The 137791-nt window shown below is 40.5% G+C and overlaps 18 protein-coding genes across 24 annotated transcripts in view; 12 read left to right on the plus strand and 6 right to left on the minus strand.

Annotated features, from left to right (window-relative positions):
* Positions 1–8716: 8716 nt before the first annotated feature.
* On the plus strand, positions 8717–16513 carry LOC117943255 (von Willebrand factor A domain-containing protein 1-like). Its single transcript, XM_034869265.1, is given in 6 exon segments — positions 8717–9119; positions 13668–14207; positions 14411–14689; positions 15150–15222; positions 15224–15402; positions 15648–16513. Coding segments are annotated over 6 exon segments (1455 nt in total). The 5' UTR covers positions 8717–9037; the 3' UTR covers positions 15950–16513.
* Positions 16514–18240: 1727 nt separating this feature from the next.
* On the plus strand, positions 18241–21681 carry LOC117943269 (olfactory receptor class A-like protein 4). Its single transcript, XM_034869288.1, has 4 exons — positions 18241–18471; positions 19108–19359; positions 20513–20758; positions 21041–21681. The coding sequence occupies exons 1-4, from the start codon at positions 18241–18243 to the stop codon at positions 21251–21253; spliced, it is 942 nt and encodes a 313-aa protein (XP_034725179.1). The 3' UTR covers positions 21254–21681.
* Positions 21682–21908: 227 nt separating this feature from the next.
* On the minus strand, positions 21909–23105 carry LOC117943290 (olfactory receptor class A-like protein 4). Its single transcript, XM_034869318.1, has 2 exons — positions 23019–23105; positions 21909–22931 (listed from the first exon to the last, which is right to left on the minus strand). The coding sequence occupies exons 1-2, from the start codon at positions 23103–23105 to the stop codon at positions 21909–21911; spliced, it is 1110 nt and encodes a 369-aa protein (XP_034725209.1).
* A 2409-nt stretch (positions 23106–25514) lies between these two features.
* On the plus strand, positions 25515–27853 carry fndc10 (fibronectin type III domain containing 10). Its single transcript, XM_034869283.1, has 2 exons — positions 25515–25804; positions 25980–27853. The coding sequence occupies exon 2, from the start codon at positions 26148–26150 to the stop codon at positions 27180–27182; it is 1035 nt and encodes a 344-aa protein (XP_034725174.1). The 5' UTR covers positions 25515–25804; positions 25980–26147; the 3' UTR covers positions 27183–27853.
* Positions 27854–28645: 792 nt separating this feature from the next.
* Positions 28646–33642, plus strand: ssu72 (SSU72 homolog, RNA polymerase II CTD phosphatase). Its single transcript, XM_034869303.1, has 5 exons — positions 28646–28919; positions 29867–30010; positions 31981–32120; positions 32292–32410; positions 32702–33642. Exons 1-5 carry the CDS (start codon positions 28840–28842, stop codon positions 32801–32803), a joined length of 585 nt encoding a protein of 194 aa, XP_034725194.1. The 5' UTR covers positions 28646–28839; the 3' UTR covers positions 32804–33642.
* Positions 33643–34577: 935 nt separating this feature from the next.
* On the plus strand, positions 34578–39176 carry LOC117943288 (transmembrane protein 240-like). The gene is made up of 4 exons (XM_034869315.1): positions 34578–34990; positions 35225–35330; positions 37699–37907; positions 39029–39176. Exons 2-4 carry the CDS (start codon positions 35245–35247, stop codon positions 39166–39168), a joined length of 435 nt encoding a protein of 144 aa, XP_034725206.1. The 5' UTR covers positions 34578–34990; positions 35225–35244; the 3' UTR covers positions 39169–39176.
* Positions 39177–39963: 787 nt separating this feature from the next.
* atad3 (ATPase family AAA domain containing 3) lies at positions 39964–45459 on the minus strand. The gene is made up of 16 exons (XM_034869253.1): positions 45119–45459; positions 44528–44604; positions 44154–44255; positions 43987–44046; positions 43676–43745; positions 43383–43548; positions 43037–43106; positions 42545–42700; positions 42390–42446; positions 42189–42314; positions 41961–42085; positions 41796–41847; positions 41593–41663; positions 41300–41467; positions 40833–40941; positions 39964–40692 (listed from the first exon to the last, which is right to left on the minus strand). The coding sequence occupies exons 1-16, from the start codon at positions 45312–45314 to the stop codon at positions 40234–40236; spliced, it is 2064 nt and encodes a 687-aa protein (XP_034725144.1). The 5' UTR covers positions 45315–45459; the 3' UTR covers positions 39964–40233.
* A 470-nt stretch (positions 45460–45929) lies between these two features.
* On the minus strand, positions 45930–48266 carry mrpl20 (mitochondrial ribosomal protein L20). Its single transcript, XM_034869314.1, has 4 exons — positions 48022–48266; positions 47655–47765; positions 47304–47381; positions 45930–47210 (listed from the first exon to the last, which is right to left on the minus strand). The coding sequence occupies exons 1-4, from the start codon at positions 48106–48108 to the stop codon at positions 47040–47042; spliced, it is 447 nt and encodes a 148-aa protein (XP_034725205.1). The 5' UTR covers positions 48109–48266; the 3' UTR covers positions 45930–47039.
* Positions 48267–48485: 219 nt separating this feature from the next.
* sdhb (succinate dehydrogenase complex, subunit B, iron sulfur (Ip)) lies at positions 48486–52736 on the plus strand. The gene is made up of 8 exons (XM_034869289.1): positions 48486–48641; positions 49342–49475; positions 50229–50314; positions 50683–50819; positions 51489–51605; positions 51708–51809; positions 51912–52034; positions 52167–52736. Exons 1-8 carry the CDS (start codon positions 48570–48572, stop codon positions 52245–52247), a joined length of 852 nt encoding a protein of 283 aa, XP_034725180.1. The 5' UTR covers positions 48486–48569; the 3' UTR covers positions 52248–52736.
* Positions 52737–53584: 848 nt separating this feature from the next.
* On the plus strand, positions 53585–58463 carry mfap2 (microfibril associated protein 2). The gene is made up of 9 exons (XM_034869312.1): positions 53585–53853; positions 55551–55612; positions 56537–56584; positions 56971–56997; positions 57093–57173; positions 57274–57315; positions 57406–57493; positions 58033–58106; positions 58184–58463. Exons 2-9 carry the CDS (start codon positions 55582–55584, stop codon positions 58285–58287), a joined length of 495 nt encoding a protein of 164 aa, XP_034725203.1. The 5' UTR covers positions 53585–53853; positions 55551–55581; the 3' UTR covers positions 58288–58463.
* A 100-nt stretch (positions 58464–58563) lies between these two features.
* On the minus strand, positions 58564–80671 carry LOC117943243 (rootletin-like). Of its 6 annotated transcripts, none has more exons than XM_034869241.1 (37): positions 80552–80671; positions 77482–77608; positions 77242–77387; positions 75594–75785; positions 75426–75509; positions 75241–75332; positions 74989–75154; positions 74799–74905; positions 73547–73774; positions 73362–73452; positions 72967–73053; positions 72680–72892; positions 71825–72024; positions 71541–71723; positions 70890–71034; positions 70656–70802; positions 69781–70011; positions 69408–69601; positions 69203–69330; positions 68824–68993; positions 68529–68708; positions 68216–68350; positions 67975–68118; positions 66808–67046; positions 66541–66700; positions 66262–66429; positions 65653–66091; positions 65227–65384; positions 64992–65112; positions 64480–64643; positions 63682–63897; positions 63059–63283; positions 62816–62972; positions 62499–62701; positions 61527–61658; positions 60107–60280; positions 58564–59964 (listed from the first exon to the last, which is right to left on the minus strand). In XM_034869241.1, exons 3-37 carry the CDS (start codon positions 77374–77376, stop codon positions 59878–59880), a joined length of 5895 nt encoding a protein of 1964 aa, XP_034725132.1. In that variant the 5' UTR covers positions 77377–77387; positions 77482–77608; positions 80552–80671; the 3' UTR covers positions 58564–59877. The 6 variants fall into 6 exon arrangements, with proteins under 6 accessions (XP_034725132.1, XP_034725131.1, XP_034725128.1 ...); XM_034869240.1 differs by having other exon boundaries at positions 77242–77384; positions 80552–80659; XM_034869237.1 differs by lacking the exon at positions 80552–80671 and adding an exon at positions 78222–78540 and having other exon boundaries at positions 77242–77384.
* Positions 80672–81464: 793 nt separating this feature from the next.
* On the minus strand, positions 81465–86809 carry necap2 (NECAP endocytosis associated 2). Its single transcript, XM_034869295.1, has 8 exons — positions 86559–86809; positions 85266–85366; positions 84477–84581; positions 83761–83842; positions 83114–83222; positions 82832–82976; positions 82642–82732; positions 81465–82494 (listed from the first exon to the last, which is right to left on the minus strand). Exons 1-8 carry the CDS (start codon positions 86651–86653, stop codon positions 82449–82451), a joined length of 774 nt encoding a protein of 257 aa, XP_034725186.1. The 5' UTR covers positions 86654–86809; the 3' UTR covers positions 81465–82448.
* Positions 86810–88190: 1381 nt separating this feature from the next.
* On the minus strand, positions 88191–91882 carry LOC117943286 (SUZ domain-containing protein 1-like). The gene is made up of 4 exons (XM_034869313.1): positions 91211–91882; positions 90343–90392; positions 89966–90235; positions 88191–89860 (listed from the first exon to the last, which is right to left on the minus strand). Exons 1-4 carry the CDS (start codon positions 91259–91261, stop codon positions 89749–89751), a joined length of 483 nt encoding a protein of 160 aa, XP_034725204.1. The 5' UTR covers positions 91262–91882; the 3' UTR covers positions 88191–89748.
* A 3548-nt stretch (positions 91883–95430) lies between these two features.
* On the plus strand, positions 95431–102296 carry fbxo42 (F-box protein 42). Its single transcript, XM_034869252.1, has 10 exons — positions 95431–95698; positions 96610–96889; positions 97101–97217; positions 98263–98397; positions 99011–99164; positions 99302–99412; positions 99961–100057; positions 100258–100314; positions 100430–100546; positions 100651–102296. The coding sequence occupies exons 2-10, from the start codon at positions 96616–96618 to the stop codon at positions 101704–101706; spliced, it is 2118 nt and encodes a 705-aa protein (XP_034725143.1). The 5' UTR covers positions 95431–95698; positions 96610–96615; the 3' UTR covers positions 101707–102296.
* Positions 102297–103425: 1129 nt separating this feature from the next.
* Positions 103426–109977, plus strand: slc25a34 (solute carrier family 25 member 34). Its single transcript, XM_034869285.1, has 6 exons — positions 103426–103678; positions 104187–104913; positions 107102–107167; positions 108247–108399; positions 108511–108645; positions 108764–109977. The coding sequence occupies exons 2-6, from the start codon at positions 104431–104433 to the stop codon at positions 108950–108952; spliced, it is 1026 nt and encodes a 341-aa protein (XP_034725176.1). The 5' UTR covers positions 103426–103678; positions 104187–104430; the 3' UTR covers positions 108953–109977.
* A 218-nt stretch (positions 109978–110195) lies between these two features.
* On the plus strand, positions 110196–112923 carry LOC117943267 (transmembrane protein 82-like). Its single transcript, XM_034869287.1, has 6 exons — positions 110196–110552; positions 110651–110723; positions 110810–110999; positions 111179–111596; positions 112381–112565; positions 112740–112923. Exons 1-6 carry the CDS (start codon positions 110474–110476, stop codon positions 112767–112769), a joined length of 975 nt encoding a protein of 324 aa, XP_034725178.1. The 5' UTR covers positions 110196–110473; the 3' UTR covers positions 112770–112923.
* Positions 112924–115256: 2333 nt separating this feature from the next.
* On the plus strand, positions 115257–121085 carry fblim1 (filamin binding LIM protein 1). Of its 2 annotated transcripts, none has more exons than XM_034869278.1 (8): positions 115257–115803; positions 116256–116577; positions 117226–117377; positions 118507–118600; positions 118712–118881; positions 119517–119695; positions 120493–120613; positions 120719–121085. In XM_034869278.1, exons 2-8 carry the CDS (start codon positions 116280–116282, stop codon positions 120827–120829), a joined length of 1125 nt encoding a protein of 374 aa, XP_034725169.1. In that variant the 5' UTR covers positions 115257–115803; positions 116256–116279; the 3' UTR covers positions 120830–121085. The 2 variants fall into 2 exon arrangements, with proteins under 2 accessions (XP_034725169.1, XP_034725168.1); XM_034869277.1 differs by having other exon boundaries at positions 115259–115803; positions 116256–116586.
* Positions 121086–123733: 2648 nt separating this feature from the next.
* The window catches only part of si:ch1073-335m2.2 (msx2-interacting protein), a 19969-nt gene continuing 5911 nt past the window's right edge, over positions 123734–137791 (plus strand). Inside the window, exons 1-11 of the mRNA XM_034869233.1 lie at positions 123734–124031; positions 125258–125572; positions 128507–128983; positions 129078–129229; positions 130944–131144; positions 131312–131463; positions 131635–131760; positions 131869–131982; positions 132082–132195; positions 132287–132387; positions 132591–137791. The exon at positions 132591–137791 is cut by the window's right edge and continues 2159 nt beyond it. Of these exons, the coding sequence (XP_034725124.1) occupies positions 123949–124031; positions 125258–125572; positions 128507–128983; positions 129078–129229; positions 130944–131144; positions 131312–131463; positions 131635–131760; positions 131869–131982; positions 132082–132195; positions 132287–132387; positions 132591–137791 (7036 nt within the window). The 5' untranslated portion in view covers positions 123734–123948. The remainder of the gene's footprint in view (positions 124032–125257; positions 125573–128506; positions 128984–129077; positions 129230–130943; positions 131145–131311; positions 131464–131634; positions 131761–131868; positions 131983–132081; positions 132196–132286; positions 132388–132590) is intronic.

Here is a 137791-nt window from a genome sequence, read left to right on the forward strand (position 1 = left end):
CACCCATAAATCAACATAAAAACAAGCATAAACATTGTGAGAGGGAGATAAAAAAAGAAGATAAGATGAGAAAGTAGAGAGTTCAGTACAGAAATTCAGGTCTTTGACCAAAATTAAGTCTCAAAGAAGACTTTCAAAATGTTATTTCACTTTCTAATAAGGCACCTTTTATGTAAGAGGTTATATTTAGTAACATAACTGTTGTTAATAAGCCATTTACTTATAGATAAATTATTGATGAAAAAACTTTGGTTGCCAGGTTCTGAAAGATCCCTTTGGCTGGTTTTTAACTTCAGCATGTCACTCATCTTTTTAGTTCTAGAATTAATCAGGAAGCACCCTAGCCTGCAGCTCACGGACTCATGCATTGCCGGCCACATCTCAAATTTCCAAGTCTGACTATCCGGCTAAGAACAACCCTCCAATGGACCATTCAACCACTTTCAACACCTTCTGGTAAAGAGCTGCAGAAAAAAACTGGACCACAATCGATCCAGTAATTACTTTTTCAGTGTCACAATTGCATGCTTTGATTATTTTCAGTAAACTTTACTAATACCTTGTCTTTATTAATTATTAATTTATGAGAAAGCGTCAAATAGGTGATTTTTCACAACCTGGCAACCCAAAAGTGATTCTCACTGATGGCTTGTAAATGATACACATGAATGGGTACACCATCAATAATGCTTTAAGTTACTACTTTAAAAAAGCCTTTGTAAAGGGTGCATCATGTGTTCAGTTTTACCGTCTGTACCTGGTTAATCACAGCTGATCTGTGTCTCCAGTGTAACATCAGTTCTGACTGGACACTGATCACAGCTTAGAGTCCAGCAGAGGACAGTAGCATGTCCAGGGTTAAATATGAAGAGAGCTGCAACATCATGAGGGCTGTTTGTAGTCAACTCCTCATGGACACAATGACAGTGGAGCAGAATAACAATGAATATGACAATGAATTGGTCTCGAGAAACAAAACACAACAACAACAAAAAAGCTTGTCTGTAGCGTTACCAAACCCAAACAATGCAACTACGCAGGTTTCAAATCCAACCTCTCCCTGCCCCAGTTTACATGTTGTTGTTAATGTGAAATGGTATTAATAGACAACCATAGAAAGACCAAAAGAAAGAAACAATTTTTTAGGACTTTTAGGATTTCACAGTCCCAGTTCCGGATAGTTTTAATAAAGAGCCTGAGTTAAACTAGACAGTAGTTATTTTTAATGTGTTGTTCCTGCCAAGCTTTTACAAAAGTAGAAAAATATGACATTTCTTGACATACACAGCATGCGATATCATGGATATTCACCAATAAATGAGGCCACTTGAAGCTGTTGAAGTTTAACATTACCATTCCATTCAGTACAGTGATGTTGTCAATCCTTCTGAGGATAACACTTCTGACCTGTTTTTTCAAACTCAAGAAACTGAAATAGAATTCACGAGTCTATTCTTGTTTGCTTCATTTTCACTCAACACAGGTGTGGAGGCTTGATTCTGCTGCTGTGCACATTCTCAGCAGAAATGGTGTTTTGACATTTATTCCAGCACAGCTCCCATCTTTGCCGCACACAGATACGTACAGGCCTTAGAGACATCTCCTGTATTATATACAATCTCCACAAATAAACCGGCTCCCTTGCTGCCATTTCCCTCTCGATGTGCTGCACTGAGAGCAGAGCCAGACTCCTCAGTGGGCGGATGAAAGACAAATACTAATGAAGAGGAAGCAGCTGGTGGACGCCAGAGACAGAGAGGGGAAGCTGGAAATTTGGATACAAGTTGGGAGCAGGGAAAGGTAAAATGAAAGGGATATTTGTGAAACTGTAAGTGATGCGCTACTATACTAACATCCTATACTAGCTATAATGACAGACTTTAAGTCTGGAGGCAGAGATTCTCACTGAGATTTAAATCAACAACAAAGTTCTTCAATCTTCTCTGTGTTTCCGCCTCTAGAAGAATTAGTGCTGAGCACCCCTTCTCCCCCTCCACCTGTCTGTTTATTGCTTTAGTCTGCAGTGTGTGTGTGTGTGTGTGTGTGTTTGTGTGAGTTTGTTTACACCGGGCCGGTAGATAAGTGAGGATTGCTTTCACACTGAAGAACAGAGACAGACAGTAGATGACCCAAAAATATGTAATACACCTGCGTACACAAGCAAATTTGATTCAAAATGCAATAAATGATGATGTAAAAAAATTACATTACATAAATACACATTCTAGCTCCTAACAATGCTTTCCAGGTGGTCCAATGCCAATTCACACCTTGATTATTGTGCCTGAAGTGAAATCCCATGTGCTTGTTATATGACGTCAACAACACATGACTCTTTTGTGACATCATGGGCGTAAATGATACCTGCAAATCTCCAAGGAAACCAGTGAGGATGCCTTATGGATAAGTGGAGAAGAAGAAGAAGACACCCAATCCTGCGGACACTCACTCGGAAAGCAAAAACCAAAACCTCTCTAGTGTAAAGTAGTAAGCAGAATCGAGCAGCTTATTTTAGCACAGGGATCGGTAATCTCAACCTGAGGCACCAGATGGTTTGTTACACAGAACCATCCCAGAAGCCGTCATTGGAAACTGTCTGTAAAAGTGTTGTTTTTGTATTTTTTGGAAAAATGTGTTCTGATTCTGGTGATTTAAACTGCCTAGGTCGTGATATCAGTGAGGCGAGGAACTTGCAGAGCCCAAATTATGCTAAAAGACAATCGACACAGAGGTACCTTATACGCGGCTGTACCACCTGACTACAGAGCGTTTTTTTTTCAGTTTTTTTGCTCTTTTAACATAAAGGGACTTGCTTTTGCAAAACAAAGACTTGTGTTTGGACAGCTACCTACCTTTCTACCAAATGGCACTGCAATCTGTGAACAGGTGTTTGAGATATCTTGCCGAATAACAGACAAGAAAACATGAAATAATTAATGAACAAACACTGAGTTTGATTGATTTTTTACTGGTCTTAAATACTCTTATTGATTGATTGATTGATTGATTGATTGATTGATCCCAGGTCACAGCACACACAGCTCAATGCTGCAAAAAAGTAAATCAATTCTCTGCCTGGAGTTTAAGCACAGAAGGTGAAATATGCTGTGTGACCATAAATTTGACCTTATTGCTGTTGTTAAGGTCATATCACAATTATTCTCTGCAGATTCCAGAAATCGATGAGGAAATGTGTTTTATGAGAGCACAAACATGGTTACAGACAAACTGTTTGATATGAGCTTACTGCACTCAAAATACCTGTGATTTACTGCTAACACCTTCAGTGAGTTGATTTCCTTCCCCTCTGTGGTTAGTCTGCTGGAGATTATAATGAAGTGGCATTGAGACTAAAATCCAGCAAAGAGTCAGTAGATCATTTAGAGCACTTTGTGAAATGTAAGGCTCATTCATCTCTCTTGTGTTTGGAGCCTCTGAGTTTTGACTAAAAGCCTTTTGAGGCATGGAAGAAAACATGTTGCAACAGTTAAGGGTTAGGGTTATTGTCTCCAGTTCATGTGTTTTGAAAGACATAATCAACAGCCTCAAGCATTCTGCGCTGACACTAGTTTACATTCATATCGTCACAAACTCATCTTAAATTACTTTAAAAATTCTAAGATTTATATTTTTATTTATTAGGACAATTCTTAATCAACATTTCAGTAAATGCGCCAGTGATAGCCAGTCAGCTAATTGTCAACTTTAGTCCTAGTTACCTAGCATGCATGTCTTCATGACTTGATTAAGGAAATCCATCCATTACAGTAAGTATAAACATCAGCTTTTTGTGTTTTTGTATCTGTAAATGCAGAAAAGTAACAACTGTGACAACAAGTAGAAACAATTAAGTAGAAGTGTGATGTTCAAAGCTGAAGTAACGTGGCCCTAGACATGTTTTCAAAACCTCATCAAGACTAAACCAGAAAATAAATGAATCTGTAAATGACATTTAACACAACTGCATCACCAGCATATTACCACTGGGGTTTGGTAAAGGTTGTGTAGCACCCCGAGGTACCCACAACATTTTACTGCAGTCAGATACATTTATCTGTGAAGCATTTGCTCTGCTGTTTTTTCCCGGCTTATTTTCCAGGTCCTGCACCAGAGGAGAGCTACATAATGCTGACCTGGCTTCAGTTTTGATCCGTTTCTCAGTTTTCTCTCTTAGTTGACTCAGTCGCAGCCCTCCTCTCTCTGTTTCCTGTGCCTGTCCCAAAAGTCTTGCATATTTCCTCATAAATGATCGTGGTAATAATTTCATTGGATTAAAAATATGACTGGCAGACGTTGAAGTTAATTACACAACTTCAGCTGCTCCATTAGCTAAATGGAAAACCTGCCATAATCATGTACTAGATTCTCCAGTCACTAACCCTGATCAAGGCACTGGCTCAGATCTGGAGTTGATCCCCGGGTGCTGTAAATGGCTGTCCACTGCTCCCTTGAGGGATGGGTTAAATGCAGAGAATGAATTTTGCTACATGTATGTGTATGTGACAATAAAGCACCTTTATCTTTATAATCTGTTACACACCAGTCCAAAAAATCAGCCTCCGCGTGAATGGATAAATGAAATTTGAGTATGTTTTTAGAGTCTACTGCTAGTTACTAACTGGCAAAATGCCCACAGCTTTCCTGTGCAGCCAAAACTGCGTGAAGTGCTTTGCAGTGTTTTATGAGGCAGCTGAAGGTTAGTGCTCTCTAGGCTGACACCGAAGAGTTTTATTTATTCCAGCAGACTCATCTCCCGACAGACCACTGAAATTGGTGATTCGATTTTAATCTGTGCCAGCTTCTAACCTAAAAAAAGAAAACACATGCACGTGCACGTGCGCGCGCACACACACACTCACACACACACACACACACACGTTTTGTTTGTGTAGCGTGCTATGAACATCGTTACATGCATCAATTCTAATTTGATAAACACGACTGAAGTTGTAAAATGACGCTCTCTCTTTTTTACTTTTTCTTTTTCACCTCAGCTACTCACCATCCAAGATTGATTCTTATATTGTCACATGTTTTGCCATGATGGGGGCATGGCGATGTCAGTTGGTCTGTTGGTTAGTCCACCACTGTCAGGCCTGAGCAGTTTTGTTAAGAATTAGTCCCATTTTGTTTGTATCATGCACTCACACATAGACACGAATGCAAATGCACATGCACACGGTCCTACCAATTGTTTTGGATTGTTCTACTCATCAACAGGTGGCTGTACTGTGCCATTCAAAGGGAGGAGAGAAGACAGTAAAATAGACTGCAACAAGGATGTAAATACTGCTACATTTAAAATACTTTGTTTTACTGTACTAGACCTCAAGGATACACACAACGTGGCTGTGGTGAGTTTACTTTGGTGAGTAAAAAGAAAAATGGATGTAGACTCTTATGGCACGTCCACGTCATATGGGATGGATAGTAGATGAGGAAAGATTCCCATTAGGGTCAAAATACAGTGGATTGACAACATAACACTATATTGATTACATTTGGATTTTCTGTAATTACATTAAACGACAGCTGCAGTTAGGCATCTACATTTGTTTTTGTTTTTCAGGCACTGCTGTATTAGTAAATGCCATGTTGAATGTATCTGAGCTTTCAGATTAATCTGTTTCCCAAAGTAGGCTATGTTTTTACATTCCCAAATAGAAAGTGTATTGCAAATTTGTCAACAATCAGTAGCAATGCAATGAAAAATTGATGCTTCTGTAACATTTATGTTTTGGAAAATCAATAAAGGCCTTGCAGGCCATAGCATATATGTTGCTTTATTTGGCTCTTTGTTAAAAAAAACACACACAGCACAAACTCACCCGTACACATTCACACATGCCCAGACTCACAAACACAGACATGTTATGCTCATATACATATTTTCTCATGCAAACATTAAGAGAAAGCTGCCTAGACAAATTCCTCTTAATGGGAAATTCCAGTTTTTCATCTTCTTCATCTTGGCTGGCGATGCCGCAGGCACAGACACAGACAGCGGATGAGTACGGAGACGGAAGGAAGGCTCCATCCTTATGAATCTGTCCTTCGAGTGAATCCCTGTAATCAATACAGGTAAGTGCTCTGTGTATTGTGTTTCCCTGCTTTTACAAGGAGACATTTTGATTCAAATTCGCCCTTGAGGGCTTTCTCTGCCACCAACATTCAAACTAAACTGAGCTAAAGTGCTTCCTCCACTTTTCAAAGAGCATGTTAATAATATAAGCATTGGGAAATAGGTTACTACCTAATTATTGTCCTGTGGGGTCAATATTATTGTCCCGCTGTACTGTTGTGATAACAAACCCTGTTCATTTGTGCAGCGGAGGCATAGACCTGACAACACATTAATCTGGAAGTTAATCAGCTGGACTCCTCAGCAGAGGCAGAGCTCTTCAACATGGAGTTAATAAAATGGCTTTTTAATAGCACATCTCCCTTCTCTGTACACAACGGGATAAACTTTTTTTGACACTGTGAAGAATGAAGTGCTGGTAGTTTGTTAATCACGTACTGTACATCTTCATACTACACAACCAGCAGAAATTAGATCACTGATTAGTCTTCTTATACATTAACTGAGTTGAGAGCATTATCAAATGAACACCTACATGTAATAAGCTGGGGTGCTACAGTGTGAGTTTATTCCTTGCTTGTTATGCACATAAGCATGAAAATCATAATCAATCTGTTTCAAGTGAAAGTAAAAAAAAAATGCTTGTATGACATTAAGAGTTACTAATAGGAGTCTGCTATGGAAAAGAGGACACACATCAGTTTGAATGTGCTACATCTGCTGCATCTGAAGTGATAGACCTTCTGATATACCCGAAGATAGAGCTGGAAAAATTGTGAAAAATTAATTATAACAAACTGTGTCCCAAATCCATACAACATGCTGTTCTATACTACAAACTAATTGTCATACCATTTTAGCAGTTAGTATCCTACAAAATATCAAAACACTTTACCATTTTATGCCAGCAGGAGATGAGGAGAACGTCAGTTTTCAATCAAACTGAGATTTTGGAAAGCTGCTGCCAGTTAAAGGTAGAATATGTAATATTTACACATTAAAATGTCTAAAAACAACTATACCTACTGTCTGTTATATGTTTTGTTGACTTGTGTACTTACACTATCCCAACTGTTTCCAACAATTTTCAAACCAAGAGAAATCTGTAAATTTATTTCCATGACACGGGATGTTTCATTTAGTCCCCTTTCTGTGGCTTCATAACCTTTGACCGCTCTAATTACTCTATGAAAAACCTGATTATGTTGGGGAAACTGCAACTATTTCATTAGAATGACATGAATAAATGTTGCTAAATGTTGCTAAATGTAACGTGAATAAAATTTGAATGTGTAAACTTGTCTATGAACAGATGCTTTCTAATCGGCAATGGTGTTTAACAGTGAAAACTAAAACTCCCATAATTCCACGCAACTATACAATGTCAAAAAAAAATCCATGTTTACCATTTATTGCTTTGATTGCAGCCAGCAGCTGGTCAGTTTAGCTTAGCGTAAGAACTGCAAAAAGGCTCAAACCACTAGCATGGTTCCTTCAGAAGGTAAAAAAAATCCACATACACAGCACCTCTTAATCTCACGAAAGAACACGTTATATCGTGTTTGTGTAATTCATACAAAAACCAGAGTTTTTTGTGGTTTTACAGGGGATTGTGTGCTGCTGGGCCAGGCCAGCAGGTCCCCTTGTTGTCATTATTTATGCTAGGCTAAGCTAACAGTCTGCTAACAGTAGCTTCATTGTTTTAAGGAGAGTGGTATCTTTCTTCTAATCGAACTCTAGTCAATAAGACAAATAAATGTGTTTCCTTAAAATGTTAAACTGTTCCTTTAAAGTTTGCTGCTCTGAGACAATCAAAGTAAATCACAAAATGTTTTCAGAGCATCAATTTGAGACAAGCAGATGTGTTATTTATCTTGAAGACATCTAGAAGACAGATTCCTGACCCTGTTTGTCTAGTTAAACCTACTAAACTTCAACAGTCCAGAAATCCCAGCCTGGTGTGTAGGCCTCAGCAAAAGTGTTTTGAATCAGAAGCAGAATCCAAATTTGTTTTCTTTAAAACGTTATCTTTCTGTCTCCAACTTACCATTTCACCTCTGTTCTATCCTGCACCCTGCCCTCTCTGAAACACTGGCAAAAATTGAACAAATAGTAATTGCAGTCTCATCCAAGTTCATTTACATGCAATAAATATTGACTGCAATAAATGCATGTCAATAGCCTGCACTAGATACAAGTTATCTTTCTGATAACTCTTTCTGTTTCCCAAAGTGGGTTCCAGTTTTGTGTTCAGCCCAAAGGGTTTTCAGGGTGTCCCCAGAGAAAATGAAGACCGGTTCAGTTGCATTGTTATTCCTCCAGCACAAGATAACGTGGAGGGAAAACAGATTAGATCATTTTACAGCAGACATTGAATCCAGGCATGCTTGTGATGAGATTTTCTTGGTGTCTCTGACTGGGACATGGACCTACAGTCAGGTGCATGTCTGTTTTTATAAATAAGTGCAATAACGCCCGAACAGAGGAAATTACAGTGCAGGAGAAAACAGCAATCATCAAGAAAACATCTGTCCTAATGGTCCCATCAAAGACCAAACTCCAGCAAAAAGTGACAGGGATTGTTTGTCCTGGCTCAGAAGCTAGGGGAGGAGGAGTGATCTTGACTAGAAAGTGGAACAGTTAAACGGACTAGGATTGAAGTAATGTTCCATAAGAAGTATGTTACTGTATGTCACATTAAAGGAAACAACTCTACCGCGCAAAAATCGCAGTAGGCTGCGCATGACGCAGGTGTTTGCTGAAGAAAAGTTTGGATGATCCGTGCAGTAGCAAAACTCTGCGGAAGCGGCGACAAAGGTGCAAAATAACACAGACTGGACCATCTGTGTGGTCTGTGCGACAAAAGCTGGTAAAGGGAGAATCGGTTTTTGGTTATTTCACCTGCCTGTGCTGTTTCTGATCATATTCATATTCTTCCAATGCTGTTTAGAAAGGATGAATGTTTTTTACTTCGCTGTGCTTCTTCTCTGCGCGATGTTGCAGCGGAGCAACATGCAAATTGCTGTACCTGCCACAGGTGAGTTGATAACATAAGTCACAGTGCAGGCATGAAATAGAGCAGGTACCTGGTCGGATAAAACATGAACCATAAACAGACCTGATAAATAGACAGGTTGCGATCTCTTGCTTCTTCAGGGTTATGTTGGTCAAATTTGATGTTTTGTGAATGGAGTCTGGGTAGTTGTGTCGATAGTGTTTTCCCTTAATGGCATAAGTCACAATTTATGCAAATACACTATAAAACACCCACGTTTTGTTAAATATTTAGAAATGTTGTTAGATGTTAGATGTTAATAAATGTTTGATAAAGGATGAAGAAATGTTGGTGATAACGATCAGTGGAATTTGGCAACAGGCCAGACTCATTGCCGGTTTAAACAAGTTGACACATGGGCAGTGTTGACACGGCTATTGTGTGGTGGTGCATTGCAAAACAGTGTTTCATTAGGCCTGTGTCTAACTATATGGCCACAGTTTATATGTTCTAATGAATATAATGATCTGTAATAATAATCATAGTGAGTCCAATCACTGTTATAGGCTACAATATGAAAAGTCACAATAAACACACGGTTTTTATTTCTCTTTATTGGATCACATATTTATAGTTACTGCACTGCAGTAGTTTTTTAAGTAGGCTACTTGAGTATAAATAATGCTACTTGATGACATGCTTTTTGTAGGCTCCTTATTGTGTACTTATGCCTATGTTACTCAACAACATTTATCTGACAGCTGCATGTACTAGTTACATTATGATTTTACATACAAAACACATAATCATTCTCTAAAAAATGATGCTGGGAAAAAGACTATCATGCCATTGTGCAACCGTTTTACAGTTATAGATGTAACTACCTAACAGTACATAAAGAAGCCTAGTTATATGTTGCTTCAGCTAACATATTAATGCAGCAGTAACAATAATTCAATAATAATATATTACTGTATATTGTAACACTCCAAGGGGGCATGTTCCTGCTGTTCTGTGCTATATCTGTGCTGTTAATAGTTATGTGCTTATTTACCATTTTGAATGCTGGACCTTTACTTATGATGGTGTATTTAAAAAAAAAAAAAGCTGAAGTTGTTTTTATGACTTACTATGGAAGAAATGATCAGGGCGTATTAACTGAAACAAGCTATGGAATTTGTCATCTTGTCCAAATTATGACACCACTGGAGATATTATAGCCAAATTCTACCTGAACCCGTTCATAGAAACCTGCAAGTAAACAGTGCGTCCCCCAGCACTAGTCAGCCCTAAATCATTTTCAGCTGTGTGTGACTGCCTGAGTGAATCAAGGATACACCAACAAAGTAATAATGCACTTCTATAAGCTGAGGGATTAGCAACAGATTTTTCTTTTTAACTCAAAATTGCTGTGGAGATTATGATATCTTTACATTTAGTTCCTAGAATGGGTTAAGCTCCAAACCCCTGAATCATACATTTCCCATAATGGAACTACAATGGCATCTTTCTATTAGACCCTCCCTGCCTGGTAACACAGGGTTTCTGTTATAATTATGAAAGCCTAAGACAACATAACCCTGATGATGCCACAGTGATGTCATCAGGGTTATTTTCTCAGAGTGACTAAGCTCCTGCAGAGCCACTGAAGACTGGTTTTACAAACATGTAGTGCCCCATTAAACACATAACAGTTTGGTGGGTTTAGACAAACAAGATATAATGGATCAATCAGTGAGTTTAAGAGGTGGGTTTTGTTACCATTGGACAGCAGGATAGCTGTTTCCCCCCCCTGTTTAACCGGCTGCTGTCCCAAGTTCCATATTTAACGTTCAAACATGAGAGTGATATCTATCTTCTCATCTAACTCTCAGCAAGAAAGCAAATGATTATTATCAGATGTAAGAGGTCTGAAGGTAGAATCAACGCTTTGCTTGGTAGAATAGGGGCTGAAGAGATTAAAGAAAAACTGGTGCCAATCTGTGCAATGTTGCACTAAAGTTAAATTGCATTATCTCAGTAATTCAAGCAAGGTCTATTGTTTATGTTGTCTTCTTTTCCAGAGTCCATTACTGTATATTTAAGGACAATAGGAGCTTTGTCCTTGATGTTGACTTCAACATAGAGAAGGGTGAGGTACTTCAGGTGGCCACAGCTAATTAAAAGTAAATATTTTACTTACAAGCTAAGATAGACACCCCCCAAAAAACCTTTTAATCAATTAGCAGTTTCACTTTTTTGCAGGGAATAAATCTGTAAAAGGTTTAAAAGGCAGCAGAGCACCATACAGATTATGTGTAAAATGTTTTAGATCAGCAAGAGTTTAGAAGAAGCCTGCATTGATTTTGATCCAACACAGGCTGGCTAGTCTACCATCTGTCTGTTTGATGTCGGCACATGTTAATATTGCACTCAGTAAACTTCACAGAAATCATTAACATATTTCCGTTCATCTGTGCAGCTCTACAGTGTGGTGTATGGCCTTGGCACAGCTTAAAACCAATTAAATGACAGATGACATGCTCAAATCTCTCTCCCTCGCTCTTGCTTTCACTCTCTCTCTCTCTCTCTCTCACTCTCTCACTCTCTCTCTCACACACACACACACATGCACACACACTAATACATCTTCACATGTATTCTTCTTCTGAGGAATGCAAAGATGGAGTAGTTCCTCTACATCTCCATCATCAACTGTAATCTAACCATCTCCCCTCATCTTTCTTTCTCATTTCTGTGTTCTCTGTCTCATTTTCCCCCTTCAGCTTCTCCCCTTTGTCACCATGTATATATTCCCCGTTTCCCCAGCACTTCGTCTCTTGTTCTCTTTTCAGTTATTTGTGTTTTATTGAGACATTTGCTAACACCTCTTCGTCTGATTACGCTGTTTTCCCTCATTTCCTCATTGCTTGTTTATTTTTCTGTAGCTTTATTTTCTGCCTCCCTATAAAAGTTTAATGATTATAGACCACTGCTGCAATAAAATAATATGTGTCTTCTGTGGAGGAGCTGGAAATGGAGTGTGACGGATATGGAAGAAGCAATAAAGCAGATGTGTATATTATGTAGGTGTAGGGGACAATTAAGGACTCTATTTGTGTTGATTTATTCTCATATAGCACACACGTTTAATCTGATCCGTAGTCAAGAATCAGATTCCATAGTAGTGTAGTTATATACCGTATAATACTGCCTTACGGTGAAATAAGACCAATATTTCAAGAACGACTGGCAGCAAATGTACCAAAAGTCAAATGCAGTGAGCAGGATTATTAGGAAACACTTAGTGGTCTCCAGGCATGTGTGTGCAAGATGGTGCTGTGGCAGAGATGATTCTTGTCATTGAAAAGCATTCCGTTAAGGGGACTTTTTGATGAAATAATTGAGCATACTGGCTTCTGAGAAATTCAAGTTTAACATGGGGTTCCTTCAACTGGAGATATCCTAATATGTTGGATGTGCTTTCTCTTCTTTCTCTCTGCACTGCTGTTTCTCTGGTTTCGTATGATAAATCAACTTTGGTGATCCAATTCCTAGTTCCTAGTTATTCCTAGTTATCATAAATCCTCTGCTGTAGCGCCATTTAAAGTATTTGTAAAGGCAATATTTTTCGGACATGTTTTGAAAATGTTTGAGCAGATTGTTCTCAGGATTTCAACGTTATGCATGAAACAAGACAGCTCCTATATCTTCTATTGCTCTTCATTCTAATTCCTAGGAAAGCAATAGCATATGTGACAATAAGATGAGTCTTGCCTATGATACCATAAATCAGTGTCCCTTTTGTCATATGACTGAGATATTAATATAGTCATGATGGGTTAATTCATCACTGGAAATTGTTTTTAGTTAAGCCAAGGCACCTAATAAGTTGTCACATTTTATGAAAATCCATGTTAACCATTAATTAAAAACTAGTCTGTGCCTTGATTCAATGTCTTAAAAGGGGGGAATTGAAGCTCTACTTTAAAGCTGCAATTGCCAATATAGTAATGGATCAAATACATTTTTCATATACACAAAAGTGTATGCCAAAAGAGAATTATCACCTGACTGCAGTTTTAGCATCTTTAAGCTCATGTTTTGGTTTTCTGGCTCGTTATTTTATTGACTGATATTAGACAGAATCCTGAATTCGTTATACTCTGTTTCCATCTTCAGTCTGACATTGTGTCCACTTTAACCAATTTCTGTAGAGGGAGGTGGATTGGATTTTTCCTAACCAATAGAGAACAATTTATCTGCCTCAATTAATCTAATTTTGAATCGACACTGAGTAGCCATGCCAACATCCTGATTTAGCAAAGTAAAAGCAAACTAGGATGTGGGGTGATGTTGAAAAGATGTTTCACAACAGCTTGATGTCATTAGTCACAGAATAAGAAACAGAAACAAGATGAATCCAAATGAATCCCTATGTTACTCTAAATAGGTAAATATTGTGTAACCAACAAGTACACCATATCAACATGTAGTTGATAATATGTTAATTATGTGCTGATAGCTTTGTTCTGCTGCCCCCCAGTGGCCAGAAATATTGAAACAACATATATTTGAATTACCTTCCTTTTTTCATTCTGTTGTGCCCAGTGTTAAACTGCTGTGAAGGCCATATTCTCCTTCTGCTGGATTCTTCAGGAAGTATAGCAAACTACGAGTTCTCTCGCCTGTTGCACTTTGTCACCAAGCTGCTTCACCCCTTCTCATTGGGCCGTGGGCACGTAAGAGTCGGGCTGCTGCAAGTGGGCACAAACCCTAACCTGGAGTTCGGCCTGGACGTCCACAGCAACCAGGAAGGTCTGCAGAAAGCTCTTCAGAGTGTCAGCCAGCTGCAGGGAGACACCAACACCGAGGCAGCACTCAGGGTGGCCCAGCAGCTTCTGACAGAAACAGATGAGAAAGTGCCAAAGATTCTGCTGTGGCTGACGGATGGTGTGCAGCCTGGAGACGTGGACAAACCAATGTCGGAGCTGAAGGAGAAGGGAGTTTCTGTTCTAGCTGTGTCTACAGTACATGGCAACTACCAGGTGTTACGACGTGCAGTAACACCTCCACTGGAGTCTCACCTTTACTCTGTGGACATAGATAACATCGACATCATCACAGAGGAACTGAGGGAGGCCATCATCAGTATGTGTGTGTGTGTGTGTGTGTGGCTGTGTGTGTGGTTGGTTGAAATATGAGGTTTAGCACAGAAGAAAGCAGTAGTTGCATGTCAGATTTCAGTCAGTTATTTTTAGACAGAAAAAGTGTTTTTTACATTTTTTTTCTCACCCTGCCTCTCTATCTCTCCTCCCCCCTCGCTCTTTCTTTTCATCTTTTGTTATCTAAAGAAATTATTCGTGCAGAACGGCTGCGCGTGGTTCACTTGACTTCCCACAGTGCTGTGCTGCAGTGGCGTCCTGTTCTGAGCCTTGACAACGGTTACTATGAGCTCTCGTACAAATCTAGGCGGAAAACGGACACTGAAACTAGACGCATTCTCCCAGGCGACTCCAGCTGGGTAGAGCTGACCAAACTGCAGCCTGACACCACCTACACAGCTGCCCTCAGCCCAGAGTCCAACCACAGTCTGTTTAACACACTCTCTGTTAACTTCACGACACTTCCTGGTGAGAGGACTTAACGGGGAAAATACCCTTCCCCTTTAAATACATGTTTTAATATTCGGTAATGTACTTAAAAAACATGGATTCGTTCATCAAAACACTGGATTTACAACGTTAAAAAAAAGGAAGAGAAAGATAATACACTTGCTGTTATTGTTAATTTTGCATAATGTTCCTCAGTTTCCAGGAGTTTTCATAGTTGTCATCAAATTGTAGATTTGAAGATCCTTTTTCTTTAACAAAAGTATAACACAAAACTGTAGACCCAGTCATTCAACAGGCTGAGTTTGTGTCAAAGAATGATAGTTTGTTTATAGACGACCGATATTCATAGCATGAGAGAGCAATTTACCTCATTTCTTTCTGTTAAAGTTTGTATTAAATGCATTACTATTTAATTTGTTGCAGCTAGTCATCGTCTCACCTGTGTCTTTTGTCACCCCTCTGCCTCCTCTTCCCTCAGATGTTTTAAGCCCAACAGTTGTCTCTGTGTCAGACTCTGGGCCTCGTCAGATCCGTGTGAGCTGGGGTCCCCTGCACTGTTGAGTATGGAGCTATTCCAAGCGGACACGTCCACACCGCCACATTACCAAACCAGCAGAACTCTGCGTTGCTGAGCGGCCTGGAGCCGGGCACTCCGTACCTGGTCACAGTCGGTGCTCTGCATGTCAATGGAAAAGAAAGAGCCATGTCTGTAAGGGCATGTACTCAAGAGGGTACGTATTCATTGTAAGGTTTGTACACCATGTTTTTAAGTTTGTTTCTTTCAGATGTTCCTCTTTTTACATAATTTGGTTGTCTTTGGATGAAAGCATGTTTTTCTTTTACATCTCTTTATTTAAGGTTGACCTTTAGAGTTCATTTGTGAATCATTCCTACTTTTTGAGACTGCATTAGCTTTACTTGATCAGGATCTTTAAATCTTTCCATTGCTTTCCTTTATGTTTTTTTTATCCTACAGCAGCTCTGCCAGCTCTGGCCGACCTTCAGTTGACCACAGTGGAGCGTCAGGAGGTGCAGGTAACGTGGAAGGCCCATCAGGAAGGTTTGAAAGGCTATTGGCTGAGCTGGGAAAGAGAATTATCCCAACACTCTTTCTCAAAGTTCTTCATCGCCTCCATGTACCTGCCTCCTACCTCTCGGGCAACGCGTCTTACGCGCCTTGCACCGAGCAGTCGAGTGTGTGTGTCCCCGGTCTATGACTGGGGCCGAGGAGACGGGTTATGCTGCAATGCAGAGAGGCACACACGTTGGCTGAGCTGAATATAATTAACTGTTTTTTTTCTTAATTCCTGCAATTATGCTCATACATCACAGGTTTGGTTCATTAAAGGGAATTGTAATTTCTCATTTGTCTTTCTCTTAGAAATACAATCCGGCAAGTGGGTTTAACAACCAGAGTCTGCAGCAATCAGTCTGCTGGAGCAAAACAGTTTGTGAAATTGAGCATTTCAAGTGCGGGATGAATCAGATATATTGAGCAGGACTGGATTGTAAATAATAGAATAATCAAGTTCAAATGGTCATCTTAAAATGAATTTAAGTGACAGGAAAGGCTTTATCTCATAACCCCAGCCCTCCGTCGTCACAATGGCAAAGCAAAATTGAAAATTTACTTTTATTACCAATTTTCCCACCACAGTATCACACATTTGTTCCAACACATCTGAAATTATATGTGAAAAGTTCTCATCTCTGTGCAAGTATTCAAAGTTCTTATAACGTGGTAAATGTAAAGTTTTGGTTGCAACGCCTGAAATAAGATAAGCATGAGAAAATGAATTGAGGCACACTAAACCACAAAACACTGTGTAGAGCTAAAGCTATGCAATTAAAAATACAAGTGTCTTGATAAGCTCAGAAGCTGAATCAGAAGCTTGATAATCAGGCAGAATAGCATTTCTTTTTCACTTCATTATTCATCTTAAATTGGAGAAAAGAAGAAGAAGTTATGTGACCATCAATTCAGAAGTCTGGAACCAAGCAGGTCATATCAACCCACAGTAAAATCTGACAGGTGTTTTTCTGCATTGCCATCAGCGATAAAACTTAGAGACAATGTGGTGCTTGTGAAGCATGAAGATGATTGTTGTATTGTATGTTATCGGCTCTTTAAATCAGATTGAATTCTATATCTGTATATGCATTCTGTTCCCGTACTTTCTATACAGGTCACCAGTGTTTAGTGCTTATAGAGAAAATGTACTGTGAATACATTTTACATTTTTTGTATTGTATTGAAATGTACAGATGTGCTACTGAATTTGGAACCATGTTTACAGTAGCTTGTCAAATGTTTCTTTGGTAAAAGAGAACAATTAAAGATATTTGCACAATGTCCATTGAATTTTATTTGGAAGAGTGCGTTGGGGGGGAGGGAATTCGGCATGAAAGCATTAGTCTTCTGTGGAATTTTAATGTTTGTGGGACCACCTTGTGGCTGTTGGTTGCAATCAAAAACTGCCAACAGAATAAATGGTGATCTTTGTTTTATCATGATTAGAGGTTATTTCTTAATATATTATAACTTCACACTACACACACTACACGCAAATGTGTTAATAAAACTTAAATTGCCTAAATAGAATGAAAGGGATAGGACTGAAAAACATCTTACAATTACAATAAGGCACCCACTGATTTTATTTGTTCTGTTGGTGTATATATATATATATATATATATATATATATATGCAGCAGTAATAGGAAAAAGTCAGGAAAAATGTACCACAGCTGCTGTTTAAGGCATGTATGTGTGTTTCTTGCACACCTAAATTGGTAACTGTCAGATTTTACAAAGAAATATCACTTGTTAGATTTACTGTTCGTTTGACTGCATTGTTTCTCCTTTAGCACCTTGCAACATCTTCATACTCCACACATCCAGGCATTGCTTTAATATCTACTGATCTCCACACACTTGTTTAGCTTAGTTTAAATAGTCTTACTTTATGGTTGTTAAAATATCTCTTTTGCAAAATAACCTCCCTGTCACAATCTCCCAGTTTGTGACAAATAGGGGCTTATAGGATATGAACACAGAACATCTCGCAGCCCATGCGCAAATCATACCTTTGGCTTTTGCCTTTACTCATTTTTGATGGAGGCATATCCAGCCTTAGTGGACATTAGGCCAAATTTGATTGCTGATAACCCACCCACAAGCAAGATCGTACATGCACATAAACAAAAACGCTTCCACTTCCCAGAGGGTGATGGCGAAGCGAATCAAGTTACAAAGACAGCACATTTCATTCAGGGAAGCTGATTAATCTCCTGTGTTTCATTATCATGCACCTCAAGCTCCCCAAGGCATAATACATTGTGTTGCTTCTTGGTTTTCTGACGGCCTGACAGAGATTGTCTCATCCGATTGGAGCACAGGTTTTTTTTGTGATGACCCACACAGTAGGTAATTGACATACATTAAAATGAAGATGAAACATGCTTTAAGACTATACTCCAGCTGTTAAAACGTAATAGACAAGGTTGTTGAGACAATGGCTTCAAAGAACAACTCTATGAAGATAAATGGAGACACCAAGCTTATGGGGATGGGACTTCTTGTCTCTGCGTCCCCTGTGCAAATGACCTTTTATGCAATCCTGGTAATACTTGGCATCCTGGGTAATACCACTGTTTTTGTGGTGATTGGTAAGAGTGTAATAATGGACCGTGTTGGGGGACGTACCTCGGACATCATAATCATTAACATGGTACTGTCTAACCTGCTTGTGTCTCTGATGAGGAACGTGCTGATTGTCATATCTGACATGGGAGTCAAGGTATGTGGTCTTTAAGATGAATAGTTTTTAAGATTGACAATGAGTTGAATGTAAAAAATAAAAAAACATTGATCACAAAAAAGATTGACAATGAGTCACAATTTAGTTGTTTCAAAGGGTATGTTGTTTGTTTGACTTCTTTTGCATTAATGATGAGAATTACGTCCCTTTGAAGGGTGTTTACTTCCTTTCCGGCTCATCGTTCTTTTTTTTATTTTCTGTTTTAAGGGGGTTGCTAGGTTTATTTAAAAAATAATGACTCTGATAATGAAAGGGTAAGATTTGGATCAGATTCAAACACTGACATCCCACTAATATAATTTCACTTCAAATGTGTGGACTAGGTTTAGCAGCCTTAAACTACTTGTATTGTCAGACCTAACATCAATGATCTGCCTCCTAAAAATTCCAAAGGTGACGTCATAACCTGTGAATTTAATACTTTGAATTTGAAGTTTGTGTTTGTCAGAACAAAACATAGCTAAAACTGTATTAGACACAAGTTGAGTTGTATATCAGTAAAGTTGGTAAAAAACACCTGTTTGTGTGTGCTGGAGATAAGTGTGAGCAGGCTACAGGATATTAGTGTGGAAAAGTTCAAAATTTGTGACTATGCATCCTTCTTTTCTTTTACAGATGTACTCATCCAAAGGGTGGTGTCGGTACCTCATGGTTGTCTGGGTGTGGCTGCGATCGGTCAATGTTTGGTCAACGCTCTTCCTCAGTGCGTTCCACTTCCGGACACTGAGGCGTGTGGCTCCTACTATCGCATGCCGGGGCATTCCCAAGACACTACTGCTTAGTCTGGTGCTCATCTGGTTTCTCAATCTTATTTACTCAATTCCTGCTTATATATATTCCACTAATGGGGACATCAACAGTACAGAGGTAAGAGTTTGCTGCAACAGGGGGCTTCATTATTTTACAGCATATTTCCTACAATTCAGGTAGCCTACACTTTAAATCACAGCTCATTTTGCACACCATGCTAAGGAATGTGCATGTTCGAGGCTGGTTCCGTTCATTTCTGTACGGGATGGAAATCAACTTTTCTTTCATTGTGTGATCAATCCCAGTTATTAACAACTTTTTATTTATTTTTCCAATTTAGTTGCATTATCATGACCTTACCTAAGAAATGTATTGTAAGCTGCATTACCACACAACAATAGTGTAACATTGAAAAAAATAGTGCAGACTTGATGTTAAACTAGACAACTATTATATCTATAAGTCTGTATAGCATGCATAAAAATGTAACCTTGTAAAGGAGTTTGGTGTTTCTTTTGAAGTTTAGAAATGTTTTGTGATGAGGAAATTACAAGTAAAATTGCTTAACCCTTGTGTTGTTCTCCCAAAATATTTGATGTTTTCGTCCCTTTTTCAAACTTTTCAGAAGTTTTTACTTACACCACCTTACTACCACTAGTTTTACACTACTTTTTGGAATTCATGATCAATAACCCTCATTTGTATAGAATTATACCTAATATTTGAGTTAAAAAAAGCAGAAATTATGAATTATTTTGACTAATAGTTAAAATCAGAGAAACGTACAGATGAGTTTAGTCAGGAATGAAAGTGATCAATTGCGTTTACAAAGAGTGTTGGTATCCAAGGTATCCAATCCATTTTTTATGGTAATTTGATTAAAAAGAAACCCATAATTCAGAAATAGACCATTTTTAAAGGGGTCAAATTTGACCCGAGGACAACAGGAGGGTTAAACAACAAATATTTGACGTAGAATAAATGGGGTTGCACTTAAAAAAAGTTTAATTTGTGGATAGTTTATTTTAGTTTATTAATAACAACAACGAAATTTAAGCTGCAGCAACGTCTTACCTATGAGTGGTACCAAAGAATTTGTAGGTGGTACAGAAAGTACTGAAATCGGCAGAATTGCAATACCACAGTGTATTCATCTTGACTTTAACCGATCAGAAATTGTTTCCTTTGGATAGAATTCCTCTCCCTTAATAGCTACGTGTATGATTCACCCTCTTTCCTCCAGTCCCACTCATCTTTCTTCCTCTCTCAGACCCTGATGCTGGTGAGCAGCACAACTCGCCCCCTGCTGGGCTGTGTGTGGAAATTTCCCTCCAGATTCCATGGCCTGGCCTATGCCACTGCATCTATTGTCGTTAATGAAGCAATTCCCATTATCCTTATGGTCTTTACCAGCCTGGGCTCCTTTTACACACTCTACAACTATGGCAGGACTCAGAGTTTGGGAAAGGACGCACCTTTAATGAAACGTGTGCCTGCTGAGAGACGAGCAGCCAAGGTGAGGAAGAGGAGGGTGGAAGGGGGAGGCTTTGTGGTTGTGGTTGTGAAGAGCTAACTGAAGCCATGTTTATGATGTAGATGAGCTGTGGATAAGTACATACATTTTTTTAAAATTTCACTTTTACACGGCTTTTTGTAGTTTGGCTTATTTAAAGATAATGTACACACACTATCTTCAAGGTTGGAATCAGTTAAATGACATGTAATGCGACGTATGAGTCAATTTGAGATGATATTACGAATTTAATCTCCCTCCCATTCTTTGCATGTCTTTCTCCAGGTGATTCTCGCTCTCATATTGCTCTTCATTGCATCCTGGGGAACCAGCATTATTTCAGTCAACTATTTCAACTACAACCGTGGATCATCTGTGGAGTTTCTTCTGGTCATTTCTCGCTTTTCACACATTGCCTTCATTGCCATGTCACCTCTTATTCTGGCAGTCAGCCACCGGCGTGTGCGTGCTTTCATTCATTCTTTTCTCTCTCACTGACAAAAGCCCTGTGCAGCTCACCCAATACGGCTAATTATAAACTGCTATTTGTATCAACTTCCCAAAAAACATTTAGAGGTTCATGGTTAAAGGTTTTTACATGGGATGTTTCAAAACCTCCACACGTGCCTATGTGTGACTGGAGTTGGACTAATGGGCTCAATAGAGAGGCTAAGTGCTAAAAAGTAATCAGATTACAAGACTTTGTGCAACATTGGCCCATTTATTAAATATGTAGACAGGGCTGACAGATAATGTGATGGCTTTATTTAACAGTCTAAACAAATGGTCAAAACAAAAAAATTAAAAAAGCACTTCATTTAGTGCTACATTTTATTTGGATCGTTCACTTGGAAAGTTTTTATTGTCGGCTTGTAAAGCCTATTGATACATTGGATGTGATACTGGCTTAAACTCAAAGGATTAGAGTAGGATCTTCTCAGCTCAAAAGAAACAAAAATGAATCAATGATACATTGGATTGGATGAAATTGTTTCAACAATAAAACAAAAAAAATCACCTGCTTGACTGCACTGTATTGACTTCAGAATTATAACATATTGTGTTGCCGTTTGACTTACATTAAATAGCTTGACATATTTCAAAATAAGCATAAATAAATAGTACTTTAGTATCCGCGTAGTCACACTTTTGCTCATTTGTTTGCTTTAACTTTGGCCTTCACTTTTATGACCTTCCTATCTTTTTGAACACTAAAAACAGTTAGTTTCCCTTTCTTTCTTTTAGTCTTTGGGGATTTACCCATTTCTTCAGTGTCTTCCTTGTGACATCTAAAAACTTTAAACCGCATCAGGATCATACTCATGATCCTCCTCCTTAGCTTGCCATGTCCCAGGGCCACCACTACGGGACTGAATCCCACAAACAGCGAAGCAGAGAACTGAGCCACAGTCAGTAACCCTTGAGCGTGTCGTCCCCCGTCATAGTTGTAGTATGTCACTGCAGCAACCTGCAACGCCCAACAGACCACAAAGAGCAACACCAGCAACATGATTACATGAGCTGCTTTGCGTTCAGTGGACACGTGTTTGTCCGGGTGCCCGTGGATTCCTCCTGACTCTGCCGCTGAGGCAACAGCTCGAATGTGTTTTGCCAGAGCATGAAGTGTGGCTGAACTGGTGCAAACCATTAGCACCAGTGGCAACACCTCATTAATTGCAAGCGAAGAAGAAGCGAAGGCTGCACCCTGTTGGTTGGAGGGGAACTCCCAGACGCAGCCCAGGAGAGGCCTGGTGGTGCAGCTGATCACCATCAGCTCCACAGTACTGTTGCCACGAACATGAGTGCTATACACCAGAGCTGGAATTGAGAAGGCCAGGTTTGCCCCCCACACAAGCCCCAGAATGATCCAAACCCGCCGCCTGTCCCTCTGCTGTGTAAGAGGTCCAAAGGACGTGTGATGTCGCCTCAGGGTGGTGTAGTGGAAGACGCTAAGTGCTAGAGTCACCCAACAACCCACAGCTCGCCACCACACCCACAGAAGCATGAAGATTCGGCACCAGCCTGGAGACAGAGATACATCCAAGCCCAGGTCTGACACAAAGATAGGTACTGTGCGGAAAAGAGAGGTCAGCAGGTTGGCCAGTGACAGATGCACCAAAATTGTGTCAGAGGGAGGGAGTCTCCGAGACGGAGTCTCAACAGCTGACTGAAACACCTGAGAGTATAAGCAAGACAGACTGAGAATAATCCTGCCCTGAACATTCAGCTCAAACAACAATTACTATTCTCTATTTTAACTCACCACATGGATGACCAGGATGTTTCCCAGGATGCCTGAAAAGACCAAGAACCCAAACAAAATAGCATCTAAAGTGAGGACCTCTGACATGGCATCATCCTTTGCATGGCGACATAGTTAGCTTTTCCTTGTTGACATGCATGTGCGTAAACATCAGGGCTTCATGAGCACCTCTAACACTGTTGATGCTCGTCATGGCATTTTATATATGCACAAAGACAATCACACCGAAGATTTCATCTTTGCTGACCAGGCTTAGGGTCAATTTAACCTAATATGTTAGGTTACGCATTGAGTGCACATGTGGAGGCAAGCATATTCTTGTTTTCTTTCCACATCACTGACCAACTGCAAATGCAACGCTATTCCTTGACTTGAAAAATCACATCAACAGGTGTGGGTCGCTGTTATTCGTTGTGTTTATAACAGTCGGATTCTATTAAATTATTCATTCTAAATCATCACTTAACTATTTGGAAATGCATGTTATGAAGGACCAGCAATCTGCTCTATTTTGTTCAGTAATTCTAATGTTAATAGTTTTAATAGCGTTAATAGTTTAGCTAAATGAAAATAAAGCTTTCAAACCATCAGATATAATATAAACTGCAGATTTACGCAACGGATTTGACTAATTACCCTTTTCAACCTTTAAGGGCCCAATGGAGCTTAGTCAGTCCCTGTGATGCAGCATTTGTTTCTCCTACTAGTCAGCTGTTCATTCTCTCCCTTGGTACTAATTGTTTCCTGAGGTGCCAAGTTTCTGTCTTGGAACAAGGCAATTATTGCTCATACATGTTCTCCACTGTGACTGAGATTAAACTTGTTTTTAATAATCATTATAGATGTTCTTTGTTCATGATGATTTTATATAGAGAACATATGGCTATAACCTCATTCAGCAGAAATTACAGTTGTGCCCAGAGAGGTCTTGGTATAATTTAACTTTTGAGGCTGTAGAGTTTCAGTTATCACTATCAGAGGACTAAGTAAAATGACCTGATGATCTCCCATTACAGTTTCATACAACAAATTCTAATTTCCCCACTGGGGATCAATAAACAGTATAAATTAAAAAATAAATAAACCAATAAAAACACAAGCTACTATCCTCAGCCCTTTCTATGTATACAACACAATTACTAAAATAAGTTGAACCCAGGAAAAACCAGCAGCAACATTCTTCTGTCCCACAAATGAAGCTCAGTGTAAATTCTTTCAGGAAGACCTAACTATTAATTAATGCACTTCTAAATCAATTCAGCTGTTATCCAAATAAATGTATTTTTTAATAATGCTGTGTATAACTGTCGCATATCTGCTGCTAGTCTCTCCTGAGGGAAATGTATCTCAGAGTAAATCCTTTCAGGAAGACGTCACTCTTAATCAATGCTCAACCTAACTCGAATCAGCTGTCGGAGGTGTCCACCTTCCTGCTAAACCAATCAGAATCGTTACACAATGGCAAGGGCCAATCACAGAGTCACAACCCTGCTTTAAATAATTGTTTCTCCCTTTGCCATCAGCTGTCGTTGCAAGCAAAGTGTGCAACCCTCCACCCCCCCCTTCCACCTCCAGTCATCTCCTCCAGCTGACCAGTCCAGAGCTTGGGGGGGATCTGATGGTTCTCTACCCCTATATAGATATGCAAAAGATTTGTATAATGATCAGTCTAATTGCCTCTTTTCCTCGCCACTTTGTACATTTTATTTGAGCTGTACAATAAATCTTAATTGCATAAATGCACTCATGTCTCTCCTGATTGAATTGTACTTAATGCCCCTGTTGTGAAAATTAAAAAATGTCTCTGTCTTGTCCATTTCTACCATTTGCACCAAAAAAACATAACATATCGTTCATATATTGGATATGTGAACTCTGACAATTTGTACATACAAACTGTCATCGTTGAATGCCATGCAACCAAAAGTGAAAGTAGGGGGGCATCAGATGCAACTATCAAAACTTGTTGGTTCTTGCACTTAAAGTGAAAATATGAGTATGAATTGTGTATTTGGAATTTAAACTGTATTTAAATGCACCACTTAGTTCACAGCAAGCATAACCAAATCTGAGGTCAGAAAAAGATGGATATGGCACCAAGATTAAACATTTAAGTGTATTTAAAAAGTCCTATCAGAAAACTGTTGACTGTGCTTCTATATTAAAAGGAAATTTTGAGTCAGTTTTAATCTGAATAAAGAAGGATTCTGTTCATTTTTTCATGTTAGAAAAAACAATGAGTAAAAGTGACGATTATAGCCTAGACATTTAATATTGCTCTTAAATTGGTTAAAGCTAAATTACCTTTATCTAAGGGACATTTTTTTCCAACACATTTGCCTCTCTGGGACACTGAAATTTAAACTAACACAAGATTAGGATAAACGTGACACTTGTAGTTTGTCTGTAGGTGTCTTTTTGTACATCTCTGCAGCTCTGATCTGCTAGGCCTACTCTTCCTCGATGCGGGAGACCTGCAGGTGCAGCATGTAGGAGGCACGTTTTGGTTGAAGTCCTCCGTCCGTGAGCGTTGTCAGGACCCTGGTTGTTTTCTCCGTTATTGCCAGAGACCTGCACTGTGTGGGATGATGACTCACAAACCGACTGTTGATGACTACAAATATCTATTCTGTGCACGCACCCACGCTCCCAAGCACATCGCGGCGCGCGCTCTTCCACGTGCACTCTCGCACAGCAGGAATCAAACCCTTTACGTCAAGCCAGACAGGAAGGCGAAAACGAATCTGATGGCACGATAGCCGGGTCCTCTCGTCCAACCGAAACAAGTAAGTGAGTTTTTTTTTTTTTAAATGTCTGTGAGTGGAAAACTGCACGGGGTGTCATTTATTATCGTTTAGGCTTTATTAACTTTATCCTGCAAGCTGCTAGTTCGCACTCGAATCTATTACTGGCATGGAGCCGTCGGTAGACCTAAATATTCTTTATGTCTTTCTCTCGCAGATGCATACCCGCTCCTCTCGCCCATGGACGAGCTTTCCCTTTTCACACGGATTTGGTCGTGTGCACTGAGGCAGAGCTGATCTTATGGCAGACATCAGCCCGCCTTGTAGCCTACCCTCGCCCATCTGATCCACTGTGAGAGAACATAATTCGAAGAGAGGACGTGAGATGAAAAGCCAAAAACGACCACCACTGCTCGCCTTATCGGCACTCCTACTCTGCACATTACCCCAGACAGCAGGGTCCAGCAGGTCTCATCGCAGCAGCACAGCATCATCAACAACAACAACATCATCCTCATCAGAGGCTAGAGGCAGGAATCATTTGGGGACCCAAAACTGGCTTAAAACGACAAACATCAGTTCTAATGGCAGTCACAGCCACAAAAGTAGGCCAAGTAAGCTAAAAGAGGCAATGGGCCAAGTGAATAGCTTCTCTTTCAACACTACCAGAGGCAACAGGACCACTGTGATAACTGAAAGGTCTGGCAGGGCACCAAACTGGAGCCTGGAGGAAGGGGTGTCACCACTGTGTGCCTACCGAATGATTGAGGGAGGTATTGGGGGCCAGCTGTGTTTTCGACACACGCTGTTTGGGTACAAGTGTCACAAGGGAGACTGCAGGACAGTGGTGTCTTTCAGGAATCTGGTGGCAAATATTCTTATCAATGGCAGTGTACTGTTACAGTGGACCCATGAGGGAGAATCCACAATAACTGGCCGAGACGTAAAGACAAAAGAGACTGTAGCTGGTCAGAAGGGCGATGGGGATCCAGGGACAAATTTAACAAGAGAGGAAAGATCAAACACTGCTTTCACTGCCCGACGACACAAGCGTGGAGGCTACGAGTTAAGCTGCTGGTGGAATGGAAGCTATACTCAATTTGAGTGTGCTGGTGTCCATCTTGGATCTGGCTGCAGGGACTTTCTCATGATTGAGCTGCATGAGAACATCCCCTACCGCATCTGCCTGCGCTCCCTGGCCCGCTTAGATCCAGCTCAGAAAGCAGACCAGCGGGACTGTGTAGAGTTTACCTTGCCACCATCTGGGATGCAGGACATTGTGATCGCCATGACAACGGTTGGTGGAGCTATTTGCGTGATGCTGGTCATCATCTGCTTGCTGGTGGCATACATCACTGAAAATATCATGAGCCCCACGACACAGCACACATACTCCTATCGCACTCACTCACATCACTGATGTGACACTGAATCTAAGATGCACTGTTAATAAATAAAATGGCTTGCATTTAACTTAAATGACGACCATATCTAATCTCAAAATCATAGCCACTCACTGTCAATAATAGCATTCTTACTTTTCAGTCATCCACATAATGATATAAATACCCTGCTACAACTGAATTGAAGCACAAACTACTGTGGGTCCGCAAATAACATGCCTTTCTCAGCCTCTGCGAGGATGCACTGAACCAAAAGTACTGATAATCTACATTTACTATCATACAGTAGTTTACTGTGTTATTTGTTTAAGGTTGTCTGTGATTGAGTATGTCAGTCTGTTTGCTGGCAGCTTATACAAATATACAATTAATGAAATGGCTCGAGCGCATCACAAACAACAGTTTTTGCTAAATATGCAGCCCGTGAAAGTGTCCGGACTTGTTCTGTCTTCTTGTTTGCTGCGACAATGGAAAATAAAACTTTACTGTATTCAACTCTTCCACTTGACTAAACCATCAAACTGTTTAGTTTTGCTTTTGTTTCTGCATTCAGTATTTGTACCATTTTGTGAAAGGCAATACAATCTGGTGTATAATCTCCAAATACTGTGCCAAATAGTTTTAGTTAGAATGCCATAATGTCCAGCTGTTAGTGAATAAAGTATCAATTGTCATTTGTAATACTTTACAGCCTTCCTGTTTTTTCTCCTTGTGTGTGATAAAGTGTGTGCATGTGTTTGTCCTCACATCCCTGGACAATTTACAGGAATAAAGAACAGACAGAAATTAAAAAGATATCGGTATAAACAGACACTAGTTCTCTGAACCACTGGGGCTTGATCCCGTTATTAAGCTTTTTTGTTTTTATTTTAAAATGATATCTCAGGGTATGCATCATCATCTTGATCAGATGATTTAAATAAGTCCAGTTGGAAGAGTGTACAGAGCAAAGTACAATATGATATAGTAAAACAATACAATTTTGCTGCTGTTGAATACACTGTACAGATAAAGTAACATATGAATGGTGGGGAACCTTATCAAAATCATGGAGGTAGCTTTTGTGAAGCCTGTAGGAAGAGTAAAAATATGCAGTTGTCTGTTCAGAACTGATTAATGGATATAAATAGGGGAAATTATATTATCAAGATAAGTCTACGCACTGTGTCTGCAGTGTTAACACAAACACGTTGTCAACTTGGCCTATGTCGAGGTTATTTTTGTATTTTGCGTTTTTCACAATGTTTTGTTTCCGCAGCAGCATAAGCCTATTTGCTTACTCATATGTGTATCACAAAATGTGTACCTATTTTTGGAAAATGCTCCGGGTGCCCTCATGGCCAATTTTAATGTAGTAAATAGTAAAGAGTCTTTCAAGGAAAGTCCCATTTCTGTTTATTAACGTTGAGTCTACGTTGCCACATTTTTCAGCGTGACTAGTAGGAAACCCCGCCCTCAAATTACATCACTCATAAAGCCGTAGTCGCTAACGGGGCGCCGCCATTTTAACTTCCTGCATCACAAGGAGGAGAGTCAGTCGCACAGCATTTGTACCTCGAAACGTCTTCTTAGTTAGCGTAACAAAAGGGGTCTTGTTTTTTTCAGGGAACAAACAAACTACCTCTGTATAGTTTCTGACAGCTTGTGTCGGTTAGTTTCAGCCGGAGAGACGCAATGCCGAGCCACCCGCTGCGAGTAGCGGTTGTGTGCTCGAGCAACCAGAACCGCAGTATGGAAGCGCACAGTATCCTCAGGTAAAGATGAACCGCCGGGAGAAGAACAAAAGGAAAACCCCAATGATGTGAACCAAATCTGCGCGTTATCGAGCCGTTTCCTGAGCCGGTCACAAGTCAAGCCGACACGGTGGCAGACAGTCCTTCAGGCCTCAACGCAGTTAACAATGGACTCGCTCCTTTCGAGTGTCACACGGGCTAGGGCGTACTTTTCAACGCTTACTGACTAGCTAGCTAGGTTTCATGTTTGCGTTTACCTAAAGTAAATATCCACACAGATTTTGTTTTCAAACAGATTCAGGGGTTGCAAAATACCGACCCAAATTTGGTGGGGTTTTTTTGTGTTTTTTTCTTCTCCCCACATGCAGACTAGAGCGCCCCCCTGGAGGGAATATTCCGGAAGGGAGCAACTGCAGCCTGTGCAACATCGGGTGGCTTAGCCGCTTTGACAAGTCAATTTTTCCACACACCATTTACAATGGTTGTCTTTATGGATTAATTTCAAACCAAATAGGTTTGCTGGAGTGGGACTTTCAGATATGTCACACTTGATCTCATTCCCTGATAGCTTCTTTTTTTTTGTCAGTGGGAAGCAGTGCACTTCTGTCTAATCATTATTTACAAGCCAAAATAGCCTTGTGGTTAGCTGAAATAAAAATAAAAAATTCTCTAAATGTTTTTATATTAAGAAAAGGTAAATCTCTTATGTAGCAGGGGTCAAGGTGAAATGGGCCTTTGCACTTTAGTGTCCTAATTTAGCCTGTGACATAAAACAGGGCCATGTTATACATAACACCTAAAACGTATGTAAGAAAACAATTTCAATAGCTGACTTCATTGGATACCTTTTACTTAATTGTGAAAAGATGCTGATGCTGCATTTGGCTCTTGTGTAATGTTTTCTTGTGTAGTGCTGATGTTAGAAATGTTATGTAATTTACTGTCTTGTCATTTTTTCGTTTTTGCAGCAAACGTGGATTTGATGTGCGTTCATTTGGGACAGGGTCTCATGTGAAGCTACCTGGTCCTGCCCCGGATAAGCCAAATGTGTATGACTTCAAAACGACATATGTACAGATGTACAACGACTTGGTCCGCAAGGACAAGGAACTGTATCCCCTTCTCACTCACTTTTCCAAACACACTCACACACGTTTATACTGTATACTGGGAGCCAGATAAGTAGACATGACGTATGTACGTGTATCTTGTTTGGATATCTATCTTTAGGGGAATTTATCCACGTGTGAAGGCGTTTGAACGGCACAGCAGATGGGACTGCACCGATGGGTAAATCACATGCAGGGATTTTAAAATGTGTTAGATATATTTTGTTATTAAACCTGTAATATACAGTGGGTGGAAAAAGCATTTGCAATACAACAGTAAGTGCAATTTGGTGAAGATCATAAGTTATTGTTGAGACCATCAGATTTACCTCTATATTCAACTCTAAAATCCTAGCTTATATGGAGTATTTGCAAGGGTTATGTTACCACTCTTCCTCGCTAGGGCAGTTTCTCTATGTTAAAATATGAATGTTCTTCTTTTTCTCAATTTGATATTTTTGCAGGATGAGTAACACTAGCACGTTAGACAAAAATATTATCTTTTTTCTGACCTGGTAAATTGCTGTAACTCAACACTAAAACTAAAAGGCAAAGTATCAAACCACTGGAGAACTCCCATTAGCAAAGAGAAACAGTGGAGAAAAGTGACAACACTGACTGAACAAACCTAGTGGAGCATATCACAAAAGTTAAACATCACTGCTGTTTCCCTGTTCAAAGAACTGGCTTTCTGAGTTGCATCTTAAATTTTGAGTAAGATATTGACTAAAGTACCCCAAAGTTTAATAAAGTAAGTTCAACAAATGAAGATTAATTACTTGTGTGGGTCCTCATTAGTGAGACTATAAATACACACGCCACCAAACCGTATACTCAAATCTTTGGACCCTGTTACAAAAGTCCTGTAATGTCTTGGAGCTGGAGCCTTGAAACCTGTAATAGCTTTCATTGCATTTTCTTTACAAATTTAAAAACTGTCAAGCTTTAAGTTCATCACGGTTATGTTTTTTTTTATTGTTCCTGTCAATAAGTACTTTGTATTTTTGGTCTTCGTTGATGAACTTTAAGAAATCTATGTTGCCAATATCAGTTAGCAGATTAAAGGTAAACCTGCTCCCTGGGTTGGTATATTTTAAGGCTTAATTTATTCCTGGAATATCTCCCATTTTTCTTCAGCTAATTACTTTGTTTAATTAAAGACTAGGCTAAATATAGGCTTATTTTTAGAAGTTAAGCATGTCCAAGGGCATCTCGAGTTATTCTCTTTTAATAGGCCTCCTTTGAACGTCTAGGCTTAAAAGTAATATATGTGTGCTTCACCAAATTTTGAACTGCTAATGATGATAATGTATTGCAGGTGTAAACTTTGCCAACCCACGGTAGGTTGTCTGTATTCCTGCATGTCAAAGGTGCTGTTACAAACTGTACACCAGCTGCCTTGTCAATCCCAATGTATTGTAAATAGAAAATGTACACACTGCCTCTTACAAAAATATTTGTATTCTTGCAACTTTGCATGGATTTCTTAAAAATATAGTCCACTATTATCGACAATTCACCATGGTGGTTGGTCTTTTTTTTTTATAGCCTATATTTGGCAATGTCTTCTAGGGTGGCCATGTAGGGGCAGCAAGATGGACTACTTTGGTTCCATTTTTGAAACATGGAGTATTTGTATCAGAATTGCTTGTTGATAATAACATACGTTTCACATTTCCTGTTTACTCTGAAATGACATTCTTCTATTTTTTTCTGTTTCGCCAGACCACTTGGGTGGTAGTTTTTTCAGACACCACTAGAGGGTGCTGTAGCTTGTCATACAAACACTTGATACCCATCCAGGGTGGACCCCACAATGCAAACAAAATATGCAGTCTAATTCAGACAAATGAATATCTTACCGTATCATAGTCTTGGCAGGCATTGCAATCCTGTCTCTGGTAGTGTGTTGTATTACCTTGAAGTGTGTGTCTCTCGCTCCTGCTGTGCTCCTTGACTTCCCAACTCTTTAGATACACACAGAATGGCATCCTGCACATGCTGGACCGCAACAAGCGCATCAAATCAAAGCCCGAGCGCTTTCAAAGCTGCAAGGAGAAGTTTGACCTGGTCATCACATGTGAAGAGAGAGTCTATGACCAAGTACTAGAGGGTAAGGCTTCTCAAAATGAATGTATAATCTTTGAAGGGATATAGTTGGTAATTCAGAGACCTTTGCAAGAACACTTTATAATTACATTTACACCCCACAATGTTTTGTCTATATGCCCAAATTTTTACTTTTTACCTCACTCTTTCTCTTTCATCTGTTGTTGCTCCCCAGATCTGAATTCAAGAGAACAGGAGACTCTACAACCTGTCCATGTTATCAATGTAGACATTCAGGATAACCACGAGGAAGCCACGCTGGGCGCCTTCCTCATCTGTGAGCTGTGTCAATGTGTGAGTGTCTCCCACTGGGTTCTTAAATGCTGTTGTACAGGCACACTGAGGGCATAGTACAACAAACACTGTTATTTATGACTATGGTTTAATAATAAAAAAGCATTCAGTATAGCTATCTACTTAACTAGTACAAATAGGGTGTTCTTAAGTGGACCTAATCTTCCATACAGTATATTTCCAAAATGATAGATTCATTGGTCACCTAATGAAAATGCTGCCGGTGCTAAATAGATGCGATGTGGATTCAGGCTGTTTAATGTGCTTCCTCCTCCTCCTTCGCCCCTGCAGATCCAGCACACTGAGGACATGGAGGATGAAATGGATGAGCTCATACAAGAGTTTGAGGAGAAGAGCAACAGGCCTTTTCTTCACACTGTCTGTTTCTACTGATACACAATAGAAATTTGCAATAAACACAGACCTGGATCACAAGCAATCAAACAATATGGACACACAAACACTTCTTACTCCTCAGTTATCTACAGCACTCTTTATACACAGTCTATGCCACAACACAATACATTGTGTGTCTACACACAAACACACACACACTTTTGGGTCAGGACCTAAAAGTGGCTGCTGGTGATAATGGGTCGTTCCTCTATGCAGAGGATGGACTTGCTGCTCTCGCTCTGCCTTTATTTCTCCGGATTAAGGTCGGGCCAAGGAGGTCCTTCCTCAATCCCAGTCCAGTGAAATAGCTCGACCATGTCTCCTCAGGGAGAGGCATTAACACCCACACCCCTGATTCAACAACTCCCTTACCAGTTCCTTTTGATTTTGTTCAGAACAGCATATTAATGCTGTCTTTTGCTTTTGGCAAATTATATATTTAATTCAGATTTTTATTCCTGACCCGGGACAGTGTAAATGTGTATTTTTGGGTCGGACAGGAATGGGACAATGAATTGAACTGAATGCATGTGTATGGGTGACCATGTGTTGTAGATTAGTTTGGATAAAGTTTAAGTGAGTGGCTAATAATGAATAACCAAACCTAGACCTCTCTAAGGCTCTCCTCCAGTGTATTTCCAATATAATGTGTTGATTCATATTTAAACTTGGATATGCCATTTTTCAGGGCGTAGTATTTTTTTTTTTTTTTTTTTTTTGTAAATGTTAAAGAATTGAAGCATTGTAATTATTTGCAAACTGCGAGCGCAGCTCAGAGTGCCTGATTTTTCTGTATGTACATATGAATCCTCTAAAGAAAGAAACCTCTCTAAAAAGAAATCTCGTGGCTCTTTATTTGCTTTGTCTTAGTTCATGATGGGTTTTATGCAAATGGTTATTGTTAACTAGCATTCTGATACATCAATTAACCACTATTAAGTTAGAACTTCTTCTTTCGGCGGCAACTATCAGTGGTCGCCGCAGCGGAGCATTTTCTCCCATCTAACCTTAATTGGTAAATGGAAAAATTGACAAGCTAACCATTTTCACGTCAGCTGATAGAGCTGTCAGGTTATTTTCACGTCGGATTCATTGTTAGACATATTTGTGGACAAGCAGGGGCAACTAAGATTATTTAAAAACTATTTTACAGAAAGGTCTCCAAAGCCAAACATGAGGACTTGGTTTAAATGTTTTTGCCTGTTAAAATAGAACCTAAACAATTTTTTTTAAATACGGTAATCGAAGTTGCCATTACTTGTCAATGTTCACCAATTTGTAGTACACTAACTGAAAATGCAAAAACTCAACAGTAAATGTTTAACTAAATATCTTTTATTGTCATTGTACAGATAAAATAGGAGCGCTACTCCTCAGTGCAAAAACAAAACTTCAGCAAACAAACATCTACAGCCGGCAACAAAGTTTCAAAAAAATAAAGTAAAATAAGTAAAATGTAGTTCTGCACAAGGATAATTGTAAATATTAGATACCAAAAAAAAAAATTAGTTTCTTACGTGGGCTTGCGATATTTCTTTTCCTCCTTTCTTTTTCTAGGACGGCGAAGGCATGGCCAGCCCTACGCTGACTCTGATTGGCGGCAACGAGTTCTAATCAGAGGCAGAGAGACAAAACTTCGCCATCCTAGGAAACGCTCATTTGCTGCCCGGGTGTACCTTTCCGTTCCGTTCTCTTCCATGGTTGCTAGGCGTTAATAAAATACACCAATGTTAGGTGACTGTCGGTAGCCTACACAGTGACCTCGGCTTTAATCTGCATACATTAACAGTACGTAAATAATGAGCTAAAGCTGGCTTAACGCTACATATTAGGCTAATTATTACGAGGTAAGATTTATAGGGTTTCTTACCTCAACAAATTATCCTGAACAAATTGATTAACGTTAACGTTACCCAAGCGACCGTCAGTTTAAAAAAAGAAAAGAAAAGCTAACGTTATGTTTTTAATTGAAATAGTTGTGCTGTTCTGCTAACGCGTTGCGGTAGATAATAGTAACCATGGTAACTTTGTTCATTTTAATCAAAACAACAATGATTTGTTACTACTTGTGACTGGGAAAATCCATCACCGACTTTTCCCCGGTGGTGTTGCACAGCTGAACACGTCAGACGGAGAAGGTAGGACAGCAGTCTCCCCGTCTTCTTATCTTGAATGAGCACCAACTATTAAGTAACGCCAACGAGAGTATGGTCATGAAGGCACCACAATGTTTCTAATTTTCCGGATATTACGCTAAAGGTTTTAACGCTAACGCTTTCCGTCGACAGTTAAACTCGATAACATTAAGCTAGTTAATAAGCAGTTTAACGTGTATTTCACCTTGGGTTTTTGGGAATATTGGAAGCAGTGTTGTGGTGTAGCGATATCTGAGATGACTTTTGTTATTGTTTTGTTCCAGACCGACTTTTCTGACCGAAATGAACGCGCTTTTTGGCCACTTTCACAACTTCATCCTCCCGTTAGTGCGAGGGGCGGACGGTGTCTGCGCATGCACCTGTGGGAGGTAAGATACAATCCAGCTGTAACGTTCCTGAATGAGTCCTTACAATGTGGGGAGTGACATACTCGCCGCTTATATTCCTAAACTTGCTTTAATGGGTGCTGTGAGTTGCTGTTAAGCTAAATGGACAATTAGCTCAAACAGGCTACTGCAATTTAAAGTCAAATTTTGTGTTTATTATGACTTCTCACCATGAAGCCTGATTATTTATCTCATGGCTTTTTAGCTCAGAATTTGTGAGTGAGTTGCTCACTCTCTGTGTGGGAGATGTTGAGACTATGTGCTGCTGATGCAGAGGGATGGAGAACACCCACACCTGTTCCCTCTGGTTTCTGTGACTTTAGATGGTGTGTGGTTGTGTTTAGCCCACGACCTGTCAAACCCCAGGGGTCACACAGGCCAGCTGTTAATGATATCTCTGTCCAGCTGTTATAGACAATGTACCTCGAGGATGTCTCGTTAACATTAACACATTGAGATCAATCAGGTAAATAGGACTTAAACCAGCTTAGTTTAATCTTTAAATGCCAATTAAATGTTCCAATGTCTGTAACAGGATGGTATGGTCAATGGCGTCGAATGCAGCACTTAAATCTACTCAGAAAGTACGGACACAAGTCCTTTGTCTGCTGCAGTTAGAAAGTCATAAGTAATTTTCACCAGTGCCTTCTCTGTGCTATGATGCATTCTAAATCCTGACTGAAAGTCCTCAAAGAAACTATTACTATGTAGATGAACATAAAACTAATTAGCAACTACCTTCTCAAGCATCTTGGAGAGAAAGGGAAGGTAAGATATGGGTTGATAGTTGGCTAAGACCTCAGGATTGAGGGTGGGGTTTTTTCAGAAGACGTTTTAACACAGCTACTTTAAACAACTGCCTTACATAACCTGTTAATAGAGACATGTGGATTATATAGTACTGGAGTGTTAACCATGGGTAACGCTTCTTTATGCAGCCTCGTTGGGATGGGGTCTAAGAGACAGGTAGATGGCTCAGCTAAAGAGACCTTTAAAATTAATTGTTAAAGGTCTATAGGATAGAAGCAGTATATGTCAGGTCTTGTTGTTCTTTCTAGCGCTACTGTGTTTAAAGGTGAATCGTTAAAAGTTGAGGGTAAAGAATGATGAATTTTATCTCTAATGGTCAAATTCTATCATTAAAGAAGCTCATGAAGTCATCACTACTCAGTGCTGTAGGAATAAATGGCTGAAAAGGAGCTGTGACTCTCTGTCAGCCTGGCTACAGTGCTGAAAAGAAACGTTGGGTTGGGTTGTTCTTATTATTATTCTATTAGTGATGAGTAATTGTGTGATCTGGCATTTCTGAGGGCCTTCCTATAGATTTTCAGACTGTTTCAGACCAGTTTGGTGGAACGCCATTTACTTTCAAGTTTTGCGAGATTTGTTTTATTTTGCGAGTTTGGGAGTTATACCGAGGGGCTAGTTTCCTTGGCTTCATCATCTTTTTTGGGGGGGGGAGTCTAAAGTCGTCTGTAGGCCATAGCACAAAATTATCAATTTAGGAGGGACTAAGGTTAACATAAAGGTCCTCTGTTATATTAAAGCATGGCATTGAGTTAAATGCTGTTGAAATATCTTCCCTAAATTTTACAATAGCACTGTCAGATAGGCATCTAGTGTAGAAGCTTTTATCTAATATTGTATACTCTGGTAATAAGAATTCCAAAATTATTAACTGTTAAATTAAATTATCATCAGCATTAAAAGTGTGTAAACAAAGTATTCAAAGTTTGATGATTGTTTGCATTTTAAGGTAACATTGTTTTCATCAGTGCTTTTTTAGCAGAGGTTGGTCAGAAATCGTTAATCACGGGAAAGGCAAATATATATCTACATATATATATATATATATATATATATATATATATATATATATATATATATATATATATATATATATATATATATATATATATATATATATATATTTTCAATTATTGTGGCTTTTGTTTAGGCTGTCATTTACTAATTAATTTGATTACAAGACAAGATGTATCAGGATCAGGCTGGTCTAACACCTCTGCTAATCAATTTCCTGTGGGACACCCGAGTTAAGATGAACGATTATACACATTATTATGGCTCAAGAAAAACCCTTATACTTAGGATCCTAAAACTCATGTGTCTGTATCAAAAGAAATCTATTTTGTGTAATTACACAAACAATGTTTAGTTTTTTATTCTGAAAACTTGGCATTTTGGAAATACATAATATTTCAAATGCATATTCCTACACTGGTATTGTACAACAGGGGTGGGAAGCTTTCAGAATTATGCATTAATTTTCTTTTCTTTTGTTTTCTGTGTGCAAATTTCACACCACTAGTTTCTGCTTTGTGTGTTGCAGGCATCAAGTCTATCATGTTGTTCCATATAATGGGGCCGAGTCCATGATGGAATCCAGAGAAAACTACGTTGTAAGTGACATCATGGCCCGGCAGGAGATTTATGTGATAGTTGGACTGCTCTTGGGCCTCTACATCAGCTCGTTGCTGCAGTGGCTGCACGGAGTTTGCCACTCATGGCTTAAATACAGGATTTCAAACCAAGTAAATGGTGAGAAAGAAGTCAACTGAAACTGAACTTGCATGTGGGAAAGTGTATGGGTTCCTATAGAATGGCGTTTTGCAGTGATTATACAGTATATAAAACATTTATACTGTATATTTAAGCTATGGCATTCTTGTAAGTGAACGTGTCCAGCCTGATGTCACAGCAAACTCATTCTTTGCTGGACAAAAAAGGTTGCCTTTCTACTCTTTGATGTATAGAAAAGAGCACACAAAAACCTAACTTTTTTTTGAGTACCCTCCTCCGCCTCCTTACTTATTTTCCCTCTTCCTGTGATAATAGCTCTGAGTAACTGTCAGGAACAAAAGAAGAACACAGTAGCAAAAGACAAACATTTCTTTAACAAAGTTCCACATTTTGGTAACAAATGACAAATGAATAAATCTTAGTACAACATAAAAAGCTAGAGAAGTTAGAGCCCACACAGAAGTGAAGTCAACTAAGCAATAAAGAAACTAACCAAACGGAGTTATCTTCTAAATGACACACAAGGGGGTTACAGTGAAGTCCATTTACTTCAGAACTCCGAAGCCAGAGGTGGGAATGACGTTGAGTTGGTTGCGATTCATTTAACAAGTCAGATTTTCACTGCGGGGCAAGCTCTAGCCAGGTTGGCCGTTGTTAGCAATAGAAGTTGTTAACAATTGATTACGCTGTTTTTTTTGTTTTTTTTTTTAAGTTGGACAGGACCGTGTGTACGACTGATTTAGTGAGACACAAATAAGACAGAAGCTTTAATGAACTCGATGTTACTACGTCTTTCACTACTGTTGATGCACGGCACAACCATGTTGGCCATGTTGTACTGTCAGGTTGTTCAAGTTCCCAACTTGGTTATCCGAGTTCAGGGGACTTTTCCGACTTTGACCTTGAAAAAAATCGGACTTCTGAGTACAAATGGAACGCACTATTTCATACACACATGACCAGGCTTTACATGTGGAGCCTGACTACATCCATAAATTTCTTTCTGATGCAATCAAAATGAGATGTTCCCCCCCCTCTCTCCTTACTATCCATGTCATTTATCCCTCCCCCTTGCACTCACACCCATACACCAATTCAAGAGCTTTTCACCAGCCCACTTTCCTTGTTTCTTTTTCCAGATGTGGATTTGTGGTCATTCAGGTCGTTGTTCAGGCAGTTTCATCCACGACACACAGAGGACTCCACAGGAAACACGTTGGATCTAATACAAGATGTGTACCCTGACATTAATGACCATCAAGATAAAAATGTGGATTAAATTCAGTAGTTTCTGTGGGCTTTCTTTCCATAACTTTTCGTTTTCAATCTTGTAGTCTTCAGCCCCACCCGACACTGACTCAAGTGTCATCACTTAAAGCGACGTATCAGATTTTGAGCGGCTCCATTTGGAGCCACAAAGGTCTTTACACAACTTTTTTTTCACAAAGGCAGCCGTACTTCCCAAGACCTGAGACCAGAATAGGATGTTAAATATTGGTGGAGTTCCTCTTTAACCAGTAAACCCTTGTTGCAACATTGGAAATAAAACTTTTAAAAAGGTTCGCCTGGGGACCTCCAGTGCATATCACCTTCAGGTTTTCATTAAAGGAGTATTTCTTGCAGTTAATAGCTTTTCAGTGCAGCGGTTTGATGTTTTATAAATCAAGCAGAAATGGAATTACCACATTGCTTGTTTTTTCTTTATGTGAAGCCATACATCATAGGACATGAATGCATCCTATAATGTCTGACAGGGAGGGTTATCGTGGGGCCTATTCTCTACCTAGGACAGCTTCATGCCCTTGACTTTGGTTTGTAGAAGAAGCTTCCTAAAGCCCTTGGCCATTACTGTGAATTATTGCTATCCCATGTGGATCTCTATAGGACGGGATCACCACCTCATCCAATCTTAACCCCTAGTCTCTGCGTACGCCTCTGCCACTACGTATATTGTTGCTATACCATGTCTCTTATTAAAAGAAAATAAATATATATATAAATAAAAGAGTGTAGATAAAACAATGTTATAAAAAGATTTTGTAGGGTTATACAACATTTTGCCCCAATAACATCAGAACTTTTACTGTACAAAACACAAATCCGTTTAATGATTTCCACTGTGACATTTCACACTTACAGACACACGGTCTGGTTTCCATGAAAGTACACTTACAATGTTTACATTATATATTAGAATCAAAGAGTCTTTTGTGTTTTGTATAGTTAGTTGATTACCTGCTGAACTCATCTTCTGTCACAGATAGTCAACAGACTTTTAGACATAGTGTGACAGACTAGTTTTAGAGGCAGGACAGAACACTGCCCCACTGAGCAAATCTATGACTCAAACTGGAGTTCCGTCCTTTGGAGGAGAAGATCCAGTTTTTTCTTCCTTTTCCAGCTTGCTCTCACTGTCAATGGGGGCAGCAGGCTGGGCTAAACTCTCTGCCTCTTTTGCAGCATCTTTACAGTCCTGTCCAGTTGGGGTGGCACTTTTACCTTCTGCTGATTGGTCGTTGTCTGAAGGAGGCGTTATATTTTCACCTGCTTGTTCCAAATTTATCTCAAGAACTGGAGCGATCACCTCCTGAGCCTCAGGTGCCTCACTGAGGGGCAGAGTAAAGCCCATTTTCCCCCCGCTGCCTTTCCCTCCAGCTGTGGGAGGTGTGAGGCTCTTGGCCTGAGCCTCGTCCTCTCCATGCAGCCAGTCCATCTTCTGAAGGTGTTGCTTGACAGCGTCCTTTACTCGAGCATCAATCATAGCCTCTGTCAGGACACCATCTTCAGAGGAATATGCTGCCGCCTACAAGAGAAAATGAGTCATCAACATGTGTTTTGTAGATTAATTTACCTACCGAAAATCTAAATCTTGTAGCATTTTCTTCAAATAAAAGTATTGTGAAATATAGCTTTTTTTATTCAAAAAGACTACAGGAAACATACCTGCCAAGCCACACCCAGCTTAGAGATCTCTCTTCCTGACATGCCTTCTGTCCATTTTGCTATTTCTGAGCACTTTTGACCATAGTCAAACTGTGCAAGCTTCATTCTCCTGCACACACACACACACACACACGAGATGGGGACAAAGGTAAGTTACTGTTTTATGTGCAATACGTTGCCAGTTTTTTTGTCTTCAACTGCCCAAAACAAATTTAAAGGCCCCAGATGCCCAGCATGATGTTTAATGACCTACATCTCAGAAGAGTGTGAATCTAATACTCATCCTGTCACAGCCATGACTCAGCCCTCACTCTATCAAAATCTCTAAAAATGAATGAATACATTTACATGTGAGTGTAAGACATGGTGGACTGAGCCTAATTACTGGTTTTATAATGCATCCATAGTGTGCAGTGGCTTGGTGCCCGGTTTTAACTGCTGTGCTGCTGTGTGGAGGCTGTACTCACTGCCTCCCTCCTGTGGCGGGCTCCAGCACATATTTGTCAAAGTACAACCGCACCAGCCTCTCTCTCTCGTCGGGACCTGGCAGTGCAAAATTCACTATTTCATCTATACGGTCGTTTATGGCCCAGTCAAACTGCTCTGGTTGGTTACTGGCCAACACCAGCATAAACCTGCCAGAAAAGCAAAGAAATCAAGCAGCTTAAAAGGTGCGCAGTAGCCAAGGTTGTATAGGCAAGGTCAAATTAAAGTGAAGATCATTGTACATTTTAGTTATGCAGAATTTAATCATTTTTACTTGCTGCTCTGCTCTCCGGTGCGATACAAGAATGCATTCAACGTGGCTCTGAGGTCTTCACTGATCTTCTCCTACAAAAACAAAGTAAAGATTGCACATTTTGTAGTTAAAGATAAGTCGAGGAGACTATAAAAGGGTAGGAAAATATGTTTTGAGAGAAAATTATCCATGGTTTCTGGGAAATTGAATAAATGTAAACTTACAGTGGACCGCTTGCGAAGGAATGCATCAGCTTCATCAACAAAAAGCAGAAGTCTGTAACAGGATAAAAACTCATGATAGCCTTTTTATCTGTTGATATTATATCTGGAATAGACAGTATTGTTGTTTGTATATTTGTCCATCTGATAGAATAACAAGTAGCCTACCCGCGTCGACTTGTGCCAGCCCAGTCAAACACTTTGTGCATGGCTGTCACACCATCACGGCCCATGGGTGCCACATCACCACCAGTCATAATTGCGTAGTCCATCCCAGAATGCACTGCCAGCTTCTACTCGAATGAAAAAGAAATGCCTCACAGTTAGACAAAGTATCTTTTTACATATACTGTATGTGAATGTTTGCATCAGTCATTGTTCAGTCCTCGGTTATACCTTAGCAAAGAGAGTTTTGCCTGTGCCTGGAGGGCCGTACATGAGGATATTCCTGTACAGGCCGTTGTTCTGCCTTGTGTTTCTTGTTGCTATGGCGATGTCACGTACGCGCTCTTCCAGGGTAGGCTAATAGATAGAAGAATGCAACTTTAAAATGCATGCTGGTTACGTGCATTGTAAAGGATTTTGTAGTCCACTTACACTGAGCACAACTCCCTCGAGGGCATCCTGAGGTTTGCTCTTCAGCCTTTTTGCCATCTAATTAGTTCAGAAGGCGGGAGAGGAAAAAGTATGATTAGCACATTCAAATCTGCAGGTAAAATAATTAGCAAAATGATCAATTGCTAATTGGCTACCTTGACTGGATGCTTGATGGCCTCTGCCACAGTGAACCGGGAGGTTTCCCGCACCAGGGACGGCTTCCCGAGCCTGGCCTCGATGTAACGTCCCGCCACCGCTGTTGCATTTCGGGCAGAATAAACTCCCACAGCCAAAAGGGTCAGTCCTGCCACCTGGTGATGTAATGAAAAGTTACCCAATATTATAATAACTTTAAAAGTTTTGTTTGAAAATACTTCTAACGTCAAGAAGAAGTAACGTCGCCCAACATCATCCCAAACCTTTTACATGTAAACATTTGGTTATTCTTTGTCCATAATAGGATGTCATCAATGGTATTATACTAGCAAATGCAAATATGTGTGACAGAAGGATTGTAATGTTGGTACTTGTATTTAACAGTACTTGTATTTATCTAACGTCTGTCCTTCCATCTGTGGCAAATTCAGCTCTTATTATGAATTTAATATACAGTAAAATCCTTCAGTAAACTGAAACAGAAATCTCACCGTGGCCGTGACTTTGTCCCAGTCTGAAACAAAGGTTCTAAATCCTTCTCCAAACACAGCACCTGCAGTCCTAAAAGCAAATACACATCAATTGTCAGCATGCCTTTTGGGGCGTTTACAAGATTCAACTGTTACATAACATACAAAACTGAAAATGTCTACGATAAGACAGACTATGGATAGAACTTTATTTATCCTGAGGGGGAACTGCTGATATTTACTGGTATTTATTTCAGTTTCGACTAGTTGCATGATTCAGGACACCGAGATCCATCAGTACACTTTATATAATCCTCAACATTATACATACTACAGTGTGAGATCGAATTGAGTCAGTGTGTCTTACTTTATGGACTCCAGAACAGTCTGTCTGTGTTCTGCAGCCTTTAGACGGATTTGCTCGCGGATTATATCGGCGTTCTCTCGCTCCACACGGCCCCGTGCTTTAGACTCGGCCTCTATACGCAGGAGCTCGTTCTTGTGCCTCAGCTCCATCTCGTGCTCTATTGTCGCTATTAAAACCATGACACACACACACACACACACACACACACACACACACACAGTACATTGTAGTACATTAATCACCGCTCAACATCTTCCAAAATAGCCTGTCATTAGCGTATTATAGTGCTATACCTTTCCTCATGGCCTCCTGTTTCTGTACAGACTCCTCCTGTCTGCGAAGGTTCTCCTCGTTCAGGGCTTGCTGTTGGAGAAAAAAAACATTATGATGCCGTTTCTCATTTTAAAGAGTATTTTTGGGGCTTTTATTGCCTTTAATTGATAGGACTGTAGATAGCTGTAGACAGGATAGGGAGGGGGCACTTCAGTACTGGACTGAGCCTTGGTACATGGGGCGCACACTCAACCAGTTGAGCTACCAGGGTGCCCCGCCGAGTCTCATTTTAAAGCACTTTATTTTGAAATAAAGTGGGAGATAACTTCACCTGTTGTCTTAGTTGGTCCTCATATCGCTGCCTGGCCAGTTTATCTTGATACTGAGCTCTCTGTAGCAGAAAACAACCAACTGTCACAATTCAACTCAAACCGCAGCAGCATTCTTCCAATTGTTTTTAATATACTAAAAGAAAAGGAAAAGTATTGCTGTTCTTACCGCTTGATGCTGCTTGGTCTCCTCATTAACGGTTTTCCTTCTCTCCTCTCCCTGGATTCGTATCTGGTCACCTTTGAGCTGCTCAACTGCTGCTTCATATTCCTGTTACAGAGGCGCACAAAAACATGCAAATATCTATTAAACCCAATTAACACACTGCTGAACATTTTACTCCATTGCAACGGATGCTCAATGCAACTTTACTGCATCTCTCAACAACATTATCCATCCGGTAACATGACTTGATTAGTAACATATTCTTTAGTTGATGCAGCACTGTCAAAGTCAACTTAATTCTCTGAAAAAGCACTGGTGTCCTGCAGCAGATGAAGAGAGAAGCAGTCGTTTAGTGTGTGTGTGTGTGTCTGCTGTACCTTCACTTTGCTCTGATGTTCCATCTGAGTGGTCTGCTCCTGCATTCTAGCCAAATCCAGAGCTTCTTTGGCATGTCCTGGAGGGGTGTGGGAGGAGAGAGGCAGTGAAAAGATGTAATGGCTTTAAACATGGAGATTTTCTATTTGTCTGTCGGTGAATTTTGTCCCTCTTTCTACATCATCTTGCTAAAACGGTAATGGCAAATGCTTAAATCATAAGCACAAAACGAGATACATTCGGTGGGCATGTATGTGGAACAAGTAGAATTTGGGATTTTGAAGCCTGATTGCAAGGTGATGACCTTTGAACACAGTCTAGTAGATTGACTAAAGGTGATAGAAACACAACGTTGTTCGCATAAGCAAACAACCACTGAAGAAAGATTAAATTAAATGTACCGGTGTATGTACCGGTGTGTTGGCCAAGGACTGTGGGCCTCATTACCTAAGCTGTAGCATCACTGAAGCGACCACCACCATGAACCAGAGAGGAGCTGGGTGCTGGAGCGTCAAGACTTAGTGTGTGTACTAATGTTCTTATATTCAGGTGGTTCCTCTGCTGAGCTAACGGGCCGTGCGCAACAAACTTACGGGACTTGTCGAGCTCCTTGGCCGCCTGAGCAGCTCGCTCCAGCCCGGTGGGATCAAAGTTGCTCCATTTGTCCTTGGTTTTATCTCCTCCGCCGCTGGAGCCTCCGGCCGGCGGCGGCGGTGGTGGTGGGGGCTGAACCGGGAGACCAGCAGGCACTTCAGGCTGCCCCTTGTTCAAACCAAACAGCCACGACATTTTAAGGACAATGAATGAAGCACAGTTAAGCCGGTTCTATGTGGAGCTAGAGGTAGCTTCTGCTCCAGACCTGTCACTGTACTTCCCTTACACGCGTGTCATGCCGCAATCTTCTGCGCATGTGCAGCAGATTTTACAGGTTTTTTGAATAACTGCAACGACGATTGGTTGGTAACAAGTACTTCTTCTTCTCATTGGCTGTTCCAACAACCGTCTTCAGCAGAGGTCATTCACGTAAGTCCCACCCAAAGTTGTATAGTAGCCGCAGAGGGTCATAATAGATGCAATTCACAGGAAAGGACTAGTTTTCGTTTGGTTACATCAGGTTGTAAGTGGGGTGTATGCTTTGTATCTCCTTGTCTAGCAATGCGCATCCATCAGGAATAGATGTTGACTGGAGGAATGTTTAGACTTCAAACCTGGATGTTCGTTCTTCTTAAACATCATTGCTGGCTGATAATTGTCCTTTTGTTCTGTAAGATTGTGAGACTGTGCATAGTGGCTCATGGCCATAAGAACATTTGTTTGATAGCAGCCAACATGTCTAGAATAAGATATATCTCAAAATCACATCCTGGACCTTAACATGTTTAAATAGATATAAGAAAGGACAAATGAAATACCAAAAACGTTTAATGAATGAATATTTTAAGAGGACAACCTGGCCACAAGAAATGGTAAAAATATATATTTACACAAAGATGAAAACTTGAGGTCACTCTTCTTCTCCACCTCCAAAAAAACTCACAATCAGCATCAAATCATAAGTTCACAAAAGGTTGCATATGCAAACACAGGGAAGCTTGTGGAAATTGATAAATCACATCCTCTATCTCAAAACTGAGGAGTCTGACTCTAGTGAAGTATTTTGTACAGAAAAGTCTGGCACACATGACAGAGGTGTTGAATTGAAATCAGTGACAGAGCAGAAGCAGGGCTGTCTGTGGACAAACCGATTATTAAACTATTATGTTTAACCTCAGCTGCCATCTTGGATTTTGATTGTATCCTTGACATAAGAGTGCAACACGTACCAAAAAAAAAATCCACTATAAACTTGACTTGAAATAGGTCACTTAAAAATAATTTACAACTGGATTTAAGGGTTGTCCGCACTTGTCAAATCTGTTTTTGTGGATCCACTGCATTTGGACAACACAATTGCAGAATGGGTGCAGGGTAACATATTGAGTGGAGAAACCTTCCTACAAGGTCATCAAGGTCAGGGATCAAGGAACTGCAACAATAATCATCCATCCTGCTGAAGTGTCCCTGAGCAAGATATTGCATCGCTTTCTACTTTAGTGACATTGCTCTGTTGGCAACTCTGTTTAAAATCAGTGTGGGGCTAATCCACGCGAGCCTCGATGTTGACTTGTTTATACATGGTGCAGGAAACGAGACACAGGTCTGGCTGTGCATCAGGTCACGGTTTCTCTGATCAGCCATCAGTCAACACTTTTTCAGCCACATATGGTCATCAGACTCTTGTGTCAAGAAAGGTCATTTATGTGGGTCGTGGAGCAGCCCTGGTATTGTAGGAAAGGAAGTATCATGAAAAATGTATATGAAATAATTTAACTACATTAACCTTATATTATGTGAAAGATACTAAGATGAAGTGACAACTTTAAAGCGAGGTGAGTGAGTGCCTGAAGGACTCATGAACAACTCCACAATCCTAAACCACAGAACTGTAAATATGTTACTGCAGAAAGTCCTTCACTATAGCAAAACAATGCGGGAGAAGACACCAGAAGGCTCCTTGCCGTCACCCAATGCTGCACGGAAACCTTCCTGTTGCCGAGCATGCGCCAGCTTTGTGAGTGAGAGGAAAGTCCGAGGTTCAGTGATTGCCAGATCACTGATCACACGTCGGTTAAGCTGAACGCTGGTCTGTATGGGAGAAGAGAAGAAATGTTTCACATAGAGATAAAGCAAACGTGTAGAGAGGACTGGTGCAAAACTGCAACATTCAACACAACTAACCTTGGTGAGGTTGTGCATAAGACCGGGATACTTCATGCCGTGCTCTCGTGATGCTGCTGCAATGCGTGTGATCCAGAGCTGAAGAAATAAGAGCACAAATACAATAAAGTCATATTAAGTACCATGCTCAATTAAATAAACAATTCATATTGTGGTTTGGTCAAATACAATGCCTCCATCATTCCCAAAGACTCCCTACAGGTGAGGCATACTTGTTACTATACAGATACCGGTAGCATGGGTTACATACTAGCTAGAAGCTCTTTTTCAGATATTACAAATTAAATCTCATTGAGAGACTGCAGCCCGTGTGCCAGCCATGGGCTTGTTGTTATGGAGGATGTGTCTTACAGTTCTCATGTAACGTTTCTTGAGCCTCCGAGCTGAAGTGGCGTAGACAAAAGCTCTCCTGACCGCCTTCACAGCCAGACTGTAGCAGCGGTTCTTTCTGCCTCTGAAGTGCTATTGGAAGAACCGAGAGGGAAGATGACTGAAAATGATTTTCATTGTGTCATTATGTTATTAATATTAAAGTAAAATTATGAGGAATCTTTCTAAAAGAATCCAACAACATGGACCACCTCTACACAGCAGAACAATATAGCAAATGAATCACTGATTTGCTTTAGATGTAACTGCCAGACAGACGTCAATCACAACATTTTGACAGTATGGAACAGCATAGCCTCTTCCTTCCAGTAAATAGTCGTGGCCTTACCCGTGCATTTTTGAGAACTTCTTGAACTTTCCAGTATCTGTCAGGTCCACGACTTCTGATCAAACAAGACAACGTCAGAAATACCATGTCTGTTCTTCTAGTGAACGACTTCACCACTATCTCCCAACAGGATAAAAATACTATTTAAATGACCTTAGACCAGCTCCACCAGTAAAGAGACTTTATGTGAGCTCAATTCCACACACGCCTTGCTATGAGCACAACTAACAGAGCAGAGCTGAGGAGCACTGGGTTCGCTTGATTTCTAAGCCCGGACATCTTGTGACTTTCTGTTCTGCCTGGGTTTTGCTGACATAAAAACGCCAAGAAATATATCATGATAGCTAGACCTTGTTTTTTTAAAGTCCATGTGGTAAACAAACTATGAAATAAAACTCAAAAAGTTGAAATGAACCACAAATATTCCACGTCTCATCATGCAGCAGAGGGAAGCCAGTCAACAAAACACGCGCTCCCACCAGAGCAGTGACGCGGCCCCGGTGTTGTATGCTTGGATAACAGGCGTTGGAGGTCAGTTAAACTCCAAAATGTCGGTTGCTGCTCTCACGTCCTTGAGCCGCTGTGGTGTTTTGGCGTTCCGCTCCCCCGCAGGAGTGGTGGTATGTTGAAAAGTCTTTAGTATAATTAAACAGTTTAAATCAGTTGATATTGTCAGTTTCAGTCTCTGTCATCGCATTTCTCAGAGTAACGTGACAACATTGCGGAGGGCTCCGTCTATGCTCTGAACTTCAGATAGCTACTAGCTAGCTTGCCCTTACTGTTAATTGTTAATTGTATTGACACAACAATAGCGTTTTGAACGGGTTAATATCTTTTTACTGACTGTTGTGTGTTAAGCTTAACCTGTAGACAATTCAAATCCATGTAAACACCCGATATGGCAGGAAACGAGTTAAATAAGGTGTAAACATTGTTCCTCTTATACATAGTAACGTTAACATTACCTAATGTGTGTTATTATAAAACAACAGTGTGACACACTATGTACAGAATTCAGTCACAATAATCAACCAGACAACATAAAATGTATAATGCCTTTTCTAATAGAGCCACGTTTAGCAATCACGTCACTGCAATGTTTCATACGATCATGAGTGATGACCGATACATAAACAATAAAGCATTACATGTTTTTGTAATTTTGAATTGTTTGTGCTTTAATGGGTAAAAAAATGAAGCTTTATGATAACTGCTGTCGAAGTGGTTTAGGGTTAGTGTAAAGCCATGTAGAGTGACAGTACCGTGCCAATATGAATAATGTAAACGTAACGTATTCTCTCCCCTTGTCGCTACTTTCAGGCGGTGCGGTACGCTCAAACAGCAGCGGTCCCAGTAGCTCAACCCAGAATAAAGAAGTTCCAGGTGTACAGATGGGACCCAGACACTCCAGGAGACAAACCACGCATGCAGACCTACGACATCGACCTCAACACGTAGGTGCTGCCATGAGAAGCCCAGTGCTGTATGTGCAGCAGTGCATCAATCTGTGTTATTGTTGATTTTCTACTTATATACGTGACACAATGTTCTGAGATCCATACATTTGGGATGAGTTTAAGCTAAATCCATTTTTTTTTTATCAAGACACTTGAAGTGTATTATTGAATTTATTTCGTTGCCACTTGTTAAAAAACAACAACAGGGAAACTGAGTTTAGAATTGACACCTGGCGTCCAGTCTGAAATGATCATTATCTGTGTGTCTGTGTGTGTGTCTGTGTGTGTGTCTGTGTGTGTGTCTGTGTGTGTGTGTGTGTGTGTCTGTGTCTGTGTCTGTGTCTGTGTCTGTGTGTGTGTGTGTGTGTGTGTGTGTGGCGCTGTTTTTAATAGCACTGCTATTAGCTCATCATTTGCACTAGTGGAGGCTTATCTTACAGGGAAGTTCAAAGCAGTACTCGAGCACATGCAAACAGAGAGCATTATTAATGAACTGTGAACAGCCTTCATGTAGATTTAACTCAGGTGGCTCTGACAGCCTGGCATATTTCCAATCCTCTTCCTTCATCTGTTCTCTAATCAGCTCGGAGAAACTCTCCACTCACTCCAGCCAAAAGAGTCCAATAGTCAAAAATGCTCTTAGGCCATAACATCTGTCAGGATGTTCTTGTTGGACAAGTCAAACACATCAGATACTTTCATGTCTTGACATTCTGTCCTCACAGACTTGTTTTGTTCTTCTCCATGTAGTTGTGGCCCAATGGTTCTTGATGCCTTGATAAAGATCAAAAATGAGATGGACTCCACTTTGACTTTCCGCCGCTCCTGCAGAGAAGGTCGGTAACATGGAGGCCAGAATAAACCAATTTACAAGATAAAACGATAATTAAATGTGTCAAACAATAATTCAGTGTAAATAGTAGTAGTAGTTGTTGTTATTGTTAATTTAGTAGTCAATTAATATATTAGAACCCCCCCATTTTAAAGTTTATGCCAACTACAGGTATAAAAGATAACGCTGCACTCTCTCCATCGTCCGACTCTTTTTAGAGTCTACATTACTCTTCTTTTACCTATAAAACATGTTATTACGCTAAAATAACACAATACTCATGTCCAGTATTGTAATAGGAGAGTGTTTTTGTCTTCACATTATCCTGTCTTAGAAATTCTATAAACCTATTATTATTTTGTGTAAATTAAGGTATTTGTGGGTCCTGTGCAATGAACATTAATGGAGGAAACACACTTGCCTGTCTCAACAAGATTGACACCAACATTAGCAAGCCAACAAAGATTTACCCTCTACCACATATGTATGTGGTCAAGGACCTGGTACCTGTGAGTAAATATCCATCCATTTCTATTTATGTGAAAATGTTTTTGACACCTTTTTAAGTTAATCATTAGTCGTCTTTGTATTTTCATGGAAAATATGCACATGGCAATTTTGGTGTACGTTCAACAAACAAATAAATAAAGTGTTATTGTTGCTTCTTAGATTCAATCAGAATCAAGAATTCAAACTAGCCGTGCAATAAAACTGAATATTAAAGTGATATCAGGTTGTTCCTTTTCTTCTTTGTTGATATATTCCCGGCCTTTCGTGAGTGAACAGTAAGTCAAGTTTATATGTATAACAGACAAAGTCACAAAGTGCTTCACAGGCCAAATTAGTTCATAAATTAAATTAAATCAATATGATAATCATAAAAACACAGTAAATCATAAAAAACATAAAATCATAAGATGTTACCTTTTTAAATACAATCAACAATGTGGCTACATAACAGCAGCTGCCTTCACCAGGCTGACCGACCGCAGAAAATGACTGAACTAAAATAGTTTCTGTCTAGGTCATGGTAAGAAATCAGCAGTGTTTATCGGTTGACTCTTTGATCTTACTTCGCCACCCACCATAGCGAGCGAGTCAAATCTGCCTCTAGTAAAACAGACAGACTGGCAGCCTTGTGTGCCGACTAAATTCTTGAATGTGCTATTGGTTTGCAGGACATGAGTAACTTCTACGCCCAGTACAAGTCTATTGAACCCTACCTGAAGAAGAAGGATGACTCAATGGAAGGAAAAGAGCAGTACCTGCAGTCCGTGGAGGACAGACAGAAACTGGTACACCTGTTGTTGTTGTTGTTGATGTTGTTTTTAAAAAATCAAACATTGAGATGCATCATAGAAGTCACATGAAAATAAAAAGCTTTTTGTCCTGTGTAGGACGGGCTGTATGAATGTATCCTGTGCGCCTGCTGCAGTACAAGCTGCCCCAGCTACTGGTGGAATGGAGACAAATACCTTGGGCCTGCTGTGCTGATGCAGGTGTGTGTCTGAGCACAGAAAGATTTAGGACTCACTTGATTGAAGTCTTAATCGGTATGAAAAATAACCAGAGTTTATGCGTCTCACCCTGTTGTCTCTCAGGCGTATCGTTGGATGATCGACTCGCGAGACGAGTTCACAGAGGAGCGTCTGTCCAAGCTGCAGGATCCTTTCTCCCTATATCGCTGCCACACCATCATGAACTGCACCAAGACCTGCCCCAAGGTAACCTGTCGCCAAACATCTGCAGCCACTTGCACACCACAGCTTCTGTATGTCTTGTGACTTTGAAATACAGACGTCCCCTTTGGGAAGTTTCTTACGGCTCTTTCCTCATCTGTCTGGTCTTCATTTTAGGGCCTGAACCCAGGAAAAGCAATAGCTGAGATCAAGAAAATGATGGCCACATACAAAGAGAAGAAGGTGGCTTCTGTCTGAAACCTCAGTAGTCCTCTTCTACAACTTTTCCCTCCATGATCAAATTAAATATTAAAATGTTATTATATCAATATATTGATGCTTTTTGAGGTCTGAATGGCCTGTACACCAGTCAGCTTCACCACTACCACCACACTGCAGACTGCAGTCAACTGTAACGGGAATGTGTGTGTGGTTGGAGGACTTAAATAAACGCATGTACAGGATGAATGCACAAGAGTCTGTGTGTCTATGTGTGTCTTACATGTACCATAACAGAGGTTTTTATCTTTAATGCAACTATTTGTACGGTTGTGCAATTGGGTGACATGTTGCTGCATGTCATAGTAAAAATAAGTTTTCTTGTGTGTGAACTTTTTTTTTTTTAACTCGCTGCTTTTCAGCGGTTGCTTCATTTAAAGACATACAGTGTATACGTTCCCTCAGACCATCCAACACACCAGCAGCAGTCATTCTTTTGATTGGAAATAAATAGTTGAAATGCCTGCAGCTGTTTCCAGTGGTTATTATTTAAAGTCACTAGTGTGGCTACATAGTTCCACGATGGGTAGCAGTCAGTGTCGTCTATATCAGTGTTTCTCAAACTTTTTTCAATATTGTACCCCCTTTGAATTACTTTCAAATCACTTAATCCATTTATTACAAAAATTTCACGCAGCCCCTGCAGTACTCCAAAGTTGTTGTTTTTTTAAGTCGTGTTTTGAGTTCATGTTGTTTGCATTCTTTTAAAGTGTTTTATTTTAAAAAGTCACATAGTGTAGATGTTGGTGTCTCACTGGCAATACATCTGCTGACCCGACACAAACATTCAAAGCCTGTGTGGAACAGCAGATTTTAGTTTAGCGGTCTGGAGCATAGAAATATAGAATAAATCTCATTTGATTTCTAAGGTCTGGAGTCTTGTTGATGCATAAGCTTTAAGTTGTATTGTGTGCATAGTTCCATTTGTTGTGTGTGTGTGTGTGTGTGTGTGTGTGTGTGTGTGTGTATACAATGGAGAAAAACTTTTTTCTTTTTCGGAAAATGTACACGCCAGACACCGTTCGTAATATTGCAAATATGTAAGTGGACCATAGGCTCAATCCTTATTGTGTTACCTCCTTCAGATAGTGACTTAACATTGATTTATAGAAATAATTAGGCACCTACATTTAATCAATGAAGACAAAATAATGACGGAGAAACGATGGAATGGAGAATAACATCATGACAATCAAATAAACGAGACACTGTGGGTTGTATTATATTACACAGACTACGTGCTGTCCCATCAGCTCCTGCTGAAATGTTGGTATTCACAAAGGCCACCCGGTCGCCTAGCAACGGTAATAGCTGTGATTTGGCAACCAGCAGCAACTACAAATGTCTGGTCAGTTCATCGACAGCCTACTTCTGATCCTAGCGTGGAAGGACCTTACGGGTAGCCAGTCTCAGGATGGCCATGATGTCGGTGCGGGTCGGTGTTGGGACCGGGGGATGGAGGCCGGGACTGGACGGGGAGGAGACTACAGATGCGGGGTGGTACAATGTGGCTCTGTGAGGTCGTCCTGCTCTCAGTGGACGCATGAGAGCTGAGGATAGCCGGAGCAAAGTGAAGCAAAGTTGGGTAAGAAAAAAGTCTTTGCATTTTCAGTTTAGTTGGAATTACTCTTTTGTTTTTATTTTACGCATGCGTGGTATCACTGACACTCACAGATGGTTCAAAAGTATTAACTTTAGTTGTATTTAATGCTGAGAATCATAGAGGGGAAAGAAGAGGAGATGTGAGCTGATTGTGCACAGATTGCATGCAGCCCAGTTTATGTTACAAAGACATCAAAGTATCCAAAGCGTTTATCAGTTTGCTTAATGTACACCGAATATTAGTGGGATAAATTGCGTGCATGCTAATGGCTGTTGAGAGCTGACATGTGGTCCTGTGTTTTCACTGGCGAGAAGAAAGAGGAGGGACTTCACAGCTCAGCCTGCAGCAATGGAACTACAATGGAGAGAGGGAGAAAAAAAAACACAATTGCTTCATGAGGCTGGGGGTCGATGAGGGTACATGGGAAGATGAATTGTGTTGTATTTTATATTTATTTATCTGCCATACTTGCATAAAAACAAAAAGTGTAAAATAGATGCAGCAGTGTTGCTGCTGTCCTCAGAAATTCTTACGTGTGTGTGTGTGTTTGTGTGTGTGTTTGTGTGTGTGTGTGTGTGTGTGTGTGTGTGTGTGTGTGTGTGCGGGTGTGTGTGTGTGTGTGTGTGCGGGTGGGGGGGTCAATGGGGAGAGGTGGGGTAATCGCTCCCAGATGTGTGCTATGCAAACATATGGTTTCCGAAAGCAACTGTGATGCACAAGAAGAATGTGTGTGTGTGTGTGTGTGTGTGTGTGTGTGTGTGTGTGTGTGTGATGCTGGTACACAAACTTCACTTCACAGATGTAATGCTATACATGCAGAACTTGTGCAAACCATGTTTCAATCACATTTTGTGTTTAGTGTGGCCTCAAAAATGCTGGTGGAGAAAAGTCTACACTGTAGGAAGTAAAAAGCACAAGCAATTAACTGCTTCATGCTGTATGTATGAAACAGGCTACAGTACTACAGGGGAGGAGGAGCATTCATTCTTTCCACAAAGTGGAAAAGTAGTTTAGTGAGTGTTACAGGGAGCTAAGGTAATGGATTTTACTGTATGCAATTCTTTATCAGGGTGACTTCCTAAATTTCTTTGACAACTTTACAAAAAAGTAATAGTCAGTGATGAATTGATGCTGTCAGGGTTAGTGTCTTTTTGTCCACATGTACTGTACACTGAACATGAGAGGCTCTTGCTCGGGGAGTGAAGAAGAAAGAAAAGGGGGAAAAGCGGAGTGTGGGGAGGGGGGGGTTCAAGGAAACGACTAGTGAAGGCGACAGAAGGGAAATGAAGGATGTGGAGAAGACAGACGGAGAGAGAGAGGGAGGGAGGGATGAAGACAATTTAAAGAGAGGGTTGGGGTTGAAGGGTCCTCTGTTTCTTTTCCTGGAATGCAGCCCCGAGACTCTGGTGCAGCGAGGAAAAGTAGGAAAACAGAGAGATTGTTTCTAGGAAGACAGACGTGCCACATTCTTGCTGTCAGACTTTTCTCCCCCTCTTTTTTCTTGCCTTTGCTGTTTGGGGCCAGGTTTTTTAAAAGAAGGGCAGGAGAGAGGGGCGAACAGTGGGAGGAGGGCAGGAGAGAGGATGTTCAGGAGACCAGAGCAATATATAGCACTAAGCATTTTATTCCCCTCTTGTCTCTGTTTGGATTATAAATATTCTCCTCATCTCTCTATCCAGTGTTAAAGATAGTCTACCTCCCAGAGTGACCATGAGAGTCCTCCTACTCATCTGCATGCCAGGTAACTGCACCAACAGTCTACTGCAGCCGATGAAAACTTGGTTTCAAATCTCAAATTTAAATATTTATTACTAAATGTGCAACCATCAAATAGCTTCTTGTTTTTGGATATTACTTTTATTCACTCTCTTAACAAGAGTTAGATGAGAAGATTGATACCACTTTCTTTTTTGTTCAATAAAAATTGAAGCTACAGCCAGCAGCCAATTGGCTTAGCATAAAAAAAACATGGGGGGGGGGGGAAAGCTAGCAGTTCAGTACAGTTAGAGGTTTGTGCTACAGCCTCACATGATCTTGGATCAGTAGCACATGGTGGCTAATGCTATCAAACTTAAGAGATATCTTGTTGTGTAAAGGACATTACTAAGTCACTTTACTGACATGATGGCCTCTTCTACACATGTGCTAATGTTACACTAGCATTTTTCTCCTATTCCTGTACCAGGCCAACAGCAAAATTTACACTAAAGTTGATTTTAAGCAAACTACTGTGGGTAAAACAAAACAACAGTTTTTGATTGTCTTGATAATAAAAACCTATATTTAAAAAGTATTTTAACACACCATGGTTCAATTCAGTACACAGGTCTGGTGACTTTGTGTAACTTTTGGTAACTGTGACTGCAGGTGTAAGTAAGACTGTAGCAGCAAAAACTGCGTGTATTGAATTGAGTATGGGTGCGTTTTATTTCTTATGAACTCAACATTAGTGGCAAAAAACCTTTGAGAAAAAGTACAATGTACAAAACTTCAAAAGGGAAAATAGAATTTAGAAAACACCTCAAAAAATTACTAGTTTAATAATAATAACAAAGCATTAAAGATACTCAGTGTTCAGAGTACTTGTATTTACTGACTTTCCGTCCCCTGTTTTTCACTCATTACACCATCTTTGTGATTACTTTGTATTCTGAAATGTCAACAGTTCTGCTGCTCGCCCAGGCTCAGTACCAGGATCCGTATCCTTTTTTGGGTGAGTTCATTAAGAGAATATTGGCCTTGATTGTTCTAGCTCAGCATCTGTTTACATCAGAGCTCTGCACATATGTTACCCATTTGTTGTTGTCCTATGATGTGTCACCTAGCCTCGAGGAGTTCCCTCCTCCATACTTTGTTATTTACCACCTGCATAGCAACTGTTGTCACGGTATTAATAGCACTTTGACCAGTCTGCGTGTTATTAATTTTAAACATGTTGCATATGAAGTCATGCAGTACACCCTTGTAAACTGCATGTGTTGTTTTGGCATGCAGGTGGTTTATTTTATATGGTGCATTGCTTTTTGTTTGGTTTGTATTTGGTTTCACAATGTTGATCTAATGAGACAATTTTCTCTCTGCCATTTTGTGGCTTAACAGATGACTATGGGCCAGACTACTTTCAAGGTAAAGCATTCAGGTTCATAGAAAATGTCCTTGATGTTACTGTCATTGTTTAACATGAGTGTATTTTATAAAAGCGATTCCTCTTTCTTGTCCAGTGCCTGTAAATCCTGACTCTCATACTGATACCTACCAGCAGCAGGTTCGACTCGAGCCAGCGGTCCGTTCAGAAGAATCAGGTATATTTGCTGAATTTTCTCCCTCATTGAGTCATGCTATTAAGTAGCTTGTGTTTTGTCTAGAACTCATGTCAAAATCTGTTTTCCATTTGAATATCAGAGTCTGATTTGGTGACAGAGCCGACAGAGCCTGGCCCTCTTGGTAAGAAAACCGTTAGAGAAGGGAGGACAGATTATCACTTGTTTAGTTTGAGTGGAGAAATAATTTTTGCTGTTTTTGATTTCTCGGCAGATTGCCGAGAGGAGCAGTATCCCTGCACCAGACTCTACTCTGTTCACAAGCCATGCAAGCAGTGCCTGAACAGCCTCTGCTTCTACAGGTAGACACTGAAATGACTTTTGAACAAGCAGTTCACCCCACAATGAAAACAAGCCATTTCTCTTTGTCCTTTAATTAGTAAAAGTTTTCTGAACTTTGTAACTGTGAGTTTGTACAACAAATGACTCAGCATTTCCCTAAACAATTGAAACTACTACTTCTACTACCCTAATTCCATAAAGAAAAAATTGTTTATCAATTTCCAAAACAAAAGCCTGTATTTAACCAATTTATTGATATTCTTCCAAGACAATGCATGACTTTTGGTCTATTCTGGTGAGGTAAATACAGAAGTAAAAATATAGGACTTTGGGAGCTACAATAAATTTATTTGATGTGTATTAATACTCATTTCTTCTGAGTGTTTTTAGCAGGACGGTGAATGTGAGCTTGTTTAAAAATAAACTACAGTGTCCATGTTTATAGTAATGAAGGAAACATCTCAGCCAGTGCAGTCATTAATATTTCCAGACTTATTCTTTGAGTTTTGACTGATGTGAAAATTACTCTTTCATAATCTCTACATATGTTTCCATTAAGTTTGCGACGGGTGTACATCATCAACAAGGAGGTGTGCGTGAGGACCGTGTGTGCACATGATGAGCTGCTCAGAGGTGCGTTCACTGTACTCTGCAGTCGTGGTTTTTTGTTTGTATATTGAGACTCATTTTACCCGTCTCTGTGTGTTTAGCGGACCTGTGCCGCGATCAGTTCTCTCGCTGCGGCGTTGCGGCGCATAGCGGCCAGTGTGCATCACTAGGACCAAGCTGTGGGAAGAGCTGTGGTGGCTGCTGATTGACTCCAGAGATCACCTGCCCAGATACTGCCACTTTTTCTACCACTCACCCACATCCTCTTACTGCATCCTCCTTCTTCATCCCAGTTTCTCCTCACTTTGCCTTTTGACTCTTCCTGTACAACTTATTACTCGTGCGAAAAACATGTTTTGTGTAAGTTTATCTTACACAAAAAATATATTTGTGTGTTTATCTTTGTCACATGTATGTTTGCCCAGTAGATCCTGTGTGTATGGACGAATATCCTCCAAAGAACATTGATGATTGTATAAAGTTTAGTTTTTTGCATATTGTACCATCTTAATCTCATGCTTTGTGTTTTTTTTATATGTTACTGTACTTGTGTTGAAAAGCAGTCATTCTCATGATAATCATCTCATCAATGGTGGCCACTGTGCACTGACATCCGACAAAACTTATCAATATTGTGCCATGATAGATCATGAGATGTGTGAAGAAACAGGTGGTGAGGGACCTCAGTTCATGTACTACTGCCACCTGGATCTGTGCTTAGCAACCAACCAGCACGCTTATATAAATATATTCCAGTGGCAATAAGTGTTTCAAAAAGGCATCTCACAAACGGTCTCTACTACTGCTTTGTAAAACTGTCACTATAAAGACTGAAAAAAATAAAACTTTTTTTACTACAGCTGTTGTAATGCAATGTGTGATTGAGTTGAACGTAAGTCATCACTGTACCATAATAGGTAAAGGTATTTCTGAAAGACATGCAATATGGTAAACAGAGTGAGTTTATGCTCCTACAGACATGTGGCTGCCATGTGTATTGTCCATACAAGTCATATTGCTATTATTAATCATCAGTCTGTCAGTGTTTATACAGTAAGTACAAAGTATTCACCTAGTAAAACTAGTATTCACTAATAAAACACATAATGTAAGTATAGCATCATACTGCAGTGCCTTATGGTCCTTTTTCAGTTATAAAACTGGTTATATAACACGTTGTCAACAAAATCAGTTTCTAAAAGAAATTAGAGTGCAGCTCATTATGCTCTTCATTTTGCTCAATTCATTTGTTTCCTGGCACTTGCACACAGTGAAGACCTTCCTTTCATTCTCTTCACGTCCTCGACTGATAATATTAATGTCGAGGAATCTGGGCCAAACTGCACAACTGGCAGATTTTTAGTCCTGCACTACATCCAGATTCTGTCTGGACGAACATCCTTGCGGTTATTTGGAGTTTCTTCTTGCATAAGAGCAGAAAGTTTGGGAAGATGTTGAGCAAGGATCAAGTACAGATGGTTGCCAGCACTCAGCAGGCTGATGACGTTTTCAGCACAGCTGCTGCATCACGTTGCTCCGTTCCTTCATCTGTCATTGGCTGAGTGTGTGCTGCAAGTCGTTATGTGTTATTCACTATATAAAATATCAATGAAACAAAGTGTTTTTCACTTCGGTGTCACATAGTAAAATAAATCATGTTTTTACCAGTAGAGTTAGAGTATGAATACATTTAGGAATGTGTCTTTGAGTAAATAGTGTTTTAACACATTCATGATGAGTGGACTTTCCCTGGATTAGACATGGAATGCTGGTGCTTTTGGTATTAAGCTTTATCTCACTTTCCTGCCGACAATAAGGAGGATTGAAGAGAAGGTTGCCGCCGTTTTATCTCTTGTTGCAGCTGCTCCTTCAAGGTGGACACCTGCATTGATACAGTGGGTGACAACACTCCATTTAATTACACCCCAAACCAGCCCATTCGTTGTGGCAGGGAATTAAAGTGTAAAACATTTTAACTTGAGAAAGACTTGTGTTAAAGCTTCAATGCAACATGAGGTGTGTACCTGCTCCTCCAGGCCTTTGACTCTGTGTCGGTGAGCTCGTTCTCTGGTGCCCAGTGTTCGCTCTACGTCCCTAAAGCTGGTCCTCAGTCTGTCCGCCTCCCGCTGGGCCTCGTCACGCTCCCTCACCAAACTCTCACACAGACTGTGTGACTGCTCCGTCTCAGCCAGCTGAGTCTACTCAAAACACACACACACACACACACACACACACACACAGACAGACAGACAGAGAAGGATAACTTTAGTTCAAAATCAGAACCCTTTTTCATGACAGATAGTAATGAATAAAGATGCAGCAATAATTTAGAGGGCAATTACACAAATATCCTTTGAAGTTCGATAAATATTACTATAAAGCTTTTTCTTTGCCAAATCACATTGGTCCCAAGCAAATGCTTGATGGCTTGTGAATTTCTGCTTTAGCTGATTAACACGGCAGCTTGGGAAAAGTTTTTCAATTAACAGTGAAATAAACAACTTTAATTCAGAGTTCTTAGGAACCCACTGTAGCTTTATTTATTTGCTTGTTTATAGAAAGTATGTGGTACATAAAAAGACATTTGTTTAGCATTATAAGATGGAAAAAAAGCCTCCCCAGAAATATCTAAGGGCTTTGGTTGAATCTTTGGTTTTTGAGTGAAGCACTAAAAAGAATGAGTGCTGCAGAGATGAAAAATAACTAAAAACAACTCTTGAATGCTTATTTTTCATGTGTAACAAGAAGATGTATCCGCAGCTGAAGGCACCATTTTTGTTTTTTTTTACAATGTTACAAAGACCTCACTTGACAATTACGGGACCTTTGGAAAATTTAAGGTGTAATGTAATGAATATTTAGAAAATATTGGCTGAAAAAACTGTTTATGGTCTCTCACTCACAGTGAGTTATTAGTTCACTGAATCTTACGAATTCTACATTAAGGCACATGCTAGCCTTTTCCTGTAAAATTCATTGAAGATGTTTTCTCATGAAACTATTAAAACCCCCCTTAATCCAGTCAGTGAAGACACAGCATTTCACACAATGTAAACAGCTTTTTAACTGGTGGTAAGTGGTTTAATAAGTGATGGGAAAATAATTTATACTCCATGAAAAACATATCAAGCTCAAACTATGGAATTCATTTGCCAAGTCAAAGACAGACGTTAAACAATTGTCTCACTGCAAAAGGTGTGAGTGGCCAATTAAAACGTTTGTTTGGCTTTGTCCTTCAGGAAAACATGATGGACTGCAGCTGGCTCAGTAACACTCAGAGGTGTGAAGCAGCTAAGAAAACAAATTCAGTGTCGCCAGTATTCACTCCGCTAACAGCAATTTGGTATAACTTCTAAGAGGTTTTTGCATTTATAATGCATGGTATGGTATAATAAAGGCAGGTAGGATTTCTGACAGATCTGTCAGTGTTGGTTTGCTCCCTACCTGCAGCATCAGTATTTGTTGCTGTGCTTCCTGCAGCTCCTGTTCAGTGGTGTTCAGAGAGCGATCCAAGCGGCTTTTCTCTGCAGACAGCCGCATGCTGCCTTCTTCAGTCTTGAGCTTCTGACGTTCAACCTGATGAAATAGACATGTAACCATGTGAGAGCAATTACAAAAAAATTCACTTCCCCACAGAGTAGCATGGCCGCACACTCATGTTTTCAAAGAAGCAGATGAAAGTTATTATTTTGATAGAGAAATTGGACCTTTACATATGGTATGAAAACTAGTGGTGAGCTCAGATGAGGACCAAGAGAGTAATTCTTGTCTTGTGTAGAAAAAACAAAATGTCCTGTATCCATCATTTGACAGAAGAATGAGGGCTCTAAGTGACCCAAATCAGACAAAAATTATTCATAGATCAAATATGTGTTTCATTTTCTGACCATCTATGACTCTAGTCAGGCAGCTGGATTCTTATGATATTGTGAAAGCCCGCGAGAATCACGGGATCACATATCACACAAAAGTCCATGTTGTCAGGCTTTAAGTAAGTGGCTTGTGTTCCAAAAGCAGTGCACCAAACCAATCACCGTCCAATGGGGACCTACTGGCAGCTACGGGCGTGGTTTAGGTGTGTATGATGGCTTTCCCCCCATGGCTGTTCTTTCAAAACAACAATGGCAGACGTGATAGACAGATGATTAATCCAATCACTTGCTACTCAGATGGTTCTAGGTTATCAAACCATCTGGCACGTCAGGTTATGACTATGGTACTCTATGACCTGAGGTGTATCATAAGGCATTGCTCACTGTGACCTAATAGGGTCACAAAGATATTTTGTGCCTACCCAACATTTGTCCATAAAGCACATGAACATAGATTTTTTTTTTATTCAGAGAATGATTGAATGAACCAAGGATGAATGAAACAATTGAATGAAATAAGATGTGCACAAGCTACAGTGCTGACCTTATCCAGTGTATTCCTCAGTGCATCCTTGTCTTTCTCTAGCCTCACAGCCTGTCTCTCAGCATCTTTTTTCTCCGTCTCAAGCATGGCGACCGCTCGCTGCAGTCCACGCAGTCGCTCCTCTACAGCGGCCCGCTCTGCTTGAGCTGATTGGGCGCTGCGCTGAGCCTCAGCGACACTGGCCGAGCGCTGACGCAGAGCCTGACGGAGAGAAGACAGATATCACATACAGAAACTTGACTCTAGAGAAGATAGAATGGCAACAGGCGAAGAACTTATAACGGCAGATGTTTTTAGACGACACAGAATATTTATCCCCCTCACCTCTTGAGTGTTGTTGAGGTCGGCCTCAACTTCCTCTCGTTTCAGCTCGCTCTGGTTCAGCTCGCTCTGCAAGCTTTGCACACGCTCAGTGAGGGCGACCATATTCCTTTTTGCCTCTACTAATGACGCCCGGGCTTCATCCATTCGTTCCTTATTGGAACAAAATAGTCAACACATCAGTATCCGCTTTTCATCTGCATTGTCCAAGGTATTTTTCCCCCTTCTATCTACCTCACCTGTAGAAGCCTTTTGTCCTGTTCCGTCACGCTGAGCATCTTCTGCAGAGCGGTCAGACGACTCTGTGTGCAGCTGTGAGAAGCCGCTGCCTCCTGAAGGCTCTTTTTGAGGGAAGAGGTCTTCTCTTGGAGTAGAGACTCGCCTTCCTGAGCTTTGAGCAGAGCTTGGCTCAGCCTCTCTACCTCTTTCCGGAGCAGAGACGCACAGACTTCTCTTTCTGCCACCTGCATTTTTTAGAAATCAAATTGATGTCTAATTAAGTCAGCAAACCAACAAAGAGAATAGAATTCATTAAACTAACATGGTGAACATTATACCTGCTAAACATCAGCATGTAAGCATTGGAACTGTGAACATGCTAGCATGTTGACCGTAGAGCCTCACAGAGCCGCTTGCGTGGCAGACAAGAGTAAGAGTCTACAGCCCGACAAACTTTTAAAAAAATGTTTTTTTTATGAGGAAAATTACTGACCCATAAAATACAGTATTTCTACAAGGCCAGGTAAATTCTGAGGAACATTAAATATATCATAAATTTACTTTCCTTTAAAAAAAACTGTGCATTTTAAGCCAGAAAAATCAGTTTAAGCACATAAAAGGACTCTGTATCCGCCTGCTGTACCTGTTTCAGTAGAGAGTCATGGCGCTCCTGGGAGGCCTGGCTGTCAGCCTCCCTGTCTCCCAGACTCAGTTTGAGTCTCTGCAGCTCCCCCTCCACACTGCGCCTCCCCAGCTCCACCCTGGTGGCCCGGGCTTCAGCTGCCTCCAGCGCCTCCCGCAGACGCTTCCTCTCTGCGTCCAGACGCATCTCAGCAGCACGCTGCTTACTCAACTGATCCTGTAGAGATGGAAGGAGGAAAGAGATGATTTTTAGACTAGCTGGTGGAGCAAAAGCCTTTGTTGTATAATGGAAACCTGAGTTTTAGACTCAGACCCAGGCATGCACAGACAGTCCAAAACACTGTTAGGCCAAACAGACACAAAGCACACACAGATGATCCACAGCTGTGTCTAAGCTCCAACACTACTTTGTCTCTTCATAAATCCTACCGAGACTTTAAAAAGAAAAACAAATAGAAATTTCCTTTCATTAGCACCCGCACGTTCAAAGTTCTGTCTATTCAGGCTCTTTGATGCTTTTTTATTACTTTCACTTTATGTTTCTGCTCCTCCTGTTGTCCAGACAGTGAAATATTTTTAAAGGTGCAAGCATTAAAAACAGACATATGGAGAGCTGACACGAGACACCCAAGAGGTGTGACACTATGTGTGTGGCATCTGTTGTTATTGCATATTGCCCTACTGTTGAGCGCTGCCATATGGCAATCAAGGCAGATCAGCGGTCACTGCTGTGCAAGCGACAGTACAAATACACAGTGTGTATATACATGCACACAAGTACACAAACATGGTTGTGTACCTGTGTATGTTTTTTATCCATCTCAGAAGCCTGCAGCGCCCGCTCTAAATCCTTCACCCTGTCAGTGAGCACTCTCCTCTCTCGGTCTCCTCTCCTCACAACCTCCTCCTGCTGCTGGAGCAAGATCTGAGAGGTGGTCAGACGCTCGTCCAGTCCACGCTTCCCTACAATCACACACAATAACACACATTAAAGATGGCTTTGTGATTATTACTTAGTATATTAGGGGTGGACGATTCAGCAAATGTCAATTCAATTTAATAATGATTTTTAGGCAAGACTTGATTCAAAATTATTTTTGAATTCTCAATTGAAAAAAACGATTCACAGTATATAAATATAGGTACTTTTCCCATGTGATAGTATACACGCCATTAAATAACTAAAAAATAAAACAAAAAATGTGAATCAATTTTTTTGCACACCTCTATAGTATATTGTTGAGTATTATTTTGTCTTTTGTTTGAGGATTTATCTTAGGAAACTACATGGACAGGTGTAACATGTTTGACCTTCTTGGTATTCCTGTAAGGTGTTTTGTAGGTGAGTGAGACGACTCAGAGCAGAGTCTCGTTGCCCCGTCAGCTCCTCCTGCTCCCGCTGCAGGGCCTCCAGCTGGCATCGAGCATCATCCTACAAAATCAGCGATAAACAAAGACTTGAACCATACACAAAAATAGCCTTAATTATTTATTATTGTTGTTTACTTTGTGATTTTTTTTTCCCCATTCCGTGCAGCTCTGTTACCCTTTCCCTCTGTGCCTCACGCAGCTCCTGGAGGAAGTCTCTCAGATCACTGCGCAGTGTGTCAGGGTCCAACTCTGGCTGAGGGAGAGGCAGCGGTGTATCCCCTCTCTCAGGAGACACTGAGCCTAAAGTATTGTCAGGGGTGCTTTCTCGACATTCTGTGAAAAAAATTTAATATAAAGAGTTGCAAAAACAGATGAACTGTTCTTATAGAGAGAGGAGGGATCACATTATACTGGATAAGAGATATGGCCCACTGGAATAGTTGCTATACTTTATACCTCAAGAATCTATTAAAAAAGACTTTAAGCAGCTAAAAGGAATCTTCTTTGAGACAGTCCTTAATGATAATTATGCTAAATTAGAATTATTTTTCTGGTTTCTTCAATTTCTGAACAAATATCTGAATAATGTGTTGCTGCTTACCTTTAGGAGGGGACAGCGAGCAGCGCAGGGGCGAAACGCTGTTGTAGCGTGACATAGTGGCTGGTGATGTGGAGCTCCCCCCCGGGCTTCTCCCCCCCGGGCTTCTCCCCCTGCCTCCCCTGCCGCCGGCTCCGATACCCAGAGTTCGCGTCAGTGCCGACTGAAGGCTGCTCAGACGAAACTCCAGGTCCCTCCTCCCAGCCTCGGCCCGAGTCAGCTCTGCCTCTGTGGCGGCCAGTCGGCCCTGGGCCTCGCTCAGCTGCAGGCTGGTCTGAGCAGCAGAGTCCTGAGCCACCTGAGCGCGCAGGGCCAAGTTCTTGGCTTCATCGTGCATCTTCTTCTCGCAGCCACGCGCCTCCTGCAGCTGAGCGGTCAGTTCTCTTTCGCAGCCCCGCCAGCCCGACTCAGTCTCCAGTAGGCGCTTTTGAGTCAAAGAAAGCTACATTGAAAAACAAAAGAATGAGAAATGATGACACAGCGACACAGCAAGGAAGCAAATCATGTCTTTTTCACTCTCCTCTACTCTCACCTCTTTTTTAAGCGATCAAATGTTCAGTATAGTCACACAGAAGTCACATTCAAAGAGTGAGTCCCAGAGCCCATCCTCACCTCTTTCTTGAGGGAGCCTCGAGCTGTTTCAGCCTCAGTTAACTTCTGTTTGAGGGTGAAAACCTCTTTTCCTCTCTCCTCCTCTCTTTGCTCCTCCAGCGACAGGCGAGTCTGCAGCTCCACCACCTCCCTCTCTCTCTGCTCCTTCTCTCCATCCAGAACCTTCAGCTGGAGCCAAGAAAGGCACAAAATTACAACACAGTCGCAAATGTGAAGCCTAGACTAAAAACAAAGTTTATTTCCAAACGTCACAGAGGTGTGAAGGAGGAAATGTCTGACCTGTCTGCGGAGCTCCTGGAGTTCTCGCCGCGCTTCGAGTCGTGACCTTTCAACTTCTCTCAGGCAGCTGCGCAGCTCTGCCACCTCCTTCTGATTAGACGACAGATTCTCCTCCAGCACAGCTAGCTTCTGCTCCTTCTCCTCACACTGTCGTTTCACACTGAAAACCGCATCACACATACTAAATGACTCAGACTTTTTTTTTTTTTTTACTCCGAACACTGCATTCCCGTCAACAGATACTTTCCCATTCATGTGAGTGTTTACCTAATTCTCTCTGTTTCTGCACTTCGTAGAGTTTCTCTTAGCTGAGTATTCGACTGGTTGAGAGTGTCTCTCTCTTTGGTGACGTCAGCGAGGCTGCGTCGCAGCTCCGTCCCCTCTCTTCTGTTTTTTTCTGCTGCGTCCTGAGTTTGGTTGAGGCGTCGTTCACTGTCCAACAGGTCCCGCCTCAGCTGGTCTCGAATCTCCTCGTTAGCTGAGAGCAAAGCTCTGCACTGATTGAGCTGGAGGGTAAAAGTCATGTGTGGTACAAGTGATGTAACCGAACAGACTCAAAATGTAGTGAATTATCTCATGACGCCCACTAGGAATGTTTTCTGCTTACTCGTTCACAGGATGTCTCATCACATTTTTCACTAAGATTTAAATGGAAGGGGACATACTCTTACCTTTATTCACCACACAAGATAAGGCATGTTTGTGCATTTTATGGTTTTGATCATCCCTCACTACATGTATGTTGATCCAAGAGTTGGTATTGTGTTTTAGTTTGTACACTTATTAACTGACTCTTCCACCTATATTATATGCAATTCACCTGCATTTCAACTCTTTTCAATGCTTTAACTTTAACAAAGCCAACGCTCAGACCACTTTCAGCCTGGCAAGAAAAAGCGCTGCCCTCCTTAACACATTAACTTGTTATTCAAACTGGGCTTTTTGGATTGTATTTGTATTTAAAATAACGCGCCCCCATCAACACATCCCCCTGCATTGCTTTAACACAGGGCCATTTTCTGTTAGCCTGGCATCGCCAGACTAATTTACAAATGTGTACCTGCCAAAGTACTGTATATGAAACATGAGCCTGCAAATTTGTCTGGTTTCCAGCGTAGTTTTCTGTCTGAATCCCTGCTTAATCTTTGACTCATTTCACTATGTGTATTAACACATTTTTGGTCATGAGCACATTTGATTTTCTTCAAAATGTTGCCATTTCTTTATTTCTAAAGGTGTACTGCAACTACTTTAATGACAATGACAAAGCACATATATGATTGTCACTATGTATATTTTGATGTATAAATCCCTAGAAATATTGTTATATTATGAAAACAAAAAAATCAAGGAATGTGCAGCCTCGGTGGAGGTATGTGCTCTCGGATTTGTTCAGTTTCGCTCTCATATTCCTACGTGTACAGCATTATCTACCTCTTTGAGAGCAACATCAGCACGTGACTGAAGATCAGTACAAATCTCTCGTAGACTCTGGAGTTCCCTTTCATGAACCGAAGCTGCATCCTCGAGGTGACAGCGAAGTTCCAGCAGCTCACTGGTCAGAGCCCCAACTCTAATCTGTGTTAAAAACATTATGCCATAACAAAAAAGTCTATTTAGAAACTGTACCTTGTACAAATTAATTCAACAACAACAGAAGATAACTTCACATCACCTGCTCCTGCTCTTTGGAATGAGCTGTTTCTCTCGACATCCGCTCGGCCTCCAAGGCTGCAGCTGACAGCTCAGCTTGCAGGGTGGACACCCTGTCCGACAAAACGGTTTTCTCTGCCTCTTTCAGAGAAAGAGCCTGGGATGACAGACAAGGTGTGGTTAACAAAAATACGTACTGGAGCTGAGCCATACTGTCTCTATACTGTAACTAATGAACTACTACTACTGATGACAGAAAGGACAATATGGTTGAGACATAATTATTATTATTAGGATTTTTCACAGTTTCTCAGAGACTTGAACTCTGTTCCAACCTGTTGTTTCTCAGTCTCTGCCTGCAGGAGACTCTGATCTCTGTCATGCTGGAGACTCCTCAGTTCATCCTGCAGCGCCTCTCTTTCTCTCCCAGCTCTGTGGAGCTGATCCTCCGCCTCCTGCCGGAGCCTCCTCAGAGTGCCCTCATGCTCCATCAACAGGCTGTGCCGCACCACTTCCTGTGGAAACGAGCCGCCAAGAACACAAAGACTAATTAAAGCTCATCAGCCTAATCCAAAAAAGTACAAATAGGTCTACAGACCTGAGTAACACTGAGCCACCCAACCTTCTGACCTTTTCTGAGACCAGCCTCTCCACCTCCTCCTGATGTTCAGAGATGGCCTTGCGTAAAGCCTGCTGGGCCTCTAGCTGTGCAGCATTTAGAGTCTGAGTCAGAGCCTGTTTCTCTCTCTCAGCCTGAGCCAAAAAATTATCCCCATCCGAGCGTACACGCCTCAGTTCAGCTGGAAATCCCATCGAGGACACATCAAGAAGATGAAAACACAGGACTCAATCATTGGGTTCTTCACATCATATTCTGTCATATTACTGATTAACCGTCTTTCCCATTACACCAAACATCTTCACTTTAGCTTTTAAAAAGGCATATTTGTGTCTAATTCTCAAATCAAAATCCTCTTCTCTCTTTGCATCAGTATACTTTGTCCCTCACCTGCTGCAGTCTCACAGCGGACTCGAAGGTTTTGGTTGTCCGTCTCCAGCTGCTCCCTACGAGACTCCACCTGAACAAGTTGCTGCTGCACCTCGAACAGACTGGTTTCCAAGGACTCCCGCTCCGACCTGCAGAGTTAGAAACACAGGTTACACACACACGCACACACACGCACGCACGCACACACACACGTATGTATACACACCTGAAAGCAGCCAGTTCCTCTGACAGAACAGCGTTTTCTCTCTCAGACGCCGTCAGTTGGACTACCAGTGCCGCTTTGTCCCGGGCCAGGTCTGCCCGACCGCGGCCAGCTTCCTCTAATGCCACCTCGTTTCTCTGGCCATCTCCTTTGGCAAGACTCAACTCTGATCCCAGCGAGGTCACCTCGCCACAAAGCTATCAACAAAAGCCAAAAAAGAAAACGTGAGTGACAAAAAACAATCAAGAAATGAAATGAACACATATAAACAGTAAAATGTCTTTCCATGTTACTGACAGTTCCCATGGCTTTTTTAGCCAAACAAACATCTAGTTTGGGACCTTTAAATGATGATGTATTATCTATTTTTTTGTACCTGGGTGACTTTCTCCTGCAGCTTAAATCTCTCAGCCCGGAGACTCTGGAGCTCGGCCTCCATCCCCACCCGGCTAAGCTCGGCGTCCGCCAGTGACTGGTGAAGCATGATGCGGGCAGAGTCCAGCTCCAGCCGGTCCTGCTCCAACCGGACCAGCTCATCTCTTATGGTCAACTTCTCTTGCTCCGCCTCCCGTTTCTGAGCCTGCAGAAGGGTCTTCTCTTCCTCCAGCTAAGAGAAAGAGTAAAGGGTGAGACTTTGAGAGGAAGCTGAGACGTTCCAATTAATTTACTTTGGCTCTTTAGGTTAGATTCTTCACAAAACTACTGTAACCAAGGGCAACATTTTGAATGAGCTCTTATCCCCGTTTGTTGCATTCGTTATCAAGACTATGAGACACACAAAATATGGATAAATGGAGACAGATACGGGGTGTAGTGTTGGATCAACACTTAAAAACACTTTAGCCAACTTTAGCAGCAACCACACAACGTAGTGAGACCCACTACAGGAAGGAGGTCTCTCAACTGGTGTAGGGATAACAACCTCCTCCTAAACGTTGTTGATTGATTTCCAGAGAGGCCACACCCCTCTCACAACCCCCACTGACCATCAACCCTGCTGCTGGGGAGAGAGTGACATCAGTGAGGATTTATCCTGGACAACAAACACTGCATCACTGGCCAAGAAGTCCCAGCGGCACCTCTATTTCCCATGCAAGCTGAAGAGAGCAAGTACCACCGCCCCCCCATCATGCGCTCCTTCTACCGGGGCACCATTGGCAAAAAGCTTCATTCACCAGGCTGTCAGGACGCTCAACACCCTCCCCTCTCTCCCTCCCCTCACCTCTGCCCTTGGTTTTGCCTTTCACTTACCTGGAGAATGTAGTTGTTAAGTTCAGTTTTGTCCTGGGCCATTCCCTCATTCATGCTTCCCATTTTGGCCAGAGAGTCCCTGAGAGCTGCATCCTCAGACTGCAGCTTGTTGAGCAGCATAGAGAGCTCTGCATTTCTGCCTTCAGCCTGGAGGGGAAAGGTCAGACACAAGATAAGAACACAGATTATTAAATCTGCATAATGTTAAATGAGCAAAAAGTTGACTTCTCTTACCCGAGCAAGTGCTTCAGAGAGTTGGGCTCTCTCCTGCTCCAGCAGCTGCCGCTCAATCTCCCACTGCTGGTGAGTCTCCCTCACTGCGGACAGCTCTCCACGCTGAGCCGAGGCTCGACTCTCACTCTGATCCCACTGCTTTTGTCTGTAGCAAAAAAATATGCATGCAGTTTTTTAACAAAACATTTTAGGGCTACTAATGAGATGCTCAGTAGGTACTGTTTGAGCAGCACAGAGTGCTAAGGGCCCAGTAAAAGGTGCAATACAGTCTATTTTTAAGAAAATGAAACATTGCAACAGCAGATGTCATAAGCATTGTAATATCAAATCTGTTGGGTTTATACATACTGTACATGAAAGTAGTGGGGCTCAGTGAACTGAGTCAGCTGGCTTGTCTGATATGTGAAAAATGAATTTCAAGGTGTGCTTGAAGAGATGGCATCAGATCTGTTGACCAGTGTTTGGGGTTGTGTTGGTAAAGGAGGTCAAGAGGGGTTTATAAATAAAGATCTCTCTGCATAGGAAGCTAATACAGATACAGTATAATAAATGGCTTCCTACGGGCATATGCACTGTGTGTTGGCTGCACAAGGCTTTGTGGATTAGCGTCCACATCGCATACACTTAATCACCATCAATCAGACTACTTACATCCTCTGAGTCTCTGCCTTTGCCCGCCCTCTCTCCTGAATGGCAGCCTCTTTCTCCTCCCGCTCGTGATCTCGCTCTCGCTGTGTGGACGCCACAGTCAGCTGAAGCTTCTCACAGTCCATCTGCAGGATCTGGTTGCTGTTCTGTGCTGCCTGCACGGCCTTCTCCATGCTCACCTTCTCACTGGAATGTTCATAAGAGAACAGTTATAGTTATTTACACAAAAAGATTTCAGGAAGAGAAGCAGATTTTAAAAAGGTGATGTACTGTAATGGTCTGTAAACCTGGCCAGAGTGTCTCTCTCCTGCTTCAGGCGGTCCTTCTCTCTCTGTGTAGTCTCCCGCTCTCTCTGAGCAGCATCCTTTTCTCTCTGCAGAGCTTGGTTTCGCTGTTCTGCATCTCTTTTAGCCAAATCAGCCTCTGAAAGCTGCTTGCGCAGCTGTTGAACCGAGGACTGGGCAGAAAGCAGACGCCCTCGAACATCCTGCAAACAACACAAGTGGGATCACTTACCTCTAGTGAGTAGTGGTAGATAGCTGCTTAGGTTAGAGCAGTGATTCCAAACTTTTTCACATGAAGGACCCCTAAACTGACACCATGGATCTACTATTTGATAAGATTTTGTCCCAGATTCCTACATCTGATAGAATTTTAGTTTTTAGATGTTTTATTACAGAAAGTGTATGAAACCCATGTTCAAAGTAGTTATACATTCTGTTATGCTGGTGCTACTTAGGGCTGGAAATATTGTCACATAATGGTGAAAAAAGAACTCCCTTTTTTGCTGGGACCTCCTGGATTACCCTCAAGGACCCCACTTTGTGAACCACTGATTTAGAGGACTGCTGTTACTGACTCTTTCCAGGCGGGAAGTAAACAATCATAGTCCCCTCTGTCTCTGTAATTATTGTCTAAAATCTGTGAATATTGCACTTCTCAATACATGTGCATCACGATAACCTGTATTAAAGTATTATTATGAATACACACAGTTCTTGTAAAATCAGCATTATTTTTAGTTGTCTCTTTAACGTTGGTACGTTAAATGTCAACACAAAATTAAAGCACAATATCACCAGTGTGCTTTCTTGCTGAGAAAATTACTGTACTCATTTGGAATGAATGATTTGAAATGTCACCTGCAGCTGGAGCGTCTTGTTTGCGACTGCAGAGCGCAAAGCTGACAGCGCCGCCTCAGGGAGAGGAGCCAGCGAGGAGGGCCGAGGGGGAGAGGACGACCTGCGAGGAGAGGGGGAGCGCTGAGGGGAGAAGCCGCGGATCAATGCTAGCAGCGGAGCCCCGGTGCTGTCCTGATCTGCCTCGGATGATGACTCTCCATCGGACAAAACAGTCTACAAAAGAAAATTTAAATGAAGCACTCCCATTCTTGTGATGTGAAACTGTGTGCATATGTGTAGTTGTTTACCTGAGCGATGTCCCACAGGGTGTCCAACAGTGTCTCAGTGTGAGCTTTCATCACCTGCATGTCAGTCTCCTCGTTGTCACTCTGCTCCTGAAGGAAAACATAAGGAAGAACAGACACCTCAGTCACTTTGAGGAGGAAGATTAATGCAACTGAAAAAGAATTACAGCCTTCTTGTCAATAGACCAATGAAAAGACCAAAAGCTTTAATGTGTTAGTCCTTTCCCCAATACTTTCTGACTTCCCTGTCTACAAGTCAATTTGTTGTTAATAAACACACACTGTATTTTAAGGAGACTTTCAGCTTCGGATTGATGCAAATTTGGAGGAACAGTGAGTGTGTGCGTTGTCAGTCAGTACAAAAGTGTTGCTCATTGATGTTTTTAGTATCCTCTCACCTCAGCCCTCCTCATTAGGATGACAATTTCTCGGTCTCTCTCTTCAATTTGGCCCTTTAGTTTCTCAGCCTCTCGCACTGAATCTGACAACCTGAAAGTCAACACAAAGGGAACAGATTAAAAGGCCTTCATGCAAATGTTTAATTTATAACAAACCTGTAATAGAGCTAAACCCAGTCACTGACCTAACGTTGAGCTCACTTCTCTCTGCGTCTGTTCTGGTCTGAAGATTCATCATCTCAGCCACTCGTTCTCTTAGCTTCTGCTCGAGCTGAACCCGCAGAGCTTTCTCCTGCTCCAGGGCCTGAGCTGCTTCCCCCTCCCGGGTATGTAGGGTGGCAGACAGACTTGCACAAGACACCTGAGCAGAGTGGGACGTCCGAGCCAGCTCATTACGCATATCTGACAGGTCCCTGAGATTGGAGAGAGATTGACACAGAAAGGAAACTGTTAGTACCATCAAAGATGGCCCCATTCTATTTTCTTTATATATGCTGTCCTTAGGGGCTATTATAGGAAAGCACAACCTGTCTTTTCATTGTTACGCAGACAATTTGCAAATCTATCTGCCTATGAGAGCAAATGACAGTCTCGCACTAAACTCCCTGCTTAGTTGTATCACTTATTATGAAGTGATACAACTTAATACTTCTTATTAAGTCATGGTTTTCCGAAAACTTTCTTAATTTTATTGAAGATAAAAATGGAGTTTATTATTTTCAGTACTTCAGGCATGCAAAATGGTCCAGCTTTGAGTTTGGGAGCTCTGGCATCTTACAATACAAGCTCTCAAAAACAATGGGAGTTAGTTAAGCCTTTCCTTAGCAGGCACGACCTAGTAAAGGCCATTCATGCTTTTATTAGTTCAAGGTTGGACTACTGTAATGCTCTTTATGTTGTTCTGAATCAGACGTCCATCTCACATCTTCAACTTGTGCTTTTTAACAAATACATCTAGACGTGCACATATCACTCCCGTTCTCTACACCCTGCAATTGGCTCCTGGTACAACAAAGTCCCAAGGTCCAAAGGTCCCGGTATAAATGGTGGGGTGATCAGGCTTTTGTATTTGCAGCCCCGAGACTCTGGAACACATTACCCCCTGATATTCACACTATTACAGATGTTGCTCTTTTTAGGTCCAAACTCAAAACGTATCTGTTTAATCTTGCTTTTAAGACGTAGCAGTGGTGTGACAATTTCGTTCTTCTGTTTCTTTGTAATCTTTTCAGATTTTACTGTTTTCTATGTTCACTTTTTCTATTGTACGATATGTGTTTTTACTCTTGGTTTCTGATGTTAAACACTTTGGATACCTGCTGGTTGCTGTAAAGTGCTGTTTTAATACATTTTTGATTGATTGATTGATTGACTGAAAGATTCAAATTACAATCAAGAAAATGGCATCATGTGGCAAACAGTTGACAAATTGTTGACCTTTCAGTGATGCTCTTCAGTTCACAGACATGCCGCCGAAACCCGACTACTTGCCGCCATAGCGTCAGCAGTCGACTGTGCTCAGTACTGAAGTAACTGTTGAAAGACTGAAAGGAAATAACATGTCAATTATCTTTAAATTGTTCTCCATTTAAATTCTTTTACTGTTTTGTAAGCATTATTCTATCACCTCCTCTTCTCTCCTCCAGTCAGACTCCTTTTGTTCCAGTTCCTCCCTGGCTTTCGTCCAATCAGCAGTGAGCCTGCGGATGTCCTGACTGAGAGCCTCATTGGCAAAACTGGCCTGCTCTAGCTGCTCTCTCAGCATGGCATTCACCGCAGACAAACTGCTGCTCCTGAAAACACACGGCAGACAAACAAGTTATGTTGACAGAGCAATTAAGCATAAACAAATGATACTGTGTGTCATGTAATCAGTCACCTCTGCTGTTCTTCCTCCAGACGGATTAAAGCGTCCTCCAGGTTGCTGCTTGATTCGTCTCGATGACAGCCATTTGAGGATTCACTGTGGCTCTGAATGAGAAGATGTATGTATGCATGTAAATGTTTATTTGTGGAAAGTTAATGTCGTCTTTCTGAGAGTCAAAATCAATAAACGCCACTCACACTTAACCTTTGCTTCTCCAACTCTGAGGACCGCTCCTGCACCATCTGCTCTAGATCCCCACACCTCTTTTTGTACTGAAGTACCTAAAAGTAGAAAGAAAACTGTTACTGACATGTAATATACCTGAAGACTACATTTCAGTTGAAGACAGAGTCAAACAATCATACCTTGGCCTGCAACTTCTGCACAAGCTGGGCCTGCCTCTGCTGACCCTCCTGGTACGCACTGAGTTTACGCTTGTAGGCCGCCTGCTCCTCATCCAGCCGCCGGCGTAAATCCACGTTCTGCTGTGCCAGGCTGCGTGAGTCCGGTGAATCATGGTCCCCGTCTCCCGTCTCAAAACGCAGCGCCTGCTCCAGCTGTGGGTTTAATGAAAAGTAAGAGGCAGGGGGTGATGTTTGTTTCACAGATCTACACAGGGCTGCCATGCTGTTAATTTAAAATACCCACCTACACGTACAGTAAACTCCAGCGTACTTAGTATTTGAGATTGAAAGATCATTTGTGACCTTGAAAACATCAACAAACAATCTCACCACAGTCATTACAGTACTCATCCATTTAGTAGCTGTTCTTGAGCTCTAGGATCAAATAGATACTGAGGGCAACACATGGTTATTCTTTAGGTAAATGTTCTAAGTCAGTGCTCTTTTTATGCAACAATTATGTGTTCTTATGAACAAAAGGGCACCATTTTCAAGAGAAATTACCCCAGTCTTTAAGAAATATTCCCCACTACTTCCCTGATATTTAACATATGCCCAAACTAGAGAATATTCAGTAATATCAGGCTTACTTTAAAACCTACAAGCCCCTTACTCAGTCTTTTCAGTTTATATGGATCTATAAGGAACGTTGTAAATGTTTAATACTCAAATGTAGTATGTGTATTATAAATAATAAAGTAGAGGACAGTGATAGCAGAGATTTTACACGTTCACACCATATTGTTTTCAGGACCATAGTTTTGCTGTACTCATACTGTAGTTGTAGCGCCAGTAATGTGAACTGTTCCTTTTTATCCCATATTCTTGGTGTTTTTATGCATATTGAAGTACTAATTAGGACTACATGTATAATAAGAATTTCTTATTCCAACAGCAGAAAACAAAGTTGCAGCATCCCAGTGTGACTAACCCCTATTTACTTTAATTACAATAAATTAAATAGGTTGGAAAAGAAAAAAGGTCTAAAGCCACTCACTTACTAAGTTAAGTCATATTTGGTACAAGGAGAGAAAAGCAGTTATCTCAACAGCCTACAAGACGGTTTGATATTATTTTTACAGTAATATTTTATATTTTACAGTAGCCTAATTTATGACATTTTATCAAGTATCTTATTTATCTAAAGGAACTTCACCCGAGCTGGGATATGTTTCTGCATGGAGACCTGCATGTTTCCTTCAGTAATGTTCAACCCAAAATTAGATGTGTGGCGCCCACCCACCACTACACATGCTCCCGTCTCCACCGAACCCCCCTGTTTACAGTCACCCAGGGTGACAGACGCCATGGCAACATTCCACTTCAGCTCATTCCAGCCCCATCACCTGGGAGACCAGCAAATTTCAGACAAAGAAAGGCCAGGGAAATACTGAAATGGGAAAACAGCGAAGTGCAACAGCATTGGCAAGAAACCTTGTGTATTTTGAACCTCTTGAGATTTAAATTTGAATACAAAGAGGGGATATGAGGGTCAATCATGTGTAGAGCCCATGATACTTGATCTATGTAGTTTCTCTCATCCAATTCTCAAATCATTGTTCTTATTCTGCCCATCAAAGTGCCAGTTGCTGTTGTCCTGGGGTCTTACCCTCTCACTAATTGCACTGTACTTGATGGCAAGCTCGTCTCGGTCGGCTCTGCTGTGTGCAAGCAGGTCCTCCAGTCTCGCCAGCTCTCCCTGCAGCACCCGGTTCTCCTCCTGGAGGGACATAACAGAGGACATGGCCCCGGCTGCTGAGCGAGAGGGCAGACGGAGACAACGGTCAGGCCAAGAAAAGTGTCAAAACATACATTTGATATATTGGGAGAGCCGAATGTTGCCACTTACAGCTATCATTGAGGTTCTTTGTGACAATCTCTCGTACTCGTGCAGGTAGACATGTAGGGGGGGCCTCTGCTGAAGAACCCCGGACTGTTAGCCTCTTCTCCTCAGACAGAACACTCTCCTCCAGCCTCTGATGTACACAACACAGACATGCTTTACATTTGAGACATTTAGAAAGACAATAAACCACGAGAGACAAAAAATGACCAAGCAATGACAGAGTATTACTCCATATACAGGAAACATAACAATACATAATAATCTAGGTGATGATGTGTTTGAAAAGTGCCACAAATATACCATCTTTTTCTGTTTTAATTGTATTTGGTCTTATTTGTTCACTACCATTGCCATTCTGTAATATGCAATGTTAAACCTTCCCATGTTCAGGTAGTCAAGACGTTAAGCATAACAATATGTGGAAGAGCTAGACAGTAAAATAAAAATTCAATGTTCTGCAAATCCCTTGCACACCATATGGACAATGATACAGTATCTACCTGCAGTAACACTGCTATTTCCAACGTACACTGTGAAATGAATGCTTTTCCAAATAAAAAATAAAATAAACTAAATAAACGAAAAGTGCCAAAAGACCAGGTGCCACGACAAACCTGCTGTTGCATGACAACACAATATCAACACAAAAAAGCTCTCACATAAACCACCAGCTTTATTCATCACATCACACAGCAGTACTGTATGTTAAGCGATGGGGTGGAGGAAGGCCCGGTGCACCTCACCTGTATCACAGACTCCAGTTTGTCGGAGTCTGTGTCTGGGTTTTCCGCAGCGCTCATCGCAGCGGCAGCAGATAGTTAAAACTCTCCAGTGAACAGGATTAACTCCGAGTGAATGCGACGTCTTCACAAACTGAACTGTCGATCTGTTGAAGTCCAGCAGGTGCGATACCGAAGAACAACTCCCAGCCTGAACCCGGTTGGGCGTTTGATGCTGTCGGAGCCGAGAAAGTTGGTCGCAGAGCAGCAGAGCAGAGTGTGCCCGTCCTGTCGCTTCCTCCGGTAGACAGGCACGGATTGAGGAGAGCAGGATTAACAGGGTTTAAAGATTCACACCCCTCCACCTCCTCCACTGCTCCACTCTCAGTGCTCGCATTTACAACCCTCCAGACCAAACCACTGCTATTCAACTGCACAATAAAGATAAGCCCAAGTCAAACTGTAATGGCCCTATAAGACACTCTACGAAGAAAATATATATATATATATATATTTTTTGACCATCGTTTTTTAGGTTGCAAAGAAAAACATATTATAGATTTTCAAAATAAAATTTAGAGTAGGGGAGGTCGGGTTCAAAGTTTTGAGAGCAAATAAGTAGGCTACAAAGATCATTGTCTTCGCAATTTATGACGGCAGGTGTTCTCCATGCATTAAGATACAAGTTTCTAAATAATTTTAACTTTGCATAATCAGTAAAGTGAGGGTTGCAAATACTGCCAATTCCATTGAGAATCAACAGGCCAGGTCTTTTGCAAAAACAATCACAGCAACAAACACAGCACAGCACAACAAACCGTTGTCTATAGTCAACAACGTGTATAAGTATGTTAAATCTATTTTCTGAGGGGAAACAAACAAATCGTTTGCAGGTTTGCTGTTTTTCACTGTCAATTTTTTTTCTTCTTTTTTTTCAATTGAGAAAATATGCTGCTGATTCATCACAAATAAAAAAAATCGTTTCATGATGAAATGATTCTATTTGAATCAAAATTCAAGCTATACCGATTCAAAATCGACTGATAGGATTCCAAAAATCGATTCATATATATTTTTTTTAATTGTATGTTACTGCAATCACATGATAGATAGATACATGGATGCATATGAAAAGTAACTACATTTACATACTGTGAATCGTTATTTTAATCGAGAATAGTTTTTGAAACAATGATCGATATTGAATCGAATCGTGACATTTTCTGAATTGTACAGCCCTACTTTACAATGGTGTGCACTTGGTAGTTTTTGATTGAAGGAAAGGCTTGACCCTGTTCTTCACTAAAACATAATTGCAGTAGGCCTACTACTAATCATGCAGCATGTTTAAAAATATATAAGAATAATGTCACAGTTGCCTAAACCATAAGGCTTTAAAACACTTTCAAAACAATAAACTCATAATAAAAACTGAGCTACCTAAAGATGTTAAACTATAACACAAACATTAAACATGCGGGGGTCTGCATTGTTTGGATTGTCATAGTTACTGACAAGAGGGTCAATACCAGACCCCCAGTACAGCCTCACACACGCCCACGCCCACGCACACACGCACGCACACACACACACACACACACACACACACACACACACACACACACAACCACAGTCGTCACAGTTGTAAAAGATAATGCTTTGTGATGATTACATACTAACTGCTGAATTTTTATCTGTCCATGTGATGTGAGTGACAAGGCTGCATAAAATGAATCACAACCATGAGAAACTTTGAATGGCTTAACATCTGTGGCGCCCTCAGCTGGCCTGTTAGTAAAAGACTGGCATTGATTTCATGGTTTGCGAGATATGTGAGCCAAACAACTGGTGAAATACACACCTGTTGATATTTTATCTTTCCTCTTCCACACACCCAACCCTAGTGCAGCCCAACTGATGACTTCTTACTTCAGCTTTTCTGTTTACCACCATCTACATGCAGCCAAAATTAACTGAATAAACAGGAATCATCCACAACTGCTTCCTCTTCTGGTGTTAACTTTAACACTTCACTTCCAGACACATAAAACGAAAATATCATCTTTATCCAGATCTAAAAAGACACGCCCAAGTTTTCAAAAGTCTGTCAGGAGTTGGAGGCGGGAGGAAGAGGAGAAGGGGGGGGGGTTGCACGTTAAACTGTGCAGCATCCGGGCATATTAAATCGATTATGAAGTGTTTCATAGCAGCAGAGACGGGGATCCAAACACAAACGCGCTGCTATGGAAACAACCGCCTGCATTTCAATACTTTATGCTGCGATATTCATCCACATTATGTTGTGGTGCTACGCGGTGAAAACATTCACTTCCCTGTTTGATTAATATTCTCACCTCGACAGATCGGTTTGAAGAGCGTTATCCTGCCGTCCCTCCATTTTTCTGAGCGGTTAGGAACATTACAGAGGCAGAAACAAACCTCATCCACAACAGTTATAGATGCTATGGAGTTACTAATCTAACTCCATAGATGTCGGTTACCATCATCAGCTGCTGGCAGTGTCGCCTTCCTCCAAAATCCTCCCCATGCTTTTTCCGGGGAGGGACTTCCAGTTCAGCTGCAGCCTGCAGTCTGTTTACAGCACTGTCTGTATGCATGATGGAAGTTTGCTCATCTCATTTCTGTTGAAACGGTTTGAATGAAATCCCATCCACACATTTTTTTTTCTTAGAACTGATTGAGATCAATTTACAAAAATAAGCTGAGCGTCAGCAAGTCACACCATCCAGACAAAAGGACACATTTTTAGTTAGAAATATTTCCAATGAAACAATAACATTAACATGGATCCCAGAATTTCTGTAGTTTACTTAATCAGGCTTATGGCTATAAGTGCTCTTAAATAACTCCAATTGCCTGATTACCTTAGCTGAGACTTGTTGATTGTTTTTTAAGTTTTCAAGTTAAGTTTTTAACTCACCATTTAGGCTTTTTAAGGTTTGTTTTTAGACAACAAGTGTCTGATTTATTTTCCTAAGTCTCAATTGTAAAAACAATGATGCTCGCTGATCTGGGGAACCGTGATCAAATTTATATTAGGGACAGATTAATGTGAAAGAAAAATCCTATTAACCTATTAGTCTGATTACTTTAGGAATTTGAAATACTGTTCAACACAATAAACTCAACAATACATATTTAAACTGTACAGTACTTAATAAGTTATATAAAACAAGGGAACATATTGCAGCTGTGAAGAACTACACTCACAAGCCTCCTAGTTCACGAATAAAAACAAAACAAGAGTCATTGAAATATTGTTTATTTACAAGAAGACAGGTTTATATTTTATACATTGTAGATCATTTTCAGAAAGGCACTTAATCAAATACTCGATTTCTATTTGGTAAAAGGCACATTTTTAAAAGCAACAAGACAGGAGAAAAATACATATGAAGGGCATAAACAAAAAAAATCAAAAGGAAACATGTTCAAACTTTGAATAATAGACAAAAGAAAATGGCAATTGGGACTTTTTTTCCAACACCATGATTAAAAAATCTAGGTATTTTTTAAGGAAGGCTTAAGAGATTTAATGTAAAACTAATAAATCGAATATCAAGATAGCTTTAAGATCTCTAGGAAACAATGCAACTGAAAACAAAACACACATACATACTGGTATAAAGATAAACAAAACTGATAGTTTAATGGGTAAACTAAGTTTCCCAAAATGGTAAAAACAACTTTGAGATGAGTGGTGCTAGTGTAATTAGACAACGGTATGATGGGAGCACGATGTTGTAAATCACAATCACTTCTGATTCTGGACAGACTACAAGTGACAAGGAATAGATAGTAGAAATAAAAATAAGGGAACATTTGATTTTAGGCCATGGATATAAGTTTTTTTTCTTGTCTGGCTATACTAACGAGACATACTGTCCTTTCAACCATCAACATGCACATTTGTTTTGACGAGAGCACATTCTCCAACAATGATGATTTAGGGGTCTCGCCTGGCTTCTAAAATCAAACAAAGATCCCACTTCAAAGTAGAGTGTGACACAAATATAAGATTAGTAAAAAAAAATATGTACATGTTTACGGTTTGTTTCTCCAGAGTGTGTTGGTCTATAGTTTATGTGAACATGTTCTTTAAGTGCAGCCAGAACATATGAGCCAGTCAAGTTTGCTAATTTTTAATTTTTAAAGTTCCTCTCTTTTAGTTTCTGTTTGCCACAATCGTCCGGTCCATGGAATGTATGGAACCTGAGTATTTCTCACTACTCAACTAAACTGCACCCATCCTGATTTGACAGCATCTTTACTGGAGCTGTGGGGGGGGAGGGGAGGGTGGGTGATGAGTGTGATGAGTGCGAAAGAATAAAAAACTAATAATGTTAGACAACTGTGACAGATGGACAAGATGGATTAGTACACATACAAAGAAAATACATGTGACATTTTGTGACAAACTTACTTGGAGCCTGCAGATGTGAAATCTCCCCACATGTCGGAGCTGGGTGGGTTTGCGGGGCCGGGGGACCCGAAGTCAAAAAGAGAGGCTGGATCTGGAGAATAACAATCATTGAAAGCATTAATACAGTTTAAATCACGTGAAGACGTTTGAAAAAAACAAAACAGATTTGATACAATAGCACGGTGATCACCGGTGTTAGTCTGTCCAGCTGAGACGGTCTGCTCTCCCACAGGAGGCGGTATGACACCTCCAACCTTCACACCTGGTGGAGGTGGGAGTAGACCCCCACCCAGGGGCCGGGATTTGGCTCCAGCTGCATCCTTCTTCTTAATGTTCTGGGATTGACAGAGTCATGAGAATTTCTGAAGATCATTATTGTTTAATTAGTGTCTCTTTTCTTCATAGAATCTATCAAAGTAGTATTTATCCTTTTTAGTAATTCCTTTCCATCTGTGATGATGGAGTGACTCACCCCAATGCTGATCTTGATGGTCTGTCCCTCTTTGAAGCTAAGATCCAACTTAGGTGCTGTGCTCTCAGAAGCTTCCTGTTTTGCGAGCTCTCCTTCTTGCTTTACCCACCTTTAGAAAAAGAATTTGAAAGCATGATAACCATCATTAAAATAATTTTGATAGGATGGGTCCTTGCAGTAGAAAGATACAGATGAGAAAACAGTTTTATAAAGTACTGTAAACTCCACCATCTAAAATAGGTTTTGGACTTGTTTTACGCTCATTTAGGATGAACAATTATTTATATGCACCATAGACAAATGTGCATCACACAAAGCAAATGCGCAAGTATTAATGTATCACTTTTAAACATCCATGTAAATGTAGCAAGATGTGCTTATGAACACATGTGCCATGTCATATAAACAGATTGTATGTATTAAAGCAACACTAGAGAATGTATCTCGCTTTGGCCCCCCTACAGGTTGGAATATTACATTGTCCAGTTCATTCAAACCACAGATCCGCTACCTGATCTGGCAAACTTGCATAATGTAATGTGTTGGACCATTCCACTTTAAACATGTAGGGGGACCAAAGCAAAAAAGTTCTCTAGAGTTGCTTTAACAAAGATCAGATAGTAAAAAGGCTATGTAAGATAACTTACTTAAAATGGTCTTGCAAAGCTACGTTGAAGTCAAATGAGTCTCCACGATCCGCAAAACCCAGACCGATAAAAGCATGACGTCCTTTATTAAAGTAATTGTATAGACACAAGAACATTAGGATACATCATGCATCACATGATAAAAGAACGGGCCTGTGACTTACACCATTTCAGCCTGAATCTAAGACTTCCCCCAGAAATAAGGTTGTCTTACACTTCAGAGTAGATAAATGCTATAGACAGCCATAAATGGCGCCTTGATGTAAAGAAATAAAAACCTTTTAACTTCAATCTACTGACACTTGATAACTGCAGTATAAGACAGAAAGTCTTGAGAAAATGGCAAAGTTGGCAGAGTTAACCAGGACTGGCGTCACTATAATATCACATTAAGGATCATGGTGACCAATGAAGCAGACTCAAAATGAAGCAAAAAATATAACATTTTGAAAATGTAAAAACAGTCTGTGAAAGAGTAATGCAATATTTTACTTCCACAATTCAATCTGAATACCGATACTCTAGAAAAACAAAAACGTACTACTAATTTAGTTAAGACCAGTTGAACACAGTCAGTCATGTTTTTTCTTTTATTCTTTAAAACATATATTTCTACATTTATATTTAAACTGATTTAATGCATTTTTTCTATAAATGCGACAGTATTGAATATCCACCTACTTCTTATTTACAAAAGTCTGATGAAGGTGTCTTACCATTGCCATCTTCTATCCGGATCACAAAATACCTGCTGGAGTCTGTGACTGATTCCACTACACACCCTGGATACTGTTCGACTGGAGCTTGGGCAAACAACTCCCCTGCAAAAAAACAAATTTAGACCAAATGGTGCTTTAGGGTTACTTTCTGCATTGTGAGTAATCAAGTAAAAGGGTTGGTTGCAAAGGACAAGGAAAGATTGCAAGTTTGTTGAAAGGCACTTTGATCACACTGTGACAAACACACACATTTTCTCTATGATATATGTGACTGGAATTGTATAATCTTTCCAGGGATTATTTTGAATTGTTACCTCTGAAAAAGGCCTCACTACACTTGCAGCCTCTAGTCTGTTGCATATTCACCAGAGGAGATACTCACCTGTACAACTAGAACCCAAAACAAACCAAGCATTTGTAACTTGCGCACATGCTTAGCAAACATGGCAGAAGAACTAGTTACTTTATTGCCTCGCGGTTGTATGCCTCCGCCAACCATTCAAGTAGCAGTTTACATCCATCCCTGTTTTATGGCTAAACTGGTGGAGATTTCTCACCATGTTCCTGGCTACACTATCAAGTCTGCTCTAAAGTTCAATGGAAATGATTGCTCCCTTTACAGTTACTTAAAGAGTCAGTTTTTTACTTAAACTTGGTACTCGGATGGTGGTGAAAGTTAAGATACTCAGCACAGTAAAAACGTAAAATGTCTGTGTAAACACTTAACTGTAAGCAATTTATCTATGGACACGTAACATTTATCTTCAAGGAGATCAGTTTGTTTACCTGTGTTTTTGTCCTCTAACTTAATGTAGGCAATCTTGTCTTTAGCAGTGATTTTCATCCTGCCACTCCATGCAGGTTCATCCAGCTTCCAGTCAGCAGCACTAGAAAAACAGGAAGCACACATCTGAACATGAAAGTGGCTGACTTGATCACTGTTTTCACCCAGGCAGCTGCAGCTTTTCAAAGCAGGAGGAAGTGAAAATAAATGTTTTTAGGAAGACTAGAATGAGACATTTGAGTGACAAGAGAAAAAGCAATAGCGTCGTTTTCAGGAGCTTTCAACCACAACTTGCTGTCTTCTTTTTACGTCATGTGATCTGATTAAATCCGATCCATGGAAGAAAGTGAGATAAAGCGGAAAGCTCCATAAAAGCTAGTAAGTGGACCTTGAGTTACGTTTTTGATTTTGTCCAACTACTGTTTCAAAGATTCAAGAATGAATAACCAAGACAGTTTCTTTATGTAGAAAGACATCAAGCTGCTTATGAGCAGTGATAAAATGCTTGAAGAAAACTCTTTCTCTGCCTGTCACATTATAGTTGGACTCAACCTGACAACTTAATTTATTGTGAGAGAGCCCGTCACTTAGGTAGCAATGTAACCCCTACAGTATAGTTTAGCGAACGTCAGATAATGTTACACCAATGTTTTTTGATAATTTTGTCAGCAAAACAAGCACACATTGCACTGAACTAGACACAGCTTAGCAATACTGTTGAATTTATCATTAAGCTAACTAAATTTACTGACCCTTCGTGGACACTTAAAAGTTAAAGTTCGTTAACAGCTACTAATAACTACACAGGTCTATATCCATTATCGGACATAGACTGAGCCCTGCCATTTTTAAATTCTCAAAGCTTAACATTATCAGCGGTGTCATCATTTCTAATGTCTTTCACATCTAACGTTAACTTTTCAAATGACATCAGACATGTGTCGCAATCAAGGAACTTTTGGTTGACAAATTCGGGATGATTGTGTCCAATGTCAGTGAGCAGATAACGCGAACAGTAAAAGTTATAGGAGCGATGCGTTTGGAAACAATGCTAACGTTATGCGCATCTAGCTAGCACATGTATTAGCTAACGCTAGCTAGCTATGTCTGTTAATCTAAGTCCTTAGTAGATACTGGCTGTGTTGGCTGCAACCCTCCCACCCCCCAAAGAATTGCGTGTCCGATAATGGATGTATTGACGTTAAACTAGCTTGACGACAGACACTTGTCAAGCAACCAGTGAGACTCGTCAGCTCACCGCTTTAAAAACGTTGTACTCTCTAAGCTTATCTTACCGATATCCACGGTTAGAAGCCCTAGGCGGGATCTTGTAAACATGAACCTCGGGCTTTACGCAGAGCATTGACTCATAACTGTCGTCTTCTGCCATTTTGTCCAGTTTTACTAACTATCAGAACAAACTTCCGACTTTCAATTCACACCTCTACTGGACCAGGTTCCCAAACGTAGCCGCGGTGCTCGATTCAAACAGCGCCGCGTCTGGTCAGGATGATTTGAACAGTGGTGCAGGAAGTTCTTCTTCTTCTTTGAGGTTTTACGGCAGTTGGCACCCACTATTGCCGCCCTCAGGTTTTATCCTTCCTCGTGTTCCATTCATCTTAACGCCAACTTTCCAGTCCAGTCACTCTTAAAACACTAACCATTTTCCTTCCTTGACCACCCCTCTCTAAAATACTTTTAACATTGTGATCAGTTCTCCCTGTTTCCTGTAATTGTGTCCCCATTTCTTGCCTCTCCTGTGTACATTTTCTGCATGACAGAAGGACATGTTCCAGCCTCATAGCACAGTTTTCCCTTAATGCTAGAAGTGTACTGTTACTGTGCCCAATTCTCAGCCTGAATATTGTTCCTTGCCCTTTCCTTGGTGTTCCCCTACCCTACTTCTTATCATGCATTCTGTTTTGGATGGATGTTAATGTCTTCCTTTTATTGCTTATCCCAATACTCCAGCCACTGCTGATTTACCTTTCTCCACACTATCCCTCTGCTTTTCATAATTTAATTCTGACTTTAACAATTCCTTTGAATTTCCTCTGAAGTTTGTAGCCTAAACCAGATTTCTGGTGGAGAAAGTATTCATATCCTTTATTATTGAATGCAATTACTAATGCCACTGTAAACATACTAGTCTACAAGAATGACAAAGCGTCATGGGTGTGGATCACATAAAGGATGGTCTTTTGCTTTTAAATATCAATTTAAAGTGATTACAAATCTATTTTATTTCAATCATTGAAACTGATCCTTTGGTAATACTATACTAAGTAAACTGTGTATTTTATAACAAAAATATTGAGATGTAAGAGCTGCAATGGACAACCTATATTTCTGTCATCGAACAAAAAAAAAGGAAACTTCAATCACATATATGACCATAAATGTCATACATACGCACACTATACATACGCACACCTATATATATATATATACACACACACACACATACATACATACATACATACATACACACACACAAATGCAGCTGCATTTTAAGCCATAGTTACAAGTATGCTTTAAGTGTAGAAGCAAGTTGTTTAATTTGCCATTAATCATACTTTACATCCATTACACACATTGTGAATATTTCCAATCAATTGTTTTACTGAAACTGGAAAAATTATAAATTATGGTCAAGGTAGTCATGAAACCCTTCGGTAAGAAAACCATTTCCCCCACCCTACTGAGTGTGAATTTGTAATTATAAACTGTGCCTCAAAGACAGACTGTATTCAGTCAAATAATTTTACTTATCACAAGGGTCAAAAAAGCTTAAGATTAACAAGAACTACCCATTAGAAAGTGGACGTATGTAACAAGGGATCATTTGTCATTTAAGGCATATAAGTGTCAAAGGGCTCAAAAAATTGCTGCAGTAACTCTCAGTACTGGTAACCGATCAGTATTGATTTCATGGTTTGAAGACTTTTATTTTCAATCACTGGCAAACAATGGTGCGAAGTCCGTGTGTGTGAAAAACACCCAATGAAAGACATTCATCAAACCAGGAAGAGGAATTTGGCTTTGTTCTAAAGGACACAAAAGATGAGACTTCCAATATCTGTGTGATCATTTATGTAGTTTTCACCACAAATTACCCCGACCCTTTTCAAAATTAACACAATTCAAATGTGGCTATATTATCCTCCATGCTGAGCATCAAATAGTTTTTTCTGAAGACCAAAGATCTAAATAACGCAATCAGTCGATATACATCAACTGGTGCCAAAGCAGATCAAAGTCCTCGGTCCTAGGCAGATGCAGTGCAGTTGGCCCGTAAAGAAGTGCCAATTTAGCCTTTCTGATTAGTAACAGCAAGGTGACCCACATGGAAGTTTCTGCACAATAATGTAAGATTTTCAATTCATGAATGGATCTGACTTTTTCCATTTTGATAAAATTTGATATGACACTACCAATAAAGTTTGCTATGCAGGCTACATCATCTAATCTCCGATACACTACTGATCTCCTTACGTAAACATACTACGTCTCGGCAAAACAACCCACAAACATGAAGAAACAATATCAGCGGTTTGAAACAAAAGCTAATTTAAAACAAAACACAGCACCGGTAATTAGGCAATATGTAAAAAATAATCCAGGGAGTAAATTCATCTTTATTGCTTGAATAAACTTAGATTTAGTGACATTCTGTCCTTCCGATCTATAATCTTTGGCCACAGGCTGCGTGCCCACCAGGCATTTGTTTCATAGCCACCAGTGCCAAACCCGGCCTGTGGACAGTGTGGAGCGTTGGCTGGGCCTCTGCCGTTGCTATGCAACTACAGTATTAAAAAGCACTTTTAAGTACAGTGCAATTTTACTCTAGTGTTGGATCAGTTTGACTTTCTCTCACCTTTGCACTTAAGATGCTGAACACACAGTAAAATCCCAGCACTGTCAAGCACATAATCTCCACTGAAGCCAACAAACTGAGGCCAGCTTCCCAGTGGACACACAGCCATGATCCAAGCTCAATCAGTGGAAAGTATAGCTCGTTCCCTTGTACCTCTCCGGGGAATTCCCAGATTTACGAGCTCTCCATATTCTCCCTGAAGAGACAGACACCTGATGCCCGGGCACACGGGCGGCCAATCATGCTTAAAATCATAGGGCACCTCATGGTACATCAAAGTATCACAGTGTGTAGGGATGTGAGGCAAAAGCCTGTTCACAGTGTGGAACAGAAGGGGTTTCAGATCGTTGGCTGATCTCTGCCAGCCCCTTGCTGTGTTCCACAGAGGGAAAAGACAAGGTGAAAGGCAAAGACCATGCCAGTAAGCAGAGCAGAGAGAGGGTGGAGAAGTTCATTTCAATCCATGCTACATCATCATATTTCTAAAGTCTGTCACATTTTGTGTCATCCCACCACTCTTCTCTTTATACCACACACAACCCCCTTAACTGCCACCCTTTATGCCCTCTCAGGGAGACAGCGGACTCCTTGCAGCAGGTAGCTTCTGCTTATCTGCAGAGTCGGAAGCCTGAGGTACCGTCTGGACCAGTGGGCTGGCGGACCACATTACTGTTTGGACGAACTGGTTCTGATGGTTGCTGCACGCTCATACGAGCTGGCCTAATGATATGAGGAGAAATTAAAAAATAATAATAAATATATTACAGTGTTTTTCACATCTAGGCATTTTAACTACTGTAAAAATGAATTGATGTGATTTCTTACCTGTCCTGACAAGGATTGTCCTGAGGCGTATCATCTGAAGAAGCACTACCCAAGATCCTTCTTCGGGCCTCCGCGTACTCTGCCTCCCGCTGAGCCAAGGACTTCATCTGCTGCGACGGACGGGTCGAGGATGCAAGGTTTCCTGCAGTACCGTTATTTGAAGGACGTTTCAGAATTCGAATTTGCGGTGGGGGTGCTGCAGGCAGAGAGTCATCCTGAATTACAATAGCAGTCCGAACAGGTGAGCCACCTGTACCCAAGCTGGACTTCCTGTACAGGAAGAAAGAACAGGCAATAGGAATGAATTTACTGGGAAAAAACTTCTATGCTATCTTACTATGTACTGAAAATGTTGGATACATTTTCTCTTTGCTTACTTTGCCTCCTGGTTTATTTTCAGTTTAGCCTCAAGCCTTCTCTCTATTTCCTGAGGAGAAAACACACTTACACATTAAAACGTTTGTATTACTGTCCAACAAATTCATTATCTGTCTCAATGATCTGTATAGCAAACATGTTCATGAGATTTTTTAACGGATGATTGGTTTCTGGAATATAAGAAAACATAGGAGATGTGACATTTTTCAATCATTAAATCAAATCAATACACATACTGTATGTTATATACATTTTCAGACAGAAGTTGGAATTTATATTTAGTGTTAAGCCAATTCATAGTCAACATCTTGGAAAACTGTAAAAATATCCCAGTATCAGATCATTTCATGCCGTTGCCAGCCGGTGGATTTCAGCTTGCTCATCAGGATAAAAAATAAATAAAAAAATGGAGCAACTCAACCATTCCATTAATATCACACTGGAAATTATAAATGATTCAGTGCAGCCGAGTGCAGCCTGTCATTTCCGCAATGGGTGGGTCATAACAATTGGGGAAACATAGGAAAAAGTCAACTTTGTAAAAATTAAGTTTTTTTATGGATATCATTCAGGATTTCCACAGATGATAAAATCATTTTGTTGAGTAAAAACATGACATGAAGTTAGGCTCAGTCCCGTGTCGTTATGGGACAGTGAGACCTGCAAGAATCAGTCAGGAAGGCAAGCTGCAGTTCTTTGATGAGAAAACAAGCAAGTGTGTGTGTGTGTGTGTGTGTTTATTTCTGGTATTCAAGCTTCACAAACATCTAGTATATCGCTGTTGCGAATCCTGGCTAGGTGACTGGCAAACTGAAATCAAGTTATAATCTTGTTTAGAAGAATATTTCTACAATTAGTGTTTCTCACCCCACTGTCCGCTGCCTCTTCCCAGCTCTCTGCAACCTCTTCATCCTCCATGTTTAACAGAGCTGCTTGCTACTTCGGCTCCACCGGCTAACTATCTCCCATCCACGCAGAGGACATGGGACGGTGGGCAGAGTTCACGCAGACCCGCAGGCACAATCTTACGGGTTTCTGTGTTCGGATGAAGGCTGAATAAATAAGTTCGCAAACCGGAGCTTGGCCGCGTGTTGGCCTGCTAGCGTAACGTCAATGCTCTGCTGAGGACAATATACCCCCTGGTTGCCTGCTACTTTAGTTTTGCCGTGAAATAACGTCCACCTCGGTAAATCAACCGGCCACTGGTGTAATCCACACGCATCTCAGACGGAAAAACAAGTTTGGGGTTGTTGACAGTTGTGTTAGCTAGCTAGGGTTTACCACTTAAGCAGTGGCTCTAACACAGGAAGGGAAATGACGTTGTATTAACGTTCGGAAAGGTAACGTTAGCGTCACATTGCTAGCTTCCAACAAGACAATTAACCGGCAAGATTAAGTAATTTAAATATTACAAAGGGAATTTCATTACGTAACGCTTGATGTTCTAAACTTAGCTAAAAGTGAGCAAAACGCTCACTCCACCACACTACTTGTTGTTTTTGGATGGAGAACACAGATTTGGATTGTGAAGCTAGCCCATGCACGTTAGCCTCGCACAACAATTAGCTAAACGCAGCACTTTCCTTCGAGACCACCACAAAAATTACATTAACCTAGCTACATAACTAAAGGCCCAATGTGAAATATTGTATTACCCGTCCCTTCCGTTTGCAGGGATCAGCAAAATACCAAACTGTATAGTATCTAATTAGCAGTCGAATGTGGAAATGTACGGTAGTGACTTGAACGCATCATCAGAATCAGAAATCATAAACATGTATTGCCAAGTGGTGTGTTTGGCAACTAACTGTGCATGATATTACAAAACAACACCTGTTATATAAATAAAGTGTTGTTGTTCTTTAAATTTGCATTTATGTGTACTACCCGAACGTTTGCAGACGCCATTTTTTTGTTTTCTGTTATTTTGAAAGCGTAAATGATGGAAATAAAATCTAAATTTTTGTGACATATTATATGAACGTTTAATCTGTCATTTGATGCTTTTTGGAGATTTTTCCATCATTTTTGGCTTCTTTAAGCACATCAATACAATTTTTTTATCTGGGGTGCCCAAACTTTCAAGCCCCACTGTAGGTAATGTTATTTGCAGCTGAGCTTTTTCTACTAATAAAAGTGAACTGTTAAAGAAAAATCCTTTTGTAAAATGTACAACCTCAAACACAGCTAGTGGCTACAAAACACTACAGATGTATATTTGCACGCCTCACAAATGTCAAAATAGCAGCAGTATTGTTTGTTCTTTCTTTGCGTACAGACAGAGAAGGCATCTTTCTTGCATGTCTAAACCACTGCTCATTGTAACTTTCTCTAAACAAAGGAGTGGGGCAGGTCTGATGATGAATATTTAATTATTTGTGTGGTGTTTGTGTACACCTTTTTACATGACTTTTAGCTGGCCAACATTGGAGTACGAAATTACAGCAGTAATAAATATACACTTTAGCTCTATAACCCACCAGAAACAGGTATACTAAATACAGACATTAATTCCAAGGTGCACAGATCTACAGTATATGAGAGGCACTTCTTGAAACAAACCAATTATAAAAACTGTTAACATTTGTATTTGTTTAAATCAAGGTCAGATGAAAGTGGAGGAGACATGTCCATAGGGTCAGTTGTTCAAAACATTTAATCTGTATCAAAATTATCTGGATTTGGAAATCCCATTTTTTGTTATTCAGGATCAGGTAACCCATCTTACTTTTATGCCGTGTCTTCAAAGCAACATTGGACTGGATCCCCCTGATCCAGATACACAGTTTTCAGTATTACCAAATCCGGATAACCAGCGCTCTAAATAGGACATCAAATCACAATGTGGGCTACCAGCTAAAGAACAGGTAGAAGAGCCAATATGGAGTCACTGGAAGTGTTTTTTATTTTGAGACAAAACACAAAAATAACAAACCACTTCCATTTATAATTTCCTTAGTGACCCCTCATCAGAGCCACAACAAATAAAAAACAAATATAGCCTACACTAACAAATACATTGTGGATAAACGTCTTAAAAAAAAGGCTAAACGTCCAATAGTTAACAAACTAAAGAATGTTCAGGGTTCTTCTTCATCTGAGGAGGAGAGACCAGAAATGATTTGCTGATAGGTTTATCTCTGATGATTGTTTCTTTGAAATTAATAAACGTGATGAATGACGATGATGAATGTTATTTTTGTTTGTTATTAAAATCTGTTTGGGGGATTGTTTCATGGGGACAATATAGTTTTACACTATTGTAAGTAGCTTAAGTATGCATATACATACAAAATGTAAACAAAAGTATTTACACTAAACATTACAAATGTATTATCTGACCAATTTTAAAGTTTAACTACAATTTCTTTCAGGATTCCATCTTGTAATCCTACCCCCTGTTGGGATCAGGATAATCCTGTTTTTTTGGATTAAGGTTATTCAAATCCTACTGACAAGTTTTGAACAACACAAACTGAAGGTTTGATCCACATTAAAACTAGGATTGGATTCCGTGATCTAATCTGATTTCAGATTCCTTCGTTCCCTTTTTTAACAACCCACTTTCAAAATTTGATCCAATCCGATGACAAAAATCTGATCAGTTTACCTTTGAACATCCTGGGCCAGTTGTTCAAAACATGTAATCTGGATCAAAATGATCCGTATTTGGAAATCCCATTTCTTCCTATCCAGGATCAGGTAATCCGTCTTACTTTTATGCAGGTTTTTAAAGCAACATTGGATTGGATCACCCTGATCCAGATACACAGTTTTCAGGATTACCAAATCCGGATCACCAGTGCTCTAAATAGGACAACATATCACAATGTGGGCTACCAGCTACTTACAGAACAGGTAGAGGAGTCAAGATGGGGTCACTCTAAGTGTTTATTTTGTGATAAAACACAAAAATGTTTAAGATAATTTTTTGGGGCATTTTAGGCCTTTAATGACAGGACAGATGAAGATATGAAGGGGGAAGGACATGCGGCAAAGGGCCGCAGGCTGGATTCGAACCCGGGTCGGCTGCGTCGAGGAGTAAACCTCTATATATGGGCACCCGCTCTACCAACTAAGCTATCTGGGTGCCAATGAAACACAAAAATAACTCCGACTTCCATTTATAATTTTCTTTTCTGACCCCTCATCTAAGCTACTACAAATAAAAAACTAATATACATTAACAAATACATTGTGGACATTTTTGAAAACGTCTTTAAAAAAAAAAGAAGTTAAAAGTGAAGTAGTAGTAGTAGAATGTTGAGGGTTCTTCTTCATCTAAGGAGGAAAGACCCGACATTTGTATTAGATTTTTTCCTTGAAATTAATATACGGTGATGAATGAGATATATATTATTATTTTGTATTTCTTTTTTTTTCATTTAAATCTGTTTGGGGGATTGTTTCATGAGGACAAGATAATTTTTATTTTTATTTTATTTTTTACTTTACTAAACTTAACTAAGGTTAAACAAGTCAAGTGCAAAATATAAAAAGTATATACACTAAATGATACGAATGTATTCTTTGACCAATTTAAAGTTTTACTAAGTTTTTGTGCTGGAATCCACCTTGAAATCCACCTTGAAATCCTACCCCCTGTTGGGATCAGGATAATCCTGTTTTTTGGATCAAAGTTATCCAAATCCTACTGACAAGTTTTGAACAACACAAACTGAAGGTTTGATCCAGATTAAAACTAGGATTGGATTCCCTGATCTAATCTGATTTCAGATTCCTTCTTTCCCTTTTGAACAACCCATTTTCAAGATTTGATCCAATCCGATAACCAAAATCCGATTAGTTTACCTTTGATCAACTGGCAACTGGGATTTTCTTTTTTTCTTTTAGGTGGGCTATTAATGAAACCTTTATAAAAAAAATTCCACTTACATTATCAGCAGTCATGATTTACTACCGAAGTGAGGTTGATAACCAACATTTCTTTAAGACCATGGGTTTATGCACAAATGTTGTTTTGACAGTTCAAGTAATTTCGATATTTCCAGTGTCCCTGTGTTATAATTGATTATATAGTGGTATTGTGATATATTGCTACATTTATTATTTGGGGAATTATATTGGGTAATTCCAACTTTCCCCTGAGCACCACATTAGCCCACAGCTGCTGGGGGCGAAGTGTTTGTTACAGAGCTCCATAATAACGCGTCCCACCCTGGTACGTGGGTACCACAGAAAGTCAGCGGATGCTAACAGCGTCGCTGTGCTGCGGAGGACGCTGTTCACGGAAGATGGCGACTGTTTGGAGGCTGCAGAGAAACCTCCGGAGCTGATACCGGGGGTAAGAAGAGGAAAGACACACACTCAGAGCCTTCGACGTCTAAAACAACGGTATGAATAATGCTTCAACAATTAAGGAGTGAAATTGACAACCTTTATCTGACATTAGCTAGCTAGATGAGTTAGTTAATGACTGCTCGAGCTAACGTTAGCATAGCTAGGTTATCAGCAGCAGACTGAAGATAACCGCTAGCTAGCAAGCTAGCTAGCTAACGTTAGTTAGTTTGTTAGTTAGTTAGCTAGCTAGCTAGTTGTATGTATTGTCAGCCAATAATGCTGTCCTGAAAGATTGTCGTGTCTTACTTAAGAAGTGTGCGGAGTCCACATTTTATCATGCAAAGCAATTTGTCGTTGACGTTTTTAAGAAAACTCGTACGCTGTTGCTATGGGCCGTTAGCTATAGATTCATTAATGTTAGCTTGGATGCTCATCATGATCAGTTAGCTAAGCTAGCTAGCGTTAGTCAGAGCTAGCACATATTGTCAAACGTTAGCCAAGTCCAATAACATGTACACGCCGGTGTCTTGTAGCATTCGTCGTTCCTTGTTTAGTCTTATTCCATCAAAAGTTTCATTTAGTTTCCCAGGTTGTTAGCTAGCTTTAATGTTAGGAGGTGCTTAGGGTTAGAAATCCATCATTACATTAGGTATTCAATGGCTAACGACAGCTAACGTTAGATGAACGATACAAGGGGAACGTAGAGGGGCCAGGCCAGCTGCTTAGTCTAAAGAAAGGACAACACCCGTGTCAGACAATGGGGGAGACAATTAACTGTTAGGACTGATGAACACTAAATGCCACTATAATGTTAAGTAGGTTTAGTTTCGCTGGGTCATTGTCTGTTGGGAGTAAAATTAAATTAAAATTTGAGTTGCAGAAATTCAATAATTATAAGTTATTGGGCAGGTGTGTCAACTAGAATAAATGGCGAGTCACTAACATGTCTATCCATGTCTCAACAGACAATAATGTCCCGCACCCCGGATAATGAGGATGGATGCTTTGTTGCCATGGATACAGAGGAAGATGGTGCAGACCATGCTGGGATAACAGAGGAAGGAGAGTCAAACATGGGGTCTTGTCAACCAGAAGGGAACATGGACAGTAGTGCCAAAGGAGGTGGGAGAACAATGGTGGAGTTGCCAGAGGAAGTTCTTGAATATATCCTGTCCTTCCTCTCACCGTACCAGGAGCACAAGACTGCTGCACTTGTATGTAAGCAGTGGTATCGCCTCATTAAAGGTATGCTTCTTGTATTGACATAGTCTTGTATAAAACTGAATCATAAGGTAGACTGGTTAACCTTACAGTGGTTCAGAGTGGGCACAACACTAAGAGCAGAGCAGTAAAATGTTACTTTAAACACCTGAGATGTAACGTTTAAAAAGTAATACTCATTTAAATGCGCTCATTTTTGTGTTCATGTTGCTTACTAATATTTGATCTGAACTAGGTGTTGCTTATCAGTGCTACCACGGTTTCTTGAGAGCTGTCCAGGAGGGAAATATCCAGTGGGAAAGTCGCACATACCCATATCCAGGAACCCCAATCACCCAGCGCTTCTCACACAGTCAGTATATGCTTTAACACTTATGTCAAAATGAGTTGCACATAATATATACACTTTTTTATTTATTTTTATTTTTACCATAAGTCAAAAAAACAGAACTTCAGGTTATGCATCTAACATCGGAACCTTTTTTCAATGAGTTTTGAGCTGTGGGTTAGCTAGGGTTCTTCTCCTCAAGGGTCCTCTGAGCTGATTTTTTAATTTTTTTTTTTGAAAGAAAGAAAATTCAAATATCTAGACATAAATCCAACATACTGCCTATTTGTGAAGCAACATTATTTGATGATAGGCTTACTGACCTGTAGGTAGTGTAGTCACTAAGGTAGCCATCCACAGATACTGTTAATCCAAAAGTTTAACTGTTCCACATGTATGTTTAACATTAAAACATTTATAAAATCATGCCAACAATTAATATTTAAATAACTTATATCTTATGCACTAAAAAGGTATGTATAAAGACACGTTCGGGTAGGTCGCCTTACAAGTTATTGTAGGCCCAGTTTAATATGCTACCTAATTATATACATTATATGTAGTAGGGGGTCCCTGACCCTTTGTCCTTGGCTGAAAAACTTTGAAGACCCTCGGATTAGATTATGAGTGCAGTGCGTAGCATATAAAAACACAGATTTATGCGTTCCCGTATAGCTCAGTTGTTAGAGCAGGAGCACATATGCAGTATAGAGGTTTACTTCTTGACACAGCAGGCCCAGGTTTGACTCCGAACTGCGGCCCTTTGCTGCATGTCATACCCCCTCTCTGTCCCCTTTCATGTCTTCAGCTGTCGTGTTGAATTAAAGCCTAAAAATAATCTTCAAACTAAATAAAGACTGATTTATGATTAACATTGACATGTCCAGTGTCAATTGCTGTAGCTTAATTCACATAAAAGGACACCATATATATAGGTGTCTTCCACTTACGATTTATTAAAAAGGCTGGGCACTGATTTTACTGTTCAAGGCACACAATGAAAAACGTGTCTAAAAGGCTCACTGTTTGCTCTGTTTTCTCTGGTTAATTGTGTTTTTTCTGGTTGCAGGTGCATGTTACTATGACTCAAACCAGTCCATGTATGTGTTTGGGGGTTGCACTCAGAGTAGCTGTAATGCTGCCTTCAATGATCTGTGGCGCCTTGACCTGAACAGCAAGGAGTGGATCCGCCCTTTAGCATCAGGTACGAGTAGGTTACAATTTAGTAAAGGCCAACAGGATACATACATTTGGGCTTTATTTACAATTCATAGCTCTGGTTGAAAAAGGAAAAAAAAAAAAAAACTGCCCCTGGGGCTTATGGAAGGAGAACTGTGGGAGGGCAAACCACATTATGTAAATGTTGTAGTCAGATGCTCAGCAGCTGAGTACACAGTATTTGAGATGGTAACACAAACAAAGGAGCGCTGATGAAATGAGATTGTAGTACAATTACTTACTAGTTCATTTGCAATATATTGCTAGAAACCTTTGCTTATTGTACCTTTTTTTTATTCTTTTTAAAGAAATTGCATGTTAAGGATTAAGAGGTAGACTTTTGTCAAGACCATTTACTGTGAGAGATGCATCATGAAAAACAATTACATAGTTTTACTGTGTGCCATGTTTTCCTTTTCTGTTCAGCCAAGTTAACTTAAGGCACTAAGTTAGTTACGTTAAATGTAATTAGTCACATATAATTGTTCTCCATTAATACATTTAATGATTTTTATTGAATTTTTTAAAATTAAATTCATACATACAACATCATGCTTTTTTAGCTAAAATGTGAATATCTTTGCTTTCTTCTTTTACAGGCTCTTATCCATCTCCTAAAGCTGGGGCGACTCTAGTAATGCACAAAGATCTGTTGGTGCTGTTTGGGGGATGGACACGCCCCAGCCCATATCCACTGCACCAACCAGAAAGGTTTTTTGATGAAATCCACACCTACTCGCCTTCAAAGAACTGGTGAGAGAGACTGCAGTCCTGGGAGTTAAAGGATGTAGCTGTGACTAGTGATGGAATAACTTTGTACAGTTTAAGTTTTCTTCATAATTCTTTTTCTCTCTTTTTTTTGTGATTCACTTTTTTTTCTATAATCTCAGGTGGAACTGTATAGTGACAACACATGGACCTCCCCCTATGGCGGGCCACTCTTCCTCTGTGATTGGGAACACCATGGTGGTGTTTGGGGGATCACTAGGAGCACGGCAAATGTATGAATGTATTACTTATTATATTACATTATACAAAACTGAGCTGCACAAATTTAAAGGTGAAATCTTTAACTTTTTGTACATGAAAATTAGAGATAAGAGGACAGGACATGTTTGCAAAGATGTTTCACCTCATTGTTCATAGACAGTAAACATGTTATTGACTCTTAAGGTGTCAGGTGATTGTGAGAATGTGATGTACATCCCATAAGGAAATCATATACAAGCGCTGTAGTTAAGCAGGTAAAACAGGGTAAAACAGACTTGAAACCTAAGAAAATAAGTGACACAGGAGCTGTTACAGAGCCTCAACGGGATGTTAAGGAAGACGTAGACAAGTCTAATTTGACAATTAAATTAAAAAAAATTCAAAAGCGGGTACACAAACATACTCCACCATATAAATTGATATTTAAATGTAAAGCCTTACACATTTCAGCTTTAGGCCTAAATGTTGTTAATTGGACTGTCTTCAAAGTGAATAGGGAATTAAATCTTTGGCTGTGATTACTGACCATGTTGGCCTTCTCTCTGATGATTCTGGTCAGGAGTAATGAAGTCTGGGTTCTGGATCTGGAGCAGTGGTCCTGGTCTAAACCACCCATATCTGGCCCATCACCTCATCCGCGAGGTGGTCAATCACAAGTAAGAAGGCTTCAGTGTTCAAGAAAATCTGTTTCTTTTGTTGTTGACAATCTTGAGTAGTATTTCTGGTCATTTCAACTGTTTTAACAAGTTACGAGTTTTGACCCTTTAGTACGGCTTACCCCTCTCCATGCACTTTTCAAGTGGTTGGGTTGTCATATAAAATTAAGTGATACCATTTTAAATGTTTTTTTTGTTAGATTGTGATTGACGATCAGACGTTGCTCATCTTGGGAGGCTGCGGCGGCCCTAATGCAGTAAGTTTTTGTTTTTTAACTTCACTCTAGTATAAAAAAAAACATATCTTTATATCATAGCAAATGTTCCATGTGACTACAGTATTGACTAATGTTGTTGTCTTGTGTGTTAAAGCTCCTTAAAGATGCCTGGCTCCTCCACATGGACGCACCACCATGGCGGTGGCAGCAGTTGCAGGTAGAAAACGAGGACCACGGGGCCCCGGAGTTGTGGTGTCACCCAGCTTGTAGAGTAAGTGTCTGACTGAGCTGTCGGTCCTATTCTGAATATCTGTGCCTAATCATTAGATTGATCACTAATGTGCTTTTTTTATCATCTTGTTCATTTTCCTCAAGGTGGGCCAGTGTGTGGTGGTTTTCTCACAGGCTCCATCTGGTCGTGCACCGCTCAGCCCAAGTCTTAACTCTCGGCCCTCCCCCATAAGTGCCACACCTGCCCCTCTGGGTCCCGAACCGCCTTCCCTGCGCTCTCAGTCTCCTGTTCGGAGTGGAGCCGCCGGTGTTGTCCTGGGAGCTGTTGAGGAGGCTCCGTGTGTGAACGGCCGGTGGGGCACGCTGAGACCTCGGCCTTCAGCTAGAGGAGGGGCCAGAGAAGGGAGCCCATCCTCATCCCAACAGCCGTCTCCTTCACAAGGCCCTGACAGCCCGCCTCTTCCTCCACTTCCCCTGTTGTTGAACGGATCCTCCCCTTCACCAAGGACCAGCCCAGCACAGGCTGCATCTCCTTCCTCTCGCCCTCTCCCACTTGCTTCCACAGACTATGGCTGGGAGTCTCCCCCTTCTGCCGGTCACCACCCTGAGGTGCCATGCACCAATGGCCTGCATACACCTCCTGCAGGCTCCCCACACACTCCCCCAGGTGCCGTGTCCCCTGCTGCCTTACGACGAAGTCTGGAGGCAGTGAAAAACAAATCTTCCTCCTCTTTACCATCTTCATCGTCATTGTCTTCCCTTCAGACACAGGGGGCCTCTCCTGGAGGAGGAAGTGGTGGAGGAGGGGGTCCACCTGGAACCCCTCCGTCGTCATCCTCCAGCCCTCCACAGGCTGCTGGAACTGATGGACATGCTATCCCACCTATTGCACGCCGTCTTGGCCATCACCCACCCCAAAGCCTGAACGTAGGGAAACCTTTGTACCAGTCTCTCAACTGCAAGCCCATGCAGATGTATGTGTTGGATGTGTCCAGGGCCAAGTCTGCTGGGGTGGTGTCCTGGAGAGTTTATGGGAATGGGACTCCTGCTGCGGTTACAGGGCCTCCTGAGACCAGCCTTCACACTGTGGTACAGGGCAGGGGAGAGCTCATCATATTTGGGGGCCTCATGGACAAGAAACAGAATGTGAAGTACTACCCTAAAACAAACGCCTTGTACTTTGTACGAGCTAAAAGGTAATGCAGCTCCAGGTGTAAGTGGGAAGACTGACGCTCCACCCTGTGACTACACAAGAGAATTGACACACAAGGCCTTTTTCCTATAAAGAGAATAATGGGAAAAGAACAAAAGCATTGTTAGATGTTCAACTTCATAAATTCACTATTCTCCTTTCTGCCTACTGCAAGCATTCAAAATAAAACACTTTAATTACACTTTGATAAAAAGCATTTGGTTCAATGAAAATCATGACTGTGTGTGCGTGCTTGTGACTGCAGTGATTAGGGAGAAGAGGACATTTTTTTTTGTTGTTCCCCAAAATATGATCGACCAAACGATAACAATTGTTTTTCTGTGTCGTCCTCCTGTTAACTCTGCTGAGGAATTCTGGAAGAAAGGACGCAGAAACGGTTGACGACTACCTTGCTTTTTGTATCGCTCTTTAAGCCTATAATGTTTACATTAAAAACAGCGTGCGTGTGGGTATGCGCGTGTGCGTGGTGGTTAAAGTTGTTGACTGTTTGTCGGGGGCCATGGAGGGTGAGAGATGTGGCACTGTACTATAAACATAGTTAAACAATAAAGGCCTCCATGTCTGTTCTGTCACAGTCTGAATATTCCTGCTGTGTGGTCTATCAAGTTTTTATGCATTTGTTGATAAAATAATCTCGCCAAAAGGTCCATAGTTCTGTTCTGCAGCTTTCAATGCCATCTTCCATAGTAGAGTTGTCATAGTCTAGACATTCAAATGTCCATTCTTTTCTGCGTGACAGTTTACTCTCAATCCTTAAACCAATGTGAATTAGATGTATGGAAGCAATTCAGTCATATATTTATGGTAGCAAAGATTTTATTAACCCGTCAGTGCAAGCGTGATTATATATGGTGAGCATCTTGTGACACCAGGGGTTTGAACTCAGAACTTTAATGGCCGTAGGCAGGAACTTGCATGACATCACAAAAAGGAGAAAATGGGCAGGACTGCATAAATAAACAATTCTAGGACACGATCACTTCAAGACAACATATTTATGGTCACAAAAATCAATTTGTGACATTTATGTTTAAAGATGCATTTTGCAGTGATTGCATGGCGTAGATAAGGAAATAAATGTCTGAAAAGTTTGGACACTAATCTCGGTGACCTCCAAAAAAGTATTTGTTTACACTATGAAGTAAAAGGTTTGAATGCATTGTGGGCAGAATATTTGATATATCAAAAAATCTGGCTGGTGGCCTACAAAAGTGGAAGATAGTCTGTAGATGAAGTTCCCGAACTTTGGTGTCAATAGAGCCAGAAATGTCGGAGGGTTCCCGCAGCTTTGCTCACATAAGGAGACTTCCAAGTGCTCAACAACTCCATCTGCTGAGAAAGATTGTGTAAAACTAGGCTCTTTAGAGCTCCTGATTTGCTTTATAATGACCCTAGTGAGATTGCGTTTGTACGCTGTTGTTTTATATCATGAATGAACTCCTATTGTTCCATTTGATTGATTCATTAAGAGTCATAGCTAAGGGTTTATACTTTGAAGTGCTGTAGAACAGCTCCCTCTAGGGTCCCCTTTACATACAGCACGTAAATAAAAAGCTACCTAGAAATATAATTTATTAATTTAAGTTAAAACAGAGCTCAGTTTTGTTTGTTTTGTTTCTGAGATTATCGACACTATCTTCAGCACATTAACCTTGTTAAAACCTTTTCTTAGTCAGCAGTTTTATCTCCTTTCCCTCAGACACTCCACCCCCCTCTTTGACCAACCATAACCTTTTACCCAGAGAGCTGCTATAGGACCAGAGCTGGGGGCAGTTTAGAGTTTAGAGCCATTTGATTGGTGCAGCATCGGGCATATGGCGAGGTAGAGAGGACTCAAACTGCATTGGCTCTGGTAGGAGTGAATGGGAGGAGACTTTCACAATGAATGTGCTGAAGACACATGTTTACAATGATGGAGAAGAGAGGAAAAATGGATCTGCACATGATCACCAGAACACTGTGAGTTTATGAATGAACTATCCAGATTTAAGATAGATTTTCTAACTTTTTTTTTTTTAAAGGCACGTGAGAGGAGTTTTCTTTTTGAGTGTGTTGCCTCTGGTGCTTGTTTGTGTAGTTGCATGTTGGTTTGAATTAATGTGAATTGGGTAGTGTGTGACTTGTTATTGCCAGATAATTGTGTGTGTGTGTGTGTGTGTGTGTGTGTGTGTGTGTCTGTGTGTGTGTGATTGTCTGCTCTTAAAGGTGTTCTACCTCTGTTTTTTCATGTGTAGTGTTTTAAGATGCTGCATAATTAGAGAGTTAAACAGCAGGCCTGACAGGTTTTTAACTGTCTTATTATGTGAGCAAAAATCTGAATGTTTCCCTTCCAAATGGACTCCTCGCAGTCTTACTCTTGACTCACAAACACCCTCTTTCCTCATATATATGGCTAAGCATTTGTAAACACACCTGAACCTCACAATTTAAAAGTAGTTTACTTTAAAATGAATACATTCTCTTGCAGATGGTGCCACTTTTAAACAGACTGACAGAAAAACATTGCAGAAGGACACCAAAGAGGCGCATTGACCTGCAGTTTCAAGGGAAAAATATGACAAGATATTAGATGAGTTATCACACAGCTGATAGCATTTGTTTCTGACTTTTTCTGACTGTTCTGTACCAAGTACAACACCCACTTCTTGTTCCCGAACAAACTGACACAAGGGGGACAAGTCATCACAAGGACTACCAAGCATTCCCCAGGGATGACCAGTGCTCAACTGTTGAACACTTCACCAGAAGAGTCTGTGTTTGGTGCCCAGCCTTCCAGGATGGCATCCACTGGCGGTGTCCTCGGCGCCTCGCCTCCCCCTGCAGCTGTCCGGCCTCCTCTTGACTTTGCCCTTGGCGCTCTTTCCTGCTGCGCAGCCTGTGTTTTCACCAATCCCCTGGAGGTTGTAAAGACCCGTCTGCAGCTTCAGGGAGAGCTGCGTGCACGGGGGTCCTACCAGAGACACTATCGTGGAGTTCTGCAGGCCCTCTGGGTGGTGGGCCGCACAGACGGGCTCCGGGGCCTGCAGAAGGGCCTCTCAGTTGGGCTGATTTACCAAGGTGTGATGAACGGTGTGAGGCTGGGCTCCTACTCCTACTGTGAAGCTCTGGGTTTCACCTCGTTCCATGGGGGGAGTCTGCTGTCGGGGGCAGGGGTCGGGGCACTGGGTGCCTTAATTGCTTCTCCTGCCTACCTGGTAGGTTTACCAAAGTTTCTCCTTTAAAAAAAAAAAAAAAAACTTGATCACAATGGCTCCCCATATAGTTTTGCTTGTGAGCCTTCATCACAGGGTACATGTATGTGAGCAGTTCATTTGAATTGTTTTTACCCTCTTCAGACATTTAATAATTAAAATGAACCAACGACCTCCCGGTCACAAGCTCACTTCTTTAACCTTTATGCCACCACTGCCCCACTTAGAGACCTGATGAGGTAAAGATGCACAGTATTTGGCATGAAAAGAACGAATGTAATATATATATACACACACACACACACATTGCGACCGCTTGATGGGTTCCTGGCCTGTATTGGTCATTATAGGTCAGGTCTATAGTTTTTTTTTAAATAAATCAGTAGATGCTACAAGCCATTTGTTGTTGCCAGTTACTGTATATGTCCAAAAGATCACAGTCACAACTATGTGTTTTGTGTCATAATTTATTCTAACAGCCAGGATAGGTCACTGTTTGAGCATAATGTTGCCTCACACACACGTTAAATAAAACCAAGAAAGTTAATAATTTAACAGCCAAACCGCTGACAAGGGAAAGATGATATGGGTAATTGTCTTCTGTGGCAAGCTTTAGATGTATAATGCAAAAGGTTTCAGAGTAACACTAACAGGCCACACTGTTTGAATATTGCCAACACACTGGTCATCATCTATGACCAGATCATGTTTGCACATGGTGTGTCTGTATCTGCAGCAACATAATACATTTGTAGGCTTTGCAAACAGAATTAAATCCTTAGATTGCATTGTTCATTTACAAACTAAAACGCTTGTGCAACATTGTAAAGTAAGAGGTCTTCATAGTTCATTCATATCTGTCAGCAGTGATCATCCTTACAGTACGTTTCTACAGTTCACATTCACTCACACACTCACTCATACTGTATGCTCATTAAAATAGTTTTTGGTTGCTGTAAAAAAAGACTGTAAATATGGAAGATGCTTACTTGATTTGTGTTTTTAAATCACCTACAAAGGGATCTTTTCTAGACCAGTATGGACAGGTGGAAACATTACAGCAACCAATAATGTATTGGTCCCCCACTTCTATTGAAATAAAAGAAACTCAAATGGATAACTTCAATTTAAATGTGATTTTTCCAATCCTTAGCATTTGGTCTGAATAACAGTATTGTCATTCATCACAATCAGACGCAGGGAAGTGAACCAGTTCAGTGTCAAAGAATATTTGTATCCAGCACACAATGTGACATTTCATGGGTGGGTGTGGTATAGTCAGGTGAGTCACAGATGACGTCTAATTTGATGGCATCTAGTTTTGAAAGAACGCAAGATAAAACAAGGATCTTAAGCTGTCTTAACCCTATCCCACATGGATGAGTAATACATTTCCAATTCTTTCATGCACCTGCTCCCCAACCTGTCCACATCCAGGTCCCAAACAACCACCAGACGAGACTCCTGTCTCAAATGTCACCATCTCTTAATTTACAGCACTATTTTCATATTCGTCCTATGTTATTTTACCTTTTGTTTATACAGGTAGTCTTATTGAAATACAAGGTCTAAAGAGAGTCCTGTTTGGGACAATACACAACACACAGACAGATTACAGTAGCATATACAATATTAAATTGAAAGTGTTCATGTCCTCTTCATGTCCCTTTTTATATGCCAGGAGTAATGTTGTTGTTTTTCTGCCTCAGCTGTCAGTCAATGCATTTAAAGCCGTCCAACCGTGTTTGTCTACAGCATATCTAGGTCACTAAAAATACCCTGAACTTTACTTGCCAGAAATATACAGTATCTTGTGGCTCTTTGCTGTGTGCTGTTGACAGTGTGAGTGAAGGAAGGATTGCTGAAGGTTATTTCATTGAGACTCTTTATGAGATTGACTAGAGAGGCTGCTTGGTTTGGTGCATGCTCTCGCTGCTGTTTGATCCTCAAGGTTTGGTGCAAATGAGTCACTGAGTTAATACAAGTTCCTGGAAACAAGTTTGTGTTATGCGACTCATACCCGGTCAACATTAGCAGAGTTACCTGTTATTGTTTTGTAACTACTCCTGGCACATGGCCCACTTATTAACAACAAGTCTGGTTTTGTATGTACTTAGATGAACTTTTGGCACAGTATCTAGTGCAGGTTGAATGCCCATTAAACCTTGTACCTTGCATTTTCTCTCTGTAGGTGAAGACCCAGCTGCAGGCTCAGACTGTGGAAGCCATCGCAGTAGGCCATCAGCATAAGCATCTGGTAAGACAGACATGTTCAAACTAAGATACATTAATAACCTTTTTTTTAAGTTGTTTTAGCTGGAATTAGGTCATAATAAATATGTATTCAGATGCTTTATGTAAAAGCAGTGATGGAAGAAGTACTTTATTTTACTTGAGTAAAAGTAGCAATACCACAGGGTGAACATACTTCAATACAAGTCATTCATTCAAAATTCAAAGTAAAAGTATGTATAACCAGAAAATGTATCAAAAGTAAAGGCCCTCATTATGCAGCGTGAAGTGTTTTATTCCTTTTTATTTATTATTGTATACTTTTTATATTACATTTATACATTATTTTATATACTTTTTTATGGATTTCTCACTACTGATAAATTAAAGTATGAGCAGCTAGGCAGAGCAAACTCTAAGTACTAATTATGCTGTTTGGTGGTTTAATCATAACAATGCATCATATTTTATACAGCGATCTTTTATTTTGAATGCAAAATCTAAAAGCAGCTGCCCACCCACAGTCCTCCCACACAGGTGTACGCAGTTTTGCTGTCCAATTAGACAGGACAATTGGTGAGGAGACAATGCGCTTGATTGCAGCTTCCTCAATGTTCTTTTGGCTTTTGTCTAACATCTTAACCTTTTGTCGTTCTCATCTGTCAGATAAATGTATTTGATTAAAAAGAATATTTCCCTCTGAAATGTAATGAAGTAGAAGTATAAAGTTGCATTGCAACATGGAGATACTCAAGTAGAATTTCTGAGGTGTTTGTACTTGGGTAAATGTACTTAGCTACATTCCATCACTGATTCATACTGTGTTTAGCACAAATGCCATGTAATGACATTGAACAATTTGTAGGAGCAGATAAATACAAATATAGCACTAATTACGTGACCCAGTGGTCTTAATGTCATCAATACATATTTATGCACACAGCATTAACCTTCTGTTATAAGCAGACTTCATGGCCTTGCTAACTATATCCATCAGAAATACATTTCTGTCCCCTTTATACTACCAACACATGATAGAAAACATATTCTGCCCAATAGCTGCTACTTCCAACACACCATTGCTTTGGCTTTCTTCCATTTCAGGGAGTGTCTGACGCATTTGTTACCATCTACAGAAGAGACGGTTTAATTGGTCTTTGGAGGGGTGTGAACGGGGCCGTACCTCGAGTGATGGTGGGATCAGCTGCTCAACTGGCAACATTTACCTCAGCCAAGGACTGGGTGTCACATTCCCAGGTAGAGGGGATAAACAGCTGACATTCTTTCCACACATGAAACCAAACAGTTGCCGTCACGCAGTCAGCCAAAAGTCAAATCTCAGTCAATAATCAGTTTCTTTCCTTGCAGTGGTTTAGTCCAAACAGCTGTCTTACGGCTTTGATAGCCGCCATGATCAGTGGAGTCGCTGTGGCGATCACCATGACACCATTTGACGTCATTAGTACACGGCTCTACAACCAGCCAGTGGATGAGTTTCATAAAGTGAGTTCAAGTGATCCTTGCTCTCAGTAATGGCACAAAATACTTTTGTAAGAAGTGTTCTAGCTACTGTAAATACATACTGAACTAAGACTTACTATTTTCCTTATGTGTCTTTTAGGGCCGTCTGTACAATGGATTTTCTGATTGTATGCTGAAGGTGTGCCAAGCTGAGGGCCTGCTGGGGTTGTATAAAGGCATGGGCCCTGTCTTTGTGCGCTTGGCCCCACACACAATGCTCAGCATGCTGTTCTGGGATCTCATGAGGCAACAGACAGTGAAGAACCACCAGAGCCAAGGAATGAGCTAAAACATCCCTGTGCATGATTGACTGGACTCAGTCACAACAATTGAAGTTGAAGCAGAACGATAGATAAGAAGTTTGATACAATTTTCATGTCTGTACAGTAAATATGAAGCTATACAACCAGCAGCTTAGCAGAAATACTATAAACAGGAGAAACCGCTCGTCTGGCTCTGTCAAACTGTAATAAAATCCACTCAGCAGCACCTCTGAAACTCACTAATTAACATAAATATATCTGAAGTGTTGCTTTACAGGAGTTAATCATGACAGCAACCTCCTGAAGGCTCTGCTGTCAACTGCTAAAGGCCAAGAAACATAACTCCCATTCATAAAATGGAAAATTGTCGTTTTCACTCTTTTTTTAGTGGGCTGTCTAGGTGCTGGTGGGTAGATTTTAGAATGTATCTTTATTGTCATTGTTTCACAACAACGAAGCACAGTTTAGCAGCTCTCAGTTTAAAAAACAGACAAATAAATAAACATGATGAGGTGGCACTATATTTTTGTAGTTTTGGACAGATCCAGGCTAAGTGTTTCGCCCTGTTTCCAGTTTTTGTGCAAAGCTAGGCTAACCACCCACTGGCTGTAGCTTATATACTGTTAAGGCATTAGTGGTTGATCTGCTCATCTAACATCAGAAAGTGAATAAGCGTATTTAGAACAGTTAAGAGACTCACTACCTCTGAAGCAAAGCAGATTGATGACCATTAAAGCACTTGATGAAGATGGGCACACATTGCACAGGCTCTAATTTCAACCTCAGGAGTTCCTATCATATTTCTTAAATGCATGAAAATGCTGTTTAACTCTCAGGTTTTACCTTTTAATACCTCAGTTGATCAATTTACAAGCAGTGTCTCGGGCTTTCATATGTCCTCTTGCAGCAAAGCTAAGCACAGTAAGATTCACGTGGCTTGCGGCCATATCAATTGATGCCAACTCACAGATGCAGATGAGATGAAGAAGTTTGGATTATTAAAACGTAAACACTGTATTCCATGTTTGTAGCTGTGATTTTTCACACCTTACATTCTTTACTGACATATTGAGCTGAGGTTTTTATGTACAGAAATTGGATACTAATAATAAAGATTTTTGTATAAAAAAACATTTAATAGATGTGTGTTGTATCCTCTTGGGCACAGGTGCATCTTTATATACATGAAGGTAATCTAGACACATTGTAAGCAAAGTGTGATTTAATTTAGAGACAGTTAAAAGGTGTCTGATTCCTCTATAGGCCTAATCCTTTTTAAGAGGACTTTCAGCCTCTTTCATCAGGAAATGATTAGACTGACAACCACACTCCAATCACATTTGACCTTTGGACATTAAACATGAAGCTAACACAGACCTAGACAGCAGGAAAAAATATAGGCAACGTGACGGTTTGGCTCAAAGTAATTCAGCATCAACTGACTTGTAGTTTCTGATCAGGTTCTTAAATTGAAATAGCATGAGTACAAGACCATAGCCCCTTTTTTTTATGTGTCCTTGAGATATTACAAGGAAAACGTGAAAAAAATGTTTTCCTTCTCTTGGATCCTGGGAACTTCTGATTGGACGTCTTTTGATTTAAACCCCACAGATTGTTTTTTTAAAGGTGAGTTCTTCATTGCAATAATTTTTTTTTTTAATTCTTAGACACTGTTTCTTTACATACTTATTGTTTTTCGCTTTGTTGTTATTTGTGCTTCACAGGTCTTGTAGGTGCATGTGGAATATCAGTGCTGTACAATCTGATGAGAGTTTACCATTTCATTCAAACGTGCAGGTGAGTTTTCTTCTATAAAAAGAGGAGAAAATATATGATTATTTTATGTGCAGTCGTTTTCATTTTCTATTTTCCCCTCCACACAGTGATCTCGAGACTGAAACTGAAAGCAAACTGAGGACATCCGCACTTGGCAATCTGAGAGCGAAGTGGACAGCAGCTCTCCAGTTCTGGACCCTGACGGTCCTTCTGTCTCTGGTAAACTCGAGGGTTTCCTCTTTGATAGTGCTGGAGTTTTCTCTTAGAGCTGTTTCTGCCTGGGTATCAGCAGGACTGGTGAGTTTCTCATCAATCAATGTCTTATCACAGATAACACATTATTACAGATAGACCATTAATTTAGACTTGTTCTGTCTATACTGAAAGTGGGTATACTTTCAGTGTTAATTGATAAATCTCTCAAACACTGACCTGACCTATTTTTATCCTCGCTCCTGCTACCTATCTGAACCCAGAATGCCAATGGCAGAGGCTCAGACCTACTCCTGATCCAGTGCCAGTTTCCCCTGGGTTGCAGCCTTACCTGTACTCTTGACTTCCTCCATAAGGGGGCTCCACACAGCTCCCTCAGCTTGTTTCTGGCAGCTGCTATCAGCTGGGCACTGGCAAGTGTCAGCCAAAATCTGTGGAGCCATGTGGCCAGACTTTACCCACTACATAGCAGAGAGCGTTACTGTGGGAAGTGCATCACCCTCCTGGCCTCTGGACACACCATACTGGCTTCACTGCAAAGAGCTGTTGTCTTGGCCTTTGCTCTAGCAACTGTGGCTTACACCAGTACAATTTATGACCAATTCCTGTCCCAGAAGGATGCTCTAAAGTTTTGGATTCCACTGACACTTTGCTACACCATGTTGGTGGTCTACATTCAAGGTGATTGTCTAGTCAACTACTTGGAGAATGGAATGGTCCTTCAGAATTTTTTTTTTTAAATGAGCTAAGATAACCTGAATAACTAGTCTGATCACCCATGTGTTGTGGTAACACTAGTCTATATCCATGCTGTTCCACTTCCGGGATTGCCCCGTTGCCGTTTGAAATTCCACCAGAATTTACTCTTTTCAGCCACTCGTCCGTTTACCTTCCACTTTTTTGTGTTGGCGTTCTAAACTTTGGTGGATTTATGAGGACTATGGTTAACTACTAAGATCTCTACAGGGTAAACCCAGACAGCTAGCTATAGACTATCTCTCCTGACTCTCCAATTTTGAGTATCTGTTGCCCGACTAAAACAACTTTTAAACTTACAAGTTCCACCAAAACAAGTTCCTTCTCAAGGCTATTTTGCAGCGACATTGTGGATTTTCCTGGTCCTTAGCGCCGCCCACGACAATTGTAATAGTTTAAAGAAATGTCAATAAACCAGAGCAGGTTTTTCCCCCCATCCTGGAATTCTGTGTAGACTAGCCAGACCCTCCTTTGCAGCGCTGTGGAGGAAGGTCTGGCGAAGCGAGACCATGTTAACACTAACACTAAAAACAAAAAGCAGACCATAGGTGATGCATATAAGAATGGTACCAATAAACAAATAGGAAATAAGAAAATATATATAAGACAATGCAATTACAAATTATGAAAAAAAAAAAAAAAAACACATCTCAGAAAACAAGCAGGTATCACATTGGTTGGTCACTTTTTTGTTTTTCATTTTGCATAGATAATCAGCAGCAGCAGCCTGGCATAAATGCCCTGCGGCACACTGTCTTGCTGCGAATGGGAGCCTTACTGGTGCTAATGCTGACAGTGGGCGACTGGTTTGATGTCTTCCACGTCCTCATCACTTTCCTCGGTGAAGCAGTCTGCCTGCTGCCCTCTCAGGACCTGTTACAAGCCGCGTTTAAGGTCTGTGTGAATCATCTCTTACACTCACAGGGATATGACAATTGCATTTAAGCTGCAATTTCTACAACATGACTATTTTTGTGTTTAGTGTAAAAATGTTGTTAGTACTTGTTAGTAATGTTGAGAAGTGTGAAAATTACGTTTTATTCAATCAATTTTCATGCTTCATTTTAGGAAGACGAGGACACAAGCTTGAGAAAATAGAAACAGAGCTCCAGTTCCGAAACAATGAAAACATCATCAGCTGATAGCTGATGATGAACCCCAAATCTACATCAAATACCAGAGACTACCTCAACTGTCAAGATGTGATGATAAAACAATAAAGGATATATTGTGGCCACACTTGATGGCATAACTTTTGTGCTTAATTTTGGTTATTGAGTCTTTTTTTCAACAGAAGGGAAGAAAGAGGAGTTTGTATCTTTTGATGCTTCATGTAATGGACGACAAAAGATGAAAAGGAATTGTCAAGCTATTTATAAATATATTGTATTGCAGATTGTTTTTTGTTGTAACACAGCATAATTTTTCCAAGCCCAATTTAATAAAGTCACGGTGATTGCATAAACAGACCCCCACCAGGAGAGGATGAAAGCTTGTCAAAAATGCTTTTATACACTGTTTACACATTAATTCAACTATTGCTACACAACAACTACACATTTTTGAAGAGGTGTTCTTTGGCAAACACTTCATGAATTACACTCAAAATGTGTTAATGAATAGAATAGAAATTGGTCAGGAGGGTGTGTGTAGATTTTAAGATGCTAATCCTCAGGATGACACAGCGGCCCCAATGGCCAACTGACAATAATTAAAGTGGCTATAGGTACATTTCAGTTTGTGTTGATATTAGCAGCCGCTTAGGACAAAAGCGCTAGTGTTTTACCACACCTGCTGTCGTAAAGATCTTTTCTTTACAGTTCTGTGTTACCCACTGTAAATTACTGAGTAGCTAAAATGTTACCGGGACGTCATATAGTTGCAATGAATATTTTGCTCCGTCAGAAAATCATTCATTAACAATGAGAGAACAAGTTAAAGTATATAAGTATCACGAGCTAAACCGGGTATCACTATGTCACAAGCCAAAGCATTAAAGCGGCCATGTTATGCTCATTTTCAGGTTCATAATTGTATTTTGAGGTTGTACCAGAATAGGTTTACATGGTTTCCTTTTCAAAAAACACCATATTTTGAAGCAGATCCTGTTTCACCCTGTGTTTTTAGGTCTCCGTTTTAGCTACAGAGTGAGACATCTCTTGTTTAAAAGATGGCCAGTACTGTGTTTACGACTGATTAATGAGAAACAAATAAGACGTGAAGTGCTAATAAACAGTATACAGCTTTCACTTCTAGGAGCAGCCTTGTGGGATTTTGATGTCAGTTGTTGAAGTACTCCTGACTTTTCTAGTTGGAAATCCGACTTCAGAGTGTGTTTTTGTTGACATTTTCAACTGGGAACTTAGAAATTCCAACTTCCCAGTTTAACTGAAACACACCATAATAAAAGACATTATACAGCTGCATTCCTGGAAGTGTAGGATTCTGCTTTTTTGGAGCTGAGCCCTTACTAGGGACTAAAAAGTCAGAATAACTCAGCCTCTGTCGCTCACATTTCCCCCAACTTGATTGAAGACTTATGGTACTTCACTTGAAGTACTCCTTAAACCTTAACTCAAGGCAGTCCAATCCTACTCCTACTTGAGATATTTGGTAAAGGAATTAAGAAATTCACTGTATTTGTGAACATGCAATTGTCATTGTTTTTACTGTGTTTTTTTCCTGTTTCTTTCCCTTCTTTCTACGTAGTTCCATTGTTTTCCTGCTTACCCAAGCACATTAACACTGGGAATTTAAGTAAAAAATGATATTGTGATGTTTATGAGTGAATTGAAAAGTCACTCTGTAGAACCAGTGAAGGGGTTCAGAGGGTTTAATGAGGATTGTGGCTGTTTGGGGAGGTCTGGGATTGTGTCATCAGAAGGCATGCTCCCTCCTGCAATCGTGACATCACTGCAGCATTCCTTTCCACAGAGCTGGAACAACAGAGACCCCCATCACTCTCCTCATCTCCGTCTTGTTAACCCTCTCTCACACAGCCATGCCTCACTCTTCTTTCACACTGACCCACATTTATCAGTTTTATTCAAGATTTTGTTACTCTCTCCATCCTGCCTTTTGACTGCAGGATGAGAGTAGACCTTGAAAAAAGTTTGTCTCTGGAAACTAACCACAACATTTGCTGATCAGCAGAGCTAATTTTGCTTAGACTCACATTGGTGGAGAGCAGCAAACACAACAAAGCAGCTTTTTCATAGCTCTCACACACACATCACTCATTGCTCCCTCTCCTAATACACCAATATCTCCTCTCGCACAATGCCCTGATTCATCGCACTGTAATGCTGTGGCTCCTTTACGGCTGCTTTCAACCACAAAAGCGCCATCAGGAGAGCCTGATCACCACAAATTATCAGACGTCGGAGGGGCACAAATGGAAGCAATGCCATGTGACACTGATAGTGAGTCAAGGCTAAAGTGATATAATGTAGTGGGGGAAGGGAAGAAGGAAAGAGGGAGAAGAAAAAGGAGGCAGACTCAATGAGGGAGGTAGGGAAAATAAAGCTGACAGAACAATAAGGCAGAGCTGCACAGGAGACAGAGAAAGGACAGTTTAAGATAGAGAGTTGCTGGAAAAGGCAGGTACAGTCACATCCTGCTGGCATGCAAAAAGATAGGGGGTGGGAGGACAGGAGGCTGTGTGTCTATTAAGGGCAAAACCTTATGAATTACTTTATGATACTGTATATTGCTTTTGTAAAACATCTGACTCTGCTTTTGGTTAGATTGCCCAACTGTTGCATGACTTTTTCTTTGTGTGTCCACGGGCATGCAGTTTGTGTGTGCCCGCCAAGTTTTCATAGTGGATGAATGTGTCATGTTTTTTACTGCACTTTGCTTGAGATTAACTGTTCACCTTTTACGGTCAGGAGGGAGGTAGTATTGTCATTCAGCCAGAGAAGGAGGAGGGGTCAACAAACAAGCGAGTCGGGAGGGAGGTACAGAAGGAAAAGGAGTGGCCTTCTGCTGATAGTTGCCCTCTCTACCGGAGTAAAGTCTTCTCTCAGTGGCAGCTTATAGGAGGGAAAACAAACCAGAAGTTTTGAGATACAGAGCAGGGAAGGAGAAAAAAGAAAAGACAGAGCTGTCCTCAACCCGAATTTTCTCCCAGGTATGTAATGGCAGCTCACAGCCAGAGTTTAAAGGAAACAGATGATTTAGATTTGTTCTTTCTGCCTCGAAACCCCATTCATTATGGGTAATGAGAGCTGTGATTTCGAGTTTACCTTTCTAAAGTGAGAGTAGGCGCTCCCACAAAGTTGACTGAGAGGGTGTGTACACTTAGAGTCAATATTAGTGAGATGATAGGAGTAAAGTGTCATGTTCACTATTAGTATCTGTAAAGTGTCTCGAGATAACTCTTGTTATGAATTGATACTATAAATAAAATTGAATTGAATTGAATTGAATAGTATGTTTATTCACACACTCAAGGGTTACTCAAAAATATCAAGTAAAGTGTTGGGAAGTCGGTGATGTGTTTCTGTTTCTACTGGTCTATAAAACAGTAAATGTTGAAGGCAGTCTTGACTGTAGATAATAATTGTTCTGTCCTCCTGTTAGGCTGTATGTAGGTTTTATACAGTCATGGCATCAGCAGCTCCACCAAAAAGGATGGTGTCTTCTGTCTTCATCACTCTTGCGTCTCCTCACCAAGCCACTGTGACACAGCAGCCGCCTGTCCTCCAAGCTCACAGTGCCCCGTCCAGAGACAAGCAGCACACTGCTGCACGAATAAACCCAAGCGACTACATCCCCACCACGGGACATAAGAAAGAGGACAACTCACAATCTGAGTCCTGTGGCAGCGTAGACAGCAAAGACTGGACTTGTACATCTGCCCAACCTGGACCCGGCAGAGGACCGCTGCAAGAAGACTACATAGGTGCTGCAGGTATTCATGACAATAATACATTTTTCATCTTGGATTTAAGCAAACTGGGCAAAACTGAAATATATTCAGAAATTGACCCTACATGTAATTGATGCCATCAGGGCATGGCTGACATGTGTTATATGTTTTGGACCTGTCCTTCCATAACAATGTTTTAGAAGTCTTATTTTTAATCACTTTTTAAGGTAAAGAGTTTCCCAAACTATAGGTTGTATGAGTGCGGCTCTTTTTAGGTTCATCTCCTGACAAAAACTTGTTGTTGTTATTTTACTGACGTGAATGCAGAAAAGTTGTCACGTTAATTTGACTACAAGGAGCAGAGCACATGCTTCAAAGCCATAACCTTCAAGGCTTTCGTCCACTTTTTTATATTAATTCCTCATCATCATTATTATTTATTATTTTCTACTTATTTTCTGTGTAATCAATTCATTTAAATCAATTATTTAATGTTTGTTTTGGGGTGGCGGCATATCTTTATGTATCCATATTTATATATATATATATATATATATATGTATATTATATATAATCCTAGCCTGAATTACAGGAAATGTCAGTGCTTAATTGAAACTTAAATAAAAAGCATCTGTGTAAGTTGCTGAAAAATGTCTTAAAATATTTTTTCTTGCCAAACAGAGCTCTTCCCTCCTCCTCCTCCTCCACCTCCTCCTGCTGCTGCACTGTCTTCATCTGTGGGAGAATTGCTCTCTGAAGAATCAAGACTTCCACCACCTCCTCCTGCCCAGTCGCCTCTCTGCCCAGGCCGGCAGCCAGTTTACAACAGAGAGGTATGCAGACCTCTGTCACGTTAGCATCACTCAAATGTTCAGGTACTATGTTTATAGACTTGATCCCAATTTTCCACAAAAGAATACCGCCAGAAGTACTATTTTCCCCACAGTGAAAGTTTACAAATTCTATAGCTTTTACAGATACTGTATTATGTTGACACAGTTGTATTTCATGTTTTACTGTTTGTGTTTTCATTGTTTTGGTCATGGGATTTGATGAAAATTATATGTATACTCCAAAGCTTTTAGTTATGTAAAAGTTTGAAATTTAGTTTATTTAGTTCAAAATCAAGCATTTGCTTCATTGTGAGGCCTAACGCAAATGTTAAACTTGTCAAACTGTTTAAAGCAGGGGTCTTCAAAAATGTTTAGGCCAAGGACCCCTAGCTGATTAGAGACAAGGCAGGAACCCTCTACTACATATATTGCATAAAATTGAGTTGCATTTGAACTTGGCCTAAAATAACATGAAGGGAGGCCTAAAGCCTATACACATACCTTTTTTTATGGTGCATACAACACTGAGCTTTTAAATCAAAAATTGTTGGCATATTCATATATTTATACATTACGTTTTACATGTTAAAATATTGAATCCTTAAGCTTAACTATTTGTAGAAGGCAACCTTATGGCTACCCTACCTATAGGTCAGTAAGCCAATAATCATCAATGTAGTGTTCACTTGAAAATATGTGTCTTTACTAATAATATGTTGGAATCATTTACGAAACGTATATTTTCAGACATATTCTTGTTTTTTAAACCAGTTACTGCCAGGTGCTGTTGAGCAAGACACTGTACCCCCCCTACCCGCTCAGGGCGCTGGTTCGGCTGGCAGCCCACTCACTCTGACATCTCTCCATTACTGCATGTATAGATCCTTAGCGTGTGTGTGTGTGTAGTTCAGGACTGTGTGTAAACTAACAAAGTGTGGACACAGAGTGTAAATTGTAATTTCCCCATAGGGGATCAATAAACAAATTAAAATTAATTAAATTAAATTAAATTAGTAATTTGGTGGCCCCCCTGCAACATTCTGAGGATCCACTAGAGGTCCCGGACCCCCTGTTGAAGTTCTCTGGTTTAAAGTTTAGTTTTACATTAGCAATGTGATTTACATTTAAGGTGGAAACAAGCACACCATCTAGTGGGTTAAAACCAGATGAACAGTCCCATGGGATCTATAAAAATGGCCAAGACACGAGCAGGGAGAGTAAAGGTAACATCATCTCTGTTTACACATGTACTGCTCATGCTTTAAACTGCTTCACTTTCACAATACTCATATTATTATAACCGTCTTTGACTTTTGATGTTGTGTACGATGCAGAGGTGTGTGGCTTCTGTCGGAAACCCGTGGCTCTTTTTGAACCTGCAATAGAGGCCTTAAACAGGACGTACCATGATGGTTGCTTCCAGTGTAGATCTTGTCACATTCCCCTGGCGGGTAAACAGTACTACAACAAGGCAGGAATCCCACTCTGCGAAGACTGCTACCAGGTAGATCAAAGTAAATACTACAAATCATCCACAACAAGGATGTTATTACAGCTGAAATTATAATGCACATTTTCTAAAAAGACCATACCAATGTTTTGCATGCTCATTTACTTGAAAGCAGGTATGCTTTAGATAAATAATGCTAACTGTTATCCAAAGACTGCCGTAATAGTTTACATTTTTGAATTTGGGTTTCCCAACACCTTCCAGGTAGCTGTTGATGTCCCTTGCTTTTAAGTCAGCGTTAAAATCAACTTGCACAGACTTGAAATCCATCTATCAATGTTATTAATGTCAATGTTATTTATTTCTTAGTGTAGCTGCAAATTGAGATTGAACTCCAGTCTGACTCTATTGTAAAAATAAAAGTAGCAATGATGTTCATTGAAATAGTTTACTATTATCTTTTTATAATTTTTATTTTTTGCAAAAATGAATGGAAGCCAATGGTTGCTTGGAAAGTGGGTTAAACAGAACTCAAAAATGTAAACACTCCGCTGTGTTTTGGAAAATGACCAGCAAGCATAAACTTGAGGTATAAGTGGTTTGTAGCAAATGGGTTGAACCGTGGAAAAAGTTGGTAACATCTTTACTTATGAAATGTATTCTATTCACCATTTATCTCTATCTCTTAGGCCAGTCTGGAACTTTGCTGGGCATGTGGGGAGGTTATCACAGATCATGTTATCCGGGCACTGGAGCGAGCATACCACCTTTCTTGTTTCAACTGTGCAACATGTAAACAGCAAATTGGAGAGCAAGCTTTTGCTCAGGGAGAAGTTGGAGAAGTGTATTGCCTCCAGGACTATTACAGGTATTAACAGTGTTAAAAATGATGGCAAGCACTGCATGAAAACACCCAAAAATAAAACAATTCACCAGAGGTTTTCCTATTCTCATGAACGGGTACGTATGATATTGTACAAAGACTTATGCACACCAATTTGTACAATATACTACAAAATTAGGTAACTGACAACTGCTCACATGACGACAGGTCACATGATGTTTAGCGGTCTTTACAGTTAAATTCAGCTGATTAAAGATTACTGGGAGCTGGCTATAGAGCACTGTGAGGTGACGGGCGTTTCAGAGACTGTTGCTAGTTGAGTTTAGCCAACAAAAGGTGACTTTTATCCGTGTACAGTTCACCATGAAGGGATGGTCATTTCACGGGCCGTAGCAGTTGAGTTTAGCTGACAAAAAGTGAGTGTCATACAGCGACGTCAGTTAAGATTAGAAAAAAAGATTTTGGTTTGAATTAAAACACTCCCGGGACACAAACATGCATTGGTAGCTCTGGGTTTTGTGACCCAGCCATCCATCCTGACCTTCTCCCTATGCGGTCCAGAGCGTTCTTATACAGCAGCAGTCAATATGGTGCATAAAGCAATAAATACGTGGAATATACAAATTACAGTGCTCTACTTTCAATAGCTATATGTATGAATGGTTGATGAGAACATTCTGAGATAATACAAGAAATTGCTTTTAAAGTTGTTCTAATGCATTATTTCACCTATTTCAACTCGCTCTGTTTGAAAGGTGCTATAATGAAGTCGCCTTGCCTTGTCTAATATTTCCTTTCCTCTTGAAACGTTGTCAATAAAGGAAGTATGCTCCAAAGTGTAATGCCTGCAACCAGCTAATCATTCCAAAGGAAGATGGTACTGACAGCTATAATGTTAAATGCCTGGGACGCTCCTACCATGAGAACTGCTACAGATGTGAGGTAGGCATTCTGCAAGCAAACAAAGTGTACTGTATGGAAACAATGACAAGTTTGCAAACACAAATTAATCTCAACCAGATGATAACTCTTTCTGATTGTCTGCAGGTCTGTGTCATCCAGCTCTCTCCTGAACCAAACGAGCGTGGCTGCTATCCTTTGGAAGGGAAAATGCTTTGCAAATCTTGCCATCTGAACCTGGTTTCTGACCAGCACTAACACTGGCCTTACAGCCCGGGATAAACTGCAACATTTTTTCTCTCCTTTTTTACAATGTATCATGCTTTCTGAAGATTCTCCTTTTATTCTTTTATACTTGATAATTTTGCACTTGAACTACAAAATGCACCAAATATATTTATGCAATAGCCTTTATAAAACATACTGCAAGCATTAGTTGAATTATTGGAAATCTTAATCAGTATACTGTTTCTCACATTAACCCTTTATATATATAAAAATATAAAGTTTTACTTTATATTAAAAAAACGTTTATATAAAAGTAAACTAATATATTTTATCTTGAGGCAGGCTCCAGCATCCATTGCCAATGGAAATTCAGACGGATTTCACTAATTTAGGCCCGATCTCCGTTGGCTTGGGCTTTCTTTGTGTTGGCATTTGAAACTCTGGTCGATTTATGAGGACCATGGTTAACCTTTTCTCAGATCTCTGCCAGGTAAATCCAGACAGCTGGCTAGATCATCTGTCCAATCTGAGATTTATTTTCCACGACTAAAACAACTTTTGAACATACAAAAGTTCCACCAAAACAAGTTCCTTCCCGAGGCTATTTTGCAACGACACCAGTGCTCCGTACGGCGCTTAGCACCACCCAGGATGACAGTGATTGGTTTAAAGAAATGCCAATAAACCAAAGCACGTTTTTTTCCCATCCAGAATGCTGTGTGTACTAGAAGGTCTGGCCACTAGCTCCAACCTAATGTGTTAAATTATACACATACAATATCAATTCTTCAGCCTCCTATTAGTTCTAAGTTTTAAAATGTGAAAATCAAATTACAATTCAACTCACAATTGTTAAACTCGTAAGAAAATTAAACTAAATAATCGTATTAATTTATAATAAACTAACGTGTAACAGAGCACACTAGCACATCCTTAAAGGAGAAATTGGTCAATTCCAACACATAGCTCTGTTGTTTGTAAATTTGGACTGCCGTAAATAGATAGAAAAACATAAAGAATTGCTGCCTACACCGTATTATCGCCCTGCTAGAGTTAGCACCCAACAGGCTTAAACAGGGCAAGTTGTTTTTAGTCTCTAAACATGTTCATGATGTCATTTAAAGTACTTATCCATGTGAAGGGATTCTTTCCGAGTGAACACAGTGAATCTGACTGCAGTAGACGTAAAAGAAATGCATGAAAGTTGTGCTAATTCCGCTGTGTTTAGTTCCGGTGATTTTTAACATGTTTAGAGGCTAAAAACACATTTAAAACTTACCCTGTTTTAAAGGTTCTTCACAAATTCCAGCTGAATTATGTTATTATTTATGTTCTGTACATCTCAAATGACATGTTTGTGGAATTATATTTCTTGGTTTTAAAAAAAGTAATTTTGGCATTTACGTTTTTATTCATCACACTTTGATTTTACTCTGTAAATATTGCAATGGTGGTTTGCCCGTTTCTTATCTTTTCTGGTCTTTAAAGTGAGATAATTTAACTTTTGAAAAAAAAGAAAAGTTACATGTATACAGAATTAAACACCCCTGCTCATTTATTACAATTGGGTAATAAAATACTTTTCTACTTCAGTCTTACTTGGTCTGGTATGATCAGTAGTTTACATTAGACATTAGATAACATTACCTACCTACTGCTATGTAATGTGATCAAAGTTTAGGTTAACACTGCTGTGAAACATTACTAAGTCTGTTTGCTTACGTTCTGAGTCTTCTCTACTTGATGACTGTTACACCAACATTTATCATTATCCCACAATTGTTACTTGTGACCACAGTGACTGTTAAATGTAAAACTTACAGTCTCACATTAAGTGATCCGAAAAACCACCTCTTTAATTGAAGGAGGGGGGGGAATCTCAACTGTCTGATTCAGGCATTTTAAACAATAATTGATTAATTAAAAATATTGCGTATTAAGTATAGGCATCAGTGCACAAAACAAAGACTTGCTACAAGATGAGCATTTCATTTTGAGCTGTATAGTTTAGTATGGGCCTATTTAAATCTAAGTTTTGTCTAAGAAAACACATTTTCTGAATTTACATTTACAAACACTGTGCGACACAGTCTGTGCCTGATGTGGTCAAATCTGACACCCGTGCTCATTGAGCAAAAAACATAGCCTACCTGTGTACCACTGGTGGATACAAGATTTTTTAAATGCAGGAGGCCAAAAATTGATCGAGTGATGAATAAAGGTAGTAATTTATTTTGGGGAGCTTTTCTGACCAGCTTTGATATATCCATTCAAAAACAGTAATAAGAACGACTTGTGGACCAAAAAGAAAACTAATGAAGTGTGTTATAATGTTGGGAAAGGCCACTCAGATTCTATGGTTCTATTTAGATACTAGGGTTTAAACAGTTAATCTATTGATCAGTTTTGGCCGTCGATTTTAAAATCATTTATCAAGCTAAAATGACAAACATTTGGTGGATTTCAGCTTGTTGAGTGTGCGTTGCTGCTTTCCTGTCTAATGGAATATGGTTATAGCCTGTCATCAGACAAGGAAGCAGGTTGAAGGTGTGTCATTTTTGGGGTTTGGAAATTTGTGATGCACATTATTCACTATGTTCGAACATTTTATAGATTTAACAAACATTCGATAGGACCTTAAGAAATGTAAAAATAACGATATTTAACTGTAGCAATATTTCAATATTTTTGTTTACATATGAAATGCCTAAAAAAAATTAAAATGTATCCAACGCTGGCACGTTAAAAGATGATTAGGTCAACTTTCATGGTAGTATAACGTATATTATAACATTGACTACCTTGCAGAGAGCACCACGTGACGCCGCAGACAAATCTTGCTCGCGGGCTGCAGTTTGTTCCCCTTGAAGAAATCGCGTTGTGTATATTTGCAACTGTCGAGCACGCGCGGCAGCGGCACACCAAACCCAGACCGTGAAGCTCGCACCCAAAACTACCAGGAGCGACTCCCACGCGCGTCCACGTTCATGGATCGACGAGGACGCAGCAGCTAAAGCTAAACGGGCAGCAGGCTACCAGGCCCAGATTATTCACCACCGTCGTTCATTTTGTTCATGCGGACCTCCGACCGGCAGGGATTAGAAACGTGCGAGATCATATGAGTGTTAAGGGGGGAAGAATTGCTCAAGATGGTTCGGGAAACCCGGCACCTTTGGGTGGGAAATTTACCCGAACATGTTCGAGAGGAGAAAATTGTGGAGCATTTTAAACGGTAGGTTACGCAAGAGGTATCCTCTGTTGGCCAAGCAGCGCGCGCTAGATTCTGCAATTAGCTAGCTAGCTAGCTAGCTGCGATGGGCAGCCTGCGATTAATGCTAATACAGCTAACATTAGCATTTATTTTAAGTTTTAGAAGCAAGGGTATTACTTATTTGCTGCCTGTGCTACCTTGCAGCACATCGATATATGTTTAACCAAAAATGCCGGGAATTGAACCACTTAACATTAGTGTAAATGTTTACGGTTTATAGTATTTGGCTAACTTTTGCTAAAGCCAGGAGGAAAGTAGCTAGCTAACGTTAGGTTTGCTAGCCACCGAGCTTCCACCTTATCAACCAACCAACCATTTTGTGGGAAGTCGAGACGTTTTCATGATCAGTAACGTTACAAGCCAACGGCAGCTAACGTTAGCTGGACAGCAGGTCAAATAACATAAGATCACTTGAGGAATTTTAGCCACTTGAAACGTGACTCATGACGTTATTTGTTTTGTCAACTGTGTTGTTAGAAAAATATTGAAATGTAGAAAACGTTAATCCAAAATCTACGAGCGATCATTGAGCTCACTGCTCGATGATAATCACATATTAGCAAGTTGTTGAGCAGCTTTATGTCTGTAGCCTTCAAAATACTTAGTATTTGATTTAATAGAGACCTGACAGTATATACTTGAATGCTTCCACTTGTTCGTAAGAGTATTTTAGCTCTGTTATGTTTTATGTATTTATCGTTTGCTACGATATGTAACATTCAATTGGGTAACTCCTCAACAAACGCATTTGCAACACAACACACCGTGCATTCAGTCATAGTTAGCGGCAGCTATTGCGGCACAGTCATGGGTTAACTAGTGGTCTGACATTTGACATGCGTTAGGTCCCAGAAGGATGTTAAATTAACGTTTGCACTTTGAAGTTTGTTTAGAAACCTCAACACTCCCAACAACACTTCACACCATGCGTAGTCATCCAGCAAAACAAATTCAGAAACTGTTTAAGATGCTTTCTGAAGTTCAGACAGTTGGTTCCTGTTTGGTGGCCTAAAAGGAAACGTTGGTGTTAACTTGGTTTGGTCCATAATTAGAGGTAAATCATTATTAGTGTTAGCTGTTAGTATCCGTGTCTCTGACTATAACATACAGAGAGACAGCTGCACATTCCCTAACCTTAGCCGGTGTATGTGTAATTTTCTCTTTTGTTTTTATTGTAATTTCCTCAGGTATGGACGTGTGGAAAGTGTTAAAGTTCTGCGGAAGCGAGGGTCAGAGGGTGGTGTTGCAGCTTTTGTGGATTTTGTGGATATCAAAAGTGCGCAGAAGGCTCACAATGCTGTCAACAAGATGGGGGACAGGGACCTTCGGACTGACTACAATGAACCTGGTTCAGTCCCTAGTGCTGTCCGGGGCCTTGAAGACAGCTCCCCCTCGAGCAGTCGAGACGTTACAGGATTCTCTAGGGGAACAGTTGGTCCAGTGTTTGGCCCACCTGTGTCCCTTCACACCAGAGAGGGACGTTATGAACGGAGAATAGATGGGTAAGTGGACGTCTCCCCTTAAAATCCAGGGGAATCTAGGTATTGGATAGGTGTAAAACCTAAACACATAGTGGGGTTATTCGTGGGGGATATATGCCTCAAGGGGGTTTCACAAAGGTAATTAGGGATCGTTCCACTTTTCTTCATAATTGACTTGCCTTTCTCACGGGATCTAAGTAAATTAACTACACATTATCATTTGGTAAGGTAACTATAATTCAAGGTTTGACATCTGGTTTGGATATTACATCCGTGAGGAATATCCTGGTGAGTTTTGGATTTATTACATTTTGTGGGAAACTACCTTGGGGAGCTTTTGGATACTTTTTAAACATTTTCCTCCTAAATATGGAATCTAACCTCGATTTTTACTTGGAATGGCTTGAATCTGGAAGTAAATCCCTATTATTAAGGATGTACTTTGAAGAATCTATTCAGGTAATATATCATTATGTCAACGATCTCCCATCCCGGGTTGTCAACTTTTTTTTTTTTCCTCTTGGCCACAGCCGACGGATGGACTACTTTTACAATTTTTTGCATCTGTGGATACGGCCTGTTCTGGATATAAGTGGATGGAAGAACATTTTTAACACATCACAAGAAAGACCGATTAAGTGCATTTATCCCTTGGTATCTCAATAATTTTAGGGTGAGATTAACTTTATATTATAAAATGTTTTGTCCCAAATATGGAAGCTATACAAAGAAGATTTGGCAAGAATGCGGATGATCCAGACAAAATGTTTGTGGAGCTATTCTTGTTTTGGCTTGATGGCCATGAAGACTCAAGAAGACTGCATAGTTGGGATGTACCCTCCTGGATGTACACAGCCCATGTTGGATGTACTGATGTTGATCGTAGTATGGATAGGTGTAGCTGCCGTTCATTTGGATTACTCGAGTGTGGATGTAGCTGTGTAAGGCCTCAGCTCAGTGAGAAGAAAAGCACTCTTGAGTATGAATATGTATGAGAGCTGATTACTACTTTTTCCAAAGTAACTTGAAATGTTACTACAAAAGATGAAGCCTTCCAATACGTCCACCCATTAGATCCTTGGATTGTGGAATTAAGACATGCTTGTGAGACCATGAGGAGTTTATGGGCTGTGATTATAGTGCCTGTGAGTCTACAAGCTTGTGTGATCTTAAACTACTTGATATTATGAGTGGAATACGTTTTTATCCTTTTTCTCCACGTAATTTTTGGAACATACTACAAGATAAGATGTTGGATGTATTTTCCATTTGGGCGACAACTTCCTGTATTCAACCTGGAATTCCCTGAATTACTCCGAAGTTCATCTCCTTGAAGAAAAAAAATAAAAATCAGTTATTTATTTAGGTTTTATGTTCCTAACGTGTTTTTTTCCTACCTGTCCAGAAATCCATACAGAGATCCATTTCTGTGATTGTTTTTGTTTTTCCCTTTTTCCATCCAGTGAAGAGAATTTAGTAGCCTAACTGGATTATACATCAACAGTCTACTGGCCCGGTGCTCCACAGTATTTGAAGATAACGTGCAGTGTGATTCAAGAGAACCGTTTTTTGTCTAATTAGATCAATTGATTTTTTTCCCCCTTGGTTTTTCATTCGGGCTCTCACATTCTGATCCGCCTAGATTTTATATGGATTAGTTTCGGTAACTTCTTTTCCAAAAGGTTGGTATTGCTCTGCCCTCTGCATATTTTCTTTCTCTAACATTCCTTAGTGCTTTGTCTAATATTAGGTTTTGCAATGCTTTTAGGGAAACAATTAATTTGACGCAAGAGAGGAACAAACTTATTTTATAAAATGTATATTTACAAAACATTTATATATGTTTTTTTTATACAAGTGCTTCCTTTTTCCAGTATCACACAGATACTTAGTATTGATTTCCCATTAAATACATTTGATCTGAAATGTTAGATTTTTTTTTTTTTATTAACAGCAATAGTTCATGAACAGTCAGCCTCTGAAATCAGCTCCCCTGGACACCCAGTGGAGCCAAAAGGCCAAAAGCCTTAATGTTTTGGTTTTTGCAAACAAAAGTTATTGAAAAAGACAGCATGTCAACATTGCTAAATTATGTGTTTGTACGAGTAGTTTGAAAAATGAAACAAAGGAGGTTGTAGTTAATGTCTGTGGTGGCTTTGTTTCATGTGACTGTTTATGAATTTACCAGTATAGAAAATTGTGCTTGTTGGTAGTCTTGTTCCTTTCAGATTGTAATTTTAGGCTGCTACAGTTCAACAATTGGAGCAGCATCACACAAGTCAAGCCAATGTTATTTATTTAGACCAAAACCACAAATTTGCCTCAAGGGTCTTTACAATCTGTACAGCATACAACACCCTTGTGCATGTTAGGGTTAACAGACTGTGCCAGCATTTGATACGCTGACCCCATTATGTCATGTCTCGAAGAGTTATTCGGCCTATTTGTCTAGTTGTGAAGAATTTGGTGTTGTTTTTCTAATCATACTCCCCTAGTGACACACAACGTGTAATCTTTCAAGTATCACTTTAGAACAAATGTAACATGCAACTTTTGTTGTAAAACTTGTTGCTGAAAAGTTAAAGCAGTTTTTTAACAAGCATTAAAGTGAGCACTTCTTTCTTTTTAGTTGACCAATTAAAGCCCCATAGAAGGGACCAGTGTATTGTTTCGATGCCAACAAATCACAAATTGACAGATTCATTAATTGTGCCAAGGCAAGAATGACTGGATCTTTACATTAAAATACAGGCACTGGTCTTTCTTGGAGTATTAAGCTGCACAGCTTATCTGGCCTGCTTTCAGTTGTATCCCTGCTGTAACAACCATTCTAAGTTTCACTTTAAGACAATGAAATGCCAAATAATTTAACCAAAAATAGGTAATTCTTTGCCTTTTTATTGTTTCAAATCATAGTAACTCTTTCCCCCTCTCTACCTTGTTCTTGTTTCACAGTAGCTCAGACAGCCGTGAACGTGCATATGATCACAGCCCATATGGACACCATGAGCGCAGTGGCACTTTTGACAGACAGCGTCACTACAACGCTGATTATTACCGAGATCGTTCCATGTTTGCTGCTGCCGGCCCAGGGACCAGTGCTATCGGGGGAAGCTTTGAGCCATCAGACCCACATTTTGACTCTAGAATTCGAGACCCCTTTACTCTTACTAATTCTACACGACGTGACCTATACAGAGATGACAGAGGACGGCGGGTTGATAGAACGTACCATCACCGTCGAAGCCGATCATCTCATTCCTCACAGTCAAGGCACCCTTCACCACAACGGACCACCGGACAAACCCCCAAAACGCCACATTCCCCTAAAAGAGCTCCTTTGTCCCCTGGGAGAGGGCCACGATCTCAATCCCGCAGCAGATCTTCAAGCTCTGATTCTGTCAGCAGCACCAGCAGCACGGGCAGCGGAAGGTGTGAAATTTGTTTTCATATTAAAGTTTCATGGGTTTGTTGACTGGATCCTCTCCGGCTTTCTTATTTTTTTCTTTTTTTTTTTTGACAACAGCGACTCAAATAGCAGCTCAAGTGATGGATCTCGGGCACGCTCTGTTCAGTCGTCAGCTACACACGCCCCTACGTCTTCTATGGGGCTTGACTCAGATGAGCCGCGCAGAAGCTTTGGAATAAAAGTGCAAAACCTACCAGTGCGCTCCACAGGTAAGTTTCTGCACATTAGCCTCTCAAGTGAAAGGGCAACACAACACCATCTTATCATACAATTTGTATATTGCTTTTGGCAGGGCTGGGATAGAAAGTGGTCATTGGTGCACACAGCATGATAAAAAAAAAATCCAAATTAAGTAGCACAAGGTGATTGTATGACCGTGTTCAGAAACTTGGTTTGGGGCTCTTGCAAACCCACATTTCCCACAAATCTTGTTTTATGTATTTAACTTTGTGCAAAGGACTGTAATGGTTGCCACACTGCATTGTTTAAAATTGAGGCTTGAGATTCAAGACCTGCGAGTTAGTTTGCCATCTTACTCAACGCTGTTGATTGGTCTGTCAACGCGAGTCTAATAAATAACAAAAGAAGACAACGTTGGAGCAGGAACCTCTGTAGTAATATCCTACATATTGGTTATTAAGGGACGTTTTATAAAACTATAAATAACGTAATTTTATACCGCCGGCTTGCTTTTCTGAACAACAGCGCTGCAGTGAGCTCCAGACATCCAGAGTTTATAAAAGCAGGCAGCGCAGAAACAAAAACAGACACATCACCAGCAGTATGATAACATCACTTTTTTTTTTCTTTTTTTTTTTTCTTTGACATGAGAAATACTTTGAGTATGTATTTCCGCTCAAAATAGACCAGGTGGTTCTTAATGTTGCCGGGACACATTATCGTTCTCGCTGCTACGGAAAACACGTGCATCCGGCAGAACATCAAGGATATAGACTATTAGAATGTAGACATGTGTGGCCTAGACAACCTTCGATGCTGTTTCAGTGATCAGATGTCAATGTGTCCTCAATGCGTCCTGAGGGTTGTTCACTTGTGTTATGCGATCACTCTGATGTATTACCAGGTGAAAAAAGCGGTAGTAGTTAAAGGGGCTGAATGATATGGTGTCTTTTTGCTTACTACGGGCTCCGTTTCGCACGCTATTACTCTACCAACTGAAGTTAGTTTCATTCAATAACTTCTTCTGTGTTCTTCGCCGTGGCAGCCGCGATAGCAGTTACCCGCGGAAACACTGGTACAAATACAGGTTTGCCCCTCATACTTAACAATATACAGCTGTGTTAATAAAAAATGTAAACTGTAGACAAATGTCAGAAGTGTGGACTGGCGCTGTGTGGCTGGGCACGGATCCATACAACAATATTGCAGCGATGCGAGGACATTAACAACTTCATTAGCACTTTCAGTGATAGACTCATTCTACCAAAATTCACCACAGAGCGCCAGAGGAAGTCATTCCTGCCTGTGGCCATCAAACTTTATAACTCCTCCCTCTTAGTGTATAACTTAGCCAATAACACTGGCTTGAAATGTGTGCAATACTCAACTGCTATTATTATTATTATTATTATTATTATTATTATTATTATTATTATTACTTTTTACCATTGCAATTCCTTAATTATGTAAATAGTGTATAATAACATTCCTTTAACTATGTAAATACCGTACATATCCACACTCCTTATATTTCTTTGTTTCTACTATTTGTGCAACTGCAACACAGTTTCCCTTCAGGGATCAATAAAGTATTTCTGATTATGAAAAAAAATCATATGAAAAGATCCCTTATATAGCGTGTAGACTTGGTCATTATGATTTTTAACTCTTTTGAAAATCTGTTTTCACCACTCTTCGACGATTCGCATTGCAAAGTAATACTTTTTTTCTTTTCTTCGGCAGACACAAGTTTAAAAGACGGACTTTTCCATGAATTCAAGAAACATGGGAAAGTGACCTCAGTGCAGATCCATGGAGCATCAGAAGACCGCTACGGTTTGGTTTTTTTTAGACAGCAAGAGGATCAAGAAAAAGCCCTCACGGTCTCAAAAGGAAAGCTGTTCTTTGGCATGCTTATTGAAGTCACAGCCTGGAATGGTCCTGGTAAGTGACAACAAATAATCAAGACAGCATTTTGATTAGTACCTAGTGCCTACAAATTGAATCAACAGTCACTATTTTATAAAACCATATATTTTGTGGTGGATAATACATGTTTGACAATTGTAGCATGACAGTAATATTAATGATAAACCTCTGCCTTCCCTCAGAAACAGAAAGTGAAAATGAGTTTAGGCCCTTGGATGGCCGGATAGATGAGTTCCACCCAAAGGCCACAAGGACACTGTTTATAGGCAACCTTGAGAAGACCACCAGTTATCAACAACTCCTTGACATTTTTCAACGCTTTGGAGAAATTGTGGTATGCTACCATTTGAGTGTCTACTGTAAATAGTAGTTACAATTTTTTTTTGATTACATAATTGCACAGTGACATCGCAGTTAGATACTTCATTGCTCCCGAATCATGCAGTCCTAGTAAATGGGGACATTTTACATAAGGGTCTCTAATGGTTTGCTTTTCCTTTTTAAGGACATTGACATCAAGAAAGTAAATGGAGTTCCCCAGTATGCCTTTGTGCAGTATTCTGATATTGCCAGTGTCTGCAAGGCCATTAAAAAGATGGATGGAGAGTATCTGGGGAGCAACAGACTAAAGGTAGTGCTTTTACAGTAAACAATAGTAACATTTCTGGTTTATGTAAGTTTTCAATCTTTCAAATGTATTCCATATGTATAATATGCATATTGTTCTTTCTTCTTAAAGCTTGGGTTTGGGAAGAGTATGCCCACAACGTGTGTTTGGCTTGATGGTTTGGCCAGCAGTGTTACAGAGCAATACCTGACCCGTCATTTCTGCCGCTATGGACATGTAGTTAAGGTAAGGTGTGACATTTTCTCTCGCTAAAGACCTGCACCTTTAGATTATATTGCTATGTATTTTTAAACCCTTTAAATGTATGTTTTTGTCATTTTTTAGGTTGTGTTTGATAGATTGAAAGGGATGGCCCTTATCTTGTATAACAACACAGATTTTGCTCAGGCAGCTGTAAGGGAGACCAAAGGTTGGAAGATTGTTGGCAATAAAATAAAGGTAAACTAACAATTATTGGGTTTATCATTTTATAAAGTATTTTTCATGTGTACATGTATTGATGTGTGTTTAACTTATTTATTTATGAAAGGTGGATTTTGCAAGTCAAGAGAGTCAGATGGCATTCTACCGGTCTATGCAGGCATCTGGTCAAGACATTAGAGACCTCTATGAAATTCCTACTGAACGACGGTAAATTGCCAATTATTGCATGCTAGTAATAATGTCCACAAACATATTTTTTAGATGTCAATTATAGAATTGATAAATTAAAATTTTGAATACTCCTAATCTTTAGAATCACAGTTCAATTGCAAAATATTTTTCACGTCTTAATCTGAAAGTGAACAAAATTCTTTACTTATCTCTCACTTTTCTCTCCATTCACTCTACAGAGAGGAACGCAGACCTCCATACCATGAATTTACAGCGGAAAGGGCTTACTATGAGAATATAAGAACCCCTGGCATCTATCCAGAGGAAGCTCGAAGAGACTATGCTGCTCGCAGCAGAGAGCGTTTTCCTGAATTGGAACACTTTCAGGGGGATCACTTTGACCCACGTTATCATGAAGACCCAAGAGACTACAGGGACTACAGAGACCCCTTTGAGCAAGATATACGAAAATACACATATATTCAAAGGGAGCGAGAAAGAGAGCGAGAACGCTTTGAGGCTGACCGCAGCAGGTGGAGCCCTTCCCATCCAAGGCGACCTGTTACTCCTACAGTATCACCTTCACCATCTGAGCGTGCTCCCAGAGACTCAGAACGCCGGGTTTACAGCCAGTCCTCTGAGCGAAGTGGTAGTGTGAGCTCAATGTCACCACCACACTTCGACAAATCTGAAAAAACCCTGCTGGAACATGCCTCAAAGAGTGACAAGAGTGACAAGAGCAGCCAACCAGATCGCGTTGCAGGTGCTGAGAAAACCAAACGTGCCAAACGAAAAGAGAAAGGTGACAAAGCTGAGAAGCTTAAATCAAGGAAAGCGAAAGGACAATCCCCATCTAACCCACAACCTGAAACAGAGCTTGAGACTGGTTTTGATGGAGGGTCTGGAAGAGGAAGGGGATCAGACCAGGATGCTCAAGAGAGGCAAAAATGTAAGGGGGATGCTGAATCTCTTACTGAAAATCAGTTATCAACTGCTCATCATGACCCTGTAAAAAGTGAACGATCTGAACTGAGTAAAGGTGAGAATTCAGACTTGGATGGAAAAAATCGACTCAAGAAACAACTAAAGTCTGATGTTGGAAATGATGGCAAAGATACATCTTTGGATTCAGATCGCCTTGCTGCAAGAAAAAGGCGCTTTGCTGATTCCGGTGGCAGGACAATTCGTCAGAAAAGAAGCAGGCATGAAGAGGAGGATGCAATTCCATCCTCTGACTTAAGTGCTAGTGCCACATATTTGAAAGAGTCGGACACTGACAAAAACAAAGATTCACAAAGGAGAGATGCAAGACTCAAAACTGATAAAAGTGGCACTCAGATGGAAGGCCAAGACGACCCTAGAGGACAAAGAGAGAAGGCAGAGGGATCTTTGGACCCACTGGAGTCAAAACAACATCCAGTGCACACTTCATCCAGAAGGTTTTCACATGAGGGAATTACAGACCAAAGCAGTTTAAGAGAACAAGATCACCATGCTGCTTTCAAGTTTGGTACTCAAAATGCTGACCAGGACAAAAGTGTTAAGAACAAGGAAGACCATGTTGACATTGACCTCTCTCAGAGTTACCGTAAGCAAATGGAGCAAAATAGACGGTTGCACCAGCAGCAGCAGCGCGAGACTGACAAGTCTGACAATCCAGGAAGTCCTCAAGGAAGTGAAATGGAGGACTTGGAACATCGTAGTCTTGTGCATGAAGTTGGTAAACCACCTGAGGATGTCACAGATAATTTCCCATCTCACAAACTAAAGAAACTAGACCAATTTGAAACAGACTCAGGAATTAAGAGAGAGCGTGTCTACAGGAGCTTTAGACAAAAAAGTGAAGATCCTGACTGGAACAACATCCCCTCTCCAGGACATCAGCACCTCTCTCACAATGCAGATGAGGACCTTGTGGACCTTTCTCAGAAAGAGTTATGTAGAAATGAGGAAAAAATTCACCCAGATCTTGAGCTATTAGTCAAAAGGACAAATAACACACAGGTAAATAAGCCAAACACTCCTTTACTAAGTGTGGAAGAAGAGCAACAAAAGAGATGGGAGAGCAGAGTTAAACAAGACTTGTTACCTGACCTGAATTTTTCTAGAAGTCTAAGTAAAAACATTCACAATCGCAAGCGTTTGGACTATGGTATTTGGCATGACTTAGAGCCCGGGGAAGTACGATCTGACTCTGAGGAGGACAGAGAGACCAAACCCCACTCCCCTGTGCCCTCAACATCTATGCCTTTTTCCGAGCGGCCAAGGGTCGACAGGTTTTCAGACCCCAAACTAGCACATCTTGAAAGGAACAAATTCTACTCCTTTGCACTTGATCAAACCATTACTCCTGATACAAAGGCTTTGCTCGAACGTGCAAAATCTCTCTCATCTTCAAGAGAAGATAACTGGTCATTTTTGGATTATGATTCTCACTTTGCAAGTTTACGCAACAGAAAAGATACTGAGAAGGTAGAATCGGCACCACGACCTACACCCTCCTGGTACATGAAAAAGAAAAAGATTCGAATTGGATCTGTAGACAAACTTGATGACCGGAAGGAGGAGCCTAAACCCGAGGAACAGGAACGAAGGGAACTTTTTGCCTCCCGCTTCCTTCACAGCCCCGTCTTTGAGCTGGACTCTAGGCGACTTCAACACTTGGAGCGTAAGCATGAAGAACCTGAGCATTTACAAAATCAACAACCAGGTCAGCAAGGTACAGTAGATGGGGAACTAGAGTCTGGGCCAGTTGTCCTTTTCCATAGTCGTTTTTTGGAACTCACACGACTGCAACAACAGAAGAACAAAGTCCGTCAGCTGCAAGAGGCAAAAGAAGACACAATGCTCACGGATGAGAATAAAGTGGAAAAAGCACCTGTTCAAGAGCAACAAGCTTTCCAGTCACCTAAAACAGAATCTATCATGGAGCCAGAAATAAAACCAATCAGTCCTGCTGAAGAGCTGATTTCTGAACCCCGACTCACACCTACTCCTGTCACACAATCTATAGCCAAAGAATTTCCCCCTCCGGAAGAGAAATCTGTTGCAGTACATCCAGCCACTGATCCTAATCCACCTGTGTTGTTCATAAAGGAAGAGGTAAAAGAAAATGAACCTGTTGTATCCATTCACCACCTGTTAACTGAGGCGTCATCTGATTCCGAACCTGCACCAATAGCAGCACCCGAACCCGGTTGTTTGGTGGATAGATGTAAAGCTTCCCCACTTGAAGGGAAATTGGATATAATTACTGAGGATGTAAAACCTCTCTATACAGAAAAACCATGCCATCGTGATTGTCATGTTGAGTCTGTTAGCATTTCAGAAACAGCGCTTCCTGAGACAACACAACTAGAAGTGCCTGAAACCACTAGTCCTGTAACACCTAGTCTTCTAGAGGAAGAGAAAGAAACCCATGCTGTTTGGAAAGCAGTAGCAGAATCTGAAGGAGAGAAGAAACGTCAAGTTAGTAAAATACAGATTTCCCTTGATAATGACACAAGTGACGAGCCAATCTCACCCCAGAAAGAGCATAAACCAAAAGAAATGAAAAATAAAAAGTGCAAACATTCCCCTGCTCAGGTTGCTCCAGTTCCCCCCATTTCTACCTCTGGTTCTGAGAAACCAGCAACGCGTAAGAGTGAGCGCATTGACAAAGAGAAGTTAAAACGTGGATCATCTCCAAGAGCTGAATCAAAGTCCTCAGGCAAATCTCCTATTCATGGATCAGAACCTGATATGTCAGAGCCGGGCATATCAGCAGGAAGAGCAAGACGAAGAAATGTTAAATCTGTGTATGCAACTCCAGTTGAAGATGATGTGCCAGTCCGCTCCGGAAAGGAAATTACAGAGTCACCGCGCTCTGCACGAAAGCGAGGTACAGAAAAAGATGCAACTCAACAACAAAACATCGAACAGGATGCACCTGCTCCAACACCTGCAACTAAACGGGGCCGTCCTCCCAAGAATCGCAGACAAGGCGACGAGAGTTCAACAATTAAAGTAGAAAAATCAAAGATGGACAAAGACACAGATTCAAATGAATCAGAAGTTGGGGAAAGAATTCCAAGAATGTCAAAAGGGAAAACATCCCCTCATAGCACAAAGGGTTCATTGAATCTGATGTCCACAGTCCTAGGATCTGACTCAACAAGGAAGGTAGAAAAACTTGAGATGGCTGAGGATGATGATCAGGAAATGGATTCCACCGATGAAGATTCCTCCGCTTTGCAAGATTCATCAAGTTCATGTAAAGAAGATCCATCAATAAAAATTGACCAAAAGAGAGAGGACAAAGAAGGAAGAGAATTGGCCAGAGATAAAGGTATTTGCCATGAAAAGGCAATTGAAGCTAAATCAAATGGGAAAGAGACAGATTCTCCAGTGTTAGAAGAGAAACCCAACTTAGAAAAAGACAGGGCTGTTAGAGGAAAAAATAAGTTGACAAGGACTCCTAAGTCCCCTGTTCTCAAGAACCTCAAAATCCGACTAAATGTGACAGAGGTGAAAGAACTTCTTCAGTTAGGGGATGATGAAGTTGGGAATCAAGAGGATTCTTCAAATAAGATCAGGCCCGGTGACAACAGGGATCATGTTTCAAAGTGCACTAATGCCAACAAGGGCTCCAACATTGAAGAAATGGAAAATGCTTCCACTTTGGAAACAAAAGATCTTCTGGACTCACCAAAAAGCTTAATTTCACAGGAGCTGGAATTGGAGCAGGCTGTGAAGAACATTGCTAAACTAAAAGATCCAGCTTTTTCAACAGAAACACAGATGCCACCTGCCCCACATGCAGAAGTAAAGAATGACCCAGAGGAAGAAAAACCTTCAAATCCTGCTAGCGAGACAGAACTCATGGCTGCTATTGACTCGATTACTGCTGATGGTAGAACCTTAACCCATGCACCTCCACCAAGTGCGGATGTAATTTCAGAACCTGAGATGCAAAATGTGATTCCGCCTGTCAAGGGAGATGAACCTGATACAAATACACCTGCTATACAGGAGGAGTCTGTCTTCCCTACCACACCCAAAAAGGGTACCAAGGGAAGACCTAAAACACCCAAACGTTCTAAAGGCCAAAAGCAAGTGAGAAAAGATTTGAAAGAAGGACCTTCAATAAGTGAGGAATTGACAACTCCTTTATCAGGTAGCCCACCTTCCAGTGTAAAGACTGTTCCTGCAACAACTCCATCAGCAGCAACTACTGCGGTCATCACTCTGACTACATGGAAGCCAGAACTTGAGCCTTTAGCTGTCATGGCTACAGATGAAAACACGGAGTCATCTTCTGAAGAAAAGATTAAAAATATTAAATCTATTAACCCCCAGTCTAAGAATCCAATATGCCCAAAGCCTCAACAAGTGCCACCTGAGTGCATCTCCCCTTCCGTATCTCCACTTGCCAACAGGCCAATTATCAGACCCATTCAGA

The sequence above is a fragment of the Etheostoma cragini genome, chromosome 4, assembly GCF_013103735.1.
Source record: "Etheostoma cragini isolate CJK2018 chromosome 4, CSU_Ecrag_1.0, whole genome shotgun sequence".
NCBI lineage: Eukaryota > Metazoa > Chordata > Actinopteri > Perciformes > Percidae > Etheostoma > Etheostoma cragini.

Bases quoted from the DNA above. Each gene is read 5' to 3' on its own strand.
- necap2 (XM_034869295.1), bottom strand. From the start codon at position 86,653: ATGGCAGAAGACGACAGTTATGAGTCAATGCTCTGCGTAAAGCCCGAG. The intron at 83,223-83,760 runs GTAAGTTATCTT...CTTTTTCTAAAG, and splicing joins GCTTTGCAAGACCATTTTAA to GTGGGTAAAGCAAGAAGGAG. The intron at 82,495-82,641 runs GTAAGTTTGTCA...CCCCCCCCACAG, and splicing joins TTCACATCTGCAGGCTCCAA to CTCCAGTAAAGATGCTGTCA.
- LOC117943290 (XM_034869318.1), bottom strand. From the start codon at position 23,105: ATGTCAGAGGTCCTCACTTTAGATGCTATTTTGTTTGGGTTCTTGGTC. The intron at 22,932-23,018 runs GTGAGTTAAAAT...TTATACTCTCAG, and splicing joins ACATCCTGGTCATCCATGTG to GTGTTTCAGTCAGCTGTTGA.
- LOC117943269 (XM_034869288.1), top strand. From the start codon at position 18,241: ATGGGACTTCTTGTCTCTGCGTCCCCTGTGCAAATGACCTTTTATGCA. The intron at 19,360-20,512 runs GTAAGAGTTTGC...TTCCTCTCTCAG, and splicing joins GGGACATCAACAGTACAGAG to ACCCTGATGCTGGTGAGCAG. The intron at 20,759-21,040 runs GTGAGGAAGAGG...GTCTTTCTCCAG, and splicing joins CTGAGAGACGAGCAGCCAAG to GTGATTCTCGCTCTCATATT.
- fndc10 (XM_034869283.1), top strand. From the start codon at position 26,148: ATGAAAAGCCAAAAACGACCACCACTGCTCGCCTTATCGGCACTCCTA.
- LOC117943267 (XM_034869287.1), top strand. From the start codon at position 110,474: ATGTTTTCCTTCTCTTGGATCCTGGGAACTTCTGATTGGACGTCTTTT. The intron at 110,553-110,650 runs GTGAGTTCTTCA...TGTGCTTCACAG, and splicing joins CACAGATTGTTTTTTTAAAG to GTCTTGTAGGTGCATGTGGA. The intron at 112,566-112,739 runs GTCTGTGTGAAT...GCTTCATTTTAG, and splicing joins TGTTACAAGCCGCGTTTAAG to GAAGACGAGGACACAAGCTT.
- LOC117943288 (XM_034869315.1), top strand. From the start codon at position 35,245: ATGAACGCGCTTTTTGGCCACTTTCACAACTTCATCCTCCCGTTAGTG. The intron at 35,331-37,698 runs GTAAGATACAAT...TGTGTGTTGCAG, and splicing joins TGCGCATGCACCTGTGGGAG to GCATCAAGTCTATCATGTTG. The intron at 37,908-39,028 runs GTGAGAAAGAAG...TTCTTTTTCCAG, and splicing joins GATTTCAAACCAAGTAAATG to ATGTGGATTTGTGGTCATTC.
- mrpl20 (XM_034869314.1), bottom strand. From the start codon at position 48,108: ATGGTATTTCTGACGTTGTCTTGTTTGATCAGAAGTCGTGGACCTGAC. The intron at 47,382-47,654 runs GTAAGACACATC...TTATTTCTTCAG, and splicing joins AGAAACGTTACATGAGAACT to CTCTGGATCACACGCATTGC. The intron at 47,211-47,303 runs GTTAGTTGTGTT...TCTCCCATACAG, and splicing joins TTATGCACAACCTCACCAAG to ACCAGCGTTCAGCTTAACCG.
- LOC117943286 (XM_034869313.1), bottom strand. From the start codon at position 91,261: ATGGAGGATGAAGAGGTTGCAGAGAGCTGGGAAGAGGCAGCGGACAGT. The intron at 90,236-90,342 runs GTAAGCAAAGAG...CTTCCTGTACAG, and splicing joins AAAATAAACCAGGAGGCAAA to GAAGTCCAGCTTGGGTACAG. The intron at 89,861-89,965 runs GTAAGAAATCAC...TCATATCATTAG, and splicing joins GACAATCCTTGTCAGGACAG to GCCAGCTCGTATGAGCGTGC.
- fblim1 (XM_034869277.1), top strand. From the start codon at position 116,280: ATGGCATCAGCAGCTCCACCAAAAAGGATGGTGTCTTCTGTCTTCATC. The intron at 118,882-119,516 runs GTAGATCAAAGT...TCTATCTCTTAG, and splicing joins TCTGCGAAGACTGCTACCAG to GCCAGTCTGGAACTTTGCTG. The intron at 120,614-120,718 runs GTAGGCATTCTG...GATTGTCTGCAG, and splicing joins AGAACTGCTACAGATGTGAG to GTCTGTGTCATCCAGCTCTC.
- sdhb (XM_034869289.1), top strand. From the start codon at position 48,570: ATGTCGGTTGCTGCTCTCACGTCCTTGAGCCGCTGTGGTGTTTTGGCG. The intron at 50,315-50,682 runs GTCGGTAACATG...GTGTAAATTAAG, and splicing joins CCGCCGCTCCTGCAGAGAAG to GTATTTGTGGGTCCTGTGCA. The intron at 51,810-51,911 runs GTGTGTGTCTGA...GTTGTCTCTCAG, and splicing joins GGCCTGCTGTGCTGATGCAG to GCGTATCGTTGGATGATCGA.
- atad3 (XM_034869253.1), bottom strand. From the start codon at position 45,314: ATGTCGTGGCTGTTTGGTTTGAACAAGGGGCAGCCTGAAGTGCCTGCT. The intron at 43,746-43,986 runs GTGAAGTTATCT...TTTCTCCAACAG, and splicing joins AGGACCAACTAAGACAACAG to CAAGCCCTGAACGAGGAGAA. The intron at 41,664-41,795 runs GTAAGTTTACAT...TTGTTTTTGTAG, and splicing joins TCCTTCGCAAGCGGTCCACT to GAGAAGATCAGTGAAGACCT.
- mfap2 (XM_034869312.1), top strand. From the start codon at position 55,582: ATGAGAGTCCTCCTACTCATCTGCATGCCAG. The intron at 56,998-57,092 runs GTAAAGCATTCA...TTTCTTGTCCAG, and splicing joins TGGGCCAGACTACTTTCAAG to TGCCTGTAAATCCTGACTCT. The intron at 57,174-57,273 runs GTATATTTGCTG...TTTGAATATCAG, and splicing joins GGTCCGTTCAGAAGAATCAG to AGTCTGATTTGGTGACAGAG.
- fbxo42 (XM_034869252.1), top strand. From the start codon at position 96,616: ATGTCCCGCACCCCGGATAATGAGGATGGATGCTTTGTTGCCATGGAT. The intron at 100,058-100,257 runs GTAAGAAGGCTT...TTTTTTTGTTAG, and splicing joins CGCGAGGTGGTCAATCACAA to ATTGTGATTGACGATCAGAC. The intron at 100,547-100,650 runs GTAAGTGTCTGA...ATTTTCCTCAAG, and splicing joins GGTGTCACCCAGCTTGTAGA to GTGGGCCAGTGTGTGGTGGT.
- LOC117943243 (XM_034869236.1), bottom strand. From the start codon at position 78,278: ATGAGCGCTGCGGAAAACCCAGACACAGACTCCGACAAACTGGAGTCT. The intron at 70,012-70,655 runs GTAAGTGAAAGG...TCTTTCTCTTAG, and splicing joins TTAACAACTACATTCTCCAG to CTGGAGGAAGAGAAGACCCT. The intron at 63,898-64,479 runs GTACACAACCAT...CCATCTCTACAG, and splicing joins TGGATAAAAAACATACACAG to GATCAGTTGAGTAAGCAGCG.
- slc25a34 (XM_034869285.1), top strand. From the start codon at position 104,431: ATGACCAGTGCTCAACTGTTGAACACTTCACCAGAAGAGTCTGTGTTT. The intron at 104,914-107,101 runs GTAGGTTTACCA...TTCTCTCTGTAG, and splicing joins TTGCTTCTCCTGCCTACCTG to GTGAAGACCCAGCTGCAGGC. The intron at 108,400-108,510 runs GTAGAGGGGATA...CTTTCCTTGCAG, and splicing joins ACTGGGTGTCACATTCCCAG to TGGTTTAGTCCAAACAGCTG.
- ssu72 (XM_034869303.1), top strand. From the start codon at position 28,840: ATGCCGAGCCACCCGCTGCGAGTAGCGGTTGTGTGCTCGAGCAACCAG. The intron at 32,121-32,291 runs GTAAGGCTTCTC...GTTGCTCCCCAG, and splicing joins CTATGACCAAGTACTAGAGG to ATCTGAATTCAAGAGAACAG. The intron at 32,411-32,701 runs GTGAGTGTCTCC...TCGCCCCTGCAG, and splicing joins TCTGTGAGCTGTGTCAATGT to ATCCAGCACACTGAGGACAT.